Source organism: Pectinophora gossypiella, chromosome 17, assembly GCF_024362695.1.
Source record: "Pectinophora gossypiella chromosome 17, ilPecGoss1.1, whole genome shotgun sequence".
In the NCBI taxonomy this organism is placed as follows: domain Eukaryota; kingdom Metazoa; phylum Arthropoda; class Insecta; order Lepidoptera; family Gelechiidae; genus Pectinophora; species Pectinophora gossypiella.
This window is the reverse complement of record NC_065420.1, coordinates 6,853,367-6,997,545: the sequence shown is the minus strand read 5'-3', so window position 1 is coordinate 6,997,545 and position 144,179 is coordinate 6,853,367. Positions and strand designations below refer to the sequence as shown.

The window sequence follows — 144,179 nt, the reverse complement described above, 5'->3', positions numbered from 1 at the left end:
AAGGTGAGGATACCATGACAGTCTTTGGTCGACAATTACACCCAGATACCTTTCTTCAGTGATTCTTTCAATTTTCGGACAGCTACAGCTCAAGTTGCCCATAATTTGACCACAGGAATGTATTTGTATATAGTATACTGTTTCAGGCTGAGTGCGCACGTCAATACCAAAGCAGGCGTAATTTGTGTGTTGTGTTTGTTTAGTGGTTGTGTGTGTTGTATTTGTTATGTGTATGTTGATGTGAGGGTGTGTTTTGTTGTTGTTGTATTTTGTGTGTGTTACATTACGCACAATACGAAATAGGCTACTTGACAACCTAGTCAAATGAGATACTTTTTACGAAACGTCAAAATGAAAGATTTCCTTGGAGTTTGTATGGAAATACATTCCTGTGACGTCATCAATAAAAGCGGTCAAACCTCGTACTCATTGTTACTTAAGTCATAAATAAAATTCGAAAATAAATCGAAGAGTAAAATGAGATTGATTTTTGATCATCATAGACTAGCTTCTATTTCTATATTAGCGTTTTATAATTTATCTTTGACCCAGTCAAATAAATACTCGTTTCCTTTTCAGAAAACTTTAACAAACGTAGACGCGACGTTTGTTTTTGTCGAAAATTTTTGTATCGCAGAAATTTGTAACATGTCAAAGGAATGTTGAGAAGGCCCTTAACCTACCAATACCCAGAGTGTATGTGACAGACCCATTGTCGATTAGGATAAGGGTATTACCACACCCTCGTCTGCGTCGTCAAATTGATGTCATCAATTTAAATTGTCCGTTTAATATAGTAGCACCTTCGATGAAATTAACGACTCAAAAGATTCGAGGAATAGAATAGATGCAGGTCAAAGATGTAGGTTGCCTATTCATCAATTTGATACTCTGCAGAAATATTTTATTATTTACATTTTTTATCTTTTCTTTTAATTTTTATAGGATTCTCCATCCTATTCCTTAGTCTTATACTGTACAGATATATTTCATTAGGTATATAAAAACATATAGTGTGCTTTTTTTAAGATTATCGACGCTTCTGGTAATTGTGCGTGCGTAAGCCCCTGTTGATATGTTATTGTAAATTAGGAAGGAGGCTAAGAACTAGAGATGCGTCGAATATTCGATTCGAATTCGGTATATTCAACCGAATACCAATTCGGTTTTGGTGTCACATATAAATATAATTAATTATAATAAAAGTAACTTAGGTACTTCAGGGAATCATTACAATCTTGGGATCTTAAAAACTAGGGTGAATAAGCATTTACTTGCTAAGTGTGTACGACCACCTTAAGCTATATCTTCACTTACCATCAGGTGAGATTGTCGTCAAGAGCAAACCTATGTTTTAATATTAATAAAAAACGATGTAAGTATGAATAGATAGAACTAGTTATTTTGGTTGCTTACTTCCTTAGATGGTTTCAGCAAAACCTTTTAAAAAGAATTTTTCGACGGAAAATTCCACTTGATATTAACTCAGAATCATGGTCTGAATAATCCCCCTGAGTATTCGTTACGATGTCACTAACACCTTGTAAGTATATCAAGTTTTCATAGATATATGGTGATGTCAAAGTTAAAATAATAACTCCTTTTATTTATAAGTGATGTCTTGGGCTTGCTTTTGCAGTACAAAAATGCTGATGACATCTGCAACATGGCTCCACAGCAAAATACTGTACGAAGTTAGGCTGAGGAAATAGGCAAATATTCTCTAAACTTTACTAAGAACGTTGAAGGCTCTGTCAGAATAATGAAAAATTTGTGCCAGTATAATACCTATACACCCAGCCATTCGATCTTCCCACTCGAGAATACTCCTGGTACCGTACGTAGCTTTAATACTTACTTTATTAATAATATTATTAAATCACTCAACAGACATGAGTATCATATTCTCGATCTCGTGAAAGAATTAATGAAACCAATTCAACGTTTATGCCACTTTCCATCAACATCAAAACAGACATTAATTAAAATCATTTTCAAGGAAAGTTGTCAAATTCAATTAGTATAAAACAATGTGTTTTCCGCGAGGAGTTCAAAAGTCAAATTACGCAAATTAGAAAAAAAATATTTTATTATCGAAATCAGAATCTTTTTGCGATCAATTATTTCCTTCCAAGCGGCATTCGAAAGTCGGGCTTTAAACTTACAGCTTGCAAAGTCAGCATGTAATTCAAGAGATTAGTCTTGTAAAGAATGTTTCACGTGTGATATTTAGCGTCCTGATCGTACTGCGAAAATTTTAGTAGGTATGTACGCCTAATCATAAATTAAAAAGAAAGATTTATGTGTCAATGCCATTGAAATATAGAATAGTGTTTTTACTTGATACCTACGTTTCGAGTATGAAGCTACAATAACAGTGAACATTCCGAGCCGTATATTTTTAAGCGAAACATATTGTTAGCACAGGTTGTTACAACGTGTTCATGTAAAACATTTCTCTTGTTCACTTCTATTTTATTGGACTGCAAGTGGATCGCTCGTTCCATCTCGATTGTTACTGTTTCGGGTGAAATTCAGTGGAATGAATCGAAACGCTTACTTGTATATTATCCTTACGCATGTTTCATAGCGAGCGAAAGCGAGCCATTCGGGCGATTTACAAATTGGGACCCAAGATGTCACTTAGAAATAAATTTAAAGAAATTAATATTTTAACTTTGGCATCACAATATATCTTTGAAAACTTAATATATGTAAAAAAACATATAGGATTATTTGCAAAAAATAGCGATCGGCACATTGTTAATACCCGGAATAAAAATAAACTTGCTTTACAAGTCAGTCGATTACATAAGATTACTAAATCTTTTAAGGGGCAATGTATACGTTTTTACAATAAGATTCCCATTGACATTCAGAATTTGCCTTTCAACTGTTTTAAGACAGTAGTTAAACAAAAACTTTACAAAAAAGGTTATTATAAAGTTAGTGATTATTTAGAAGATATGAATGCATGGGATTAACTGTCTGAGAACTGATATTAGGCAGCTAAATTACTCAATTGTATACCAATATTTTATGTTTTATGTTTATTTTTATTTTTTTAAAGAACGTCTAGGGCCCTGTGCCGAGGTTTTTCTTGCAGCTTCTTTTCCCCGGCTATACAGGTTGTGAGAAGCTGCAGTAGTTTTAGGCGGATGAGACGTTCGTTATGTAAAATTGACGATTCAAAGTGTAACTATGTTACCTACTGAATAAAGATATTTTTGAATTTGAATTTGAATTTGAATAGCAAATCGGTACCTACCTAGGCTCAACTGCAAAGAGAGCTTACGCGAGAAGCCGTCGCCTCTAGGGAAATCAGTATTACCTAACTAGATGCTTAAATTCGAGTAGTAGGTTCTAGTATCCGATTTAAAACTCTGAGCAAAATAGTTTTCTTTAAATCTTAATTTGCTCACAATCTCATGCTACTGCAATTTACAACATGCAGAATTCATAAAAATATAGTTATATTACATATTACTTACTTATATAAACACCAACATAGAGAACTCGCTGAAGGTTATTCCTTTGAGTAGGATAGTGTATAATTTAAAATTATCTTTGAAGCCTTTTTATACGCTTGCAAATGAGGTTTACTACACTATACTTCAAGCTAAATCATTAGACCACGTAGATGACACAATTTGCATCAACTGTTTTGACGTTCTAGGGTTGTGAGGTGGAATATCAGCCTCATCAAACCTGGTGTCAGAATTATGATTGAGCCGCCAAAGGCCGATAGTTAAATAATAGACTATGAATACAACAAAACAAAACTCGCAATATTGATTATGAGGTACTTACTCAGTTAAAATGTACTAGACCAAAAAATCAGTTTCGACATTTCGTAAAAAGTGTTTGACTAGGTTGATAAATAATGATGTTTTCGTACCCATAAATCTCTTTGCAATACGGGCTTTAAGAGCGTCAAAATCGTGTGTGTACGAGTATCCCCATATGCCTATCTTCCTCGCATTGACAAACTCATTTATCTATCACATTTTCTATCTACTACCTTCACGTAGTGTCAAGTATTCTATTTGACATCCTTATCTTCCCCTCTGTTACATCCTTGTCATCTCTTCACGCCAAACAAAAATGAATAGGCACTTAATACGTTATGACAAAATCCACGAGTTACCTACACAATGGGTTCTGTCTCGGGCATAAAAGTTGTGTTTAAGCAATAGACTTTTATGTCAGACATGCTTACGAAAGTTCCAGATTGTTTGCTATGTACTTATTGAGGCAAACGTCGACACATGTCTGGAATGCCAACTTTCTCTTTACACGACAGGAAGAAAATGTACTACCAACATCGGAATATTTTGAGAAAGTGTATATAATGTTTCTTATCATTTTCCATGTAGGTACATCAAAGCCATAAATAATCAGAAAGGTGCTACCATCCTACCATAGATGATATCCATCGACATTTTTCAGTGTTCCGGACCTTCCCTCAAACTAGTCAAATCAGTTACTTTTTACTAAAGGTCAAAACACGTAATTACTATGGAATTTGCATGAAATAGCAACCTGTGACGTAATAGAAAAAAGTGACAAAATGTCGTACTGATTGTTAAATTTTTCATTATTGAAATTCAAAAATAATTTACTTAAATAGAAAAAAAGAATAAAACGATTTTTGTCTCCTTTAGATCTATATTAATTTACTAATCAGAATTTCATAATTTATCTTTAACTATCTTAAACTACCCAATTAACTAACTATTTATCTGAAACTACCCAATTCTCTTATCCGTCTGTCATTCAGGTGTGCCAGGTGTTATTTTCCAGCTAAATAATCAAAGTTTTTTTTAAATAAATTCACATTAGAATGATTTGTGATATTTCAAAATGGCGTTTACGTGGTTTTCACTATAATGCGACAAAATTAAAAAGCTATTTTGCGTGATCAAAAGTACCTATACCTAAATAAATATAAATGAGGTATTGATTTGCCAACTAATTAAATACCTATATCATAAGTATTGTATAGAACTGGTTACCTAGTATAATGAGCCTTATAGGTACGGTCACGAGCATTAATATTTATACACTTTGGTACCATGTCACATTAACTTTTTTGACAAATTGAACTGTAAGTCTCACTAAATGTCAAATATGTTAGTGCGACAGAGTCCTAAAGTGGGTACATTATATTGCTCATGCATCACTGTACCTAACTAAAATTAGAAACTTAAGTTATTAAAACTTACGATAAGGCTGATGTACCCGTGGATACTGTTGTAGGCTAGGATGACGTCACGGAAGTTTCCATCGCAGTAATTACACACCGCTTCAGTAGGCTTGGTCAAGTTCAACTTATTTCTCCACCCGTCCACTATCTTCACTAGTGTTCCGAAATCTAAAGGTTCATGGCCAACGCTGCGTGTTGACTGCTCTTTGAGGACTGACAGAAATTGACTGAAGTCGCTACTTTTGTTCTCATTAACTTGTGGAGCCAATAACATTTCTTCAAACAAGCTCGACAAGGTTTGCGTGATGTTTCCGGAGCCTTCATCGGTAGACATTTTCGTTTTCGGTCATATCACGTCGATGATAGGTCGTTGTTGAATCCTCTGCAACAAAAAGAGTTCAATTATACATAACATAACAAGAACTTTATTGCACACACAGTAAATGCAAAATTACAAACAAAAAAGAAATAGAAGAGAACAATAGGCCTATAAACACCTACAAATATAAATACGACAGCAAATTTGTTTGTTGGATTTCGACGAAATTTTGGCAGATCAAAACGTAACGGGAGCGCTTTGCATTGACGATTTGTAATACGTCCTTTCAAAGACGGACTAAGTATAATCCCTACTAACAAAAGCGCCTTCGCATTACTGGCTCTGTCTATCTGTCTGTTACACTTTCGCAACAAACCTACTAAACGGATTTTGATGGCATTTCGTACAAATATTTTACTTATTGATTAAGTAAGAACATTGATAGTGTATTTGTATTATTTAGGGGTGAAATAAACTAACAAAATCGGCGGAAAACCCGTACTTAGATAAGCGTCAAGTCGCGGGTAGGAATCTAAAGGAGAATAAGGAATTCACACATTTTCCTGCAAATCAAGTTATGTTGTTTCGGGAATTTGATCCCGCAAAGAGAATTATTTCGAATTTTGTTTGAGAATGAAAATCATGGGTGGCAATTTTCTATAAGCCGAGTAAACACCTATCTGGGGGCACGGTAGTGCCCCCGCCAAGATGAGCAAAGCGCAAGGGCAGGGCACTAGAGGTAGCGCCAAGGATAGACCTTTGTTCACCCTTGGTTCCTATGTAAAATAATTTTGATGTTCTGACCTTACGACTGTTTGAGCCACATAAACATAAACAGCCTATATGGGTTCCACTGCTGGTCCCAGGCCTCCCTTCTTTCAACCCGAGGTGATATGGAGCATACTCCCCCACGCTGCTTCACTGCGTGGAGGTGTTTTACGGCTGATAGCCGGGACCAACGTCTTAACGTGCCTTATGTTTCGTCCAATCAAGTGATTGACGCCTGCAATATCCTTAACAAACAAAGGATAGTCTCATAAAGTGATTTTCCCATCGGGAATCGTATCCAGACCCCAGTTCATGAGCCTAACGCTCTAACTACACCACAATACACCACGTAGGCTGTTGGTGTGAGTAATAATATACAAGAATTTAAGTCCGCATATTAAGGAACTTAATGATTAAATTCCTGCTTTGCCCTACAACCAAATGAACTAGATGCGGTGTGGTATTTACCCATTTTAATAATTAATTAAAAGGCATAAAACGGTCCTTGTCCTTATTAATTAAATATGTAGGAGAAATTCGAGATGTCCTTAGAAAAGGTTCAGTACGATCTACTCTGAACCGGCGCGGCCTGCATGTATGATTGATGAATGTGGAGAAAGCAAGAGAAGTGTGTGAGGATCGAAGCAAATGGAATAGGGTAGTATCCAACTAGTCAAATCAATCACTTTTTACTAAACGTCAAAACACGAAATTACTATGGAATTTGTATGAAAGCATCCTATGACGTCATAGAAAAACGTGACAAAATGTGGCACTTATTATTACATTTTTCATTATTAAAATTCATAAATCAGTTAAATAGAAAAAAGGAAACCATTTTCATAATTTATCTTTGACCTGAGAAACTACCCAATTCCGTAGCCTCCGCTTACCCCGGTGGGAAATATGCGTGAGTTTATGTATGTATATAATATGTACACGGGTTAAAATGATTTGGAATTCTGACATTGCTTTTTCCTGATTTTCATTTTATAGGTACTTTCAATAGTACAACGCCTAGCAGTGGACGCTTCAGAGCAGCGAAGACGAATAATAAATGCTCTAAATAGTTTAATATCTTTTGCATGGGCCTTAGTTGCCTGAATGAAATAAATAAATAGTAACTATAAGTGTTTTGTTCTTTAAGGTCTTAAGACCCAAAGTCCTTAAAGTCAAGTGAAAATATTTCTTTCTTTCAAATTCATCATCCCCCTAGCATTAGCCCGTTTTTCACAGGGTCCTGAAGACTTGACAGGTCCGGTTTTTTACAGAAGCGACTGCCTGTCTGACATTCCAACCCGCGAAGTGAAAACTCGCCCAATACAGGTTAGGTCACATACCTCCCAAAATGCATTTCTCGGGAATGTGGGTTTCTTCACGATGTTTTCCTTCACCGCTGAGCATGCGATCCAAACATGAATTCGAAAACAAATTCTACAATCATTGGTTTACGCCTGTGCTGGATTCAAACCTGCGACTTCAAACTGAGAGGCAAGCGTTCTAACAACTGGGCTTACACGGCTCTTGGCTCTCTTTCTTTCAAATTGATTAAACTAATTAATACATTTTAATTGCTTAATCAATTTCGTTTGTATCATAATCGTGACCAAAAGCAAACCTAAAATGGTTTACTTAAAAGTAGTCGCAATTAATTAAAGTTCAAAGTAAATACATTCAAGGACTCTACGTCATAACCAGTGATGAGCCGTTCCCAAACGTTCCCAAAGTGGGAACATTCCCGATAGTAAAAAGGCGTAAAACTTATACCTGGAACCTGACAGAGGGCAGCAGTTACTGTCAGTACTATTCAGAGGCGGTGGACAGGAGTCCTAGTATGGCTTTGTAATAGACTACTCTGGGCGCCATCCCACTTGCGTCAGACAGAATACTGCGGGGCGGAAGGCAAACCACTGCCCTATTTTTCCCTAAAAAAGTAGCATAGAATATGCTGCACCGACAAAAGCGAGGCTCTTAAATTGATGATGATGACAACTTATGCAAAAAGAGCTTTATTACCTAACCTACAGGTAGATAAGACCAGAGCACAAGAAAGAACAATTTGAACAAGAAAAGCAGCCAGTGGTCTTACTATTTAAGAATTTTTACAACCGGAATATTCCCGGGAAAGGTACACCTGGTCATAATATTATAGCTATTATTTTTACCTTTTACCATAGAGAAAAAACATATACTACATATTACCCACTCTGGGATCTAAACTTTGATGACGTCAGACCTCTCAGGCGCGGTTTTTACGTAAACGGATTTCTCGGAGGTAGCAAAAGGGATTTTTTTATTAAAAAACAAAACATCTCACAATATGTTACTTTCTGCGCATGTAGGTTTATCGATCGTACGTTACATTAAGTTACATTAATTGTTTTACTATTGCGTTACGGATATAACATAACATGGTATGAGACGCATGAATTACATCATTCATTCATCATTTCAGCCTGACGTAACTCTGATGAACGTAGTAATGGCATGCGTCGAGTGCTTATGAACCATTTTGTAACCATTATTTCCCGTAGTCCCCACTTTTAGCTCACATGACATAGCATCACGCCTGTATCCCCGAAGGGGTAGGTAGAGGCGTATAGTATACACCTATTCCTCGCCAGCTATGTTCAAGTGCCATGTAATAAGGGGCGAACCTGTTGCCACTGTTAGGGCATCAATCCTGGAAACCACGCGATGTAAATTATGTGTGTTCGAAACATGGATTCAAACACATAAAGTCGAATTCAGTGGTATAGATTCGAGTCGGGATTCAAACCTATGACGCTACGATGTAGGCCACGCGTTCTCCGTACAGAAAACGAAAGAAACCCAACGTAACCTTAAAAGTTCTCGATGGTGACACCGTGAAAAGCAAGTGTGAGCAAAAGTGCGCACAAGTAACTTACCAGAGTACGGTCTGGAGTTGACAAATAAGTCAATGTGGGGAAGACCGTCTGGGCTAAAAGACCGTATACTTATTGCAAATAACTTCTAAATTTGAATAACTAGCACCTTACGTCTCTGTCTATAAAACAGTCCCTAAAGAGCCAGTCCGAACTAAAAACCGTAGACGTACGGAAGAAATCTTGTAAGTAAGTACATTCCCGTAGTTTATTTTAGTGGACTGCATTTTAAAATTTTCCTTTAAACTCTATAACATTAATTAAGTTAATTGAATACCTACTTTTCACGGAAAGACGGAAATGCGCGCATAGGATTAAAAAGGCGGATAGGATACAGAGATAGCGAGGCACATATGCCAAAACAAGGTAATAATTCAGTTTGTATTTCTGTACGAATCTCTTGACTTACGAGGCGACATGCGGACTCGTGTAATTTAGTTCTGAGGGAATATCTTCCTTGTTTCTATGATCTGTAAGGCATACTAATTGCACAAACACTGCATTTTTGCAGCCGTCTAGCAGTTCAAATGTAGTCTATATATGTGTTTAAGGATATGATGAAAAATAAAAAATGAAAAAATAATATTAATTAACCCTAAAACAATTATAGCATGTTTCTTTTAAATAGGTAAGTACTGCTTTTCAGGACTGATAATATTCAAAAGAAAGTGGAAGACTTCGAAATTCACTATAAACTTTATAATTGTCTACTCAGCGCTGTAAAGAAAAAGAATTCCAACAATGAATATGACTGCCCTCGAAGAGTGCTTTGAGAACTTTTTCCTAGTTTTTGTTTTTTCTTTTAATGGCATGCATATACTTGTTAAGTATATATGTAGGTATATGATTTTGCATTGAGTATTTGTATTAATTACTCTATAGTAGTTTTTTAATATCGATGAATGGATTTTGGGAGTTTGAGAGGTTTCTAAACTGTGACTCACGGAGTATTTCATTACAATATTCTTGTTTAATTGAAAATAAAATCTTAATAATAACTTTGAGTGCTCAGATTACAACTTTGTTTTTGAAACGACCTGACTTTTAAATTTTCCTTTACAACTGGGTTCTTTGACGTTTAGAAGATACCTAATTCGTCAAAAACCTAAGTGAGTTCGTAACGTCAAAAGTCGAGTTAATGCTCTACGTCTTTTCCCAGAAATGGGATGTCGGTACAAACTTAATTATATTATTATTAGTACACTGCAGGGCAAAGGCCTCTCTTCCCTTCTAACAAACAAACAAAGTACAAACTTAATATTAAACAGTAAACATAGTATCTAATAATCCTCAAATTCATACAGGGTGTTAGTGACTTTGAGGGATGTTGCAGGGTATGATTCCGTTGCAAAAGTATGGAATGGAAAATAGTAATTAAAAAATACACTAAAATTTTCATGATTTTTGCGACGGAACATTCCAGTTGATATTAACTCAGAATCATACATACATACATAAACTCACGCCTATTTCCCACCGGGGTAAGCAGAGACTATAGAATTCCATTTGCTTCGATCCTGACACACTTCTCTTGCTTCCTTACTCAGAATCATGGTCTGAATAATCCCCTCAGTATTTGTTACGGTGTCACTAACACCCTATCGGCTTGTATGGCTACTAGTATGTACTTGTACAGGTGTAAGTGACTTCGTAACAAAAACTGAGGGGGATGATTCAGCTCATTAGACTGAGTTAGTTAAAAAAAATATATAATGAATTTTGCGACGGAAAATTCCACTTGATATTAACTCAGAATCATGATCTGAATCATCCCCCTCAGTATTTGTTACGATGTCACTAACATCTTATATATAAACTAAATTAGACTATATTCTTAATTGGGGTAGTCAGAGGTAAGTACATCCATCGCTAGATGAAGTAAGTACCCAAATCATACCGAGCTTTATTAGACCAACGTAACTCAACGTTGATTACAATACATATTGTCTTAGAGTGAGTGAAAGTTTCATACAAACCTAACAATTGTCCTAAATCATTATTAGGGTACCCACTTTGTATTCAATTATTGGGTGTAATGAGCAGAAATTTAGCTTAATAAATGGTCCGTGAGTCCTTTATTCCTTTCCTTTACCCTTGGGATGTGGTGTTACGTAACCGAGCCATAATTAGTCATTTAGGGAGTGGCAGCATACAAAACTGTGACGTCATCGTGAGAATAAGTGTTGTATAAACGCTGAATAAATACTCTATTGTAATAATTATAATCCATTCCTTATGCGGTCTGGAGCTAAGATAAAAACTTATATTGTAATCAATTGTAAAAGTTATACAGGATGTTAGTAACACAAGCCGGTAATGCAGCTCATAAATCTGAGTTATTACATGAATCAGATTATAGCACGGATCATCCTACTTTAATCAGGTGATCAGTCTGTAATGTCCTAATAAAACTAGGGATCACAAAATGATTTTTGTGCTATGTCCCCACCGGGATTCCAACCTGTGACTTTCACACACACACCCACACGCACACACGCGCACAGACACACAGACAGACACACACACACACACACAGGATTACAGAGACCGTTTATATTGCTAAATTCTGGTGACAAAGCTCATATTTATAGAATTACAATCAACGTAATGGATAAAAGTGTACCACATTGGTATTATAAACAAATTAATATCACCATGACATTGACGGTCGTAAAAATTTGCAAAATACTGAAGCCAGGCAGTATGCTAACATAAACACTAACATTTTGCTAGTCGTCGAGCTATAATTGACTCTTTTGAGTTGTCTGAAAGAGGCGCTTGTGGTTGAGTTGTGGAATCTAAATCATATCAACAACAAGTCTCAAAAACGAATACCCGACTACGTATCTCGTCACGGTAAAGTAAGTTTTTTTCTTTATTCTCGGTAAGTATTCGTACTAAATTACTGAGAAAAAATTACGTTAGGCACCTTCGTATTGTAGATTTTACAACCGTCGTATTAATATTTTTTTAAACTAAGTACCTAGCTTATGCCCGCACCATTATTTGGGTAAAAAGTAATGAATGAGGAATGTACTTACGTTTTTAAGAACGATTTGTTTATTCAATTGTACAAAAAAAAAAGTATCTAAGTATTCTTTTATTTATATCGGTGCTAATTCCTGTAGACTTTTATTGTATTTTAAGTAACACCTGTCATTTTCTTCTGACGGCTGTTAATTTGAAAATGAGTGAATGAATGAATAACCCCGGCGAATCAAATACCTAGGTGACTCGCTGGTATGCAACCTGTTTGACGTGAGCTGTCAACTTAATTCTGTCGGGTTTTAGCCGATGTAAAAATTCTAGAGAGTTGTTTTAGATTTCTGCCTAAAATTGACGTGTGAGCCATAAATTTTATGCCTGTCGATTACCCGTCCTTTTCCTTTTCGGCAGATAAGAAATTGACAGATTTAACTTAAAATAAAATTAGATGGTGTGTACATATATGTTATGAGATACAGCGTACACAGTACCGCGAAACTTTTGTACAAAATAATGAGCACTAGGTACATTCAAAGTTTGCGTATAAATTCAGCTATTTGGCAGTTCGTGTTCGTGGAAATAGTTCATACATGGTTACGTAAATAGACGTAATAAAATCCGGCTTGAATAGGCACTAAGCAGTTTCATTAGTCTTTAGAGATCTTGGGGGCTAAAAAGACCATAATTGAAGCAATTCACCTGAAAAGCAATATTGCTATTTGATATTTGTTTGCATTTAATTTAACCGCTTGCGCACTTATCGCATTGCGCACTTAATTTAATCGCTATTGCCAAATTTGCTTTTTAGATGATTTTCTTTGATGTGGCCTTTTTAACAACCTTGTCTAAATATTTTATTTTTTACCTTATAGTTCCTTAATGTAGAGTTTCCTTTAATGGCGGAAGCAAATTAAAGGAATTTAAGGTGAAAAATGACAATTTAAATATTTGTAAGTATTAATAAGTACATAAATTTCATGCACGTCTAACCAAACGATTTATAGCACAATTTTTTCAAATTGTTGTGGAAACGTGGCAATGTGAATGTTGGCCTCATTGATAACCGAAGTTTAGTGAGAATTTGCTTACGATTTAAGGAGATTCAATAAGATTGTGTAAGATTTTATAGAAACATATGACATCTCTCTGGTCACAGCGCTATTCCAGGCTCTGCAAGTCAGGGGTTCCATGTTTATATTTATTTGTAACCAATACGTTAGAGAATTTTATCCTGAATTCGCTCAATAGTAGTTATGTATACAGCATACTGAGGGTTCAGTGACCTCACCAAGGCATTATAAAGAAAAAGCAATGTGCCTATTTTCTTAAAGTCTACGCTTTGTCAACAAAATCCAACATCTTATATGCATTAGATATCATTCAAGTATATGAAACACATATTAAATAATGGAGTCAACCTATAGAATGTTTCCTTAATGTCTATCGGAAGTCTTGGATGTCCTCGATCCCTTTTTTCGAGACTCCAATGGTCCGAAATGACATTAAAAATACTTAAAAGAGCGATAATAAACTACATCCGGATTTTAAGGTCCAGGATTTTTGTCCTCTTCGCGCAAAATTTCGCAGTTAACAGAAATTTGATCTGGGTATATGGAGCTTTACATACCTATCAATAATTTCAGAACGAGACGTTTGAGGAGACAAAAAAACAAACTCAGAAATATGTTTATTTACTAGGTAGCGTATAACTTTGAATTTGAATAGACGTTGTAGAAAAGCTTGGAAACGGTTAGCCAAATTGCAAACGATTTCGAAAACTGACTGGCAAAAATGTGTGTGATTGACAATAAAATATATTGTGTGGTAATATAAGGTGACATGTCAATCTTATATAATTTTTACCACTGTCATTGTTGTTTATCGTAATCGTGTGCAACTTGTCTAAGGCATCTGGAGCTTGGTACTTCGATGACACCTTTGTGATGGTATATAAAGGATAGGCCTAGCCCAGCAATGGATAAATAAATCTGTGAATGTTCTCAGCTGTAGTGTCACAGTACTTTTATATCTCTAGCAATCGAACCCTATAATTATTTTTAGTAGCGGAACGTATTACTTCTACCATTTATCAACGTAATAGTAACCATTTTCTTATAAGTAATTCACTGATATTTCGCAAGCGTTTCGACGAATCTCGATGTTTGTCATTCTTGGTCAATCACCCAATTTAGTCATTCTAAGAATCGTCTTTTAATGTTTAATTTTGTTTGTTAAATTGTTTGTTAAATTATTACTGAAAACAGAGTAAGCTTACGAACATCAATATATTTATTTAATTTCATAAATGAATTCCTGCTTCTCTATTATTCAAGATTATAAGCCCCGCGGAGCATTTATTCCAAATGTTTGATATTTTTATATTATTGCATAGGATTATATACTTCTAAATATTATATACAGGGTGTTAGTGACATCGTAACAAAAACTTTGAGGGCCGATTGAGGCCATGATTCTGAGATGATATCAAGTGGAATTTTCCGTCGCAAAAGTATGGAATTGAAAATAATTAAAAAAAAAAACACAAAAACTTTCAGGAATATTCAGACTGAAAATTCCACTTGATATCAACTCAGAATCATGGTCTGAACCATCCCCCTCAGTATTCGTTACGGTGTCACTAACACCCATACCTACTTGTATGCCTACCGTATGTACTTGTGTGGGATGTAAGTGACATCGTAACGAATACTGAGGGAGATGATTCAGCTGATTATTCTGAGTTAATATCAAGTAGAATTTTCCTTCGCAAAAGTATAGAATTGAAAATAATTAAAAAAAAACTAAAAAAAACATGAATTTTGCGACGAAAAATTCCACTTGATATTAACTCAGAATCATGGTCTGAATAATCCCTCTGAGTATTTGTTACGATGTTACTAACATCCTGTATAGAATTATTGCTATGAGAAATGGAAGCTCTAAGGCGAGGCCTTTTCTCAGCTATAGGACAATCCAGGAAACGAAAAAAAGTAGATAAGTAATACTTTTTTATATACTTATTAAGTACACGGGTATTAGTGACATCGTAACGAAAATTGAGGTATGATTCAGACCATGATTCTGAGTTGATATCTAGTGCAATTTTCCGTCGCAAAAGCATGGAACTGAAAATAATTAAAAAACACTAAAATGTTCATGAATTTTCCGAGAGGAAACTCCTTAATATCAACTCAGAATCATGGTCTGAATCATCCCCCTCAGTATTTGTTACAGTGTGACTAATTTTTTTACTTAGTTTGCTAACCATACTCCATGGTGGTTAGGTCCACGTATAAAGCTCCATGTCCCAGCTCTATTATTACACCCCTATTATAACCTTAACGTAACAACATCGAATACGGGCTTCGGAAGGATTATGGTGTTCCCAAAAGTAAATATTTAAGTACATACTATCATAAACTGCCTATATACGTCCCTCTGCTGGGCACAGGCCTCCCCTCAATCAACCGGAGGGGGTATGGAGCATACTCCACCACGCTGCTCCACTGCGGGTTGGTGGAGGTGTTTTTTACGGCTAATAGCCGGGACCAACGGCTTAACGTGCCCTCCGAAGCACGGAATCATCTTGCTTTTTCGGACAAACAGGTGATTCAAGCCTGAGAAGTCCTTACCAAACAAAGGACAGTCTCACAAAGTGATTTCGACAATGTCCCCATCGGGAATCGAACCCGGACCTCCAGATCGTGAGCCTAACGCTCTAACCACTAGACCACGGAGGCTGTTAAACCAACAAAAGTCACTGTGGTCCTGTGCTTCACCGGCTTACTTCTCAAACGAGGATCAACGTTTCGAACCCCGCTACCGGACTTGAACCAACGAGTTATTAATTTATCTTTAGTTCAGTTTCAGTAACACAGTTTGCTCGACCATTATAGACGGCAGTTCGGCTCACCACCTATCTATCACGTTGGTCTAACAGAAAGCTCGGTGAAGTGTGCGTACTTGGTTCATCTTGCAATGGATGTACCGCTGACTACCCCCATTTTCATATAGTCGTGAACTTGTTGTCGTCTGATGACTGCTGGTTCTGCACGCCTCAAGTTACCACGAGCGTGAGTTTAAGTATGTTTTTAATCAAGCGGATAATGGTCCCGATTCTTTCAGACACCTCCTAATTTTACTCTAAGTTATACCTGTCATTTTCTTATCCGCCGAAAAGTAAAAGGACCTATGATTAACAGTTCTTAATTTTAAGAAGAATGAGTAAATGAATTAATAACCCGGGCGAATCAAAAATGTGTCTCACTGGTATGCAAACCGTTTGACGTGTACTGTCAACTTAATTCTGACGGAGATTTGTGCTAAAATTGACGTGTGTTCCATAAATTTTACCCCTCCCTTTCCTTTTCGGCGGATAAGAAAATGACAGGTTTAACTTAAAGTAAAATTAGATGGTGTGTACTGGAATTAGCACCAATAGTTATTTAATAATAGCTAAATCGATACAACTAATATACCACATATCCGCAACATTCTTAAACAAAGTTGACCCGTTTTCAGTATCTACTCGTAATGCTTAAACATTCTGCTTAAAGCTTGGCTTGGGTAGGGTCAATGTCAACCTCATTTTCATAACCAATTTAACTAAACATTGTTGGCCTGAAGCTAATTTACAAATATCTGTTTACCTAAGTACTCTCTTCATTTGCAGGGACGAAAACAAACATTTGGCAATAGTGAACGGTGACAAGTTTATTGTCTAGTTTATGTTAAAAGTCGACGGTTTTGGCATTTTTTTTTCTCTTATTCTCTTTAGAACCCTGTCGCATTAACATTTTGACATATAGTGAGAATTTGGATTCGTCAGGTAAGTAGTTAAGTTAATACGACATCGTACTAAAATGTATTATGTACCTATTTCCCTCACACCCACTAGTATCCTGGCAAACCGATGCCTGAAACATTAGGAAGTAGTTACTCCTTAAGAAGTTCGCCCACTCTCTCGTCGTTTCCTCTAACGATCGAACAACTCTTTAGTTCGACGTTTGGAAGCTCTTTTTTATTTTGTCTATGGCAACGGCTTTTTGTTGGGAACGGGAACGGGACAGTAGCTTTTTTATTAAATAATTAATACGAAGTGATGTTTCGTGGTTAATAATCGCTTTAAGTTAGTCGGAAAACATTCGCGATAATGTTATTATATCGGAATATTCAATAAACAAAGTGTACCTATCTATTTTCGCTTCGCCAAAATAGCCGCTTCATAAATCGAAAGTTTATGCGGACTTTTGGTTCAGAGTATAGGAGTCTGCTCCGAAGGAGGCGGCTTAGGTTTCATCATTCATCGTCATCACCTTTAATCATTTCATTAATAATGACCAAGAAAACAATACATAAGACATCGCTGTATGGGCATAGTTCCCTTTGCCTTTTAATAAAAGAAAACAGGGAAAATCGCTACGGGCAACATAAAATGACAAGCTACATTGTATATTTGTCAAAATTGAATTAATCGATCACTGATGCCGATTGGATTTGAACATAGAACAACACGGGCCCGCGTGCGCGGAATTCGTAACACGATATTTGTTTTTACTGTCACAGAACAGCATAATAAAGGCAAATTTATTACATGCCAGATAGAAAATGGTCAACTTATTTGTAATAGAAAATTCCAGTGATATATTTTACTAGGGCAAATAAGTCAGTGATTTATGTACATTTGCCAGGGATATTTTGGTATAATTGGAAACTTATAACTTGGAAACGGGCTCTGTGGTCCAGTGGTTGAGCATTTTAGGCTCACAATGTGGAAGCCCTGAGTTCGATTCCTGGTGAGGACACGTGAAGCATAAAATAACTTGGTGAGACTGTCGCTGGTTTGGTCCTACCTGTAATCACCTGATTGTCCGAAAAATAAGATGATTCCAGGCTTCGGAGTGTATGTTAAGCAGTGGGTCACGGCGAATATTTAAGTTGGTAGTCATTACATGAGCCATGTCTGTCTTTTGGCGTCTCAAATAGTAATCATTGGGTTGTTGAGGTCCGTCATCGATCTCACAATCCACACGAGAGAAGAAGAGAAGATTATTGCTTGGCAGATAGACATGTTCGTGTTGCAAATAGTAGTTTAAAGGAGATGTTTTATTTTTCCCCGTTGACGAGAACGAAAGAAAATAAATACGCTTGGCTTAACTTTATTTCCCGCAGTAAGTGCACATACGTTGACAGGATTCATTACCACATGCCGCCAAGGGACCGCTGTTGGATAGTTTGTTTATTTAAATTGAAACGCAACACTGCTCCATAGATAAAATACGCGTTTTAGACAGAAAAGTTTGTTCTAAGCATTATTTATGTATGACACTCCGTGTAGGTGACTTTGAGAATATTTTTATTTTATTTTTGTGATGAAAGTGGAAGGAGATGAGAATCCAGTGTCTTTACTTGCCCCAAAGAGAATGGGAAATAGACGTGATCTGATTTAGACTTATACGTAAGTGGGTGAATATCAAAATGTGTCAAGTTTGGTGGCGAACTGTCATATAATTTTTTCGTGAAAATTGGGAAAATTGGGAACTAAAAAAATCCTTTTTCATGTCGAAACCGAGGATCCCTTTGGATCTTTTTCATGTCGGAACCCAATTTTTCACGAAAAAATAAGATGAAATTTTGCCACCAAACTTGAAATTTTGAGATTTACCCAAGTATGTTTTTATTGTGTCATATTTTATTGTGTGACCCAATGATCGGCAAAGAGTTCCTTTTCGTCCTTATCTTAGTAAACCTGAATTATGGCTCCTATCTGACTAGAACACCATGGTTGCCCAACCAGCGGGAAACTGTTCGGCATTTGGATACCGGCAACTAGTCATAATACTGGTTGCGCAACCAAGTGAGACACCCTTTATCTTCTTTCCTCTTTTTCATCTTTATCTTCATTTGATGAAAAATGAAGTGTTCGTCTCTCCACCATCTTAGGGTCTGCCTCGTTCATCGTCGACGTTTCTGTGGGGTTCAATCAGTTAAAGCAGGAAGAACAAGCCATGATGTGTTCCATGTTCTGAGAAACCAAAAATGATGAACAATGGACAAGTTCTCCTGATACCTCGTGTCTTGTCCTTCCTGCCCTGCCACTTGCCCTCGGGAGGACTTAATGCTAAATACTGGCAATGCCATGTCCGTAGCCAAACACTTTGAGCGCTCTATATAAGTCTGCCAGCAAGTCGAAAAGAAGAAGAATCAGTTAAAGTGGTTGAAACCTGTTTTTTGTCTGTAAAATCGAAATCGAAACAATTTATGTTGTAGTTGAAATGCCTTGAATTAAAACATTTACATTTAGAAGTTTATAATTTTTTTACTAATAGGCTTAAAATTATGCTAAGTGAAAATCTGAGTAAGTATATTTATTTAAGAATGGCTACAAGATGTATAGGGAGTCAATGGTTTAAAGCTTGACCAGGGATTCGAACCTCATCACCATCATAACCAGCCTATTAACGTCCCCACTGCTGGGGCACGGGCCCCTATGGATGGATAGGGAGATCGGGCCTTAAACCATCACGCGGGCCCAGTGCGGATTGATGGTTATTAACAACTGCTAATGCAGCCGGGACCAACGGCTTAACGTGCCTTCCGAAGCACGAAGGAGGTCGAGATGAAAACTTTTTTGTGGTCACCCCTCCTATGACCGGGCTTTGCGAAAGTTGTTTAACTTCAACAATTGCAGACCGAGCGCGTTTACCGCTGCGCAACCGAGCTCCTTAGGATTCGAACCTATGACCAGATATTGTGTTAAACAATGTATGAATATAGAAAGCATTCGACAATAAAAACTTCAACAGTAACAAATTAACAACGATAATAAACCTGCGTTCCTTGTTTCTATCAATTTGTTGCAAAAGTGAAAAGATTTTCAAGTACCCAATTCAATTATTTGAATGAAGTGCGTTACTAATTTAATGCCAATCTCGTTCCCGATATTACGAAGCCAGATTTTTATCCGATTTTCCTGTATTTTATAGATTTTTCGATTCTTAACGTAAACGCTGCGCCGTAATTATTGCAGCCAGTTTTGGCATTTAAAAGTGGATTATAATTATTTATAAGGAGCTGACGTGTGACAGTTCAATCATGATAGTATTATATTCATAGATATGACTCTGTTAACCAACAGTTATCTTAATATATAAAAGGAGAAACTGACTGATTGACATATCAACGCACAGCCTAAACGGCTAAACGTAGGCACAAATTTAGATGGGACATAGCTTAGGTACCGTAGAGGTGCACTAAGAAAGGAATTCCCGAAATTCCCACGGGAACGGGAATTAGCGGGAAAATCCTTTTGTATGAAGATTATGCCTCTTTTATAACACGCCACGCGGACGAAGTCGCAGGCAAAAGCTAGTCAATAATAAGACAGTTATTAATCATTACCTTAAGGTCTTATGTATCAACCAATTTGTTTGTCTAATTACTTTTGTTACACCTATCACTTCCTGTATAAGTACGTATACCAAAACTCACAACCGTTTATTTAAATTAAGGTTAATTGTTGTACTTATCTGTCATTTGTGTATTTAAAATATCTATTGTTGTTGATTTTAAGACTGATTTATTAAAGATTAGATTTAAAGAATGTTTCTTATTCGCACGCTATATGGTTGAGTAATGGATTTTTTTGTTACAATATACCTATTAATTAAGATCTTTTGTACCACTCTAGAACGAATAATTTTTTTTATTCTTATAAGTACTGGATAATATGAGTAGATCTACAGTCAAAACAAGCCCAACGGTAAAAGAGTCCTTTGGAGTCATAAAATCATTCACATGAGAAAGTAATTTCTCGGCGTTCAACGAATTATCAACATTTTTACCATAGCAACACGGAAACATATTACGAAAACATCTGGTTTCATACTGTAAACATGTTAACTGAGCTTCGAGATACAGTTTATAAATCTTTTACCAATGAGGGTTTTACCAGGCTACGTTCCCCAAAAAAAAAATACTTAGATGGTGCTCTACTGATTTTCCTTCGTGTAACCTTCTAATTTCATGTATATCAAACATAAGCAACTGTCATCTTTGTTTTTGGGCATAAATGATGGCCTTTGTTATTACACCTATGCACAACACATCTTCCACACATTATTATACTAATTAAAATAAAGTGAAGTAATATAAGCAAGAATAAAGTGAAGTAGTGTAAGTGAAGTAGTAGTGTAGGTAATATAGTAACATAATTCAAATTCAAAAATATCTTTCTTCAGTAGGTAACATAGTTACACTTTGAATCGTCAATTTTTACATAACGAATTCTATTTCTATAAGTACCTGATACAAATGCCAAGCAAAAAATATTTTCATATATGCCTCTGTGGTTACATTATATTTATGTAAGTACCCCGAACACTGAGAAAATAGGTAATAATAATTATCGAGTTAAATCTGAACAGCGCCATCTATAAAGTCTCACAACGATCAACCAAGGAATTTGAAAAGATTTTTGAAAAACCTGTTGATCCTGTCTTTCTGTAAAATTGGTAGACAAGATTTTTCTTTTATTTTAATGTACACACAACATTGTTACATTATAAATTTCCATTTATTACTTAATAAAAAACTTACTTTTAAAACTTCCGGCTGCTAATATCCGATGGACCAAAAAAAAAACAAAATTAAAGATCACTGAAAAATCACTGCTTAGTGTTCAGGAATTACGAAACACCACAAGAGTTATTTAAGTTTGATTGGAAGTTTATAAACATTAGTGCGCGGTGCGAGCGAGCGCGCTACAGGCGGCTCCGACAGTTAGCGTTACACTGAGATTCTACTTTCATCTCGCCACATTTCTCCATTAACAATAACTCCCGATTCCACCGAAAACGACCATTACCACTTCTCGACTTCCCTATTCATCTCCTGGTAACGATCACAAAAGTGCTAAGATAAAAGTTGAAAATTATCAGTATTCCTTCGAAAGTTTAACAATTTATCTTCACTGAAATATACTTAGTCTGGATCGAGATGAAAACAAACTCTCGATTAATATTCATGATTTCGCTTGTCTCTAAAACTGTTTAATTAGGAGAGATAAGTACTTCACGATAGATTTAACACTAATTTATTTGTTTTGAATTTCCCTGTCAAACCGGCGAGTATTATGAGAGTATGTTTTTGTTAAATCGGGTTGTTTCCTAAAATAAAAAAACAGCAATCAAATGATAATCCTTTTTAATTATTTGTCTTTTATCGGCGTAAAGATGGTGTACTTAGATATATATGAAGAGACGTGGTGTATGACGACTTTTACATGTCATATAACGTAATTATATATTTTTATCTCGAACTTTAATACCTAATATAAAGACATGCGACATGTGGTTTCGAAAATATACGTATTCCATTCGCACGGAAATTTCCGGTACCGGAATTATTCTTATGTTTACCAAAGTAGAAATGTGACACGACTTATAATAAGTTGTCAACTTTTACGTGGGTCTAACGTCTCTTTGGTAAGTGACCGGTCTAACTTGGGAAATGTATAATATTTATATTGAAAGTTATTTTTGTTTTACATGTTGATTACCTGTGTCAAATTTTAATATCGAGGTATTTACATAATTCGGTAGTTTCCTAGGTCAAAGATAAATTATGAAATTCTAATTTACTAAATAAAGACAGATCTAAAGGTGACAAAAAATGATAAATGATAAATAAATAGGTAATATAAGTTTCAGAAATCAGAAATCAGAATCATTTATTCAACGTAATTATCATGGATAAACTTGTTGAAGGTCAATGTAACATTTTTGAATTTACGTCATTTCGCAAGGTGTTATGGCTGAGGAGAAGAAATGACAAGAAACTGCAACAGCAACACATCTTTTAAAAACCAATGAGGATATACATTACAAGTTATTTAATAACTAGAGGAACACATTCAATACCAGACATTTTTATCATTTAGGTAGTCATTAATCTTATAATAAGCTTTTTTACATAAAGTAAGCTTCACGTGAGCTTTAAATTTATTTTCTGACAAATTTAAAATATTATCTGGTATTTTATTGTAAAAACGTATACATAAACGTATACATAAGTTTAAGCCACTTATGGCGATAATAATATACATCTTCGAATTTCAAATGTTTTGCTGTGAATAGAAGACATGAAATAATCATAATAATTAATAAGTCACAAATTATTGCAGATCTGGACATAATTTAATCCTATTATTATTATTTTTGGTTTATTTTTTATTATTATTATTTATTTTTCTTTATTTATTGATATTATTAGATCATTTTTATTATTTAAAATAAAAATAAAATATTTAATCCTTAATAATAAGGATGTAATATTAGCAGATTAGTTCTATAAAATATAATAATAACGACTAAGAATTTGATTGCGAACATTCAAAGTAAATTAATATCAATATTACTAAGTTTCTGGGACGAATTACTGGAATCGAACATTTGTAATACTTACAAACAATGTTTCTCTGGTGGTTACGATTTTGACGTCAATACACCCTGTATTGACCGATCAAACCGAAAACTTTGAGGGATGATTGAGACCATGATCCTGAGTTGATATCAAATGGAATTTTCCGTCGCAAAAGTATGGAACTGAAAATAATTAAAAAAACACAAAAATAATAACTTGATATCAACTCAGAATCATGGTCTGAATCATTGCCCTCAGTATTCGTTACGGTGTCACTAACACCCATACGTACTTTTATGGCCACCATTATATGGAATTTTCCATCGCGAAAGTATAGAATTGAATATTATTAAAAAAAATCATATTAACTCAGAATCAATGTCTGAATCATCCCCCTGAGTATTCGTTACGATAATAGAATTCTGCTCAATTATGGCGTAGAATAAGGAACAATACCTACTATGTATAGAACCAACAACTGCGGCTCCTCGAACATAGTTAAGTCTTCAATCGTCTTTAATCAGTATGACGTCAGACATCACACACACAGATACGCGTGTGTGTAGTGTATGTGTAAAACGAGGTGATTTGAAGTGTCCGGAGTTTGTCTAGGCGAGACTTTAACTAACGGATCATTTTCTATTGCCCTAGGACTAAGATAATTTAGCCTAATGTATCAGACGTCAACTCGGATCCAAGACTGTTTATTTAAGACTGAAAGAAATAAATCCTGTTAATAAAGCCAAGGGAAAGAGAAAGATTTGTCATTGTAAGAAACACAAAAACAGGTTGTCAGAGAAATACTGGGATAGTCACAGACCTCTCCCCAATCATAAAGAGAAAAATTCAGACTCGTTTGGATACTTTCCAACTAGTCAAATCAGTCACTTCTTACTGAACGTCAAATCGAGAAATTCATCATCATATCATCCAAGCTGTGTCCGGCGACGGCGACTCCTAAATGTCTATCGCAGGTCGATGTTATGATAGGCTCTAATGTGGCTAGCGAAACCGAACTTCGATTTGAAGGTTCGGCCACATGGCGCACAGAATAACTGGCCAGCAGAATTATATGTATAGTTGTAGGAGGGCTTGTGTCGGGTCTTCCGTTTTTGGCGTTTTGCGTCAAGATCTTCTAAACGCTTCTTTTCGTACAGTTCCACGTTTTTGTGGACAGTGTAATCGAGAAATTACTATGAGTATGAAAAAGCACACTGTGACGTCATAGAAAACGTGATAAAATGACGGATTTATTATTATGTTTTTATGTGATTAACATCCATAATTTTTTTTTAAGATGAAAACTAGTGCTAAAAGAGTTTATAAAATTGAATAATATACTGGAATAACACAAATATTCAAAGAAAAATCGACCTTATTCTAATTGCCAAAAAACATGGTTTGTGGGCAATAGGCAATCTACATTTTTCTACAGACACTAAATAAATAAGTTACTTACTAAAAAAACAAATCATTTTTTTCAAATTCGTTAGTTTTAGATCTACAATAAGTCACGTCAAAAAACTCCATCGGGTCCTCATTCCGTCATACTCATTTTTCGATCTGTTACGTCATCATACCAGCACCTCTATCAACCGGAAGACTTATCCCCCCACTTTACTTTATTGCGGGGTCGTTTTTAGGGTTCCGTAGCCAAATGGCAAAAACAGAACCCTTCGTCATATCTGGTCTGTCCGTCCGTATGTCACAGCCACTGTTGAAACTTGGTATGTAGATGTATTCTGTGAACCGCATTTATATTAATATTTTCATACAAAAATGGAAAAAGAAAAACAATTTTTGGGGGTTGCCCATACTTAGAACTGAAAAAGTTCTTTTTCATCAAACCCATATGTGTGGGGCATCTATGATAGGCCTTCAAAAATAATATTGAGATTTCTAATATATATATTATATAAAATAAAATAGGCTCTCGTTTGACCACAATCACACCTGATGGGGGGATCATGCTTACCTAGCAAATGCCTATTCACTTTGAAGACATCCAGATTATAACGAGTTGGAAAAACAGAAGGATTGGTAGTCTTTCGCTGTATCACAACATCCTTTGCGCCAGAGTTTTCAAGCAAAAGGCTTCTGACATAATATAATATTATGTTATTTCACATTGTTATATGCGGGCTACACACAGACATGTATGTAGAATCTAAACAATGTAAAATAATAGTAAAGAAGTATTATCTGGGTGCTTTTTAAGCTATGTAGTACCTACCTACTAATTAAGTGCAGCGAGTTAAGCGCATTCATTCGCTCTTCGCATAAATCTCGACGGGTTTTTTATTTAGAGAGGCGTCTTATTTTTTAAGGATTAATTTGGTTTCTTTTTCTGATATTGAATAAAGAAATTAAAAAAAGTATATCGTCAATCTTTTCTTGTAGGAGTGAACCATTGATTAATAATATTAATTTTATTTGACTTTATATATAATTTAATTTTAATTTATCTAATCTAATCTGATGTACTTATACTTATAATTATGGATATTAATCTGAAATAAATAATTTGAATTGAATAGAAGTGACCAAAGTCAAAAAGCTTTCCTCGGATGTAAAATACAACAACACTTTTATGAATTCGGTCTATTTTAGGAAGTGGTGTCACCTTCTCGACTGTTTCCTAGAAAGTTTATAGATCGTCCGGTTTGCGTTTTAGCCAAATAGAGCAGGGTTGTATTTTGTCATTGAAAAAATACGTGAAAAATGTGATTTCCTTCAATATTTTTCGTTTTTTAGCTCTATTTTAAGAACGGTCGGACTAATGTTATGGGCGATAGGCTGATCCCTTATCACCATAAGGTTCATCATATCCATCTTAGGACTTCGTATCAACAGTGGCTGCAAGTTGTCTTTGATTACTTGTGGCTCTGCCCACCCCATTTGGGATTACGGGCGTGAGTTTATGTATGTATGTATGTATGTTTAAGAACGGTAAATTACAGTAAATTACAGGTTAAGTGTTAGTCTGAACTCTAAAGTAAAATTAAAAAAAAAAACAAGTGTACTAGGGTTCGCGCCAAGGAATGAATAAAATGATTAAGTAAAACAACATATATATACATACTCACATATATGTAATATTTTTATTAGGAAATATTCAGGTAACGGTTTCCGGTTTCCTTCTGTCAAACCAAAATTCTAGAGTGCTGGCCACAATTCTTTTTCTTCGTCGTTTAGGAAAGATATTTCCTTTGTGCGGATCTAGATCCGGTCCCTTCGTTTTCCCGTCACAATTACTGGAAAGGCCTTAGACATATTTGCTTACCCTTCTGAGGTTAGTGACGCGTGTTTACGATACAAGCTTCTATTGAGATGCTCTCAGATAATTGCAGTTTGTGTTGGTCTAGTGCCCTACTGTAGGTACATGTTTTATGGATTGTGTTGAGGCTAAGAGATGACAGTAATTGGACGTGCCAATTAAGTCTGTACTTTGACAAGAGCTAGTTTCTGGACAATATACTCAATTTATTCCTACCGTATCGTGTATTTTCTTCATGAAGTACATGATATTGGCATGAATTGTGATCACACAAAAGGCAATTAATCAATAATTGAATTGAATGGGTGCTCAGTTTCTTATAGTTTTCGGTTTTACTGAATTGGGAGCAAAGAAAATGCGCTGTACAGCCGTTACAATTATCAGTATGAGACTGTCATAAAACTAAGACTAAGAATGGATGAAGGGCCATCTATATTACAGCAGGGCTAACATGCGCAACGTATATGTTTGTTTTTTTCACTATGTGTGCCACGTGATTTTGTTCGTATTTTGACAGAACGACATGACTTATTTGGGTTCACACGACAAAACGACATTAATTATGTCGTCAGAATCGATAAAATGACCGAAAGGTCGAAAAATACATTTTTCGAAACGTCCAAACGAAAGTATTTTTCGAAGTTTGTATGGAAATACTGTCTATACTGCCTAAATACTGTCTAAAATACTCATTGTTACTTAATTCATAAATAAAATTGAAAATAAGTCGAAAAGTAAAATGAGATTGATTTTTGATCATCTCAGACTGGCTTTTATTTCTAGATTAGTATTTTATAATTCATCTTTGACCCAATCAAATACCCTATTGGCCTGCAAGCTACTCGTATTTTCTGATTAATACTTATTATATTTATATACTGTGCGCGTGAATTTCGACGGTTTCACACAAGAGGTCGATAATAGTGCAAAATAGTTTTTTATTAACCAAAACGTGTTCAATCAATTATTAAATTTGAATTTAGAACATTTACATTAAGACCTAAATAGGTACCTTATATAATACCCTCTGATTTTTTTGTTCCTATCTAATACTCGTATTTATATAATAAAGTGTTTTTGGTTTTTTATAGAAGCGTAGTTCCAAAATAGTCTCTTCTTATTTATGGTTCTACCTATAAATCACAACCTAGGAAACTGCTCGAACAATTTTGATAAAAACAACGGCAAAAGCATTACAAATAAACTGTCTGGTCAGGGAATCATCTCCGGAATATAATATTTATAGATAAATTACATTTTTATTTCAGGTAAGCACATAATCCAGACAAAACTGCCATTTTTTTGTTAGTACCTTATTTTTATGAATAATGGACCATCTACTACTCTAAGTGCGAAGAAAAGACTCCACTACCACAGATAACAAATAACAATACAGGAGGGACACTCCCTGCCCCGCACCAATACGAGTTTGAAACAAGTTTGATTTAACCCTATGTAGTATACGAACATAATAGAGACTTTAAAGAACTACCTGATACGACACTATTTGTTTATAAAGAACATCATCGAAGGAAAACTTTAAGGAAAGCGAGAAAGAGGCAGACCTAGGAGAACATTTATGAAACAAATAAAACGGAAGGTGCTGGTCGTGTCGCATCAGCAGGTAAAGGATTTGGCGGAAAGGAGAGAGGAATGACGGTTAGTCCACCGACAAGGGCGTAGCTCTGAAATATTGTTTTCTTTTAACTCTGATGGGTTTGTTCTTGGCCCCAGACTTGCCCGAAGGCATTGACGAGGCCTAAGATGGAGCGAGCTCGCCCAGAAGGTCCTTGTTCACTCTGGCCCGGATGTAGTAGTATAATGAGAGAGAGACGTAGTATAGCCGATACGTAGCATACATTTATGCCAATACTAAAACTACTATTGATTATTTGCTAACTCATTTAGGCCACGAGAACTCAACCTCTTTCCATACTAGTAAATGCCAGTAGGTTATCGAATTGCTAAGCAAAATATACGGTCTATTTTTGTACTAATACTTACGCACTTAGTATATTAGTTACTCCAAGCTCGAAGCAAATACTCTAATAAAATAATGACTCAAGTCGCACAAAACTGTATAACTGTATAAATTATAGATACTTATAATAAAGATGAGATACTTAATTATTGTCTCAGTGAACATACCATAACCACCAAATTAACTGTTTCTGAGTTTCATTACCGGCCGGGTCAACTTTATAAAGTCAATACACGATAGATCCTCAGATCCAAAAGTGGAGGCTTTGCGCCAACTTATATACAAGTAGGTTTTGTACGTATATGATCGCAATCAACTGAAACATGACTAAATACATGTTAAGTATATGAATAAATATAGTTTTTTTGTGGAACAACGTATATTTTACAGGATGTCCTGTTACATAGTCATTAAATCAAATTCAATTACACAAAGGATCTCAAATTACAAAATGGTAAGTAATTCAAATTCAAAAATATCTTTATTCAGTAGGTAACAGTACACAAATACACTTTGGCATACATACTTTGAATCGTCAAACTACTGTAGCTTCTCACAATTTGTACAGGCGGGGAAAAGAAGCTGCAAGAAAAACCTCGGCACAGGTCCCTAGACGTTCTTTTAAAAATAAATATAAAATATAAATATTTCTACTATCCTTCGCAACAACATGCTGAGTCAGTCCCTTTTCCCTGGCAGTGTATTTTTGATTTGTATACTTATCTTTATCTTCTCTACTATTGTACTGCACTGTTTTGGGAATAAAGTTATTCTATTCTATTCTAGTCTATTCTAATATTATTATTTGGCTGCCTAATATCAGTTCTCAAAAAGTTAATACCATTCATAACTTTTAGATAATCACTAACCTTATAAAAACCTTTTCTACGAAATTTCTGTTCAAACTGATCAATCTCATTGTAAAAATAACTTATTAGGGGTAAAAATATACATAAATAGATACATTAATCTCACGCAAAAACGTAAATAAGTACATACATACATACATACATAAACTCACGCCCGTAATCCCTAATGGGGTGGGCAGAGCCGCAAGTAATCAAAGACAACTTGCAGCCACTGTTGATACGATGTCGTAAGCTGGATATGATGAACCTTATGGTGATAAGGGATCAGCCTATCGCCCATAACATTAGTCCATCATGTTAGAGGACACAATCCCTCTGTCGGTTTTTACGACATGCCCGGGAAGACAAGCAGCTGAACGTGTTCTATGTTTTTTATTTGCTCCCAGAACAGCATAGAAGCAAATAATAAGTACGTACATAAAAAAATACCTAATACAAAATATAATCTTAACAGTTTGTGTAGTACACGTGTGTTTAGTGTTTTTCTCTCTGTCTACTACCCTATAACATGAGAGCGACGGGGTGTTGCTTTTTCTATGACATTTTTAATTTAATCAATTTAAAGAAATACAATCCACATTTATAAACTCAAGCACGATTTTTAATTTTTATATCACCAGCGTCGCACACAGTACCTAATAATACGCAACTTATAATTCAGGAGGCAATGGCCCCGATTCCTGCAGACACCGCCTAATTTTATTTTAAGTTATATCCGTCATTTTCATATTCGTCGAAAAGGAAAGGGACGGATGATTCACAGCTCTTAATTTTAGGAAGAATGAGTAAATGAATGAATAACCCGGGCGAATCAAACGGTACGTCGCTGGTATGCAATCCGTATGACGTGCTGTCTACTTAACTGTGTCGGGTTATTGACATGGTAAAATTTTTAGACGGTTGGTTTAGATTTGTGCTTAAAATTGACGTGTGTTCCATAAATTTTATGCTTGTCGATTACCCGTCCCTTTCCTTTTCGGCGGATAAGAAAATGACAGATATAACTTAAAATAAAATTAGATGGTATTTACAGGAATTAGCACCAATGTCTACACTTTCTTGTGGTGGAAAACTCGACACATTTTAACTAAAATATTACTGATCTGTTAGTCTGTACCGAAATGTACTGAAATGTATAAATATAGACTTCATACAAAACACCTCGTTTTACACATACTACACATTGACGTTATCGTACACGTGCATCTGTGTATGTGACGTCAGACGCTTGAAGATTAAACTACGTTCGTGGGTGGTGAGGTAAACCTAGCTCAGCCGCTGGCGGGGAGCGGAGAGTTGCCGTTCTATACGTAGTATTATTCCTTATTCTATGCTACGACTCCATTTAATATAAAACATTTCAAACACGTGAAGTAATTTATTATTCTCTTAGCATTAAAACTTGAATTTCTATAACGTTCGTATAAAGAATTTATCAAAAGAGTTAGATACTTAATTAAATATATTTATACTCACTTACTTGCTTTTCATTTCATTGCATCTTTTATTTTTCGTCGAAATGTATTTTATTTTCTTTAGGTACTTACATATAAGTAAGTAGCGTAAAATATCCTAAAAAATATTTTAGGATTTTTACACGTGTTGACTGTTTTCGAGCATCTTTATGAATTCTTTGAAAATCGAGCAATTCTATATAATCCGAACTTCAACTTATCGAGTGTAAAGTGAAGGTAATGTGAGGCTGATTTTTTGTTACATAAATACAATTTAAAGGGCATTATCTCATATTTTATACTTGTATAGACCCTGTTCGTTGAGATCTTGCGGTTACTAACAGAAAATGCTTTATGTACAAATACAGGAGAAGTGAAAGATTGATTCCAAATCGTAAAAAATAAAAAAAAATGAATGACCGACGAATGAATTACGTATTAAAATAAAATAATAATATTTTTAGAGGTGGAAACAAATTTATTTAAAAAAAAACGACACAAAACACGGCACAAAACAAATCGGATATATTTTACAAAATTATAATTTACAAAAGAAATGAACGTAATCTTAAGAGCGCGCGCTTCGAACGAAAGAATAAAAAAAGAGGGGCAAGTGTTGGTTGGAGCGTCCTTATATAGCTTCGGTCGTCGGTGTTGCCATATGAGTAGGGGATGCCGCTAACACGGCCTCTCCTGACGGAGCTGCGTCCTCGCTGCTCTCCTCGGCTGGCCTATGGCCTGGGTGTAGCGCACAGCGGCTTGGTCCCGGCTGTGGCTCTTGTCGTAGCTCTGGCACTGCCTCCACAATCGGGTCTTCTACACCTGGGGAGAATAGCCACACGTTAATTCTATTTCAAGCGTTATACAAGTCTTGTTGTTTGGCTAATCGCTGTGAGCTGTTGTAAGAAGGTAGGTACGTTACACGAAGCCTCACACAATCTGTAACTTCGCACGTTATATACATACGAGGTCCTGCCTACAGTCTCGATGCCACACAAGGCCTTACACGAGATTCATATCGCAACCGATGCCTACCAAGGCCTTACACGGGATTCATATCGCAACCGATGCCTACCAAGGCCTTACACGGGATTCATATCGCAACCGATGCCTACCAAGGCCTTACACGGTGCTACAATGCCTTATGCCATAGCCTTCCAGGACTTACATGTGTAAATTATATCGCTTAACTCAGTACTGGACATATCGAATGGTTTGGTGACTGCTGGACAAAGCGTACCACAAGAAAACTTAAGACAAGTTAAACAATTCAGCTACCGAAAGGGCACCTATAGGGGAATAAACATGCAGATAGATAATGCTTACAATCAAAGAAGGCAGAGCAGGTTTCCGGGTTCGGAGATTTGACAAGTGCGTCAATTTTTTGCATGCTCGGCCTAACCTGACCATTGGAAATCGTTCTGCCAAGATATTCGACCAAGTACGGTCATCACTCGTCCATTCACGTAGCCAGAGGCGTGCTTCGCCCTTTAGGGATAACCCCACACGGGCTAGGCACTCCCTGTCGTCCCACTGGTTTTGTGAACAGGCACGATCTATCTCGTCACACCATGCATAGTAGGACATCATGAACAGTAGGATCGAAATCAGATATATAATAATGGTTAGATCTCACCGGTTGGATGGATCTCAGGGCCTCGATCAGGCGCTCCGTTGCGCTCGGTGTAGCTGCGACCGATGTAGCGGAGCTGGCAGGGCTGGCGGTGCGGCCGTCACCCGACAGAGGCGGCGGCATGCTCGTCTCGGGAACCGGGGCCAGCGCGCGACCACGTGTCTGCGCAAGCGGCGCGGTTTCTCCACCCACATGTCCCGCCTGCGTTATCGCAAGGCCAGGCGCCTCGCTCGCGGGAGTGCTGGCGCGCTGCTCCAACGTGGCCAGACGGTTGAGAATCGCGTCCATAGTGAAAGAAAGAAAGAAAGAAAGATACGTTTATTATAAAGTGGCCGCCAGGCTACCTACATTTGGATGAGGCGAAGCCGCGCGCTCTCGCGGTGCTACTCGTTTCCTACTTGACATTATGAAGAAACCAGGAATGGCATTTGTCGGCTATAACGGCCTCCGAATCCCACTTCTGATTTTAGAGGTGGAAACAAATTTATTTAAAAAAAAACGACACAAAACACGGCACAAAACAAATCGGATATATTTTACAAAATTATAATTTACAAAAGAAATGAACGTAATCTTAAGAGCGCGCGCTTCGAACGAAAGAATAAAAAAAGAGGGGCAAGTGTTGGTTGGAGCGTCCTTATATAGCTTCGGTCGTCGGTGTTGCCATATGAGTAGGGGATGCCGCTAACAATATAATACTTGTTGGTGTTGCCAACCTCTAAGGTACCTGGTACTTACTTAAAACTACATAACATAGGAGGTACATCTATCGCAAGATGAACTAAGTACCCACACTTTACCGAGCTTTCTGTTAAAGCCACGTGATAGGTGATGAGCCGTATCGCTGTCTATAGTCGAGCCGAGTATGCTAGTAAAAATGGCACCTATGATAAAGCAAACTGGTATACCACAAGACTACAGTGACTATACAGCATAATTCACAATTCTGGAAAATTTCAGTATTATGCAGACATCTAATTTAATTAGCATTATCGTTACTACCGACCAAATACCTCGTGGGTGTATATTGAAATGACCGATAATAACCGAACCTTGAATGAACACTACACATATTTGCTTTTGTAACACATCTATCACGAAATTCAAAACGTATCATACAATGTACAGTTACTTATTGACGCAAGCGGACGATATTTTGTTAGTAAGTATTTAATCAGCGATACAGCTCGATAATGTTGCCAGCCTCTTGGGGGCTTTGGGGGTTAAAGAGGCCACATCGAAGCAATTCATCTAAAAAAGCAACATTGCAATTTGACATTTGCGCATATAAAAGTAAATGCGTAATGGAGACAAATATCAAATAGCAATATTGCTTTTTTAGATGAATTGGGTCGTGTACTAGGTTCAAGCCTTTTTTTTTTTTTTTGACGTTGGGAAATGCGTTACGCATACCACGCCGCCCGGGACGACGACGTGGTTATGTGGGACTCCCCGGGTGTCGCCACCCGGAATACCCACTAAAACCCAACGGTGTTCCTCTTTGCCGTCGTGTGGCGGGGATACGGGAACGCAATTGCACACAACCGCGTCCCCGCCGGCGGATAAATTATTCAAGATAAATTATGAAATTTTGACTACTAAAAAAAGGCAGGTCTAAAATTACTAGATTAATAATAAGTCCGACATTTTATCACGTTGTTCTATTACGTCACAGTGTACTTTTTCATACAAATTCCTTAGTAATTCGTGTTTTGACGTTTAGTAAAAAGTAACTGATTTGACTAGTTGGAAACCAGCCTATTGCTTCGATGTGGCCTTATTCACTCCCTTAACTCGATATGGTGCGTTACCAGATATTTTTGATTTGTAGCCATGTTAGGGGAGATTTTGGCATAGGTAGATAACATAATATTGTTCTTAAGGCAAGTATTTAAAGATTTTAATTTAGCCGTAATTAATGACATTTCATTACATTTACTCATTATCGATAATTTGTGCATGTCCTAGAATCTGAAAGGTTCAGGGCAAGTAGTGAATGCAGATCTACAATAAGTCACGTCAAAAAAAAGAATCTGAAAGCCCAATTTTGTAGACATAGAATCTCTTCAGAATTAAACCGGTCACTTTTTACTAGTTTCCTTTCTTTAATTAAATACCGTAACTGGGGATGCGGTAGTGGCCCCGCCAAGACGAGCAAAGCGAAGCGCAAGGGCAGGGCACTACCTACCTTTTCTCGAAACGTTTCGTCGATTTTTTGTACCGTCAAAACTCTAGTTTGTTATATTAGTATTCTATTTGTAACACTCCACAAATATTCGACTACCAAGAATTCTTTCAAACGATTATTTTATTCTGTTGAATGAGTTAGTAAAAGACCAACGAAGCGTATTTCTTGGTATTTTAGCTAGTACACAGTATAGTTAAATTATATCTTTAGTTCCTTTCTGTTCGTTTTTAACGGTTGGAAGACGCCAGAGTGACAGACACAAAGGGCTGCGAAAGGCACGAGTGGGTCAATACATTTAATTTATGTAATAAAAATTGAACGCCGCTCGTTGTTAAGCGAAACGGTTGATTTGGCATTTGTTTGTTTAATTCATTCGTAATAATCCACTTTTTCAACAAATTGAAACAAATCAAGTAAAAGAATATCTGAAAAGAGGTCTGGGGGGTTAAAATGGCCACATCGAAGCAATTCATCTAAGAAATCAATATTGCAATTTGACATTTGCGCATATAAAAGTAAGTGCGCAATGCAAACACATTTCAAACAGCAATATTGCTTTCTTAGATGAATTGCTTCGATGTGGCCATTTTAAGCCCCCTGTTATAAAACCAAATCTTTCTTTTCTACTGACCTCTTCACTTGGCGTTTCCAGGACAACGATGAGGTGTGTCAAACCGACCTGTTAAGTCTGTTGGGTACGTAATATCATCAATATGCACCAATACATTCATAAAGAAATAAAATAATCTGTTTTTATCCGTAATTGCTTACTAAATTACTTTAGAACAAATACTGAACCAACCGCTTTACGACTATTTCCTATTTCGTTTGTCTGGTAACCCGAACATAATTCTATGAGGGCCACGAGAAATAATGCGAAGTAATTTGGTGGCACTTACCCATTGGATTTAGATAAGTACTTACAAAATCACTTTCCTTACTTCCAATAATAAGGGTGGTGGACAGTCGAAAAATGAAAACGACCCCCATTTTTTGTCGTTTATTGTCATGTCAAACACTTCTCTTTCGATTTCGTTTCATGGATGATTGCTTTTGATACATCAAGGGATTTCCGCTTTTTACGCATTATTTTGTTTTGTATCATCGTTTGAACTTCATCGATAGGTTTGGATACTCAACATTTCCGCCCAAATCGAATTAAAATAAGTATTCAGTGTTTTACCGGCCTCCGTGGTCCAGTGGTAGAGCAATAGGCTCACTATCCCGGGTTCGAATCCCGGTGGGGACATATCACAAAAATCACTTTATGATCCCTAGTTTGGTTAGGACATTACAGACTGATCACTTGATTGTCCGAAAGTAAGATGATCCTTGCTTCGGAAGGCACGTTAAGCCGTTGGTCCCGGTTACTACTTACTGATGTAAGTAGTCGTTACCAAGGTTCGCACCTAGGTCCAGCACTTTTCTTAGTTTTTGTTAATGACGTATCGAAAATTATTCATCACTCTAGTGTCTCCTTTTTTGCTGATGAACTTAAAATGTGTAAAATTATTGAAAACGATTGTGATTCGCGGCTATTACAGGAAGATGTTACACGCTTAGCAGTTTGGTCCTCTGACAACAGACAGACTACCTTTAAACATTGGGAAATGTAAGCACACACACAAAGTTCACTAAAAAGGTTTATTCTGAGCACCTGTTATGAAATACAGGGAACGGTCTTAGAAGAAGTGTGTGAAATTAGGGATTTGGGTGTGGTCTTAGATTCCAAATTAACATTTAATACACATTTAAATAATATAATTAAAAAATCATACCGAATGCTAGGTTTTGTATGGCGCAATTGTAAAAAATTCAGGACCATAAAGCCCTTGATGATTTTGTATCTATCCCTGGTGAGAAGCTTGATGGAGTACTATTCCCCTGTTTGGAGTCCCCACTACAAGTGCCACATTGATAGATTGGAACGAATTGAAAAGAAATTTTTGTTTCTAACAACGGTACATCAGCGTAAGTTATCTGTGGTTGGATCGTATAAAAAAGGCTCGAGTATTTCAAGTTTACTTCGGGGATAGGCGCTGGATTGCGGACCAAGTGTTATTGTATTTATAAATGGTTTAATTATATGTCCACAATTGCTGGCTAAGTTAAGATTCTCGATACCACGATCAAATTGCTAGATTTCAAAACTCCGCTCTTTTTTAATCAGGAACTTTAAAACCAGTTGTACGTAGAATGTGTCGTGAACATAATATGTTTTATTAGAAATCCAAAGTCGATTTGCTATCCTGTTCCTTACCTAAATTAAAAAAAAAAATTAAATTATTCTGTGAATGTTCGTTTGGCTGAGTAATCTTTAACCATTTAAGTTTATTAAGTGTTGTTTTATTCCTTTTAAGATTCATTTCTCTTTTGTTTCTTTATTTTATGTAGATTGTCGTCCTTAGTAGCATAAATAAATGAACATAATATTGTGTTTGCCTATAATTGGACGAACACTAGTCCAGTATTTATATATAGGTTAAGTTACGTGTAAAAGTGTTTTTGTCTGTTGGCAAACCTAATAAATAAATAAAAAAGAAATAAATAAATACATGAGTCATGTCAGAGACCTTTGGCGGTTCAATAATTTTGATATTGTTGTTGAAGTTGATGAAGCTGGTAATCCACCGCACAACCCACACGAGAGAAGAATTGTTTTACCATAGATATCTATAATTCAAATACTTACTGAAGTAAATAAAGGGATTGATTGATAACAACTAAGCTAAAAACGTTTGGGACAACCCACACTTCAAAGTTCCTCAAAACTCAATGGTCCTCGGTTCAAATTTAAAGCTAAAACTTCACTCAATTATATTATTGTAACACTATTAATAGCTTCTTGTAATATTACTCTAATGTTATATTGAGACCTAATATCCAGCGTTAGGTTAAATGTCAAATCTACGCGTAATAATTCTGTAGGATGTTGTATTATTAGTTATTGATTGTTTGCCGTTTGAAGTCCCTTGACAGTTGCTGCGGCTTCCGGATAAATCCCGCTCAAAGACGTAATTGAAAAGTACCTATTATTGGTCCAAGTGCGTTTAGTAATGTCACGCAACTCCATGACATCGTGATTACATCTCAGAGACGTCATCGTCATGTGACGTAAACGGGTAGGTCCCATATGTTCCATAGAACATGACGTCATCGGACAAAATGAGACTTTTTAGTTTTATTTGTTCTATAGGACATCTAAAATACATTTTTATTTCAATATGACAAGTTCCATAGAACAAGTTTAGAGACTCTTTAAAAGATAAGACTCTTAAATGATTATCAAACTTGTCACTCGAAAGGAAGGTAAGTACTCGAAAGTAATGAAATGACACTGAATTGTCTCCGTGACTTTGAAGGAAATTAATTAACTTGTAATTTTCATTTATTTTTTGTCCACTTTCAAATGGAAATACAATATATAAAACGTGGCCGTGGTACGTTTTTGGTACATAATGGTAAAGAATATTACAACCAAGTTAAGTACCACAGTGATCAGTACCACAGAGATTAGGAACATGGAACAATTTTGGAAAAGACAATTCCCATTTTGTTCTATGACGTCACTAATAAAAAAAGTCGGAGGAAATGCTTGTATGTATTTCCATAGAACAAATGTGATGTGAGCTACCCGACGTAAACACACTCTTAATGTGTCGTGTGATTTTATTAACCTTACCTTACCTCATCGTAAGTTGAATAATATCACTGACGCTAGATGTTATATGGAAAATATGGCCCCGATTCCTGCAGGCACATCCTAATTTTAACTATTAACCCTGGTCTTCGATATGGCACATGTAACGACTACATACTTACTTAGATAAATAGCACCAACCAGTTCTGACTACTTAAATGCTGCTTAACGCTGCTGCTTATAATTTTAGTAAAGACGCTATAATGAAAAAAAATTGTGAAGCGAATATTTCAGGTAGAAATATAATTTTTCAACACTCGAAGACCTTTTCAAGAATAAGATATATAAGTAAGTATAGTTTTTCTCTATTCCATTTTACTTTCGTTTCGTTTCCAAAGTTTACTTACGATACATAAGTAATTGATCCAATAATATTTGATCTTGATCACTTAGCCGTCTTTGACGCGCCCCTATTAAAGCAATATTGACTTTATTATTAATGTACCAAACGAAAGAATGGAAATTGGCACTTTATCAAAAAGGGACACGACCTAGCTGCGTGTCAGTACAATTTATACAATATCTTATTTTTTTTTAAATACAGCTACTGTAAAAACCGCACGCAAATTAATTCAGTGGTTTTTCAACATTTTCCTCCAAACAGTGGGGACATAACACATAAATCACTTTCGAACGTTTTAACCATTACACAAACGGATCCTCCGTATATTATTCTATAAGTAGAATAAGTAAGTTAAGGTAAAGTTAAGTAAGTTGAATAAGTAAGTTTTTTTTTATTTGGCTGACTTTGCAATTATTTGTTAAAGTAATTTATGTCAAATACGTCAGTTAGCGACATCAGCAGCGAATTACTTGCATCCTCCTGCGTCACAAAAAGAAACACTAATTGCGACATATTCGTGGGTATTTTCCCCCATCCGTTAAGTATCCAAATTCAAAATAGCCATCATTATTCACGACGGGCAGTTGTACAGAGAACTACTATCGATAATACTACACAGTTCAATAAAGGTGAATGAACTACCCCTTTTTCTTCTCTGTATCACAAACCCAACACCACAGTAAATTCTAGAACAGTACTCAACCTCATTAAAAACTCTCTGAAACGCACACGTTTGCGCTTTCTTTATATAGTTAGGCTACCAATACAGGACAGCTGCATTATTATCTAGAAAATTTTATGTTATGTCCTTCGACCAATAAATTTACACCTTCGCCATACAAATAATAATAATAATTTATTTATTAAAGACAACACAGATCCATTTATTTGTTAGTACAATTCACTTAACTTATGTTAGTACCTTATAACTAGAGGGGATTTGACACGCTTTATGAGGTCCAATATCAGAGGGCTGTCACACCTATTAGCGATTGCAGCCAGGATCCCATTGCTACTGACCCGCATTCTGTTCAGCAGGGATGCGGTTTTTTGCGCCAGATAGCGTCAAAACCATCCACATCCGCCTCCGCGAACATAGCCGACGCGCTGCAGTAGCGAGGCAGCCGCAATAGAGCCCTGAATGCATTATTGTATTGGATACGCAGAGCATTATACGCTTTTTGAGTATAATAAGTAATTCATGATTTTATAAAATTGTTTTCAATTCTATACTTTTGCGATGGAAAATTCCACTTGATATCAACTCTGAATCATGGTCTGAATCATCCTTCCAAGTTTTCGCTACGACACACACACACACACTAACAGCCTGTATATTCGTTCATAGATAGATAATAGGTATTATAATTTGACTGCCGTTTTCAATTGATTTTATGTTTTTAAATAAGTGTATCTACTGGATATCCGTTTACTGTGTATTCTCGTCAAACGCAATCGTGGTTAGAAACAACAATTTATTACATCATTTTATGTGGAATTCAATGAAGTTGCGACTATCGGATGAATGGGTTAGGGCATTAGCTCTTAATGACGTAATGTTCTTAGCTTGTATTTACGTGGTATTATAATATTTCAACCCTAAAAAGGTCAAGTCAATTATCTTTTCCATGCCTATAGGCCTTTAGTTTGTGCGAAAATACCCATAATTTGTAAAGAAACACGTTTATACCAGTTGGCTGGAGGACATAACCCTTTTCGTTGACTTCTGTAGGCATTCGGTATTGTTATGACACGGGAATATTAATGATATTGGTGCTAATTCCTGCAGACGCCATCTAATTTTTTTTTAAGGTATACCCGTCATTTTCTTATCTGCTGAAAAAGAAAGGGACGGGTAATCGACAGGCATAAAATTTATGGAACACACGTCAATTTTAAGCAGAAATCCAAAACAACTGTCTAAAAATTTTACATCGCTCAATAACCCGAAAGAATTAAGTTGACAGCACACGTCAAATAGATTGCATACCAGCGCGATACCTTTTTGCTTCGCCCGGGTTATTAATTCATTTACTCAATCTTCCTAAAATTTACGACTGTCAATTTCTCTTTCCTTTTCGGCGAATAAGAAAATAACAGGTATAACTTAAAGTAAAATTAGGAAGTTTCTGCAGGAATCGAGGCTAATGTTGAACGTTCAGTAATTCCTAATAACTATTCACTACATACATAATCATCTACATTAGCAATGTCAGTGGCCTTTAACGCCTTAATAAATCACGGTGATTTGGTGGGTGGTCATTAACCCACAGAATAGTAGATGAAGCACAGGAGAAATACGGTGTATAGAAACTGTGCAAAGAGTTGACTGACTTTTAAAACTTTAATTGGTGTTAGGTAAAACATTTTCTATAAAATGTCTTAATTTCATATTTATTTGCTAGTTGTTAACAAGCGTTCAAAGAGTTCCGTTGGTAAGTGTAACCTTTACCGCCATATAAATAAGAAATCTTTGAAATACTTTGAGAGACTCGCTTTTCACATTAAACAAGAAATAAAGTTGTTTCATCAACTTCGTAAAAGTATTCCCTGAACTGTCATTCATTAATTTAAGATTAAATCGGAGAGCAAAATATGTTTTTGTAATCTGTTTGGCAAAATTAAGATTTAAAAGATTTTCTTTCTAAAAAGGCGTCTCTATCGTTCTTTCTCTTTTTTTTGTTTTACTTATAGCAGCTCTTCACATAATATCTACAATTTTTAAATTATTACAACGGAAATTGTTTTTCATCTTCCTTCGTATCGATTTAATATCATAATTATTTTAAGGAATCAAATGTTTCTATTGAAAATGTTATTAACAAAGGATTGTGTTTTTTTAGTGTTCATGAAATACGACCATTTCATGAAATGATCAATTCTATGATATGGCCACGATATATATATACACTAAAAAAACACAATACTTATAGTTTGTATGGACCATGTTTCGTGATTTAAATAAAGACTTTTAGTCTCTCGGGGCTGTACGCTATCGGCCCTTTAAGGCCGATACATTCTTTCAAAAATAATCCTCTTAGACGCTGCCCTTACCCGAGGCATACAATAAGCCGAGATTCGGCCAACCTCAGGCCTGTGGCCTTAAATTTTGTACCGGTGAGAATCCCCAGCGCTCCCCATTCGTCCGACCAAGTAGTTAATGTCACCTGACACAACAATATTTCACATCGAAATGTGTAATGTATTCCACTCCATCTCACACAACTTGTCATTTACATAATCAGAGGTTAACAAAAGTTATGCCAACAAAGGGAAACCTTTGAAACTAATGCGAATAACTATTAATTAATTCCATATATATTTTCACTTGCAAACAAGATTTAATAACACCAGAGAGTATTAATTACATCTTAATGTTGTAGGTAATCACGTATTATTGTGTCAATAGAAATAAATAGTTCTGTCTGTATTAATTAATGAAACATGATTTGTAACCCACATTATTTACTGAATACTATTATTATACTGAATACGAAATGTTTAGGCCATACATAGAGAGTATAACATAGACCATATACCATAGCAAAGCGTCGCGTCTGTCCCCGGAAGGGGTAGGCAGAGGTATCCTTTTCCTTTTTGATGCAACCAGCGAACGTTTGGAACTGCCATCGTCCCTTTTTCCAACTCGTTATTTTATCTGAGAGTCTTCAAGGCTAGAGTGAATTGTTGGGATGTAGGGCTTGAATAACAGATTTTCACTACTCGCGATCTTGTGCAGCGTCTGTAGCTCGCTCCCATGACATGCCGAGAGAGGTTTTAATTATCGATCATCCGAGCGTCGCCAGGTCTCTCTGGACCGCCCCTTTTTGCGTTTTCCACGCGCACCAGGACAGAATTCGCCGGAACGGGTGTTCCATGGATCTTCTAAAAACATGACCAATCCACAGCCAATTCCGCGTGCGGATATCAGCTTCCTTAGTGTATTCACATACTTACTTAATTAAAATTTCATACGTTTTGCTGTAACAAAAAACGTGTAGAAGGAGAATGTCATACCGGATATTACATTTTAGACGAACTAGACTTCGTTAGCCTTAATCACAATTTTCATCTTTCTATTATTTTATTCCATTTATTTCAAAGTATTGACAGGCATTCATATTTTTTTTTCAGACGCGCTCTGCTGTCTACCCTGGCCTAACCAGAGCTCAAAGATTTTCCAGTGGGAAAATCAAATCAATTCATGTTAGGTCACATGCCTCCCACAGTATAATGTCTTCTCTAGCAATTGGGTCGTTTCCTAGGTTAAAGATAAATTATGAAATTCTGATTACTAAATAAAGATATAAATGTGACAAATATGAATTATTTTTTCTATTTAACTTATTTATAAATTTTAATAATGAAATATGTTATATTTAGTGCCACATTTTGTCACTTTTTCTATGACGTCACTTAGCTTTTTCAATTTTCACGATGCTATTCTTCTGTCCTGTAGAATTATAATTTATAAATGATTGCATTGTAGGTAATTTGGTTTAGCTACTGTGACCCAGAATAAACAGAGCTGTTGCTATCCGATTTACCTATGATATTAAGTACACTAATGTCGACTGCCAAAAGGCGCAGTAAATTACGTCGTGATTTCGCCGGTGGCTTTGCCTTGAGGCAATATATAAGCTCTTACAAAGCTTGGCAGTTGCTGCCACATCCATCACTGCCTTTGACACCTCTGTATCCTGAAAATAAGGACAAATAGAATAACGAAATCCCTTTACCTCTTTGCATGTAGTGATACTTATTTATTAATGTATCTGGCCAAATAAGCAGTGAATGCTGTCTGTGACATTTTTTTTTATAATGATATGCTCCACACTGTCTTTTATATGTTCCACTACTAGGCATCCACAAGGTATCCACAAAATCGATTTTTCTAAAATTCTTATCTTGCGCGTCACAATTCCGTGTGTTCTGAACATATTGTGTTGTTTGCAAACTGACGTATCTGCATTTTTTTTCTAAAATAATTGGTGTCTTATTGACAATAGCAAAAGGCGCCAATCAGATTCGTCAAAAAATTCAGATACGTCAGTTAGCGACGTGAGCGACGACATGAGAAATAAACAAAATTTATGCGTGTCGAATCGAGAACCTCCTTTTTTGAAATCGTTTAAAAACCATATAAAGAGAATAATTATATCCTAAATAAATAACGCATAAGTTAATTAATAATAATACTACCTTTAGAACGGCAACTTTCCGCTTCGCACCAATTCGTATCAGGCGCCGAACTAGATTTACCTCTGGCTTAATTTTTACTTTTGTAACGATTGTCTGGCGTGTGGCAGTCACAAGTAACCAGGAGATAACTTGCAACTTTTTGATACAATGTTTTAGTGAGAATATGATATATTGTTCGGTGATTAGCCTTTCGACCTCGTTAGAAAAAACAGCTAAACGCACTTTTTTTGTTTGCTCCCAGTTACCATTATACGTAAACACCTATTTATGGTGTAATACTAATTATAGACAAATAGATTCAATTACACTCAACATACTTTAAAAAAAATACATGTTACCTTTTATTTGCACTGAATTTTCTATTTATAATTTCCAGAATATTCTATAAGTATTGTATTCTAACCTATCTGTGGAATACAAAACCATTATAAAAACGTAATAATACTGTAAGTAATAACGTATATAAAAACGATGTTTGAAATTGTAGCCTTGAGATGAAATTGTTTTACAAAATAAGCATTTTTATTACATTTTTTGCATTAAAGTAGCTTGCCATTATTACCTAGTTACCTACATCAGAATTTTAATGTCGGTACTATAAAGTACGGGGAACGGATCCTGCTACGGCGTAGCAGCTACGAGTAGCGTTACAGTGAAAGCTTGTAGTCGTACTTCTAAAGAACCAAGTAGGTCCCACTTACTTAAATGGAGTTTTATAACATAAGCTCACGATTATATCCCAATTGGGGTAGTCAGAGGTATATTAATCGCAAGATGAACTAAGTATCCATACCTCACCGAGGTTTCTGTTACACCAACGTGATAACTGAGGAGCCGTCTCGCAAATAATGTAATGAAATTTATCACCTTGATGAACATACCGGTATATGTACGATGTTTCTATGAATAATTTGTAACAACCTTTGCGTTTTCACAGTGAAAGCGTATCACCAGAGAAACCATCAACCCAGTACCGCGTAGATACTTACTTGAACAATAGGTACCTCTTATGATTCGGGACGTAATGACGTCACTCTATAAATTAGCTCAAAGCTAGTCATTAATCATTTCTGTGGACTCTGTAAACAGGCAGACACTGGTCTATAACACGTACAGGATTATCGAAGCTCGAGCACTCAATTGCTGTTCGATGGCGTGTATTTAATACTTTCCAATGAGCCCAATGGATTACCAGAGAAAAGCCTGTGGTCATAGAAAGTTCAGTCCATTCTTAGACAGGATCTATGTCTATATTCCCTTCTCAGGTAGGTGTTTCTTCGTGTACTTCTTTTTCGTCATTAAGTACTAAGTAATTATTTCCTACTTAACCAGAATCGTAAATAAAATTCCGGCCAAATAGATAATGCCATTTACGCATACCTACAGTAAGTCACGTCAAAAAAACATAAATTATACCTTCATGAGTTACCTCAATATTAACTACATCTAACTGTGTGGTAACTATATGAGTTACCTCTATAAACTACTTGGCCGGACGAACGGAGAACGCTGAAGACTCTCACCCGGTACAACGTTTAAGACAACAGGCCTGAGGGTGCCCAGTTGGGCGCGAACCTCGGCTCAGGGCGTCATCTGAGAGGAAAAATATTTGAAAAAAATAATCGACCCCAGTCGGAAAATCAATGATTAAAATCCGGTGGCTTGTAACTTAAATAATAGATTGAAATAGATTTAAACCAATGGACTTTGATTACTATACCTAGAATCAATCTTGTTTCAACTAAACCTCTTTGTATTCGTTGAGCAGTTTTATTATGAACTGGAATTTTAAAATCGCATTTCTATTCACGGCACTCAGTTACAGTATAACTAACCAAGTCTTTGACAATCAGTTATAACGATCGTTTTTAGTTAGCTAATACATAAACAGCCTATACACGTCCCATTGCTGTGCACGGACCTCCCCTCAATCAACCGGAGGGGATATGGAGCATACTCCACCATGCTGCTCCACTGCGGGTTGGTGGAGGTGTTTGGGGTAGTAGCCCGGGACCAACGGCTTAGTGAGCCTTCTGAAGCACCGAATCATCTTACCTTTTCAGACAATCAGGTGATTCAAGCCTGCAATGTCCTTATCAAACAAAGAACAGTCTCACAAAGTGATTTCGACAATGTCCCCATCGGAAATCAAACCTGGACCTCCAGATCGTGAGCCCAACGCTCAAACCACTACACTATGGAGACTGTTAGCAGTTAGCTAATAACCGCAGGAAATTGTATTTCAAACATCCAGACACCAGGGTTGAGGAGGTCGCCCATCGACCTTAGAATCCACACGAGAGGAAGTCAGAGATAATACTTATTTTAGGACTTTTTAAGTCGGCTGCTTAATAAATTATGTCGCTTTGTTCTTTGTGTTATTGCCCTTTGGTAGCATGACCATTAATATGAATTATGCCGGGGTCATTTGTAGGCCAATGAACTTTGAGTTGGATCGGAGCTGGTTATCATCGTAAAATGCCACCGCTCCCGTTATACAGGGTGTTAGTGACATCGTAACGAAAACTTTGGGGGATGATTCAGGCCATGATTCTGAGTTGATATCAAGTGGAATTTTCCATCGCAAAAGTTTGGAATGGAAAATAATTTAAGAAAACACAAAAAATTTCATGAATTTTCCGACAGGAAATTCTACTTAATATCAACTCAGAATCATGGTCTGAATCATCCCCCTCAGTATTCGTTACGGTGTCACTAACACCCATACCTACTTGTATGGCTACCTGTATGTACTGGTACGGGGTGTAAGTGACATCGTAACGAATACTGAGGGGGCTGATTTAGCTTATTATTCTGAGTTAATATCAAGTAGAATTTTTGATCGCAAAAGTATAGAATTGAAAATAATTAAAAAAAAATAATTAAAAAATCATGAATTTTGCGACGGAAAATTCCACTTGATTTTAACTCAGAATCATGGTCTGAATCATCTCCCTCAGTATTCGTTACGATGTCACTAACACCCAGTATATTATTATTAAGTTATAATACTTATGTCTGTTCTGTAACATTTTCTTGTGAGTAGGTTTATACCCTAAGGCGACACACATCGTGCGTAATATCTGATGAAGCCCTTTTGAACATAGTTATTTTAATAACATAAGCTCACGAACGTGATCCCAATAAGGGACTTTCCAGGCTACGTTCGCCAAAATATACAGATGGCGCTGTACAGAGTTGCTTTCGTTTAACGTTGTAATATCATGGATAGCAGACATATTATGCATCTTTTGTTTTTAGGTATAAATGATGATAACACAGACACAACAGATCTTCCATCTATTATTATTTTCATCATAATTCTATACCATCATATCATAAACTGCCTATATACGTCCCACTGCTGGGCACAGGTCTCCCCTCAATCAACCGGAGGGGGTATGGAGCATACTCCACCACGCTGCTCCACTGCGGGTTAGTGGATGTTTTAATCATACCAACAAATAATTGTTCTCGCTCTATTGACATCTGTGCTAGACTAATTAAAGCGATCAAGTGTCAATTTACAAAAATACAATACAAAACAATATTCGACCTCAGGTACGTCAAGCCAGACCGCTCCGAATCGCAATTTTTCCCTAATTATAATTGTTATTTCAATGAGGATAAAAACTAGAAGCTCAAATTTAGGCGGCAGCACTGTTGAGCTAAATTTTGACAGTTCTCCATACAATCCAGCTAAAATTCGTGATAAATTGCTATAAAATATGGAGCAACGTGGAGGGTATCCCGTCCGAAGGATGAGTTACGAAAAGAAAAGCAGCCAGTTGGAAAAAGGTAGTTTTGATTGAAAATAAGTTTCTTCTTTCCAATCTTTAGGGAGGAAATATAACACTATGATTTTGCAGTTGAACGCTGCGAAAAGGGTTATTGTGGAATAATATACTTTAACTCAACTTTATGGTTTATGGCAACCGGTCTGGAAAAATATAACTTAAACAATATGTTTGTTTACTTAGGTACTCAAATAGTATGGGGAACTGTCACAATCATAAGGGCTCTGTGGTCAAAATTTAAAAACACAGTAGCGGCATCTAATGGGAGAAATAGGCGATTTTTATCCTCATTATAAATGACTAATTGTATTTTTGTATACTATCTACACAAGTACCTACAATATACACTGTACCGCTACATTTTAAAAAGAAAACTTCTTTTCTGTGCACACTAGCACACGTGAAAAATAATGTTAATTGTCGCTCCATCTATCGGCAAACGACGTAACCTCGTGATATACTTACTAGCCAATGTGAAACGTTACTAATATCTCCTACAATTTTTTCCTTATGAATTGCTCCTGTCTTTTATTGGCACGCACGACATCTATCTTGATAATATGAAAATAAAGTGATAATCACCAGCATGTCAGTCCCAATAATTTGGGTTTTCCACGTTGTTCCTTCCTATTAAATATTTTCCCTCTTTATATCTATTACAGATGGCGATACGGCTCACCACCTATCACGTTGGTGTACCAGAAAGCTGAGTGAGGTGTGGGTAATTAGTACGTCTTGGGATGGATGTACCTCTGACCACCTCAGTTGGTATTGTCGTGAGCTTTTGTTATGTTCTCTCCCTTTTGCCTCGTAGGTTAATTGGTCTTGAAAGATAGATAACTCTCTCTGTCTTAAATGATGAATTATGCGATTATAGATAAAAGATTGTAAGCCATCTGGTTCATTGTTTTTGAATTTTTGATATTACTTATCGCAATTTTTTTATTATAAATAGAGGACGAAAACAAATAACTTGTGTTATTCCATATTTATTTGCAAACATAAAAATATGTATTGTTTAAATTCAAATTCTACATTACTTTATTGGATCAATATTAAAATAAAATAGGTACAAATGAGATTATAACCAATGGCAAATGGCGGCCTTATTTATTAGAGCTCGTCCAACCACCATAAGGTAAGGAAAATATGCAAAAGTTCAACGATTTAATTAAACAGTAATTATTACATACTTATGATTCTAATGACAATACAAATAGTATCTACTGAATATGAGTACACAACAGTTTTTGTACGGAATTTATTATAGTTTATTATTACAATACAATATTTTAATATCAATTTAACGAATCGCGTTACAAACATATAATTATTATAAATAAATAGATAATAAAGCATTCATTACATAAATTCATCAATGATTGCCTTCAGCTATTTATCTGAGCTAAAGGCCCGTTTTTCTCTATGGTCTGAGCATACAAATTATTTATTTATTTTATTTTTACAGTCCAAATTAATTCTTTTTAGTCAAGTTTTTAATAAGTAATATTTGTAATATGAATAGAATATAATGTATTTTACAAAATAAAAATAAAAACAAAATCAAAACACAATTCTCTGTTGTTGTTTTTAATTGTCTTTTGCGATGAATATACTTTTGTTTTTTAATTGTTTCATATTAGTTCTCCTGATCTTTCCTTAACATATTCCCAAAATAGCACCACGCACAATTTATTTGTCTTCAGTACTTTGTTTTTCAATTTATCATCCCTTTTTGGTTTTTGAATAACTACTTGTATATCGCTAACAATTACTTTACTAGGAATATAATGTGTCCACGTATTGTGTAAGCCTTAGACACGTTTGTAATACATGAAAATCGTCAGTATAAAGGGGAAATCAGTATGCGGCAAAAATGTTAGTATGAGAGGCTAGCGTCATACAGTGAAAACGACTGTAAGTTATGGTGATGTAAATAATTACAGAAATGGGTTCAAAAGTATTTTCAACAATGCGGGACTTTCCAGTTTCCTTCGCAAAAAACAGTATAGATAGCGTTGTACAGCATGTAATAATTACCTATGTTGCTCATTACTCGGGTACATAATTATTGTAAAATACAATGTAATGGCAGAAGCAAATACAATTGTTGCTTGATATTTGAATTTCTTTCTCTTTTACCAGGGCGTGTTGCCAGTGATGACCTACGGCAGTGAGACGTGGCCGCTTACTATGGGTCTCGTGAGGAGGCTCGGTGTCGCTCAGCGGGCAATGGAGAGAGCTATGCTCGGTATTTCCCTGCTCGATCGAATCAGAAATGAGGACATCCGCAGGAGAACTAAAGTCACCGACATAGCTCGAAGAATTGCAAAGCTGAAGTGGCAGTGGGCAGGACACATAGCGAGGAGAACCGATGGCCGATGGGGCGGAAAGGTTCTGGAGTGGCGACCACGTGTCGGACGACGCTCAGTGAGTAGGCCCGCTACAAGGTGGACCGACGATCTGGTGAAGGTCGCGGGAAGCCGCTGGATGCGGGCAGCGCAGGACCGATCGTCGTGGAGATCCTTGGGGGAGGCCTATGCCCAGCAGTGGGCGTCATACGGCTGATGATGATTTGAATTTCATTGTATTCTGTTTACCACTAATAGGATTGCCATAATTGTTTTAAGTTATGAGAGACTATTGAAAATCTCTCAGTACCTATCTGAGTAAAAGAAAAATATAACTACATATATTATAAACAATATTTATTTATAGGTGTATTATATATTATAATTTTAACTTTAATAACAAAAATACACAACACATACTTATTATTATATTTTATTAACAATATTTACAACAATAGAGTAGCTTTACAAGATGAAGCCTAATATTATCTACCTACTGACAGGTAAAAATATTAAAAATGACATCATCACTAATTGAAGAGCCACGCTCTTATCGGTGTAGCATTCTCCATGCTACTTCAAGGCGAAACTACTACTTATATGAAGAGGCAAGTTGTAGGGACTGTAACCTGGAACCTGACTTGGGGCAGCAGTAACTGTCAGTACTATTCAGAGGCGGAGGACAGGAGTACTGGTATGGATTTGAAATAGACTACTCTGGGCGCCATTCTACTCGCGCCAGACAGAGTACTGCGGGGCGGACCGCGGAAGGCAAGAGGAAAACCACTGCCCATTTTTTCCCTAAAAAGTAGCATCGAGAATAACGACATAACGAATATTATAACAAACAAGGGTGGGCAGAGATACAATTCCTTACTCAAATAATAACTTGCACCCACACTGGATTGTAACAAACTATTTTAACATTAAGTAATAGTATGTTTTCAAATTGCGTTCTTATCTACAGTTTTGTACAGTTTTATAATCTAAATTTAAAAAATATTTATAAATAAACTTACAATAATAATGCTTTCAAAAAAACAAACAATACGATGATTATTTTTAAGTATAAATAATTATTTTTAGAAAAATATTTACAATTAAAATTAATAAAAATATAAACTTCTGTTTTGGTTTAAAAAAGTAAACCATATTCCGGCTGCCAATGTTAATACTGCCAGTAGATATCTTAATTAAATTTAGTAAATAACAATCAAAATCTATAATGCTTAATAATTAATTGTTCTGATAATCACCTCTAGCATCGAGAGTTCTTCACCGACTTTCTTTCTTAGTAGTTTTGCAGATAAATACGGTGATTTAACAAATATCTCATACATACATAAACTCACGTCTATTTCTCACCGGGGTAAGAGGAGACTATGGAATTCCATTTGCTTCGATCCTGACTCCTGACACACTCTTGCATCCTACACATTCATCTAACGTTTCATACACGCACGCCGGTTCAGAGTAGATCGTACTTTCAGTTAGTTTAATACGATCACATACCTACTTGTTATTAAAACAGTAAATATATTGTTTGTTTAGTAAATATTATAATAATTACAGTGTCTTCTGTTATAACAGAAAGTACCTACTCACCATAATATGCCCTTTTCTATTAAGACTTTTGTATTGTCATAGAAGAGTGTCATAGATCTTTTGTAGCAGTCCCGTGCACTGGTAAGGACCTTCCCTTATAGTCTATTCATCATCATTGGCCTTATACGTCTGATGCAGACGATTTATGACGTCATTGCTCGAAGAAATGCACTAGTCTATTGGGTTTTAATTTATTACTAAAGAAAGTTTATGATACGCATTTCAGAAATCTCTACTAAAGAAGTATTTCAATACACTGTAATGGTCTAGGCGAGAGACGATTACATTTTCCTACGCGAGTGGGTAACGTAAAAGTATACTATTTCGTAAGAGATCTTTAGCTCCATTCATGCAAAAATAGCTTATGTGAAAACATATCACAATACTTATTGTATAGATAGTAGGTATTGTACAACAGAAGTGAGATTCCTATACAATATGTTCTTTTCATTCTTTCATTTCATCTTCCAATGATTTTCTATTCTATTCTTATTCGCAATAGAGATAGATATGCATTTTGTAATCTCATAAAAGTATTTTAAATAAAAATACGTTGAACGAATGAATACATATTGCTAATGCATGCTACAAATAGGAACCTCATAGTCCATTCGATTCTATAGACATAAAAGTATCCTGATGCGCATTTAACTTATCGTTAAAACAACCACCGAAGTTGCACACTTTCACAAATTTACCCACATATGTAAGTGAAATATATATATGTGTGTATGTTATGCAACAAACATGGAAAGTCTTAACATTAAAAAAGATACCCTACACAAATCCTTACGCGTATAGTGTTGGCATTGGTGTAGGTGAAACTACCTTGCCCTTTCCTTTATCGTCTCGTATTTATAGTTATTTCACCACATTAAGTGCCGATTTGTATGTTTTCCTTGTGAAAAGTTCAAGGATTGCGAAATCCAAACAACACTTACGTGGGTCGTGTGTTAGTATATCAATTCAATTCAAGTAAACTCCCTTTTCTAAAGACTGCGCTAAATAAATTCGAATTCATTCCGCGTCCAATAAACGACGCTGTACCTAACGCTAAGGAAAACATTTTGAAAGATCTTTATTGACCTCTAATTTTACGTCAATCTGCAGTAGATCAGCTGCTATGCTTCATCACTTTTTTGTGGGAAACGCAGTGCCCAATAGCGGGACAAATACATATCATAAAGTTTGTTTATAACGCCTGCATGGATACCACGTCAGTTTATAACCATAAAATCAACAATGAAATTACAGGTCCCCTTTGTAACTGCAATTGTACGCGCCGAAATCAGCCAAGATGCTAACAACCCTGGATCTATAGAGGAGTAATTGGATTGGGCACACTTGCCCTGTAAATTAGACCTCTTAGCGGCCACATAAAATTTATACATTTAATGGTTAGCTGTAAACAACATTTTCAAAAGATTGAATTAAGAAGAAAACTACGTATATTTCAGCTAATCGAAAAAAAAAATGTATTTCTAAATATTTTACTACGGCCCCCACTGCTGTTGTGCCCTTGATTACCGCCGTCGAGAGTGTATAAGTAGGTATAAATTAATTTTAATCTATCAAGGTACGTGACAAAACGTTTCCGAATAGACCGAATAAGTTGTGAACTTTTCTGACAATTGATAAGATAATTTTTTTAATATATCAGTAATAGCACTGATCATATTTTATAATAGTAAACATAGTAACTTCAAATCCAAGTTGGAGTCCACCTCGGAACTTAAAGAGAAATTGCTTCTAGAAAATGCAAGAAATCCAATATCGGAAGTGCAGTCGAGAATTCAACAATGTAAGATTTTGCTTAGCTATTCATTGCAACAGGGTAGCGTGAAGTATGCTCCACATCTCTTAGGTTGATGAGGGGTCTTCTACGCAAGGACGTTAGAGTTGTTAGAGGCTGTTTATGCAAAGTTATTAATAGTTTACAGTACAATATAGAATTCCTTATTGCACAAAAAGAACATATAACACAGGAATACAAATTAAACAAATATACAAAAGGCGATCAGCAGTATAAATCATGATCTCCCAAGTGTTATTCCATTTTTATGGCGTTCGTTTACTTAGCCAGAAGATTTGACAGGTCAGATTTTACAGCAGCGACTTTCTGTTTGACCTTCCAACCCGCGAAGGAAACCCAATTTTCGTATAGTGGACCTTAAAAAATCTTCACACTATCAACAGGATTGTTGGCCCAGCTGTGGAATAGTGAAAGCTTTGTAACAACAAAGTCAAACGGAAATCTGTAGTGATCTTTTTTTCATATTTTTTTCTGTTGTTTATTTATTTATTTTTTGTTATTGATTTTTATTCTGTTAGTATTGTTGTTATTGTTATGAAGAATAACGAAAATACCAATCTCATATTTGTTCTACATCCTTATTCATATCGTACGCATTTGAAAAAGCCGTAACGCAGCGAAGTTGAAAGCTAGTTTGAATAATACATTAAAAGTCGTAGCTAACAGGCGGAAAGATTGAACCTGTAAATTGTAGGCAACTCGTAGGGCAACTCACATTACGTACTCAATATATGCACAGAAACAGTATATTATATGAGACATCGATCGTATTATACCCTTTCCACATCATGCATTGTTTCTTTGGTATCGCGATACGACAACTAGCGCTTGTGTTACTACGCAATGAACAGCGGCAGGTAAATCAACTAACGGTGCAGTCAGAACGGGCGACATGCGGTTTTTTAATTTAGTGCTGATGGCATATCTCCCTTGTTTCTTTGACCTGTGGTTCAGGTATATTCCGCTTACCTCAAAATTTCTACTTATTGATATGGTAATCTGTCTAAAAACATCATCATCTCCCTAACATTATGCCGTTTTTCACAGGGTACGCTTACCTAACCTTAAGATTTGACAGGTCCGGTTTTATTACAGAAGCGACTGTCTGTCTGACCTTCCAATCCGCGAAGGGAAAACCAACCCAATACAGCTTAGGTCACATACCTCCGAAAATGCATATCTCGGTAATGTGGGTTTCCTCACGAGGTTTTCCTTCGCCGCTGAACACGTGATAATCATTTATGATCCAAACATTGGTTTAGGCCTGTGCTGGCTTCGAACCTGCGACCTCAAAGTGAGAGGCAAGAACCAACTGGGCTACCACGGATAAATTTACTAATCTGTCTCAAATGTAATATGTAAATGTAATATAATGTAGCATAATTAATAACGATTATACAAAGGAGCATAGAGACTGTTATGCTTTACGAGAACGTATACAATTTAACCCCTTGAGGTTAGAATTGTGTTCGGTACGTTGTAATGTAATACAATATGGAAGGTAACATTGAACGGTACGATTAGTAATAGTACCTATGGGAGGCAGACGTCGAATAAATTGTTTATTCGACACGTTCGGGTTACAAAGCAGTGAGATACACAGTTAGGTCACTTTCTAAGTCTATTTGAACGTACATGAACATGAACTGGAGCCATTCAAGTATCGTAATACTTGTAAGTACCAAAGATACTTACAAGTATTACGATACTTGAATGGCTTGACTTGAATGGCTTACGATACTTGAACATAAACAGCCTTCGATATATACGTCCCACTGCTGGGCACAGGCCTCTCCTCAAACAACCGGAGGGGGTATGAAGTATACTCCACCACGCTGCTCCAATGCGGGTTGGTGGATCATTTTGTGCCACATCGTTCAGGAAAAGGACCTAACCCTGCATAAACTTTTTGAATTAAAATTTGGGACAAGTACGTATAATTTGTTAAATCACCGATAGTTTGATACCATTAGTAATCTTTCTTACTATATACACCCTGAATGAACTCTCGTGTCCAACTCGTGTCCAACTCGTGTCTCGTGTCTCTCGTGTCGTGTCGTGTGTTGTGTGTGTGTGTCGTGTGTGTGTGTGTGTTTGTGTGTCATATTAGGAATTCGCTATCTTAAAAAACAGTAACCTAACCTAACCTCACTTTTTAAGTTCAGTTTCCAACAGTTCAATCCTCACAATCCTCAAATTTACACCTTCACTTTTTTGATCTTCCGCGATCATACATAAGTAGTCTGTAGCTCTGTATGGGAACTGGCTCTTGGAGTCGAAGCACAACGGGTCCTCATGAGTTGCCCGAAGGTGGTGCGGAACTGACGCGACATGGAGCAGTAGAGCACGAAGTTGATGGCTCCGTTCAGCAGGGCCAGAGCATCCATCAGCTCCCCGAACAGATCGTAGCAGCGTTTGAAGAAGCATCGCCCGAGGACACCGCTCAGCAAACCTGGGGAAGGAATAAAGTAAATACTTAAGTAAGTAGTAAATATTACTTTATACTGTCATGAGACGTGAAGATTATTAGCCTTCGTTTTCTATGACTACTTTTAAGCACTCGCATAATGAGTGCGATAAACAGACCAACGCTATTGCAATAAATAAACAAAATCTATTAATTCATTGACTGCATCGTAGATTACGGGAGCCGTCTTAACAGCACCTGTATTATTAGATACATATATGTTATAAAAATACATGCTTTCAAGAAATGTTTCACATTCAAGAAATATGGTGCTTACTTATAAAACGCTTAAAAAATTACAAACTACTTATAAAATTTCCGAGCGAACGTCTTTTTACATTGATAAAAAGACGCTTTTTAATTTACTATGCTTGTCATGTGAAACTGTTGAAAACAAACCTAAAGAAAGTATAGTTATTACTCAAACAAAAGCAACATAGTTATTGTGTTATATAAAACTGATTAAGATGAAATATTTGAGTACTTAAGTATTTTATCTCAATTAGTTTTCTCTGTAGAGTTTTAATTTGTTTTAAGTTCTCATTCACAAAGTGCAAAGTTCCGGTACTCAAGCTATTAAATAATTTGAGTTCAGCTCTCTTTCAATACAGTACAAGCAGACATTCCGAACAATTATAAAACGTACATTATCAAGGACATTTCAGCGAAACGTTGGAGACTCTTATCGTTTAAGAAACGAGACACAGTAAACTATTTTCGGACTCCAAAACATACAAGCCGTATGAACGTCGATTTATCGACTAGGTAGCTTTTCTTCCGATCTATTTACCTGGTTCCTCTTATCCATACATACGTAAACTGCCTACGTATATACGTCCCACTGCTGGGCACAGGCGGAGGCCTGTGCCCAGCAGCAGTTGATTGAGGCTCCCCTCAATCAACCGGGGGGGTGGTGGGGGGGTTTCCTCTTATCCACTTACAGCTAATTAAAGCTATGCGGCAAAGGAGTGCGTGTTACTACCCCAATTGGGATATAGCCGTGAGCTTATCTATGTACGTATGATGACTATGGAGATATTTTTACATCATAATCTTACAGTTTTATTACCAAGTGTGACTGTAAATATTTTGCTGTTGATGTGTGTCTTGGAGAACTAAAGAACTAAAGTCACCGACATAGCTCGGAGAATTGCAAAGCTGAAGTGGCAGTGGCCAGGACACATAGCGAGGAGAACCGATGGCCGCTGGGGCGGAAGGGTTCTGGAATGGCGACCACGTGTCGGACGACGCTCAGTGGGTAGGCCCGCTACAAGGTGGACCGACGATCTGGTAAAGGTCGCGGGAAGCCGTTGGATGCGGGTAGCGCGGGACCGTTCGTCGTGGAGATCCTTGGGGGAGGCCTATGCCCAGCAGTGGGCGTCGTACGGCTGATGATGATGATGATGTGTGTCTTGGTATTTTTTGGCAAAGGGTAAATTATAACACAGGGTGTTAGTGACATCGTAATGAATACTGAGGGGGATGATTTAGGCCATGATTCTGAATTGATATCAAGTGAATTTTTCAGTCGCAAAATTCATGTTATTTAGATTTTTGAAATTATTTTCAATTATTATACTTTTGCGATGGAAAATTCGACTTAATATTAACTTAAAATAATGAGCTACATCATCCCTCTCAGTATTTGTTACGATGTCCCTAACACCCATGACTTCTATGGCTACCTGTATGTACTCGTACTTGTACGGGGTGTTAGTGACATCGTAACGAATACTGAGTTGATACTGAGGGGAGAGATTCAGAGCTTGATTCTAAGTTGATATCTCTCCCTCAAAGTTTTCGTTATGATGTCACTAACACCCTGTATAGATTGTCCACACGGTGCGCTCTGAAGTGGTGAAACCGATCTTCCACGAAAATAACTACCTAACTAAACTTCTATTTGTTGCGCCCGAAAGGGTTTATGATGAGTTGGTAAGTTACATATGAAACTTATATGAAACTTACCAACTTGTACACCATCATAGTATGCAAATATTGAATATTGAAAATTCAGTTAAAATATGGCGCATAGTAACGTTAGGCATTATTCTTAAGTGAAATATTCGCTGAATCGATTCTAAAGATATACTTATAGTTTCCTGAGTGTAACCAGACTCAGGTGTCGCAAATTTAATAACATGCCAGACGAGAATATAGATTTTCTGCCGGTGATAAACCAGTGGGGTGAATAGACGGCAGTTGCAAGTTTGTACACCTGTTTAAAGATGGAACACCCGCTTTTCATTGAAAATTTTCAAAGTTTTTGGCACACACAAAACATAACATGATGCTGTAAGTTACCGAAGCGCACTTAAAGATGCCTCGCTCTTCTATTTGCGGCCTAGAACTATAGACATTTTAATATCGAAAAGAAGCCCTGATTACGATGCTGAGCCTGTCGGACCACAGCGCTCCTAACTTGTCCAACCAAGTAGTGACTACCATTCGAGGTAAATAAATAAATCTAAAAAACTGAACATGTCGAACACGCGATTAGGTCGTGTCGTGCTAATAAGACATTTTTAACTTATCCTTACTAGCCAATATTGTGTTTAAAAAAACCTAAAATCTAAACATTCGCGTGGACAGGATGAGTACCCGGTGGTGTATGGTTAACACGCTCGTCCTTGCTTGATAAGGGCTGCGGGTTCAAATTCCGTCCGAGTTGGACTTGTCTGATTTAATTTCCTCTTTGCTAGCCAATATTGCTAACCTGCGGGGCAAAGACCTCCACTTTATCTTTGCGTCTTTCACGTTTTCCAGCGAACTGCGTCCACTTAACTAAAAACCTAAAAATCAACGAAGTCGCTAACAAAATTTCATCTAAAACTAAAATAAACCCATTTGTTACCCGATAGTTAGACCCCATTTGTCCGGCCAAGTAGTTAATGCCATCTGCGGCAAATCTACAATAAGTCACGTCAAAAAAAAGGTGAGTCAGTGATCCGTACTTCAGTAGCACGTTGAAGCCATTGGTCCCGGTTACTGCTTACCTACGTAGTCGTTACATGAGTTAAGTCAGAAGCCCTTGGCGGCTCAATAATAACCCTGACAGCGTTGATGAGGTTTCTACATACGATAGAAAAAGAAGTTAAAAATAATTGAACAAAAAACTACTATAAATATATATTATATTGGATTTATCTCCGCGAAACAGTCATATTGCGAAGACAATAATTGTACGAGATAAATTTATTGCTCTAACTTGAAAGAAAAAACACAATGGAACAGATACCAGAATACCTACTGTCACCAAATATACAGTTCACGTGCCTTTGCGTTTACTATTAAGCTTCTCAAAGCTTGAAAAGGTCAAACAGCGAACATGTTTGCCTTTGTAATAATTTTAACTATAAAACTCTACCAAGTCGTTTCAACAGTGGCTGCAAGTTACCTTTATTTACTTGTCGGTCTGCCCACCCTATCAGGGATTACGGGCGTGAATTTATGTATGTATGTATCGCTATCATAAAATTGATAACCAATATCAAAATTACAGAGTTTAATTGACAGCGTTCAATAATTTTCACTTTAAAATGCGCAATGTTTAATGAAATTACATTCGATGAATTAATGAATATTACTCGTAAGTTGTCAAATTATTAATTATATAAGTCCGTAACCATTTAACAAAATATAAACGCCATTTTAGTTATGAGTATGAATTTGGATGGATATAGGGGTAGGGGATGACCCAAGAAAGTGTGGATGGATTGTGTAATTCTTTACCAACTGGTTATTTATGTATTTCTATTCATCCAAATCGATAGCTAATTTGAATTTTGGATATGATCAAAACGCTTAGCAAAGTGCACTAATGAAACGCACACGACAGTGCTGCCAACGTGAAGAGACTGAACTACGTCTCTCTCTCATTACATTCTCAAGACTTTTCAAGTCGAATCACAACGGCTCAACGAGCTCACACGCCTTCTTGGCTTTTCTATTTCCCAAAAGTGCTCAATTACTCTAACTTTTCGACACAAGACAAGTGCAATCTTACACACAAGGACTATATACACTGCCTGTGGTGAACGAGACTGTGGAGAAATCTAGCAGAGGAGCTTCAGGTCAGTCCAATTTTCTCTCTTTAGCTATCGAAGTCAAACTCCAAATCCTTCAAAGTCAAAATCCTTCTGGATATGTGTGTGAATGATGAGTACTGAGATGACGACTGACAGAAATGAATGGAAGAGGAATACATGTTGTGCCGACCCCACTTAGAGTGGGATAAGGGCAGGAGGATGATGATGATCTTGCTAGAGGTCCATTTACTAAATGAACATTTGACAGATCCGGTTTCTACAGAAGGGACTGTCACTTCAGGCACTCTTTCTGCCCTCGACACTCGAAGGGAAATCCAGGATTATTACAAAACCGTAAAATTATGACAGACACGCTTTTAAAATAAACGATGGAAAAGGGGCATAACATAACATAAACAGCCTATATACGTCCCACTGCTGGGCACAGGCCTCCCCTCAATCTACCGGAGGGGGTATGCAGCATACTCCATCACGCTGCTCCACTGCGGGTTGGTGGAGGTGTTTTTACGGCTAATAGCCGGGACCAACGGCTTAACGTGCCCTCCGAAACACGGAATCATCTTACTTTTTCGGACAATCAGGTGATTCAAGCCTGAAAAGTCCTTACCAAACAAAGGACAGTCTCACAAAGTGATTTCGACAATGTCCCCATCGGGAATCGAACCCGGACCTCCAGATCGTGAGCCTAACGCTCTAACCACTAGACCACGGAGGCTGTTAAGGAAAAGGGGCATAGAAATAAACATTTTATTTTTTATTCTAAATGTCACAGGGGCGTCAGGATCGAAACAAATGGGATTATTATTTAGTGTTTGCTCCGGAAGGAAAGTTTATGTACTATATACATAAAAAAAAGAAACAAAAAAGTTACATATATACATATACACGACCGTAATCCTAATGGGATACTCGTACCTACCTACTCTTTCTTTTTGTCGTAGATTTGCCTCACATTTGCATTCACTACTTGACCGGAAAGGTCAGGTTTGTTCTGCGTATTACACAAGTTAATCTGGGACACTTCCCAAGTGAATAGAGGTTTTCTTACATACTGACCTAATCCGCCTAATAGAGTAGGAAAATTCATCACAAGGGTAGCTCAATATAGCAAACACAAAGAAATACAATATTTCAAACAAAAGAGACATGAGTAGTACAGGCGGCAGTGACGGCAGGAACATATCTTAGAACAAAATAATTATGGTGGCTTTTGTGAGAATTCATGTTTAGATCATAGATAATTGATATCACGTTGCTTCCAAGATTTGTGCCAGAATTCGCCCCCTAATTATGTAATGCTCAACGAATATCACAAATAAAACAATATTAAGTTACTTACCGAGTATACCTTGAGGGAATTCCGTCAGAAGAAACAAAAGAAGAACAGCAAGCAACATCCTCGTTGTCCTGTCCGTTCTTCTCTCCGCCTTTGACCGCTTCGTCGATTTCCTCGTGAACACATTCCCGTTACCATTGACAACAGTATCAGTGTGACATGCACTGTATCCCTTCAAGGCTTTCTTCCTGCTGTTAGCTCTATATAACGCCCGGATCAACCAAGCACTGATGACTGTCAGTATAAAACAGGGCAGAAGCTTGATAAGGACTGCGTGGACCCAGAAGTTGATCTGGTATAAACTGCCTTCGTAGTCCGAGTCAACGAAGTACACCTTCCTCCGGTCAACTGTGAACTCTTTGTGGATTGTGAATACCTGGAAAATTATAACAGTAAATAAAGTATTAGTCAAAGATAAAGATAAATAAAGAATAAGATAGATAAAGTGTTAGGTGGACCGATGATCTGGTGAAGGTCGCAAGAAGCCGCTGGATGCGGGCAGCGCAGGACCGATCATCGTGGAGATCCTTGGAGGACGCCTATGTCCAGCAGTGGCCGTCGTACGGCTGATGATGATGAAAGTATTAGTGTCTTCCTTGAACGGAATCGCTTTCTGAAAGGTACACTATTGTATTTTTCCAATTTAAAAGCGATTTTACATAACAACTCGATCAAGAATGAAATAAGTACGCAGTCGTTACATAACCTGCAATTGTGATGATTTCCCTTTGCGTTCACAAGGCCATATTAGCGAACGCTTCTGTAGAAATCCGGACTCGTCAATACTTTCCTGATTAGATAATTGGACCTCGGAATAAAAAAAGAATAAACGATAAAGATTATATAATAGAATCGTGCACCCTTGTTGTCATAGATGAAAGAGTGCCAGTCTTTGATCCCTCCTTTGGCAATTTGCAAGTGTCGCTTGATTTGTATGAAGTAATTCGCAGTCGAGCCATGAATTGATAGCATCTCATTATCCTTTAGAAATTTCCAACTGATATTTAAGCGCTACAAATAACTTTGTCGTGGGGAAAAGATTCTCCGGCATCTATTTCAAATGTATGTATGACTATGAATATATCAGCGGAAGGGCGAAGTGCTGTCAGCATGCGGATGGCTTTCAGCAGTAGTCAGTACAACTACATAAACACATTCAAGACACAAACACCTACAACTGCAGAATAAAAATCTTTGATTACATAATATATTATACTAATAGAGTAGTTTCCAACTAGTCAAATCAGATACTTTTTACTAAACGTCAAAACACAAAATTACTATGGAATTTGTATGAAATACCAACGACGTCATAGAAAAACGTAATAATTTGTCGGATTTCTTATCTTATCTTATTTAGCCTATGCGATCCCACTGCTGGGCTGCTGCTGCTGGGCTGGTTGTCGGATTTATTATTGCGTTTTTCTTGATTAAAATTCATAAATAATTTAAATAGAAAAAAGAAAATGTTTTTCGTTAATTCTAGAACTGTTTTTATTTAGTAATCAGAATTTCATAATTTATCTTGAACCTAGTACACGACCCAATTCCTTTTGCATTCTTTACACGAGGTAAAAACAGATCAATGGGTTAGAGATAAAGTTGATTTTACTTGGTTAGATACATAGGATTCAATTTAAACCTGTTACAGCTCAAGAATCACTTTTTAATTAAATCTGTCATTACTCGCCAGTTTGTGTTTGCAATTAACTGTAACTACTTGAGACGGGAACACGAGAGGAGCTAAGCATTTAATCCTGAGCCGCGGAAGTTTATGTCCCATCATGGTCGGATGGCCTGACTGATACAGATTAACCAATGCAATACTTGATTGACAGAAAAAGCAGTCGCTTCAATGAATCAGTCAATCAATCAATAATACTTTATTTCACAACGACATAAACATACGAATAAAAATAAGCACAATAGGCGACCTTATTGCTAAATAGCAATTTCTGTCAAGCGACCTTAGGATGAAAGAAGTTTATGCATTCGCTACTGTTAAAAGCCAAACCTGTCAAATCTTCAGGCATAGAATATAGACTAATATACTATGCATAGAACGGACACTCCGCCCTGCACCAATTGGCTACCTGTCAGTTTTCGGATAAGTATTAAAAAAAAATGCAGATGCTTCTTTTTAAAATATTTTAAATTTCGCGTGAAAACGGTTGGTCACGTGTCATTTCGCCCAGTGACGTCACATTTCAACAAACAAAGAAACTGTCAAACAGTATAACTTGAAATCTGACAGATACATTTTGTTTATTTTGTAAAATGTGACGTCACACGAAGCTCTATCATGGCCGCCCGTGTGTCGGGTCTTGTAATATACAGATAAAAAAATGCATTCTTATTTTGTAAAAATAAAATATTTTAATATATTTCGTTAAACGATAAACTACCATAATATACGACATATTTCATATTTTATTGTTACAACTGTCCAGTAGTCAATTGGTATCGGTGACGAACTTGATTTAAAATGTTCCTTTATCATTAGAATTCAAATTTATTCACAGGGCAATGTAATTAGTTTGAATCTATTGAGACGCTTGGGTCCTTTACACACGCTACTAAAAGTAGTGATACTGTCGACGAAGCAGTAACTATTAAGGAAGGCAATCCCAAATCGAGATCGCAAATTTGAGTTATAGAAATTTTCGAAATCTCCTCTAGTTCATAAGAAAATTACTATTGTTTTGTTTATAGTGTCTGTGAAAGAAAACAAAATCCTTTATTCTTCAATATTACTAACTAACAAATTGAGTTTTCTTTGGAAACCAGCATAATCAAAACAAAGACTATAACTCAAGGAGATTCGCCCAATCCCGTCAATCTTGAATGATCCTCGTCATATTATGCTTCGGGATAGATTCCAAAAAAAATAGAGGAGATCTCGCGAGATAATGCATGCGTGTTCCTTCCCCGTCTATTAACTACTATAGGTGCTGGTGTGCTATCAAACACGCATTTGCATCGATGCAAAAGTATAAATGTATAAAGGCTCTACCACAGATCATAGAAATAAAGAAGATATACCCTAAGTACACATGGCGAGGAGAACCGATGGCCGCTGGGGCGGAAGGGTTCTGGAGTGGCGGCCGCGTGTCGGACGACGCTCAGTGGGTAGGCCCGCTACATGGTGGAGATCCTTGGGGGAGGCCTATGACCAGCAGTGGGCGTCGTACGGCTGATGATGATGACCCTACGTACTAAATTACACGAGTCCGCAAGTCGCCTGTTAACTGACTTTGGCATGTGAAGCATGCCGCCGTTCATTGCTGATGATGTTTGTTGAGAATGCACGAAATGAAAAGATCGAGGAAGCAAAACATTATAAGCTGATTTAAAAAACCTAAGATGGCCAAGGAGGCTGTCGTTAATATTTGTCTTTTTCTTGATTCAAAGTTGTAAATAAATTATGTAGATATTCTAAAATAAAAGAATAAAATAAAATATTCTCACTGGTAAACCAGTCTTTATTTATGAATCAGCGAACTAATATTGTCAAGGCAAACAGACTGGAATAACGTGTAATTCAATATTGATCAAACACTGCTAGACATTAATCTTCAGTAGAACTGTTATTTACTCGTATAATGGGGGTTGGCACTTCATAAACTTACGTCGACGAACACTGATTTTAGGTTAGTACACGTTTTCGGAAGAGAAAGGAGGCCTTATGCAAATGTTTTCCCTTGGAGGGATATTACAAATTCCTGAAATACATAATCTCTACAAAATTCGGGTCGACTAAGAAAAACCCATGATTTATCCCTTTAATTTACCAGATAAGAGGAAAATAGATATAGATGTATATGATATAAATAAGTCATGTTCAGGAAGTCTTACTTTAGAAGACAATGTTATTATGGACTATTATTATTTTATTATTATATACTATTATTATGTAGATATTAAATTAATACTTTAATAACCTCATATTGTTATTTTATCTATACTATATACTAATACAGATGTTATAGGTAAACAGCGTGTTAGAGACATCGAAACGAATATTGAGGGGGTTAATTCAGACCATGATTCTGAGTTGATATCAAGTGGAATTTACTGTTGGAAAATTCATGAAAATTTTAGTGTTTTTTTTTTTCAATTTATTTCAGGGCTATACTTTTTCGACGGAAAATTTCACTTGATATCAACTCAGAATCATAGTCTGAATCAGCCCTCAAAGTTTTCGCTACGATTTCACTGACACCATGTCTAATTCACATTTAGTAAAATAATAATTTGCTCAACCTAAGCGACGCAGTTTCGACCACAACAACATAGTAACCTTAGTAACCATTGAAGTACTTAGTAGTTGATATTTCAAAAGACGATACGAGGGGTACTTTGATGCATTGTGGCCAAGAACCGTTTGTAGTGTATATTATCAAAACAAGGCTTGAAAAGGTTACGGTAAACAAACGTTTGATGTTACGCTACTGCTATCACACCGACGTAAAATTAGAGTAACGATTTTACGGACCAATAGAAAATTGGTACTGTAATGGTACCGGTCGGTACATCATAATCTCCTCAGAAGTCCAGTGATTGAGCGCTGGGCTCTAGATATCCCAGGGTCATCACTAATAACATAATACTAATGTTCGTTATTGTAATTTTACGCTGGTGTGATAACAGTACGGTAACCACGAACGCTTGTTTACCGTAACCTTTTCAAGCCCTGATTTGAGAATAGATACTATAATAGGTTCTTGGCCACAATGCATCAAAGTATCTGATATTCTCCCTCCTATCGTCTTTTAAAATATCAACTTCTATATCACAAAAATCACTTTGTGATCGCTAGTTTGGTTAGATCAGTGGTTCGAAAGTCACATTTAGCCCTTGGTCCTGGTTAATATTTGCTGAGTAAATAGTCGATACATGAGCCATTTACGTCAGGGGCTATTGGCAGCTCAATATTAATCCTGACACCAGGGTTGCTAAGGTGGGTAATCCACAGAAGAACGGCACCATATCTTTAACTATTTGTAAATACTTTACCCTTTTTACCTTAACCTTTTTAAGCCTTGGTCTCAATGCGATTACGAAAGCCTAAAGAAAAGGTCGCCATTTCAGGAGAAGGGTTCGGGTAGTTGTAAGTACCTACTATTCGCATCAATCTGCCAAGTGTCCTACTGCCTTTTCCTTAACCAATCGATTTAGTGTTCTAGACTGGTTTTACTTTGCACAATTGTCTACTAGAACTACATCGTTATTTAGACTCAAACCACCGTAACTTTTGTGTCTATAAAGTATTTATGTGTCAAAGCGAAATACAAATCTCGCCATATCTAATTCCATTCGAAATCCAGTAAGCCCTCAAACTGACAATTAGTGATAAATTATTCGATTTCGTGAGTAGAATACAATATTAAGGTCCTAGCTGTCTATCAGTTGACCCTAATGCCAACTTCGGAACGTCTTAATCGTTTATATCTTGACCAAAACCATTAGTATCTGGTGGTTTGACAAATTGTCCCCAGGCAGAAAGCATTCGTTTCCCAAGTGATAGATTAGAGATACCTGGCGTGACCGTAAACAATTTACTCAAATGGTCCTCAAGGACATTCTAAAGGCCGATACTTAGATTCCTGTCCTAGAAAATTCCTGAAACGTACTATATACCTAAAGATTGAGTTATTTTATTAGGCACTTTTATTTTTTAATATCAAGTTGAAATATAATATTAATATTAAATACTATACTTAATGGACTTTCCGAGTCCGTTCTAGTACAATTTTTGGAATATTTGATACATCTATTATAGGAAACAAGTACCTACTTGCTACTTTTATTGCCAATTTTATTAATTTTACATTTAATAAAAATCTTTGAACAAAATTAATAAAAATACATAGCAGAAATATAACAATAAAATCTGTCTTTTTCAATTACGTCCTATAGGCATATAACCAATTACAGTACGTATTTTTAACATCATTATTATTAATACCTCAGGGGAGTTCAAGTACCCACTAAGCTACCAACATTATGTTATAAGCTCAGCTCAGGATTTCGAGCTTGGAAACCTTTTATAACCATTTCCAAAGTTAAGTAGTGTTGGTTTTAGAGCATTGGCGCAGTAAGGCTCCTACGAACTGCAGACAACTTGCAGCTACTTTTGATTCAAAGTCCTGATGATAATAATGATTTTACATCATTAGCACTATGATGAACCGTATGGTAACAGGATCACCCCATCGCAATAAAAAAAAAATGTTTATTTTCAGACATCTTAAGTCCTTAGAGCAATGACAAGGACACAAACCCTCTGGCGGTTTTGACTACATACTAGAACAAAATAATTAATGAACAGTTAAATATTTCTTATTCGCTCTCAGCGTGGAAACAAAGAATAATTTCAAAGACTTCGGTAAAGCACGTGTTAGCGAAAAATACTTCGAATTATTTATCCATTCCGAAAGAAATTTAAACTTGCTCTATGTATATAAGTGCGTGGCTTTGATATGTGACCGTTTTTGGTTGAAGGAATAGTGTAATAGATTGTAGTAGGTATGTAACGCGTACAGAATTTTCGAAGTGGATCTTTTAAGATTTTCTATATATTGTCTTCCCTTGAGAGTAATCCTACCTGACAGCGGCGAAGTATTACTTTTTTTCTTGTTATCAACCATACAACCATAAAGTTGAAGTTGTTGTTATCAATCACACATCATCGGACTTCGCTCGGAGAATTTTACGTGCCGTTCACAAACATATATTTTCTACTAGGATTTATGGTCACGCGCATTGTTCACTACACGGGGACAGCCAAGTTACAAACGATTTCGAAAAGCGACAGTCACCATCATCTCCCCCCGTTTACCAGGTCCGGATTTTCTACACAAGCTACTGCCTGTCTGACTTTCCAACCCGCGAAGGGAAAACCAGCCCAATACAGCTTAGGTCACATACTTCCGAAATGCGTTTCTCGGGACTGTGGGTTTCCTCACGATGTTTTCCTTCACCGCTGAGCACGTGATAATCATTTATGATCCAAACATGAATTCGAAAACAAATTCGACAATCATTGGTTTAGGTCTGTGCTGGATTCGAACCTGCGACCTCAAAGTGAGAGGCAAGCGTTCTACCAACTCGGCTACCACGGCTCTTACAAAAGTGACAGTAACAGTGATAAAAATGTGTACGGGATTGACATAAGGGTGACATGCCAATCTTGTGTTTCGTAATCGTTTGCAACTTCACTATCCTTGTGACTAGTACAGGGTGGTTAAAACGGCCACATCGAAGCAATCCATCTAAGAAAGCAATATTGCTATTTGACATTTGTTTACATTGCGCACTTACTTTTATATGCGCAAATGTCAAAATGCAACATTGCTTTCTTAGATGAATTGCTTTGATGTGGCCATTTTATCCCTCCAGTAATATGAGCGTACATGCAAAGCTGTCAGAATGAACACAACTAGTCTATTATTACGATTTTCCGGAAATAATTGAAGCAGCACAGCCTAACAGCCTCTGTGGTCTAGTGTTAGAGCGTTAAGCTCACGATTGGAGGTCCGGGTTCGATTCCCGATGGGAACATTGTCGAAATCACTTTGTTAGACTGTCCTTTGTTTGGTAAGGACTTTTCAGGCTTGAATTACCTGATTGTATGAAAAAGTAAGATGATTCCGTGCTTCGGTGGGCACGTTAAGCGTTGGTCCCGGCTATTAGCTGTAAAAACACCTCCACCAACCCGCAGTGGAGCAGCGTGGTGGAGTATGCTGCATACCCCCTCCGGTTGATTGAGGGGAGACCTGTGCACAGCAGTGGGACGTATATAGGCTGTTTATATGTTATTTTATGATTGAAGCAGTTCAACGAAGTATGTTTCTGTCTTTATTTCATGTCTAGCAGAGATAGAAATTCTAAGGGGTTAAATCCGGCCTGTTCAACGACATAGTTCTGGAAATTGGACACAGGGCGCAGTTTGTCAATAAATAGAGTGTAATAACTCCACTGCGTTGCTCCATTGCCGCATGCGGGAACGATTATTTCTAAATTGTTTAGCCAGTTCGAATCGAGTGGCCTAATCCAATAATTGTCTTGTTTACACTAATGTATCACATGACACAATTAACCGCAGTACTTTAAGCTTTTGGTCGATCGTATGGCCATGACCTAAGTCATATCGATGAACAACATCACATTTAAAGCAATGTTGTGTTTATTGAACAAATGGCTATTATTTCCTTCTGCTGAACTAAGAGTAGGTAAATAAATAGGCGTTCTGTAGTATAGTCTTGTCAAGTCAGATGTAAAAATCTCTTATCAGATATGAACTAGATAGTCAGGATTACTACTACTTACATAATGATACATAAAACATACATACATACATACATAAACTCACGCCTATTTCCCGCCAAGAAGCAAGAGAAGTGTGTCAGGATCGAAGCAAATGGAATTCTATAGTCTCTGCTTACCCCGGTGGGAAATAGGCGTGAGTTTATGATACATAAAATCCACGATAATAAAAAATGCATGTAATAAATTTTACATATTTGAAACACTACTTAAGCATTATATCTGACAACGGCTCTGCTCGCCCCAGGAGAGGCTACAGGCGTGATTCATATCATCATCATCAATTTAAGAGCCACGCTCTTGTCGGTGTAGCATTTTCCATTCCAGTCTATCAAAGGCCAATTCCTTGACTTCCCTATAAGACACGACGTTAACCTTTTCTTTAATCTGTTCCATGTAAGCTCTTCTTGGTCTTCCCCTTCCTCTCTTTCCTTCATATATGATAATAAAAAACAATGGCACCACTGGCATTACAAGTAGCAAGTACATTTTATAATAATTTGGGTGCGATGTAGTATGATCATCTTTGCCGGCGATCGTTCGTCTAGCGGGTGAGAGCCCGCAGCGCTCTCCATTGGCCTGGCCAAGTACTTAATGCCTTACGGCAAATCTAAAGTAAGCCACGTCAAAAAATAACAAAAAAAAGTACGTAGTTCGTCTGTATACGTTCGCATCACCATCCATCAGGTCAAATTGTTTTTCGAAACGAACGAACTAATTTTGAATGAATAAGACATAAGTACATAACTTACTTTACAAACTCTCCCTGATCGCAAAGTTTCAACAAGTCATTTCTTATGTATAATGGAGTCGGTTCTGACACTCCATTTAAAAATGTCCTTCGTCATTCCTTCCTCATTTTGGACTCACTAACTGGGATATTTACATACAAAATAGATGTATCCACTAGTAGTCTAGAAACAATAAAAAAAAATCCGACCTACATTTTTTAGGTAATGTTAATACTTCTTCTTTTTCCTTCTTTCGTGTGGGTTGTGAGGTGGAATACCAGCCTCATCAACCCTGGTGTTAGCCCCTGACATGGCTCATGTAACGATTACGCACTTACATCATTAAGTAGTAACCGGGACCAACGGCGTAACGTGCCTTCCGAAGCACGGACCATCTTACTTTCGGACAATCAGATGATCGGCCGGTAATGTCCTAACCAAATTAGGGACCACAAAGTGATTATTGTGATATCTCCCCACCGGGATTCGAACCCGGGCCTCCGGACCGTGAGTACAACGCTCAACCACTGGACCACAGAGGCTGTTGTTAATTGTTAATACTAAAAATGACTGAAACATTACTTCAAGTGACTCTTGTTGTTCTGGGTGTCCCATGATCAACAATAGTTTTATATCGATGTGATAATGTGTGTTGTGTATCGATGTGATAATTGAGGAGCTCGGTGGCGCAGCGGTAAACGCGCTCGGTCTGCGATTGTTGAAGTTAAGCAACTTTCGCAAAGGCCGGTTTCGGATAGGATGGGTGACCACAAAAAAAAGTTTTCATCTCGAGCTCCTCCGTGCTTCGGAAGGCACGTTAAGCCGTTGGTCCCGGCTGCATTAGCAGTCGTTAATAACCACCAATCCGCACTGGGCCCGCGTGGTGGTTTAAGGCCCGATCTCCCTATCCATCCATAGGGAAGGCCCGTGCCCCAGCAGTGGGGACGTTAATGGGCTGGTGATGATGAATGTGTGTAGTTTCATTATTACTAACTCTATAGGCACATAGTTGAATAAGGTAAGCAAAATTCGAATTCATTCGACACTTGAGAGAGTAGTTTTTTTAACGAATATCTATTTATTTAAAATTGTTAGCAATTCTATTTTCAATTTGTATAAAATACTCTTCTCGTACGCTTGTGGCGCCACCATCGGTGAGAAATAATCAGTGTTTGACCTTACATACATGTATAAAATCACGCCTATTTCCTTGTTAGGGTAACCAGAAAGCACGGATTTCCACTTATTACGATACTATACCTCTTATGCAATTGTGTAAGTGTCTGACGTATCAGAATAAGGCGGTAAGATATTCACTTATATTGTTCAGTGGGCATTTCGACTTGTATGTACAATCAAAGAGCACATGTTGAAATTATGAATCATTAGTGGTCATAATTATAAAATCTATGTTTTTGTGGGTGTTTTTGGTCTGTTACAGAAACGACATGTAACCAGGAGGGCTTAAGTGCATCCAGTTAATTTATAAAATACTTTGCAAGAAACTGATTGGACTTTTGCACCTTATCGTACGTATAATACTAATTTGGAATAAATAACGTCCAACGCTAATAGTTGTTTGTTGTAACAAAATGTACTTACGAAATATGAAGGTATGCAGAGTATTGGCGGTAGAACGAAGCTGCTCAGGATGGCGAGGGAGCAACGTCTATCTGTGCACAGCGCGGGGCTATGGGACGGATACCTGGCAAAACAAATATTGTTTTAAGTTTACGCGGTTATTATCATAATTAAAACACATAATAACGGGTTCTTACCGCGTTTAAAGTAGGGATATAAACCCGTCATCCCGTGATCATGGCACTTGCAACGGTGTCGAAATATCGGGAGTCTCATATCCCTACTTTAAACGCGGTAAGAACCCGTTATTATGTGTTTTAATTAAAACAAATATTGGTACAAATTCCTGTACACATCATCTAATTTTATTATAAGTTTTACCAGTCACTTTCTTATCCGTTGGAAAGGAAATGGACGATAATACAATTTATGGAACACACGTCAGTTTTAGACAGAAATGGCAACCCTCTAAAAATTTTACATTGGTCAACCCGATAGAATTATATTGACAGCACACGTCAAACGGGTTGCATACCAGCGATACCTATTAGATACCTATTTGGCACGGGTAATTCATTCACTCATTCATTTTAAAATTAACAGCTGTCAATCACACGTACCTTTCCTTTTCGGCGGATAAGAAAATGACAGATATAATTTAAAATAAAATTAGATGGTGTCTACAGGAATAGAATAATTATCACAAACATTAATTTAACATAAATAGCCTTCCTACGTATGTTAGACTATTTAGTAAAGAACCTATAGCAGTTCTATTTATTCATTATAATTTTGCACTTAGGTTCTTCTCTGTGTTTGTCGTTATTACATTTACTTACTACGAAATATACTAATGGTGTTACCCACTTTGTAACGCATAGTATATTATGTAAGTACAATAACAATAATCATTTATTAAACATGCAACAAGTGTTTGCAAGTAATTTTTGTATTGTTTCTTTATTTAATATTTAAAACAATTAATAGCACCGCTCTTGATGAAAACAATTACAAATGCAAATATACTTTATCGCACCAAAACAAAAGGAAATATTTACAAAAGACTTTTAATTAAGTACATGGCAAATGGCAGTCTTATCGCTTAAAGAGATTTCTTCCACACAATCATAAGGCGAGGAAAACCTACATAATAAATAACTAAAACACATTCGACGACTTACATACCATCCCTTATCACCTTAAGTGAAAGGAAAATTTATACTCATTTTTAAACATTTACCTCAAGCAAATAGGGTACCTAGTCGATTGATTTTTTTTGTTAGTTTACCTTACGTGAACCTTCTGAAGTTAGATCTGAAAATCTTTTTCCACATCTCATCTAATCCCAGAGGATATTAATGGTTCAGTGGTGGAGAATGCCGTCCTGTTCTAGCAAAACCGTATTTGTAGCTTGTATGGCTGGCGCTAGCAATATAGGGTGTCATGAGTTCCTATTGCCATTTCTTTTTAAGAAAATAATTTGCTGATATAATGGCGGAGAATTGGTCATGTCCTTAGAAGACCTATGGAACACCCGTCTCGAGCTCTGACCTGGTGCGCGCGTGGAAAACGCAAACGGGGGCGGCGTAAAGAGACCTAGCGACGCTAGGTTGGCCGGGAATTAAAAATTTCGGCATGTCATAAGAAGCAAGCTGCAGACGCTGCAAAAGATCGGGAGGAGTAGAGATCTGTTATTCGAACCTTACATCCCAACAGGGAATTAAAGGATTAAAAGAAGAAGAAGAGTTTCCTGATTCGGTTTACTGCAACTAATTCTTCAAAGAATTCTATTCTATTTTGACTACTTATCAATTTATGTGTATTTACGAAAAGCTTCTAAATTTTTATACTCGTTTGTCAACTGTCCTATTATTTCGCTCAGTAACTGAAGTGGAGAGAAAAATATATCATAGAGAATCTGAAAAAAAAATCCATCCAACATTATTTGAAATTATATTTCAGACGCCGTCTCTTGGATCTGATCTGTCTATCAGAATTAAGATAGAGCGTAAATACATGATCATTTTTACATTAAAGTAAAGACAATTACCCATCATAGCCACATGCTATAAAAGTGATTTTAAACTGGCGCCAATAGAGATTTACAGAATTATCTTCGATATTTAGTAATATTGCGACGGCCGTAGATAAAAAAAAAACATTATTTTGGTACATCGTTCTATCCTAAATACTGCGCGCATAATTACATAAATATAAACACTAAATATAAGCTCACGACTATATCCCAACTGGGGTAGTCAGATGTACTTAACGTAACTAAATACCCACACCTCACCGAGGTTACTATTAGACCAATGTGATAGGTGGTGAAATATATACAATGATGGTTGTTTCAGAGGTACCTTATTAAGCCGCCAAAGGCTCTTAACCTGACACCAGGGTTGATGAGGTTGGTATTCCACCTCACAACCCACACGATAAGAAGAGTCGTGAGTTTATGTTAAGTTTTGTTATAGAGGTATAATAGTGTCAAGAGTAATCCTATTTAAAAACAAAAATAAAAAAATAACATTAGCTAAAAAGTATGCATTTTTTTCATACCACGTAGTGCTATGGCAATAAATAATCATTCAAGCAACGCTGATCATATTTTATTTAGACAATGTAATACTGTGTAATACTTCAGTCTGAGAATGATAGATGAGTTGTATGTATACATACAACGCTGTTTCGTTTGTATAACAATCACGGGTGTTTTGTTAATTAGGAAATGAAAAATTATGTTATGGCGTAGAAGGAAGAATCGCAAACGGAAATTATAAGGCTTGATTCATAGCTACGAAGGAAACTGTGTCAAATACATACCTACATACATTTTATTGGTAACCATGGTGACCTAATTATGACCCATAGAGTCCCAAAATTAATAAGTAAGGTAATCAATCAATCATTGTTGTAAACTGCCTCCGTGGTCCAGTGTTTGAGCGTTGTACTCACGATCTGTAGGTCCCGGGTTCGAATCCCGGTGGGGACAAATCACAAAAAACACTTTGTGATCCCTAGTTTGGTTAGGACATTATAGGCTGATCACCTGATTGTGCATAATTTAAGATGATCCATTTATTTTGCCTAACGTGTAGAGTTTGTGAACTTATAGTTTGTATAATTACGACGTGTAGAGTTAGAAACTTGGCGCTACATGAGATCTGATGACTTTTTGATATTGTGATCGATATAATCTCGTCTTGGCAACATTTTTACATGAAAATGTTTTTGTTAGGATTAGGTACTTACTGATAGTCGTTACATGAGTCATGTCAGGAACCTATGGCGGCTCAGTAATAACCCTGACACCAGGGTTGAAGGGGTTGGTAATAAACCTCACAATCCACACGATAGTAGAAGATTGTTGTTACAAGCTACCCGTCACCTATACAGGGTATGAGTGACATCGTAACGAACACTCGAAAGACCCCAATTTGATACGCGTAAACGTGAAAACTTACTGGCGTACATGGTATACTCATGAGTACTAACTGCAGGGACAAAGTTCGGCAAGCCTCTTTCACTTTTGATTAGAAGTTTTATGGATATATTATGCTATTTTTACCGACTTCAAAAAAGGAGGAGGTTCTCAATTCGACCGTATATTTTTTTTTTTTTTTTTTTTATGTTTGTTCGGGCATATCTTCGTCGTATATGAACCGATTTTGATAATTCTTTTTTTGTTTGAAAGGAGATATACCCAAGGGGGTCCCATGTCAAGGAAGTCAGGATCTGATGATGGAAGACCAGAGAAATCGAGGGGAATTTTCAAAAATCGTAGGAGCGACTAGTGCGTTTGTAAAGTCATATTGATCGGATCGATCTTTAGGCTTCGGGAAAACTTCCCGGCCTTCGAAAACTGGTCAGCATCAGGGAGATACCCTATGGCCTGGCAAAACTATACAACCTGGAGCAATTTTTCTTTCACGAAACGTATTTAAATCTTGATCAAATCCAATCGCCGGTGCAAAAAAACAAAATGGCGGAAAAAAAAGATGGCCGCCATACAAAATTTTGTCGATTTTGGAAGAAGCCCGTTTGGGTAAAAATAATGTATGGGGCGCTTACTCAAAACGTCATGTAGAGTACGGAAATACTTTCTGATCACCAAAAACTGCTCCGCATCAGAGAGATACTCTACGGCCTGGCAAAACTATCGCACGTGAACCAATATTTCTTTCAGAGCACTTATTTAAATCTTGGTCAAATTCCATAGCGCGTAAAAAAAAAACAAAATGGCGGAAAAACAAGATGGCCGCCATACACAATTTTGTTTTTTCAGAAAATGTCTCGGGATATAAAATATATATCGGGGTTGTGGTCGGATCGTCATGTTAAGTATGGAAATACTTCCCGATTTTCGAAAACTGCTCCGCATCAGGGTGACACCCTACGGCCTGGCGAAACTATCACACCTGAACCAATTTTTCTTTCACGAAACCTATTTAAATCTTGGTCGAATTTAATGGCCGGTGAAGAAAATACAAAATGGCGAAAAAACAAGATGGCCGCCATACAAAATTTTGTTTTTCCAGAAAATGTCTTGGGGGTAAAAATGATGTATAGGCGTGTGATCGGAACGTCATCTTTGAAAACTGCTCCCAATCAGGGAGACATCCTACGGCCTGGCAAACCTATTGCACCTGGATTTTGTTTGTTTCCACGACACCCATTTTAATCTTGGTCAAATTCTGTCGCCGGTGAAAAAGAACAAAGTGGCAGAAAAACAAGATGGCCGCCATACGAAGAGGGACAGTTTCGAATAAACAGGACACGCGAGCTGCTTTAGCAGCGAGCGAACCACGCGAAATCTACTGTATCTATATGTATGCGTGAGTGTGTATGATAGCAGCTTCCACTGACAACCACATGTGTGTATGTACACATACACATGTGTGTGTGCGAATGTGTGTGCGCGCGTGTGTGTGTGTGTGTGTGTGTGTGTGTGTGTGTGTGTGTGTGCGTGTGTCTGTGTGTGTGCGTGTGTCTGTGTGTGTGCGTGTGTACGTGCGCGTGTGCTCGTGTGCGTTAGCGCGTGTGTGAGTGTGTGTGTGTAAACATGTTCATCAATAATAATTGTGATCACTACTAATAATATATTATATTATTATATATGAATATAAATCAGAAAATCTGTCTGTCTGCATCCTTGCTCGGTCTAACCATCACTTAAAATCATAAAAAAAAAAAAAATTTTTAACAAAAAAAAAACCGACTTCAAACGCAAAACTAAAAAGCAATAAATAAATTTACTTCGCACAAAGTAATTAGTACGTATTTTCAATTAGTTAATTATTTTATAATTCTGAAGTCGGTGCCAAGTAAATGCTACAACAACCCTACTACAATATCAAATTACTATGTACACACAATATTGTTTAATACCTATATCAAAGCAATTACAAAACAATGTCAAACAAAAAATTACAAAACAATCAGTATTGAAAAATATATGAATCGGTACTTCGTTGTAGCATTTCCTTGGCACCGGCTTCAGATTTATAAAATAATTAACTAATTGAAAATACGTACTAATTACTTTGTACGAAGTAAATTTATTTATTGCTTTTTAGTTTTGCGTTTGAAGTCGGTTTTTTTTTGTTAAAAATTTTATAACTAGTCAAATCAGTTACTTTTTACTAAACGTCAAAACACGAAATTACAATGGAATTTGTGCGTAAAGCACACTGTGACGTCATAGAAAACGTGATAAAATGTCGGACTTATTATTTCGTTTTTCTTGATTCAAAAATAAAGTTAAAAAAAATAGAAAAATTTAAAATGTTTTTCGTTAGATATGTCTTTTTTTTATCGTGTCCGAAACACAACACTGCGTTCAAAAACGGTAATCGCTGATGTGGGACGAAAAGCCGCCAGACACAAATGGGATTGGGCCGGACATGTTTGTCGCATGCACCCTGAGCGGTGGGCACGGATCGTCACGCATTGGGTGCCTCATGACGAGTACAGGCGTGGCAGACCTCGAAAGAGATGGCGTGATGACTTGGACGCATGCCGGAGGGACTGGCCGGAATACGCACAGGACCGCGAAAATGGAAAGAGGAAGGGGAGGCCTTTGCCCAGCAGTGGGATCTTGTAAGCTAGATTAGATTAATCTTTATCTTTATTTAGTAATTAAAACTTAATATATGTAAAAAAACATATAGGATTATTTGCAAAAAATAGCGATCGGCACATTGTTAATACCAGGAATAAAAATAAACTTGCTTTACAAGTCAGTCGATTACATAAGATTACTAAATCTTTTAAGGGGCAATGTATACGTTTTTACAATAAGATTCCCATTGACATTCAGAATTTGCCTTTCAACTGTTTTAAGACAGTAGTTAAACAAAAACTTTACAAAAAAGGTTATTATAAAGTTAGTGATTATTTAGAAGATATGAATGCATGGGATTAACTGTCTCAGAACTGATATTAGGCAGCTAAATTACTCAATTGTATACCAATATTTTATGTTTAAGTATTTTTATTTTTTTAAAGAACGTCTAGGGCCCTGTGCCGAGGTTTTTATTGCAGCTTCTTTTCCCCGGCTATACAGGTTGTGAGAAGCTGCAGTAGTTTTAGGCGGATGAGACGTTCGTTATGTAAAAATTTACGATTCAAAGTGTAACTATGTTACCTACTGAAAAAAGATATTTTTGAATTTGAATTTGAATTAAAATTTCATAATGTATCTTGACTCTTGTACCCGACCCAATTATAGACATATTTCCAAGACAAGCCAGGGAAGATGAACAGCTGAGCGCGTTATACGTTTTTATGCACTCCCAGTTCAGCATAGAATCAACAACTCTCTCATTGAGATGAGATCGCCCTAGTTTATTACATTGACGTGGCTAGATAATAATATAATACGCTGAATCTATGAAATGCGTGATGCACAGAGCATTGAACCAGATTATTCTAGTTCAACATAAGACAACTACATACAACATAAGTAATGTAACATGTCTGAAAACTGAAACTGAAAAAAAATATATTTTATGTTTATTTTTTTAAAGAACGTCTAGAGCTCTGTGCCGAGGTTTTTCTTGCAGCTTCTTTTCCCCGGCTATACAGGTTGTGAGAAGCTGCAGTAGTTTTAGGCGGCTGAGACGTTCGTTATGTAAAAATTGACGATTCAAAGTGTAACTATGTTACCTACTAAATAAAACTATTTTTGAATTTGAATTTGAATAAGTTAGACGTCTTCCGTCTGAGTGCCACTGCATTGTTGAGAGATGGGTTGGAACGTAAAATCTCAGCATTGAATTACGTAATAGACATTGGCTAGACAACCTGTTTCTATTACGAATGTTTTGTTAGAAGCACCTCTATAGAAACGGTCTACCGATTCCGTGCTCTGTAGCGTGCTCTATAATTATCTATAATAACCTCTGCCAGTCGTTTTGTTTATGTTATCTTCTGTCTAGTTTGTGTTTATGTTCTCCCGCTGCTTTCATTCATCAGCAGCTTTATATACTCGGTTAAACATTTGTAGATTTTGGGTTATTGAGAGTGTGAGGTGAGCTGGCACTGATTTTCATCTAAAGTTTTTTTTTAACTTTCATAGGTTTGCTCTTAGTCCCAGACTTGCCCAAAGGCATCGGCATCATCTTTTAAGAAAGAAAGAAACATTTATTACTTCCGGACACCACAGACACAGACAGACAGGTACATTACATTCAACACAGGACAGAAACCACAAATAAATCAATAGAAAAAAAAAATATCTAAAACAAAAAAAAAACAAACCAAAATCATAATAATAATAACCATGTTGCTGCCTTGCCGTCCAGTCGCGTCGGCTAGATAGGTGGCCCATCCAGTGAGTGGCGAGTCACCGCCCGCTCATTTTATCCATGTTTACCAACATTGGTCGAGCAGGCGCCATAGTCCCCCATAGCTCCAGTATCCCGGTCCACTAACCCCCAATCCAATAGCCCAGTTCCCTTTGTTCCTATAATCTACAATAGTCCTACACGAACCGGGGATTGTCTTTGGGTGCACTCCCATAGTGCATACAGGGATACACACACATTTAGATTAAACTGTCTTAAGGGGCCTCTACGTGGTGGCTTCAGCCCCACGCACGCCTTCCAAAAGTCCGGGACTCCGTAGGCCCGAGATATGGAAACGACATACAAATAATAATAAAAAAAGTAAGTATCCTAAATGCAACGCACTGACGGCCCGATCATCTGCGGTGGCGTGCGGAATAAAAGGACCTCGCTCAGCATAAGTCTTTTCAGCGAGGTATATATTATTACGAAACTGTAACCCACCAAATCTGAATTTGATTTCGAATTCATGTTTGGAATCCGTGATACCCCTGTTCGGAGAACACGTGTCTTCATCTTCATCATGTGTCACGGATTCGAATCCTGACTCGAGCTCTAATCCGCTGAATTCTACTTTATGAAAATGAATTTATGTTAGGATCCTAAACAATTTGATTTCAATATTTGTGCCCGATTAATAGGCTCGCTATTATGTTGAACTTTAGCGAACATCTACTCTATCAATGCAGGCATGATACTACGATTTATTATGAATGCTATTTCAAATTTGGATCACAAATAAATCACGCATCATCGTGCGGAAACCTATACGGTTGAGAAATATATTATCGGAGTAACATAACCCGTAATTTGACTAGTTTTCCCTTCGAGTTGGAAGGGAAAATTGGCAGTTGCTTCTCACCCGAGCCTATAAATATCATCAGGTTAGGTAATCTGGGGGGCTAAAAAGGCCATATTAAAGCGATTCATCTAATCTAAATCTAATCTAGCCTAGAAAATCCCACTGCTGGGCAAAGGCCACTTTTTCTTACCATTTTTCGCGGTCCTGTGCGTATTCCAGCCAGTCCCTTCGGCAAACGTCCAAGTCGTCACGTCATCTCTTTCGAGGTCTACCACGACGCCTGTACCCGTCATGAGGCACCCAATGCGTGACGATCCGTGCCCACCGCTCAGGGTGCACGCCACATTTCCGGCCCAATCCCACTTAAGTCTGGAGGCTTAAGGTCCCACATAAGCGATTCCAGTTTATGAACGTAGTGTTGTATTTCGAACTCGATCAATTCATTTGACGCCTAACACACTACGCTCAATCGGGTCAATCGCTCTTTGGCAGACCTTGAGTTTGAACGTTTGACGTTCAATCAATGACCAGATCTGGGCACCGTAAGTTAGGATGGGCAGAATAAACATGTCGATGAGCTTTCGCTTTAATAAAATGGGAACATCCCCTTTCATTAGGTGTTTGATCGACCAGTAGCTCTTCCACAATATATCTTTTTAGTTTTTAGATGAATCGCTTTGATGTGGCTTTTTTAACCTCCCAGATCCAATGAAAACCCGTGGGGAAATTATCATTTGTAAACATAGGTAGTTTAAAAGTATTTAATTAGGTACAACATTCTGAACAGGCAGTTTTTTGTGCTCCTCTGAGTTTTGTTATTAGTAGTTCTGTAAGTATATTCACAGAAAAAATATAAGCGTTTTAAAACGCGTGTTACTTACCTACACGTAATTACTTACACGTGGCGTTCATTACAAAAAGAAATATACGTAAATAATCCGATTAAACATTTCTTTCACTCTGAAGCGTAATATTTTTCCGTAAATAGGTATATGCGAAGTACTTAAATTTTCTCAATTAGTATCGCATGAGTTAGGTACTTCAACATTCTAAATTTAAGTTCAGCGAACTTTTACTTATCTAAGTATCTTGGTTATAAGCAAACTAATTCTAACAGCATTTTATAACAAGACTTCTTCATAACTTATTATCTTATTTCAACAACTTTATTCTTTCTTAAAAACTGAATCATTGCCGCCATTATTTTAAATCAGTTTTGGCATATTTTCTTCTAAAAATTTACGTGGAGACGGTCTTGAGAAGGATCACGTCTTAACAGTCTATTTAATAGCACCACGTTGCCGAACAAAATCCCTTTTAAAACAGACGGGATTTGAATTTTTGTGTATTTTTGTATCTACTGTTAGATAGAAAAGAATCGATCGACTTAAGCTCAACTAATACATCACTATGCTAATGAACATCTAAACACTAGCTGACGTACTTTGATAACTCTAATTCTTACCGCGAATTGAGGTTATTGTAAAATGTAATCTTGTTTGAAATACAATCACTAATTGTATTGAACTGGTATTTCTGTTTAATATTACTTAATTAGATAGCAGATGATTTTATTTCCTAAGACACAAGGTACAGGGACTTCTGAGGAACAGGAAGAAGGTTGATCGCAGAAGGATATCGTGGCTTAGTAAACTGTGCAAATAATGGTTATCTTATCTTATCTTATCTTATCTTATTTAGCCTATACGATCCCACTGCTGGGCAAAGGCCTCCCCTTGATTTTTCCACTCCTCTCGACTTTGTGCGATCTCCGGCCAATCCTTGCGATAAGCATTGAGGTCGTCACACCATCTTTTACGCGGTCTGCCTAATGGTTAATAATGGTTATAATTAATCATATTCACACACTCCACGCCAAAGTTGTTCTGAGCACCGGTTTTTAAAATAAGAGCCCGCTAAGAAACGACAGTAGATAAAAATTGTAAATTGGAGGAATGGGAAGTCAAGGAATTGGCCTTTGATAGACTGGAGTGGAAAATGCTACACCGACAAGAGTGTGGCTCTTAAATTGATGATGATGATGGAGGAATCGGACTAAATAAAACTTATCTACTTACCTATCCCTGACAACCCCTACTGCAACATCATTAGTAACAATTTCGTAGCAGTAGTAGTGTTAGTAAAAATATTTTATAGCTATGTAAAAATAGAAGATATGATATATCTTGTACTTATAAGCACAACATTCTAAAAGTAGCAGTTCGCGTGTGTAGCGCACATTTCCTCGCGTTCGCCGATAAAAAACAAAGGATGGCCGTAGAGTTTGACGCGTTGCGCACGTGGTCGACTGTATAGTAGTTGTCTTTTTAATAATAGAGCGCATATCAACACTCGAACAAATTCATAAAATAATATTTTTTTTCTTTTATCGATTTCGATTATCTACTCAGTGGTATAAAATATGCGTCAGCTGGACCGCGGCTAAAGATTATCACGTGTTTATGCGTGTGGTAAGGGGATTATTTTATGGTCATAAATCCATTTAGAGTGGGTGTCATGTTGGCGCCCCTGTTTTTATCTGAAAGAAAACGATTTAGCTAATCCGTGAATACCAAAACAACCAAAAAGTTTACAAAATAAACCGTTACTTTAGCCTATTTTTGTCTGACCTCTACAAACTCGTGTTAATACCATCTGCGGCAAATCTAAAATAAGGCACGTCAAAAAATCTACAAACTCGTGACCTTTAATAATAATGTTTATTTTTACTAGTAAAATAAGGTTTTAGATCAGTTCACTGGTTCCAAAGATTATCCCCTAGATATAAGAAATAAAAAATAAAATAAATAATTTAGGAAAATATAAGTAAAAAAGAAATAAGTACCTTTTTATAATGTTTGTAGGTATTACAATATATACAATTGTGTACTTAGGTTTAGTTGAATAGAATAGAAATTGTTTATTATAAAAGGACGCCACAAAGAAAAACAAGACAATAACATCACCCAAAATTGAACCTTTATTATTTGATAAACTCTAAAACAAACTCGTGATACCTAGCCGAGGCAATTGAAAGTTTATGATCAGCAAAATGTTTTTGTCTAGATAAAATTGTTTTAAACCTTCAAAAGTCATGAAAGTTATTGTCAAGTTATAAATACAAAATTGAAATAGAAAAAAAGTCAAAGTCAGAGGGGTTGACCCTACGTCTGCGTCTTATCTGGTCCAACGCCTGTCAGTGGCTGTGCAACGGGGCAATGCCGCTAGTGTAATGGGTTCGTTTGGACCAGGTCAGATTCAGAACACTTAAACGCCTAGTTGGACGTGACGAAGTTACGTATGTTTCTGATTATGCGATTTTTTTTTAAATTGAAATAAGTTTTGAAATTCCACTTGATATCAACTCAGAATCATGGTCTGAATTATTCCTCAAAGTTTTCGTTATGATGTGACTAATACCCTGTAAGAAGACGTATGTCCTCAAAATGTTGGCCAAAACACCATGTTTATTTACTTGTTTACATCCTGATGGAGTACGCTGTAATAATGGTGTAAAGATGGCATGTTTTCCGAAGCTGGAAGGTTTTACGAGTGTGCCAATTTAAAAACCTCGTCATACATAATTTTATGACAATATTGTGTAAAGGAAAACAAGGATCTTTTTATCCATATAAATTACAAAATTAAAACAAATACTTACTTAAATATTGAAAGCGCAAAGATATAAAATACTGTTTGGGACGGGATACATTCTAATACAAAACTCGGTCAAGCCAGGACAAGCGCATTAACAATTACTTAAGTACGCTTATTTTTTATAAATACCATATATTCATTTTACAATATTTTTTCTCTTCAATACATATTTGAACACAAATATAATATTAATGTATTATAAATAAATATAATGTGTATACATCCGAATGTTTCGGAGACCAGCTCCACGATGTCGCCAAAGCTCGTGTAATTGTGTAATGTAGTCGGTAAAATAAATTTAATAATCAATAGCTAGCCACTACCAGTTGAGTATTTCTTCTATGTCGCGCACTTTCTTCATTCTTATTATTGAAATGACACTTCGGCCTTTGACAAACTTTAAATTTCCAAATCTGATAACTTTAGCCTAAACTTCCTTGATTTCGTTGTCTAACTGATAAAACATATTTACGATTACGAAAAGTTTACGAAACTATTTCAATTTGTTTGAATAAAGAATGACGAATTAAACAAACGAATGCATCATTATCATGTTTCAAAGCTTTTACTGGTTTCATAATCATAAGCAAGCTGGGTAGAGTTTAAAATAGGTCAGATTCTATTCTATTGTAGAGCTTTTCAATATTCATATTCATTTATTGCATGTCACAAACATAAATTAAGGTGGAACATAGTAAAAAGGTACATGTGACGCCCTGCAAGGGCACGGCAATATAAAAGAGGCGATACTAGGTGCCTTATTATAATAATATTATAACAACTAACTAAATATTATTATTAAGTAGGTTAGGTTACCTTGTCATGTTCAATTCTAATCGGTCAAGTCTTTAGGGAAACAAAGTTCTACCTAACCTAGTCCTTGCTGTCCAAAACTTCAATTCTAGATATACACTTAGTTGGTAGATATTGCAATTCTGATATACTTAGACTGATTTCAAAACTTAGCTTATTGGTTAGACGGTAAGTACTCTTTGATTACAAATTATAACTCTAAATTATTCTAAATGTCGAGGTAAAGTGCCACCAAATATTCAACCAATTCAATTTGTTAATTAAGGTCCAAACCCTTTGCAAGAGCCACTTAAAACGTCAAGCATTTCGGTTTTACTTAATTTATGATGCTGGTTCTATACGCTCTTCTAATAATTACGTAGAACATCAAAGGTATAACTTTCCGGTTATAAGCTTTTACGCCTCATTATTATGTAGGTAAATATTACTCTATCAGCTCAGGGTAGTCAGAGGTACAATCAAAGAGCAAAAGTGCAGTCACTGAGCCCAGCGAATTATTTGTAAACAGTGGTGAAATTATGAACCCTTAGTTGTCATAGTTATAAAATTTATGTTTTTGTAGGTGTTTTTGGTCTATTATAGAAACGACATGTAACCAGGAGGTCTTAAGTGCAACCAGAAAATAGTCTAGCTTAAAGTAACCTAGAGAACGCCAAATAAAACAAAGTATAGTAGATTGTTGATACTTACTTGATAGCGATATACCTCCAGACAGCCAGCGAGAGAGTGAGCAGTATGGAGGCGGTGTGCAGGATCTGAGTGAAGTGGCTGTGGAAGAGCATGTAGACCGCCCACGGGTACGGACGCTCATCCTGGCCGGGCAGTAGCTGGTGGACAATGAATAGTCGCTTTATAAATAAAAATGATAAATGTAAGTTATACGGGGTATTAGTGACATCGTAAGGACCTAACACTTCAGGACCCCGATACCGACCCCGCCGGCGCTTATCGCTATCGACCCACTAGGGTCGATTAATTCTTTCAAATATTTTTTCCTCACAGACGACGCCCTGAGCCGAGGTTCATGCCCAACTGGGCACCCTCAGGCCTGTTGTCTTAAACGTTGTATCGGGTGAGAGACTTTAGTGCTCCCCATTTGTCCGGCCAAGTAGTTAATGCCACCTGCGGCAAATCTACAATAACTCACATAAAAAAGACATCGTAAGGAAAACTTACGATGACTTGATATCAACTCAGAATTATGGTCTGAGTCATCCCTACTCGTTGACCTACTGGCCGATAGGGATAAATGATACTACTAGGGTCGATTAATTATTTCTAACGACAACGCCCTAAGGTTCGCGCCCCACAAAGCACCGTCAGGTCTGTTGTCTTAAATTTGGTGCCGGAGCCTTTAGCGTTCCCCATTTGTAACGTTAACAAAAGCTATCGCCACGATTTAAATTAGTTTTCGTATTGACATACAAGTTATATAAAAATATATCATTTGGAAGGACATCGCTAACCGAAGTTTTTTTAGAAGCTAGTGCATAGCAAATTAAATAGATACCTATTCTACATAATATAGAATGTACAAATAAATTATTTCTATTTTTTTATAAATAATTTGTAATTTTATTTATTGTAATTTATAATTTGCGTTTGTTTTATTTTTTAACTAATTGTAATGAAACCTACTAAGTATTAATTAATAATTTTACGAGTATTAGATAATAAATAAAGCCGTCTTTCAATCAGCAAATAAACAGCTATCTCTCTTGTCTGATAGTTCCTTGTCTCTGTGTAAATTCCTACTTCAATAAAGTAATCAATACGTAGCTAAATAACACGCAATAAGTATACATAATTAAAATTTTAATTAAAAGCATACAACAAAATTGAAAACATCTTGTGACAACTTTTTAATTAAATAAGGTGTAAGGTTGCGAAAAAACAAAATTAAAGAAAACTCTGGGTGATTGCCAAAACAGTAACAAAATGTAAGCTATTTGAATTCAATTAGCAGTTTTACGACTCTCTTAAAGCGAAATCGTATGAAAATTAAAATAAATACGTACTAGGGTAAATTGCACAAGCCAAAAAATATCGTCTTGACTGAGAACGGTTGTGCAAAATGCTGGTAAATTATTTTCTATATTTTTCTGGGTAAGTATAGTAAGTATTCCTCTACCTTGGCAAAAAGAAACATTTAGTTACGGAAACTATAACACGGCAAAAAATTATTTAAAGTGTTATTTTATCATTTCGGAAGCGTGTCCGTCATCCATTTACGCAAATCAATCAATCAATAATACTTTATTGCACAACAACATATATAAAGGACATAAACATACGAATAAAACATAAGCACAATAGGCGGCCTTATTGCTAAACAGCAATTTCTGCCAGGCAACCTTAGGGTGAAAGAAAATTATTCATTGGAGCACGGGCTGGTGCAATAAACATATAATGATATATAACAAAAAAAAAATATATGAATAATAAATAATATATACTTATCTAAAGAAATAATATAAAAAATACAATATATATATATATATATATATATATATATATATATATATAAATAAACATACATTATGTCATACCCTACAATTATGTTTTATTATTTGGACTTGAAATATAATTTCATTAAATTACAAAATCAACAACAGAAACTATTTTTGTTTGTTTATAGTCCTTCTCATAGATTTGACAGGCAGTTAACTTTTGTCCGAAAAAACTTATCATTTCCGAGGACAGTAAGTATTAGTAGAATAACTGCGTCAATATTGCGTCCATGACCCCTCTTTACCTGCCGACATCTCAGATTGGTTCGACTCAACCGCTTGTCGCGAACGCACCTGTCACGGCAAGTTTATCAATTCTGTGATAGGAGTTAGTCTGTGACTCATGTTAGATAAGTTCACTTTATTTCAACTTGGTGTATTAACTCCGCTGCAAGTACTATTTGATGTTTTGATAGTTATTTAAATTCACAGTTTATAAAAAAATAACCTGTCTTTTATCATCTCGGTGTTATCATTCCGGTGGATTCATTAGACAGAAATGCCAATAACAGTCCAAGGGAATGATATGTAACACCGGAATGATAAAACCGTTAAGTTTCAAAGATCCTTGTGTTAAATATTGAACATAGTTTAGAATTGTTGTTTTAAGGATATTTTGATTAGTTCTTTGGCACCAAGTTATTTTTCCTCGGGCTGATCTCTTCATCAATCATCTAATAATGGCTTTTTAAAACCATTATTAGATGATTGGAAAACGTCAAATAACCTTCTATCAAACTCGTCTTTCTGCTCTTCTTTCTTTCTATGATATAATATTACCTATACAAGAATATTGATTTATAGTAGTACGACAAAATTATGCAATTTTAGACTAATAAACTATATTCGAGTAAAGAAACAATAACAATAGTCACAAAAAGAGAACGCTAGCTAAAAGCACAATTTTTCTTGACTATGTCATTTCGGTGGGTTTAATTCATTTCAGCGGGGTAATTATAATTTCGGTGTAGGTCTATCAATCAATCCCGGCTACTATTTACTTCAGTAAGTATGTAGTCGTTACATGCGCCTTGGTAGGGGTTGGGGCCTTTGGCAGCTCAATAGTAACCCTGAAAACAGGGATTATAAAGTCGGTCATTGACCTGACAACCCACATGACAGAGGAAGGGTCTTACCAATTTTAATGCATCTAATCTTGGGATCACCAACACAAAGCTTACACTTGTTCGTTCATAAACACAATTGGTCCGACTTACATAGGTACCTAATACGACCGCTCGGAACCGATGTCACTGACAACCAGTTTATTACTCAAGCTCCGGTCCTTTCATCCGATAACGAATTCAATTAAATTAATCGACTTCACACTCAAGATTCGGCACGTTCATTGCAAATTGCGACCACGAGTAAAGTACCTAACTTGCGTTTTACAAGTTCTGACGGAACTTTGGCACGATACTTGCATATAAAACAAACAAATTCTTAAAAGGATTGCAACATGAACTTTCTAGACAATCTTCATCTTCTCCCGTGTGGGTTGTATTGTAAGTAAGATAAACAACAAAATACTATGTATATCTAGTTAGCAAAATGGTATATATGAACCTACGTCATAAGAAATGTCTCGCGAGAATGCATCGTCCTTCTCGCCAGTTATTCTTTTATTTCAGAAGGGTTACACACTAACGCAAATGAATCTTGGTTAGGACCATAGAATAAACTGACACTCACCAGATACCTGTAGATGGCGAAGGGCACGTACTCGAGCATGACGAAGACATCGGCGACAGCGAGCCACTTGAGCAGCCGGTTGATGGGCGCCGCGGCCAGGTCGCGCCGCGTCAACACGGCCACGTTCAGGGCATTCGCGAGGCTGCCGAATAGGCACACCTATATACAAAAGAAACATTAAAGTATTTACCAGCAAGTATAGTTTTATTAAATAAGAGTGAAGCCACGCGATGCGTTGTGGGTCCGTTGCGGATATAGACCTAGAATTTTCGCGCTGCGAGACATCTGCACGGTAACGCTCTGTCATTCTGCAAACAAATCACTCAATAGTGATTTTCGATTGACGGGCGGTGCGACGCGCGCGACGTAGTGGTACGCAATACCTTGAAATCGTAGCATTGCGACTGTGTCATCGCCGCTGAGAGCATTTATTTACACACAAGCATAGTCTCATATCGAACAGAGAGGATGGACATATCTTCAAAAGTAAGCCGGTTATGACACTACGCGGTCGCCGTTGGCGGTGAAGCAATCAACAAGATAGTATTGACTTGTAAGTCGTCTTGTAAACCGTCGATTCTTAACACACGAGCACCACCTTACCGCGCGTTCGACCGCGTCGTGTGGTAACAGCCTTAGAACTTAATTACCGATACGATAAATATGCGTAAAGCCATTACGACGGAGGAGCTGATATGACAAATTTTACTTAACTGTCATTCTTCGACCGTGTAAGCTAAACACTTTTAGATTAAAGTCAAACATTAATTAAAATTAAGTCTCAAATGAAAATACGCGAACTTTTAATTAAATCTCAGAACTGGGTTTATAATTTAAAACACGCCATCCAACTCTACTAGGCCCCAGTAGAACAATATATTCAAGAATCGTCTTATTCGAGAACCAGGAAACCATATAGCGATTAATTTCCAAATATCAAAGTCTGTAAACTAGAATAACAGAGATCTAAAGATCTAAAGCTTTTATTAGTGCAAGGTTACAGACAGAGTTACAAAGTGAGTATATTCCGCGATCCCCGTCCAGCTATTGGATCACAAGGCAGTAAGATATGGTTTCCCATTCTGAAAGTAATTAAGCTTTGCTCCTCGTCTACAACAAACACTAGCAATAACGGTCAGTGAACAATTTACAGTTCGACGACGACTATTATACACATAAATACTACGGTTTTACGTGCCTCCCACAAAGCACGGAATTATCCTACTTTCAGACAAGCGACTCAGCTTGCAATAACTTAACCGAACCAGGTACGTTATAAGGCTACAAGTCGTTGTAAGACTACAAGTGGTTAATGACCAGGGTTGACGAATTATTGGCCTTTTCGTCATCATTGATCTCACAACCCACACGAGAGAAGAAGAAAACCGGAATCGAGCCCAGAACACATAGACCCGAACCTAACACTATAATCACTAAACGTATGAAGCGGTCAGGTACGCAGGATATATTAAGGTGCGCAGACGTTCGCGCAAAACGCAGGCGCACACACTCGTCTAAACGATGGAGACCGTTAAGGAATTAGGAAGTCTATTCAGTGTACACAGAATCGTGGTAGCCCAGTTGGAAGAACGCTTGACTCTCACATTAAGGGCACAGGTTCGACTCCAGCACGGGCCTAAACTTTAAAATCATAAATGATTATCACGTGCGCAGCGATGGAGGAAAGCATCGTGATGAAACCCACAAACCCGAGAAATGCCTTTCGGAGGTATGTGACCTAAACGTTATCGGGCTAGTTTCCCATTCGCAGGTTGGAAGGTCAGACAGGCAGACGCTTCTGTAAAAAACCGGACCTGTCAAATCTAGACAGAGAGAGTGAGTGAGTGACTGTGTGTGTTTAGAGTGTATCTTTCTGTTAGATGAGGGGACCCTGTGAAAATGGGATAACGCTAGGGAGATTCAGTATACACTTACCAATAAGCTGACATATCCGTGGATATTATTGTATGCCAGGATCAAGTCTCGGAATTCCCCAGAGCAATATTCGGAATGGTAGCATTCTTTCATTACGGAAATGTTGTACTTGTTCCGGTAATCTTCCAACGCTCGAAGTACTTCTCCGATATTGGTGTTGTTGGGCCCGCCATATTTGAGGAGAGAGATGAGTCGGGAGTCTTCAAATAAGGTGTATGAGACGTTAGTATAAGTGTCGTTGTAGACGCGGCGATTTTCATCGTCAGCCAACATCTTGAAGAGTGACAATTTATTGGCCTTTTGTTCATCACTTAGTGGCCCACTTGGTCTCAACCGTCTTACGTCATCAGGGGACACATCTTCACACCCACATGGTCCAATCACGACTGTGAATCTTCACATGATTTCCCTGCAAACAAACATTAGAATATCCTTACATCTCTGAGGTATGCAAATTATGTTTACCGACGAAACAATTGATCAACGCGTACATTGTTGAACTCCGACCCCCCCCTCCCCCCCAAATATTTAAAATACCCAGATACTCGTAATTCCAAATTTAAATATTTAAGCAAACAAAATAGTGTTTACACATTGCAATTTGCAATTGGGTAGGTGTGTAAGGTATTTTTGAAAATATATTTAACGTTATGTTAAATAAACTATTTTGAATATTTTTGCTTTTCATGCAGTTGTTAAAAATATCTCCTTAAGTAGGCTGAATGATGTATAATACCTTTGCCTTTGCTTAGTTTGTATTAAAATTAGAATATTGACATTTAGTTAGTTAGGGCAATGTGCCCAAACAGTGGGCGGTCCCTAAAATTTTGTCAGGCCCATTAGATAAACCTCGAAATGGTTTTAGAATTAGCGAAACTTTTTTCCCTTTCATACCGAATTGTTATTTTAAGCCATTGATGTATAATACTCTAAAGCGTCTCTAAAGGTACAAAAGTTATTACACACGCTGGTAGGTAACATAATCTAACCGTTACAAAAGATTTTCCTCTCTGTAAAAGCAACAAAATTATTTTTGTATGATTTTATAATATTATTTCTTATACTTTCAATAAAATCTCTTGGAGTTAGGAAAATCCCAGCTTTACATTGTCGTGTACTTTAGGTACCTGTCACTCAAGATTATAATAGCGGCTAACAGTCCTAATCGCAAGTGGACCAGGCTGAACCACAAGCAATCGGGAATTAACTTCTAGCTGCTATTCAATTCAGATTCGCTACCGGGAGCTTTCCGGCCCGAAAAGGGGACGTTTATATGAAACCATCGTCGCTTCCCGCCCATGTACCTATTTTTATTTACGGGTGCCTACAAACACTAATATAACAAAAACATAATACATATATTATTATACATGTACAAAAATTTCCTATATCAACCTTTGGGTAGCCTGGAAGAAATTTCTGCATGAGCAATAAGACCGCCTGTTGTGCTTTTCTGTATAATATGTTGTCCTTATCTCTGTATTTTGTGTCCATTGTGCTCAATAAAGTATTTTATTTATCTATCTATCTACAGCATCACGCCTGTATCCCCGAAGGGATAGGCAGAGGTTTATGTATACGTACCCACTCCTCGTCAGCTATAGCCCATAGGCGAACCTATTACATATAACTGGACACAAATTCCGAGAACCACGTGATAATAATATCCATATGATCCAGGAATACCAGGAATAATTTTAGTTCTGTGCAATAAAGTATATTTGATTTGATTTGATTTGAATACCACAACGATGTAATTTTGTTCTCCAAAAAGGAATATCACGGACTATAAACAATTATGGACTATGTTACGGACAGTAGGACGAGGATAGCAAAATAATACTTTTAACAACTGTACAAATGGATCTATTTTTACAGAGTAACACCTCGTTATCGGACGGCGGCTTATGTGGTCCAGTGGTTGAGCGTTGGACTCACGATCCGGAGGCCCCGGGTTCGAATCCCGGTGGGGACATATCACAAAAATCACTTTGTGATCCCTAGTTTGGTTAGGTCATTACAGGCTGATCCCCTGATTTTCCGAAAATAAGATGATCCGTGCTTCGGCAGGCACGTTAAGCCGTTGGTCCCGGTTACTATTTACTGATGTAAGTGAGTAATCGTTACATGAGCCATGTCAGGGGCCTTTGGCGGCTCAATCATAACCCTGACACTAGGGTTGATGAGGTTGGTATTCCACCTCACAACGCACACGATAAAAAGAAGACCTCGTTATCGATCTCAAAATGGAATGACAGTAACGGACAGTTTTTTTAACACCAATCAGATATCAACCCCACCTTACTTACTTTTGAGAATCATAACAATGTCCCATATATATTTATAATTATAGAAAGAAAGAAACATTTATTACTTCCGGACACCACAGACACAGACAGACAGGTACATTACATTCAACACAGGACAGAAACCACACGGAAGTCAATACACAGAAATAAATCCAAAACAAAAAGAAAAACAAACCAAAATCATAAAAACAATAACAGTTAAAGTAAGTATCCTAAATGCAACGCACTGACGGCCCGATAATCTGCGGTGGCGTCCGGAATAAAAGGACCTCGCTCAGCATAAGTCGCGGCGTGAGCCACGACGCTGGTATTCTGCGGGCCCTGCCGAGTGAGGCCATGGATATCGCAGTATACTTATAGGTAAGTACATAGATACATACTACTTAAACTTACATATAATTATTTAGTATTACAAAATATTATACCCCAAGGCGCAAGCTAATATTACTACTTATATTTTCATTAATCGAATTAAGTAATTAAAGTAAATAATTAATGTATGACAATCCAAATAAGTATTTAACTGAATGTCTATACTTATAATAAATCTGTAGAGAGGTCAATTCTGTACATTAAATATTTTTTCAAAATAACTATCAGGGGGTGATAAGTGATCGATACTGATGCCAAAAATGCAATCAGTAAAATTTTTGTCTGTCTGTCTGTCTGTCTGTCTGTCTGTCTGTCTGTCTGTCTGTCTGTCTGTCTGTATGTTCCTTATAGAAACAAAAACTACTGGACGGATTTTAATGAAACTTGGTACAATTATTCATCACACTCCTGGACAGGCTATAGTATACTTTTCATCACGCTACAATCAATAGGAGCAGAGTAGTGAAGGGAAATCCTTTTGTATGAAAAATCTAAACCACTCAAGTTAGACGTTTGAAATTTGGCATGCAGGTACCTTAGATACCGTAGAGGTGCACTAAGAAAGGAATTCCCGAAATTCCCACGGGAACGGGAATTAGCGGGAAAATCATTTTGTATGAAATATCTAAACCACTCAAGTTAGACGTTTGAAATTTGTCATGCAGGTACCTTAGGTACCGTAGAGGTGCACTAAGAAAGGAATTCCCGAAATTCCCACGAGAACGGGAATTAGCGGTAAAATCCTTTTGTATGAAAAATCTAAACCATTCAAGTTAGATGTTTGAAATTTGTCATACAGGTACCTTAAATACCGTAGAGGTGTACTAAGAAAGAAATTCCCGAAATTCCCACGGGAACGGGAATTAGCGGGAAAATCCTGTTGTATGAAAAATCTAAACCACTCAAGTTAGACGTTTGAAATTTGGCATGCAGGTACCTTAGGTACCGTAGAGGTGCACTAAGAAAGGAATTCCCAAAATTCTCACGGGAACGGGAATTAGCGGGAAAATCCTTTTGTATGAAAAATCTAAACCACTCAAGTTAGACGTTTGAAATTTGTCATGCAGGTACCTTAGGTACCGTAGAGGTGCACTAAGAAAGGAATTCCCGAAATTCCCACGAGAACGGGAATTAGCGGTAAAATCCTTTTGTATGAAAAATCTAAACCATTCAAGTTAGATGTTTGAAATTTGTCATACAGGTACCTTAAATACCGTAGAGGTGTACTAAGAAAGGAATTCCCGAAATTCCCACGGGAACGGGAATTAGCGGGAAAATCCTTTTGTATGACAAATCTAAACCACTCAAGTTAGACGTTTGAAATTTGGCATGCAGATGCCTTAGGTACCGTAGAGGTGCACTAAGAAAGGAATTCCCAAAATTCTCACGGGAACGGGAATTAGCGGGAAAATCCTTTTGTATGAAAAATCTAAACCACTCAAGTTAGACGTTTGAAATTTGGCATGCAGATACCTTAGGTACCGTAGAGGTGCACTAAGAAAGGAATTCCCGAAATTCCCACGAGAACGGGAATTAGCGGGAAAATCCTTTTGTATGAAAAATCTAAACCACTCAAGTTAGACGTTTGAAATTTGTCATGCAGGTACCTTAGGTACCGTGGAGGTGCACTAATAAAGGAATTCCCGAAATTCCCACGGGAATGGGAATTAACGGGAAAATCCTTTTGTATGAAAAATCTAAACCATTCAAGTTAGACGTTTGAAATTTAGCATGCAGGTACTTTAGTAAACTTAAAGCTTAGTTGCAACAGGATATTACAAAATTCCCACGGGATCGGTAGTTAGCGGGAAAAAACATTTGTATGAAAAAATCAAATCTAAATAAAAGGAGAAACTGATTGACTCAGTGACTGACATATCAACGCATAGCCTGAACGGCTAAACGTAGGCATTTAAAATTTGGAAGGGACATAGCTTAGGTACCGTAGAGGTGCACTAAGAAAGGAATTCCCGAAATTCCCACGGGAACGGAAATTAGCGGGAAAATCCTTTTGTATGAAAAATCTAAACCGCTTAAGTTAGATGCTTGAAATTTGGCATGCAGGTACCTTAGTTAACTTAAAGCTTAGTTGCAACAGGATATTGCAAAATTCCTACGGAAACGGGAGTTAGCGGGAAAAAAACATTTGTATGAAAAAATCGAAACCGCGTAAGATAGATGTTTTCAATTCAATTCAATTAAATTATTTATTGCATTCCATGTAGTACAATGGGGTGTTACATAGGCATAGGAACTAAAACATGGACCCTGTAGGGCACAGCAACATTGAAGGGAAGAGAGGAAGTGTGTATTAAAATTAAAACTCAATGAACAATCAATTAAAAAAAAAATCTATTCAATCAATTGATTCAATCTAGCATGCATGCATACCTTAGTAAATATAAAGTTTATTTTTGGCTGTATTTTGAAAAATGGGAGTTATTGGGAAAAAAATTGTATGAAAAAATCTAAACTGCATAAGTTAGATGCTTGAAATTTGATATGCACCACAAATAGTACTGTCAAAGATGTAATACCGATTAGGAAGAGCGGGGCTTCCTGACACAGGTCTTTAAATGAGGCTTACTAGGAAGTCCCAATAACGAGGTTATATATTGATGTACTATTTAAAGCAAATAAACTATTTTGATTTTGATTTTGACCACACACACAAAGATCTCTCTCTTATATATAACACACCACGCGGACGAAGTCGCGGGCAAAAGCTAGTATAAAATAATGATCATGTCCGGGCAGTGGCGCTGCGCTGGCGTCGTGGCAAAAGTCGGTAACAACTACTATATTATAGTATGCACGGACTATTATAGGTATAATATAATTATACAAGAAAACGTATTTATAGAAATACGTCTAGATACACTTAGGCCAGGCGCGCACTACGAGTTTTTCGCCGCGCGGCAGTATAAAAACAGCGGCATAATGTCGCACTGTAATACTGTACTGTACCAAATAGTTTTAAATTGTATTGCGCGCACTTGACGGCAGAGACACCGCAGCGGCGCGGCGTAGTATTACAGTGCGACATTATGCCGCTGCTCTTTTCTGCCGCGCGGCGAAAAACTCGTAGTGCGCGCCTGGCCTTAAGGCGGCGCTGGGGGTTTTCCGATCGGAAGTATTTTAACCGCCTTCAAAACAGAAGGAGAATAATATGTATTGTTTGAGTTTGTGTGCATTCTTTCACAAAGAAATTAGCCTCGGAGCGAAGCTTTTAAAAACATTCGATCCCCGTTACTACCTCTGTGTGTGGAGGTGAAGATAATAATATACTTAATGTTATTGGATTACCAACTCATCGCCTATACCTTCTTTATTAGATTATGATAGTTACAGGATATTAGATCCATTAGGGACTCTAACTTCTAAAACATGTCCAGAATGACTTACCTAATAGTTAATGCTTCGTTAATAACGTAACTTCCTGCCTATAATCCCTAAAGGGGTGAGCAGAGCCACAAGAACCAGAAGAAGTACCAAGATGGATATGAGATGAACCGAATGGTTTGGTTTACATAATTCATAGCTTCCGTGGTCCAGTGGCTGAGCATTGGATTGGGCACATGATCCGGGGGTCACAGGTTCGAATCCCGGTAGTTACTATTATCCCAAAAATCACCTTAAGATCCCTACTACTACTTATTATGCGGGTTGTGAGGTGGAATACCAACCTCATCAACCCTGGTGTCAGGGTTATTACTGAGCCGCCAAAGGCCCCTGACATGGCTCATGTAAAGCCTACATACTTACATCAGTAAGTAGTAACCGGGCCTAACTTAACTTTAACTTACTTTTATTTTTTTGTGCTTAACTTTAAGATCCCTAGTTTAGTTAGAACAATATAGGCTGATCACCCGATTGTCTGAAAGTAACATGATACGTGCTTAAGAAGACACGCTATGCCTACTCCAGTTGATTAAAGGGAGGTCTATGCCGTATAATGCTGTTTATGTAGGTATATTGGGTGGGTACATTTAATAGAGCTCTTTAAATCCTCTTTATAGTTATAGTCAGATCGCAAATCGGATTAGAAGGATCAGCCTGTCCAAAAAAGAATTTATAGGTTTTTATGATAACAGATATTTTTTTGTTACGCCAATATTTTATTTGGGAGTGTATTAAACCATTCGTAAAATATATTTATAAACAGGGTGTTAGTGACATGGTAATGAAAATTTTGAGGGATGATTCTGACCATGATTCTGAGTTGATATCAAGTGGAATTTTCTGTCGCAAAAATATGTAACTGCAAATAATTAAAACACAACTGACTGGAAACAAGTTCAAGAATAACCTAACGAAATGGCTTATGGACAAATGTTACTATAATTTGAAGGAAAATAAAAATAATTAAATTTTGTATTTTTTTTTTTAATAATAAGTATATTTTAAATAATTTTCTTTTCAATGTACCATTTCTTTATTTTTTATTATTTTATGTATATTTGTACGCCTGCATGCAGGCCGAACACATCACAACATTGTTATTTTAATTATTTTGCCACCTTTTTTGTATTCTATGTGTTCTCGCAAATAAATTGATTTGATTTGAAAAAACGCTAAAATTTTAATAATTTTTCCGACAGGAAATTCCACTTGACATCAATTTAGAAGCAAGTTCTGAATCTCTCCCCTCAGTATTCGTTACGATGCGATGTCACTAACAACCATAATGTACTTGTATGGCTACTTGTATGTACTTGTACGGGGTGTAAGTGACATCGTAACGAATACTGAGGGGGATGATTTAGCTCATTATTCTGAGCTAATATCAATTGGAATTTAATTTGCCATCGCAAAAGTATAGAATGGAAAATAATTAAAAAAAAACACATGAAAGTCATGAATTTTGCGACAAAAAATTCCACTTGATATCAACTCAGAATCATGGTCTGAATCATCCCCCTAAGTATTCGTTACAACGTCACTAACACCCTGTATACCTGTCAATTAAGGATTAAACACCATACCACGTGTCGGGATTAGAAGATAAAAATAATTAATTACGCTTCGCCTGAAGGAGGATAATCTCTAAAAATAAAATTAAACTAAGACAGCTTAAGGAAAATACCCCTATAAAGGATAAAATAGAATTATGTTTAAGTACCTTTACCTATTGTAAGCGGAAGTGTTTCGTTACCGGGAGTAAGGAAAATTCATAGATTAATTTTGCAATAGATTCAGATGAGCGGAAATTATCGATCAAGCCCTACATATCAGCAGGAGATAACAGGATTAAAAGAAGAATAAGAATTTCATTTGTTAAATAGGGTTACGTCATCGAAACTGAAAGTTGAGACCTACTTACTCCATAGAAATATTTCATCACCATTCTTCAATCAAACATCTTGAACAGTAGGAATGACAAATTAATAACTAAGTATTATTAAACAGAACCATCAGTAAAAAAAATATATATATTTATTTAATTATTATTATTTTTTTTATTATTAAACAGAGCCATCAGTTCAGTACGATTATTGATTATATAAAAAAAATGGTAAACTAATATGGCAACCTAGATTACATTATTATCTCGTCTCAATGCGCGGTAAGAATTAGATCTGTCAAAGTACGTAAGCTAGTGTTGTAACGTTCATTAGCATAGTGATGATCAGTCGATATTAGGTCGATCGATTCTTTTCTATCTAACATTACTGAGCGACCTCTCTCACGATGCAATTGGATATTGCGTGGTTGTGCGATTTTGGGGTTTAGGATATCAGTAACAGACATTTAAACTTTTTGACGACATCATCAAATAGTTTCAGAAATAGTATTTTTTACTCACATACCGAATTTCGTCAATATTAAAATTTAATACAAACGGCATTCAGCCTATTAACGTTTTGTTTTTTTTTTAAATCTAAGGAAACTACTGCATGATAATCAAAAAATCTAAATTACCTTTTTTTAATAACCTAAACTTTCATTTAAAATTACAAAAAAAGATACTTCCGAAAATACTTCATTATTTATAAATAATTCATTATTTCATAAAAGCTTCATACTTACACATGTTTGACAACTTGTAAAATGTACATCTAGGATATCGCACAAATTGCATCGCGTCTCATGAGGAAGCTCGCTACATACGCGATTGAGACATCCCTATAATGACGTCAATAAATAACCTCCTTCGATTTTGAAATCGGTTAGTAATGTCAAAGTGAGACCAACTCACTCAGAGTTGTACCTATGCCATTTCAGAAGCAGAGCTATTCAAACGCCTGAGTAGTTAGTTACGACGTACAAAGTTTATGTTTATATAATTGTGTTAGTAGGTTATATTATGTTTTAGTGACTGAAATTTTGCTCTTTGATTACAATCACTGAGCCCAGCGAATTATTTGTAAACAGTGGTGAAATTAATAACCATTAGTTGCCATAATTATAAAATGTTTTTGTAGGTGTTTTTGGTATATTACAGAAACGACATGTATGTCTTAAGTGCAACCAGTTAATTATTCCTTTGCAAGAAGCTGATTGGACATACATTTTATGAAAGGTCGTATTTAGCTTCCTCGATTCGTTTTCCAATACTTCAAGGTCCTGATTTAAGTTGTAATTTGAAACTGATTGAACCCGTGAAGGATTGAGTTATCGTATCGTATGTCAATCTTTCATTTACTTACTTATTTTGTGAAGGTTATACTTAACCTTAAAAGTATACTGTTAATCTCTAGTTCTCATTAGGAACAGGGGGGGGGGGGGGGTTAAAAAGGCCACATCGAAAAGCAATATTGATATTTGACAATTGTTGACGACGCACTTAATGTTATATGCGCAAATTACAATATTGTTTTTTTACCTAACTGCGGTGAAACAAAAAGGATGGTTATGTTTTTGACCGCTATGCATATATGTACTTATGTGTGTATGCACGCCTATCACCAACTAACTTCCAAACCACTTGTCAAAATTTGTCAAATGAGGTATCACTAGAAGCGTCTTGATTTTCCGGTGGTTATATGACGTCACTCTAAATTCACTCTAAACTGAGGACGGAAAAGGTTCTTTTGATATTGTGTTGGGTGTCAAATGAAGGGGCTATTCACAACCACGGATCACGGCTATCTCCTAAAAATCACTAGTTGGAAGAATTTCAGAGAAATATTTTCATGTTTCATGCATTTTAGAGCGCTGTAGTTTTCCGTAGTCGCGTTTTAGTTTTTAATGTTATGTTTTTTAGATAAATTGCTTTGATGTGGCCTTTTTAGACCTCCAGATGGTCAAATAATCATGCAATTTATTTGATTTAAATACAGGAGAGTTAAAACACCCACATCGAAATCGTCTAAAAAGCAATATTGTAATTTGACATTTGCGCATATAAAAGTAAGTGTGCAATGCAAACGAATGTCAGATAGCAAAATTGCTTTTTTAAATGAATTGCTTCGATATGGCCTTTTTGACCCCCCCAGTTATGGTATAAAGTCGCTTAACTATCTATCATTAGCAAAGCTCGCTTCAAGCTCGTATTGTTGCGAGGCGGAGGGAGTCCCTATTATACGTAGCATTACCGTTCAATTCTATGGCATTGGTAACAGTGGCAATAAGACATTATTATATACAATATTCCCAATTGAGCAAAGCACCCATGCTTCACCTGAGCCATAGAATAAGCAATATTATACGAGGTTGTTTGTATCAATTGTCGGAGGTGTGCCTGAGCTTTCTGTCAAGCCAACGTAATGAGTGGCGAGCCCCAAAGCCATCTATATAACAGTAGAGCCAACGACAGCAATATCCAGCCTTTGAGTTACAGAACTCTTTAATTTTTTATTATCTTCAATCTGAACATAAAACGTAGGTTATATTAGCTACGGTATCTTGTCATCTCATATATCGCTAAACTACGTATATCATAACTTCACTCCTAACATCCCTATTAGCATATTTATTACCATATTTATTTGACAAGAAAAATCAATTTGATTCCCTGTGATTTAGGTAGAGTTTTCCATACAAGCAATAGCAGAAGCCTAGATATATTTTTACGTTTATCTTTCAGTTTGTATTGACAAAGTATTGCAAAATAATATGCCTATAACGACATTCAAATATTTACTCTGTCGACATCGTTTGAACACGTAGTTAGAAGTACCTATGAGTGAGCAATCTATCAATCGGCGGCGTATCTGAAACCTAATAGTAAGTAAATCAAGCATATTTTTACATTTGTCGCAGATTAGCTGTTTGTCCGCGTGGACTACCATTATCGCACGCACGTACGTTTTTTCCAGCCCTTTTTCATCCCTTTAGGGGTGAAATCTGGGTTAAAAAATATACTATAATTCTTTCTTATGTTTCAAGTTATGGTTTAAGCGAAAAAGGTAACAGACAGAGTTACTTTCGTATTTGTAATATTGTGGAGGATTTACCTCTGGCGGTTATTACGCTTTACCTATATGCCTACATTCTCTGAAAATGTACGAATAAAAACAATAATTGAATGAGTAAATTTTGAGCAAATGAGGAAGGATTAAAAGAATATAACGAGGACGGCTATGAGTATGAATATGGATGGATGTGGTAGGGGACGACCCAAGAAAGTGTGGATGGATTGTGTAAAGAAGGATATATGTGTGAAAGCTGTTACCTACCGTGTACCGATATGACGACTGACAGAAATGAATGGAAAAGGAATACATAAATTGTGCCGGCACACCTAGAGTGTGATAAGGGCAGGAGGATGATGAATGTGGGTTAACTTTCAGCGTATTTTTTTTTTTTACTATATACTCAGGTATAGAGACAAAAACTCCTTTATAAACCTGAACGGAAGAAGCATATATGTATCTATCCTAGCATAGGATCAATTGGGACTCTCTTGTGAACTTCATTTAAAAATATATTTATTTAAAAATTTAAATCGAACTCGGGAACCCAAAGATTGTTTATCATATTTATATGATTTTGTACATTCCACATACAAATACAGAATAGATTCATATTAGGGGATGAGTTCCTTTACCCACCTTTACAGGGGTAAAGGTTTTTAAGGGGGCTGAATAGGAAGTCAGAAGCCAGACTGCCAGAAGAAAAAAATATGCTACAGGAAGTTTCCTGTAGCATATTTTCACTTTTTTTTTTCATTTTTTTTTTGACCAGTGAGTTCACTGGTTACATTGTTTTGGTCCAGTAGGCGATTTAGCAATTCGCATACTGTATTTTCGCTGATGTCGCGAACGGACGTATTTGCAATTTTTGCCAAAACTGATTTGCACCTTTTACAGTTGTCAATAAGACGCAAATTACATATACGTCAGTTAGCAAAGTCAGCCACGATATTATCGTAAATTCCGACTTGTTGATCACGTACGATAATTTATGTATGTCCAATGAATCTTATATTTGAAAGTAAACGTAAACCGATCTATTTGTATTCTTTACGACGTGATTTGATTACATCCAGTAGGATCCCTCTAATCTAACAATCACTAAAGTCTTGAAAAAAGATCCCGAAATCCGTAATTTTGTTAGAAATCGACTTTAGTTGTTTATTCGCCGCAGGAACGGATTAATCCAGATAAACACAGATCGAACAGACTGTTAATTTAAACTCGGACTTTCTCACAAGAAAATACTGCTTTCGTACTGCGTCAGACGATCGGGAAAATTCGTAATCAAAAACCCACGCATTTTAAAAAAATGCTTAAAATCTGTTCGTTCATAACTTTGTTCAAAATCTTATCTAAAGGTCAATGAAATTATGAATGAATGAATAAGAATTTATTTCGGATTTGAAATCGATGTCGTAACAGCCTCCGTGGTCTAGTGGTTAGAGCGTTAGGCTCACGATCTGGAGGTCCGGGTTCGAATCCCGATGGGGACATTGTCGAAATCACTTTGTGAGACTGTCCTTTGTTTGGTAAGGACTTTTCAGGCTTGAATCACCTGATTGTCCGAAAAAGTAAGATGATTCCGTGCTTCGGAGGGCACGTTAAGTCGTTAGTCCCGGCTATTAGCCGTAAAAACACCTCCACCAACCCGCAGTGGAGCAGCGTGGTGGAGTATGCTCCATACCCCCTCCGGTTGATTGAGGGGAGGCCTGTGCCCAGCAGTGGGACGTATATAGGCAGTTTATGTTTATGTTATGTTTGAAATCGATAGATAATAAATTAAATTATATGGGTTGAAAAATATCATTATTTCTTCGACTTCTGTAAAATTTGTGAGTCCGTAATGACAAGAAGCATGTCCTAAGCTTTTCTATTCGTCTCTTAGTCCTTCCAGGCTGAGTATCCACTAAAGATGTGCGAGGATGCGTAGCGAAGGATATCTTTGTTAGGAACACGTTTTTTTTTTTTCATAACTTCGTTCAACGCAGCTACTATAAAACGAGTATATTGCACAATGTGATATGGAGCCTGTTTTAGTAAAATCGACGTTTTATTCGTGATTTGCATAGTAGATAGTAACACAAATTCAAGAGTAAAACTCCCAGATGTCAGATGTGAATAGTTATCGAGAATAGTTCTTAGGAATGAAATACACTTTGCTATGCATCCTCGTATATATTTGATGAAAACGCAATCTTACACACGAGTGGCACTTAATTCAGCTTCAGTTGATGTTTGACGCGCCACTGTCGGCAGCAAACCTCGGCGCATGGGCAGCTGTTGTCGACCAAGGCCAATAGCAACAGCTGCGAATGACTTGTTAACAGTTGCAGTTGGCTATGTCCACAAGTGCTGCTTTTGTAAGACGCCACCGAACACTAAACATAACAAGTACTTAGTTCTTAACGTCCTAAAATAAAAAACCAAACACCATTGCTTTACCATTGTGTCTGAAAAATTTTGGCTTTACGAGGAAATGGGCGCATTGCCATGGCGCCAGATCAAGATGCAAACCGCTCAAGCGTGGCTTGACCTGTCAAGGAAAACCAATATAACGTTAGTTAAATGCGTGTCTCTGTAAACCATTGTAACGTCTAGATACGTAAATGTTCACAGAACATACATTGAGTGATCTACGAAACGCCGGAGCGGCGCCGCGATAAAATTGCCTATCAAAACAACGCTCAATCATCCACGTCTGGTTCGGAATTAAAATTCATACGTTGGATTAATCTGCGTTATCAGTGTCTCGAATGGGAATGTACTCGTAGTTGAAACTACGCGTATTATTGTTTATCGCATGATTTCAGGCAAATTTGAATTTGTTCTTAATATAAATTCAGGATGCAGGGTTGACACCAGGCACACGAGACACCGGGGTTGATTAGGTTGGTAATCCAACTCACAGCCCACACGATAGCAGAAGAAGACGTATGCAGGGTGTTTGTTTAAGAAGTGCCATCATACAACGATGCCAGAAATTGATAATTATCAAATCTTAGTATTGTCCCATTTTTCACAGGGTCGCTTACCTAACCTGAAGATTTGACAGGTCCGGTTTTTATATAAACGACTGCCTGTCTGACCTTCCAGAATCAGAATCAGAATATATTCGTGAATAAACTGACTACATCTCACCATTTGCTATTCTATATGATTACCTATAGAAAGATAGCATGTCCAGACTTCATTCGTACAGCCTTCTCCTACCAACAGACAGGAACATCTATCAAATTATTCAAAATTATTCCATTCTATCAAATGACGCTGTATCAAATTATCCCACTGCGGATTGATGGAGACATTTGAGCTAGTAGTGACAAGATTATAGCAAGAATTATTAAAACAATCATTTTACTTTATTCTTTCTAAAAGTAAAGATGAAAGAAGAAAGAAGAAGAAAGAAGATCCTAGGTAAATATAAAATGAACGATTTGGTTTAGGTATTACTTAAAGTTGTCACAATTTTCTAAAAATATAACAGTCGATTATTGGTATACATTTAAAGAACATCGATATTCTTGAAATGAATGCTACGAGACAAACTAAGTCAAATTTTAGTTTCGAGATCTCTTAAAGTAGTGCCGTCCTACTCTATCAATAAGTGCAAAAAAGAGATAATGCTAGTTTTTGTAATGTCAAATTAAGTTAAAATTAAGTTAGTACCTAATTTGTAATGTCCCAATAATATGAAAGAGAATAAAACGGCGGTCATTGACCCGAACCCGAGACAATTCTATGAAACAACACTAACGATGTTAGAAGTGGCAGAAGAACAAATGTTTGTGAGTTCTCATCGGTGTTTACATATTTATATAGTGTCGTCGCATCATTATTATCGTATTTCTCAACACATCTTCGCACTTTCGGGTATTTGGCCTACGCGGTGCGGTGCGGCCGATCGAACTTGTAGTGTTGGTATGTGTTGCCGTGTTGCCAATTGTGTCCTTTATTCAAATAAGATTTTACTCTTGAACAAAAAATACTATAATCATTTATTTTAGTATTTTTTATATAATCCTTGGATTTTTTTTAATTTTTTTTATAAAGTGTACACAGTGCAGGCCGGATTTGAAACATCTCCTTTGACCGCCTAACGGCTGTTTTCAATGATCTGCCTATCCATGGTTTTCGCTTACTAAAGTACTTAATTTGACATTTATTTTGACGTATTTTGTATCAAAATAGAAAGAAACGTTTATGATATATAGGTAATATGTTTCGAGTTAACACTAACTCTAAACACACGTTAGGTACTGTAGTAGGCCGTAAATCCACCAAATACTTGCTTACTACTAGGTATATACACAATCTGTACCTATCTGTACTTTTCCATCAGCTACGAGTACCAACGTTACCTTTGAGGAAATAAAAATATAAATTAAAAATCTATAAACCGACTACGGAAAAATCACCCTCTAAAAATATTATCTTTTGGGGTTTATTATTAAAAATATTATTATTATTATGTATGCATATTTCCATATTATTATAATTATTTCATAGATCTAGTAATCCATTGTATATATTCTTTCTTTTTTTTATTGTTTTCTCAATCTTTCTTATGTTATTTCATTGCCTGTGTGAAATGTGTATACATATATGCCTGCAAAGGAAAAATATAGTCAGACGTAATTTGCAACTGTCACTGCAACTAATATTTATAACTGTAAGTACCTAAATTTATAATTATCGAGTATAAATACAAGGAAACCCACAAATAAAAGCTAGTAATATGTACATATTTGAAATGCGTAATTGAAACCCCTTCATTTGATACCCAACATAATAATACTATTCGAAAAAAATAAAAATTTCGTCCTCAGTAAATGTCCTCAAGAGGAGGGTGCCACATAGAGTATAACATGACGTCACATAGCCTATAACCACCGGACAATCAAGACGCTTCTAGTGACACCTCATTTGTTAAATTCTAACAAGTGATTTAGTTGTTAGGTTGGAATAGACGTGCATACACACACACACATTAATTATATACATACATACATATACACAAAACCCTCTTTTTGCTTTGCCGCAGTTGGGTAATGAGAAACTAAAAATGCCAAGAGGAAACTGTGCAAAAAAGATCCTCCTCGCAAACTTCCTTAATAGCTTTATTAAAGGAAAATCTTTACAAAGATATTAAGTCCCCCAATAAAATATAAATTATTTTATTTGAGAATTAGACTTAAATTATAAGGACGTTCGGTGCTCTATGGTATAAGATTTTAATAATTTATTTATTTATTTAATGGACTTACAACTACGCACATTATTGCATTTAGTCAGGACATAATTAAACAAAAAGTAAAATAGTACTAATGTGTAAGCCAATTACAAGTGAACACAACATTCATCATAAAAAACAACATCTATTCTGTTCACATTAATAATGGTGGCAGTACCATATAGTATAGGAATCCGGAGACGATAAAATTATGCAACTATGAGTAAAACAGTATAATCCTGGACAAAATAGTCGTGGACGATAAAACAATGGGGTGCCCTTTTGTCTTGAGATCACGCTGTTTGATGGCAGAGCAAATAAATCGCTCTCTCAAGGGTTGGGACACATTACTTGTTATAATAAAACACATATACTTAATACTTATAATATATGTGACACGCACAAGCAATGACGATCTAGTGTTAGTTACATAAGGTAGCATCATGCCTGTTTGCCCGAAGAAATAGGGAGAGGTGTATAGTGTACGGTCACGAGCATTAATATGTATACACTTTGGTACCATGTCACATTAACTTTTTTGACAAATCGAACTGTAAGTCTCACTAAATGTCAAATATGTTAGTGCGACAGAGTCCTAAAGTGGGTACATTATATTGCTCATGACTGTCCACACCGACTCTTCGCCAGCTATGTTTAAGTCCCATGTAATAGGGGACGAGCCTACAAACTAATCCTGGAAACCAAGTGGTAACAAATTTTCTACGATTCAAACATGAATTCAAAGTCGAATTCAGTGGTTTAGAGCCCGTACTACAGACAAGTAACCCGTGGTAGCCTATCACGCGTTCTCCGGCGTGATACATATCGTATGGTCACAGGTTCGAATCCCGGCTCGGAAGATGGTGTGTACTTTTTTTTTGACGTGACTTATTGTAGTTTTGCCGCAGATGGCATTAACTACTTGGCCGGACAAATGGGGAGCGCTGAAGGCTCTCACCCGGTACAACGTTTAAGACACCAGGCCTGAGGGTGCCCAGTTGGGCGCGAACCTCGGCTCAGGGCGTCGTCTGAGAAGAAAAATATTTGAAAGAATTAATCGACCCTAGTGGGTCGATAGCGATAAGCGCTGAATGAGGGAAATCGTCGACCACGCCGGCGGGGTCGGTATCGGGGCCCTGAAGTGTTTGGTGTCGCGAGCTGATTGGCTGCCTCTATGGCTAGAGAACATGGTGTGTACTGGAAACAGCACCAAAGTATCTTTGTTAAGGAAAAAACAAAATAATGGTTTCACAGGAGCGGACTGGTTCTAAACAACCAAATCCCACGTTACGGATCCCCGCAGATTTTAAATGAAAACGCAGCCTTTGTCGCCTGTGTTTTTCTAAATGATACCTATTGATGGTATTCCACGCGACATTAATTTTATTTACAACTGTATCAAGGTATGAAAGCATCCCCCTAGCAATATCCCGATTTTCACAGGGACCGCTTACCTAACCTGAAGATTTGACAGGTCCGGTTTTTTACAGAAGCTACTTCCTGCCTGACCTTCTAACCCGCGAAGCGGAAACCAGCCGAAAACAGGTTAGGGACACATACCTCCGAAAATGCATTTCTATGTGGGTTTCCTCACGATGTTTTCCTTCACCGCTGAGCACGTGATAATAATTTATGATCCAAACATGAATTCGAAAACAATTTCGACAATCTTTGGTTTAGGCCTGTGCTGGATTCGAACCTGCGACCTCAAAGTGAGAGGCAAGCGTTCTACCAACTGGGCTACCACGGCTCGGCTAAAAAAAGGAAGGAAAGGGTAAAAGGTTTATTACCTACAAAATGATGTCATTTGTAGGATTAAAATCGGAAAACAATTCGGAAAGAAAGCGGCGACGGCTCTCTGGCATAGCTCCGCTAACTCTCCAACACCTCGTACTATTGCTTATTTACTACAACATATTTTGTCCGGCCAAGTAGTTAATGCCATCTGCGGCAAATCTACAATAAGTCACGTCAAAAAAAACTACAACATATACCTTTACATTTTCGTCACACAGAATAAATTACTATACTCAATCCTTCGACATCAAAAACATCTGACGACGTGAAATTCACGATTTTCGTCGCATCTCACTAAATAGCCGTGCAATTCTGTCACGTAATTCACACGTGATTTTCGTACATGGTTAGACGCGTATTACTTCTAGCGAGAAGCGGGTAATGGGATAAACCCAGTCATATAGGCGAATAACCTTAAGAGGATCACCGTAGAGAATAGATAGCCTACATAAACAGCTTATATAAGTCCCACTGCTGGGCACAGGCCTCCCATCAATCAACCGGAGAGGGATGGAGCATACTCCACCACGCTGCTCCACTGCGGGTTGGTGAAGGTGTTTCAACGGCTAATAGCCCGTTCGATTCCCGATGGAGACATTGTCGAAATCACTTTGTGAAACTGTCCTTTGTTTGGTAAGGAGTTTACAGGCTTGAATCACCTGATTGTCTGAAAAATAAGATGATTCCGTGTTTCGGAGGGCAAGTTAAGCTGTTGGATAGCCTAGAATAGCGTGTTTCATTAATCTAGCGGCATTTACTAACTGGCTGGACAAACGAGAAGTGATGAGGACGATCAGATAATATAATTTAGGTTGCCTTAGGTTGGAAAGGCAACAACCAACAACAACATCAACCACTACCCCCACCATCTCCAACACCATCACCATCACCAACACACCACCATCACCATCACCAACACACCACCACCACCATCACCATCTCTCTAACCTCTGGTCAGGATAATTGATAAATGCTGAAGAAGAAAAAAGTGTGTGTCGGTATCAATGGCCTTTCAATTGCACGGAGTAATACAATACCTAAGTCTTGACAGCAAAATAAATGAAAATTCGTCGCTTTATCGCTGACACAGATAAGAACAACATTAGGTCACAGAGAGGCGTGAAAAATCTTTTTGAATATTAGGTCCCTACTTTAGAGAACTTTGTGCAGGCAGTCAGAACGGAATCTTTCGTAGAACATCATTTTTATAAAGGAAATGTTAAAAGCTTTGTCAAAATATTCCCTCCCTGGTTTGCGTTGAAGAATAAATGTATTTTAAAAGTACGACAAAGATTCACTCTCAAGTAAATTAAGATACAGCGTTCTGAAGGAAAATTGGATAAGGTACGACTATGTTTTTGTTAGAAAAGACTTCGTACTCTCTATTCTCTTCGCGAAATCATCTATCTGGTTTAATTAAATTAAGTACCTACGTACAGTCATGAGCAATATAATGTACCCACTTTAGGACTCTGTCGCTCAACATATTTGACATTTAGTGAGACTTACAGTTCAATTTGTCAAAAAAGTTAATGTGACAAGGTACCAAAGTGTATACATATTAATGCTCGTGACCGTACTTTGTAGAATTTACATTGACGTAAGTATATCCGAATAAAATGAAAAATATCGGGAAAAAACTGACATTCCCGTCGGACTATGTCTGACGGATCAGCCAGTATGCCAGTAAATAATAAATATTAAACGATCATAATGGGGTTAGACGGTTGGAAGGGGAAATAAGGTTGAAAGGTCAGATAGGAGTCGCTCGCTTCTGTAAAAAAAGGACTGTCTAAAAAAGGCAGATTCGGTTAACCCTGGAATAATGATGACAGGTCGATACAATGTATCAGTTTAATCATTCATAATTTAAATTCGTATACCAAACGTCGAAATTCGGTACCGCACTAAAGCTGAAGATGTGGGTATACGAATCGCTAGGCTTAAGTGGAGAGGGGCACGACACTTGGCAAGGCGGGAAGACAACAGATGGACTAAGGTTGTTAATGAATGATGATCAAGGAATAGTATGCAACATCGAGACAGACCACCAACCAGCCCGATGGTCGGATGACATTGTGAGGTACGCCGGAAAGAAATGGATGAGACTTGTACCGCAAAGAATGGCGTGAAAGAGAGGAGGCCTATTCCCAGCAGTAGATGGATACAGGCTGCGTAGATAGATATAAGTAAGCTTATACATGTATTTTACGTTGTAGGACACGCAGGACTAATCACATGATATGTCGTTAGCTTAGGTGTCAATCAGAGTACGTATTTCTATTTTTAAAAAGTCTTCTAATTATCACAATGAATATCAAAGACGAAGAGCGTATATTGACCAAATTGGAAACGTGTATGAAGGCGCGTATTATGCGACACGGCGTGATTGATAAATGTGGCGGAAACAAGAGAAGTGTGTCAGGATCGAAGCAAATGGAACTCCATAGTCTCCGTGTGCTGAGAAATAGGAGTGAGTATGTGTGTATACGTATGTAATTATCAAAGACCCTCCTCAAAATGAGCTCAGAACTGTACATCGGAAAACCTTTTATCCACCTGTCATGTAAATGGATTTCTAAACCCCTTTGTCGTTGTGACGCAAATAACCATTTTATGCTACGCTATTTTAAGTAAGTACTTACTTTGTAAACTTATAATAAAAGAAAAAAGCATAAAAAAAGAAAAATTCTATTTTCCTCATCGATAAAAACAATACAAAAAGTATTTTTCTTCCAATTTATATACCTACAAAAACGTGCAGGAAAGTCATTCCTTATCATGAACGATGATGCGGGTAATATGAAACTTTATGATAACGAATATTAATTAGTACCGTAGCACGGTTATCCCGGCTTCAAGGATCGAGTTTTAATGCTGAAAGCATATGTATTTTTTTCCGACAGAGTAGTATTCACTACTCACACAATATACAGACGAAATACTGTCTGTATTTGTATGTTGCGATAGAACGTCACAAATTGATTGCACCCGCATAATTCATTTTACGGGCGACGTCAGTAGAATTCTCGCCATTTTATTCAATCAATCCACACAAAATGCTTCGTTTCCTGCTTTTAATACAGATTGGAAAAAAATAAAATCGGTGAAGTGAATTCCACAGTAGACGTGTTTAAAACTGAACCGAACGTTATAAATGAGACCAAAACTATAGCGGAAAACCATTTCCTTGTATCGCATAGCCGGTAAAAAGTAAGCGTGTTCCTACCCACAGGGGCAATGCTCATGGGCGGCCCCTGTTCGACAAACTTTTGTCGACACGAAAGATAGTAATTAACTCAGATGAGATTTACTAGGATTGACGATTGTAAGGCTGCCATCAGACGGACTGCATCGCACAACCGGACGCAGTCAGTTCAGCAGCCGCGCGCGCCGTCGGTAACTACACGACTGTAGCCGACTGCGTGAAGTTGAAGTCACGACTGCATGAAGGCCACTACACGACTGCGCGAAGCTGAACGTACATCATGCAGTATAATTACATACTTCAGACTTTTTTCTATGATCTATGAGTAGAATGTATAAACTGCGGGGTTGCTAGTCCCACTGCGTGCGTTTGTGCGGTGAAGTCCGTCTGATGGCAATACTACTGATATTAATCTTCGATTTTCTATCTAAAATAGGCCAATAAGTAATCTTAAATTGAATTAGTCATTCATCCAACCATAATACTAAAATATACACTCCACGAATCAACAACTCTCTATAGCGACGAAAAATATAGTTACAAAACCAAATTACTTCTCAACCTCGCAATTCGGTACGAATAAAGGGACTTTGTTTTTGTATACCGGAATCGAAATGTAATCTGCAAGCGAAAATAGCACGGATCATAGTCGATAGATAATAAACAGTGAGGATTGATCACAAAAAAACAATCACGGTAGCCATACATCAACAGTATATCGTTCACGTCAGCAATTTGTGTGATGACTGGCAGAAAACTAAATTAAACATACAATTCTATACAAGTGGGCGTCTAGAAATAAAAATTCGGTTAAGTTCGAATGTAAACATTCAATAAATACGCGCCAAGATCCGTAGACACCGTGTAGATTACACTGGTCGTATCAATAGTCCGTACTATGTTTGTTTCGCTTTCGAGAGTCACGAAGACAAATTCGAGAGGAGCCAGAGTAATGATGGCCCGTAAATATGTCTCTACAGGATACGGGTCTGCAGGGTACACTCCCGAACACTATTATGTTCACATTTTAGAACCCTGTCACATTTATGAATTTGGCATTCAGTAAGACTTGCGATTTCTCAAATAAGTGTAACATTGTACTCATGTTATGCTGACGAACGTACGAATGAGTGTAAGTTTTAAGTACTTAAGTAAGTATGTGCACTACACTGGCGATCAAGACTTTGCTTTAGTTAAAAAAATAACTACATAAATAATTAAAATTATTTTTAACCGACATAAAATACAGTACAAAATATATCTATCATTCGCAGGTAGTGGAAGCGGATCATACTTTTTCGTACTTTTGTCTCTATGATCTGCACAGAATTTTTAAATGTATTAAAGCCGCATGAGCACGCTCCAGAATATTCTGCCAACCATTGCCCAATGGCTCAAATTAGCTTCCAAACGTTTTTTCGATTCTGCTCCGCACCACCCAAATCCCCTGGTAGTTGCGGCTTCCGAATACATCCCGCTTAGGGACGGTACTGAAAAGTATCGGCGTCCGAAGGACGTAATATACGATCCCGACGACCCGATTACTCTAGCCATAGAGGCAGCCAATCAGCTCGCGACACCAAACACTTCAGGACCCCGATACCGACCCCGCCGGCGTGGTCGACGATTTCCCTCATTCAGCGCTTATCGCTATCGACCCACTAGGGTCGATTAATTCTTTCAAATATTTTTTCCTCTCAGACGACGCCCTGAGCCGAGGTTCGCGCCCAACTGGGCACCCTCAGGCCTGTTGTCTTAAACGTTGTACCGGGTGAGAGCCTTCAAAAAAAAAGCTCCAGAATATAGTCGGATTTTCCGCACCAACCACATTTTGAATTAATTATGTGGTTGCAAAAGAGTATAAATGTATTATCTAGTGTATAAAGTTTAAATTAATTTTTAATGGATTTTAATTATTATTTGAATTATTAATTATTGTAATAATTATACTGTTTCTTTGTTGAACAGCATTTGAATGTTAATCAGGACAGGAAACCCTTTCGGCGTTACTCCAACTTTAGAATCTTGTGTAAGTATCTTTATTGATATTCCAAACATTTGCGAGAACTTTCCAGATTATGCGTCTTAATCATTTTGTTGTCGAATTCCATTAAAATGTATTCACTGAAACCTATCCATAGCTATCAAAAATATAAATCTGTTAACCCCACGTTTTCAATACCCCATTAAATTGTCATGAGATCCTTAGGAAAGGAAGAAAGAATATTCCGTGGTCTTGAGGAAAAAATGCGTTTCCGAGACTGTTGCAGACCATTTCAGCAGGCCTAGCACGCTATGAAAGCGCGACGCGACTTGATTAAAATACGGTCCTTGGTACACGCGACTACCGAGACATCCACGATTTTTTCAAAATATTTTCACTCCAAAGGAAATATCTTATTATTGTATATTGCTAATAGAAGAGCCAAGAAAAAGAAAAATCAAACCTATTTTTATAATATATCTGTGACACACTTATCATATTCAAGTCGCAAGCATGTCGGTAAACGAGGAACTTTAACAAGTCTGTCAAATTTGACAACTCGCTCTTTGATATTTACTCGCGCCGATAGCGTACTAGGCCTGCAGACTAGGTAACCTAAAACAACCAGACTTCCATAAAGGTAACAAGAGACTTCACTTTAAATACTTCACTTTAAAGCCAGCTAACCATTCTAAACATTTCCGCACCCATCACATCTTCGCATCTTCTTTCACCCTAAGGTTGCCTGTCAGAAATTGCTGTTTAGCAATAAGGCCGCCTATTGTGCTTATGTTTTATTCGTATCTTTATGTCCTTTGTATATGTTGTTGTGCAATAAAGTATTATTGATTGATTGCCTTCCTGAAGATAATGAATTTCAAAATCAACGCAGTCGAAATAAATTTAATCAATGTACCATAGTAAATAAATAAATAAATAAATAAACACTAATTGACAATGTAAATAATTACTTAAGTACATCTAAAAATAGAAAACGAAGGTTGTGGTAAACAACCAATGTAATCGTAGGTACCTACCGGTGAGCTTAATTAGACTGATGACCTTATAATAAGGAAAGTGTACGTATTAGGACATTAATGAGTTCGACTAATCCGAGCATGTAGTAAATGCCAGTCACCTGGGGAAACCTACAAAAGTTAGTAATAGATAAATGAGTACTGTTCGCTATGCAAATACTGTACTGGATCCCAGAATGTGTATTAATTTATCCCAAATCTGAATATATGTTTCTCGTTTTGGTATCTTTTTTAATTAATAATTACAAAGCAGATGAAAATCTAACTGAATGGCCTACGATTTTTAAAACTTTGTATCGGAGTTTAAATAAGCCGCAAGTGCGCAATATCAACAAATGTGACCTTTTTAAACGTCCTGTTCCGTAATAGTAATTCATTATATTTCCGTTGAAAACTGCAAATTCAGAAATCACTATTCGATAATTGATTGGTTTGCTGCCACGTACAGTATTTTTTGTGACTTATTGTAGATTTTCCGCAGATGGCATTAACTACTTGGCCGGACAAATGGGGAGCGCTGAAGGTACACCCACGTACAGGTTATATTACGTACATTTTGAAAACAAACAAAATGTATATTTATAAATTTAAATTCAGTCGTACATTAGGTTATTGGAGTTTTCTTTTAAGCAACAAATTGCCTGTGTCAGGAAAAACTCCGCTCTTCCAGTGTTTATGATTATTTATAATGAAACATTTTAATGCCATAGAAATTTAAGCAAAACAAGAAAAATAAAATAAAATAAAAGTTTATATTATGAACATTATGAACATGTGAAATATTATTTCGCGTCAATCGTATCCGTAATCGTAATCGTATCGTATCCGTTAATAATAGTTGATTTATAAGTTATTATAAATATGTTAATTTTTAAGCAAAGTTCACTTCGTGAAAAGGTTGCTCGTGTTCGTCGTAGTTTAAATTTCAGCCGTTTACAACTATCTAACAAATAATACCTTCTTAAGTTGAATGTTTACAATATTGTTCTTTAGGTTAATGTTGAATATAATATCTAGACGCTAACATCAATATTATTACTGCAAAGGCAAAGTAGATATCGGAGATAGCTCCCACGGATTGTTGCGTTTCTAGATGGCCATTTGTCGCACACAGATGTTGTGGTGCTCTGCCTGGTGTAGAAGATGTTAAAGAATACAGCGACTTTAGAGTTGACCACGTAGTTTTATTAGATAATTAAGCACACACAATTTTCGTTATTACACACTTGATCGTAGAAGAAGAGGAAAGTATTGCCATTTTATGAATTAAAAAGTAAAAAATAATAATTTTGTTGGATGTTGCCAACACCATTAATTCCTGGAATGCCATTTTAATTTAGTGAAATTAAACTCTTAACTAAATCTCTGTATAGATATGATGAACGGATGAAGTTTATCTCATCGATATAAAGATATAAGTACCAAGGTTAGGTTACAAGTAAAACAACCACTTGACAGATTTCCCAAGAAAACAAACTTGGTCTATAATCCCGCGCTGTTTTGTAACATCTTAGGAGTTCGTATCAATAGTGGCTGCAAGTGGACTTCTGATTAGCAGAATTCAGAAGAAAACATTCTGAAGAGCAGCGTTAGGGATTACGGGCGCGGGATAATATTTCTCTGTTGTTTCCATTGCTTTAACTAAACATAACTAGCCTATATACGCTCAATCAGTCAAAGAGAGGGAAGTATGTTTATGGAGCGTCTCCATCACCCACGCTGCTCCAGAGAGGGTTGGTGGCTTTCCATTGAATCATCACTTATTTTAGAGCCACGCCACATCTTCTTGGTGTTGCATTCTCCGTGCTACTTTTATAGGGAAAAATAGAGCAGTGGTTTCCCTCTTGCCTTCTGGGTTTCGGCCCCGCAGTACTCTGTCTGACGCGAGTAGGATGGCGCCCAGAGTAGTCTATTTCAAATCCATACTAGGACTCCTCTCCCCTCGTACTAGGATGCCTCTGAATAGTACTGACAGTTACTGTTGTCCTCTGTCAGGTTCCAGGTTACAGTCCCTCCATTGTATGCATCGTCTTAAATTAAGACACATCCTCATGGACTGTCGTCAAGAAAACAAAGTGGTGAACAGAAAATAAATATTTCAAACATCGTGTTAAACTTTATAATGAATCACCGTTAAGCGCGGAACCTGCAACGTTTCCAGCGTCGTAAACTAGACGGCTATAAGGTCGTAAATTCTATTTATGGACCTAGTCTGACATTAAAGACCTTATACTGCTATTCTCAAGGCGCATTCGTCTTAAGTCAAGCTATAGACGACCTAGCCCGTAGATAAGTACCTAAACTGCAAACAAGGAAAGGAAAAATAGCTTCTGCGAGAACTGGGATGGGAAAGGACTATGAAGCAGTGGAAACTTTACAAATAAACAAGGAACTTATCAGGGCACTTCGTACTTCTGTTGACGTTAATAAACTTTGTCCAATACGCTAGATGCGTGGGTCAAAGCTAAATAAAATGCTAATCTAGAAATACAAGCCAGTCTCAGATGTTTACTACCTTGTCCTCATGAATACAAATCATTTTTGAACCCGAACTTATTTCTTAGATCGATACCAGGATGTCATACCGTGATTATAAGCAGCTTAGATATTTATACTTATTTTCAACCGGGCTGTTTAAAAAGGTCAGATTGAAGCATTTATTTATATTTGACATTTGTTCATACTTGCTCATATAAAAATAAAGTGCGTAATTTCGACAACTATAATTATAATGAATTTTTTATCGTGTACATAATAAGGAAATAAGCCATGGAGCCGTGGGAGCCCAGTTGGTAGAACGTTTGCCTCTCATTTTGAGGTCGCAGGTTCGAATCCAGCACAGGCCTAAACCAATGATTGTCGAATTTGTTTTCGAATTCATATTTGGATCATTAATGATTACAACGTGCTCAGCGGTGAAGGAAAAGATCGTGAGGAAACCCGAGAAATACATTTTCGGAGGTATGCGACCTAACCTGTATTGGGCTGGTTTTCCCTTCGCGGGTTGGAAGGTCAGACAGGCAGCCGCTTCTGTAAAAAACCGGACCTGTCAAACCTTCAGGTTAGGTAAGCGTACCCTGTGAAAAACGGGATAATGCAAGGTAGATGATGATATATAATAAGGAAAAACAAAACAATAATGGCTTAAAATTTCATAATGAAATTTTGTAAGTACATTATGTTTCAACACAGAGGTTTACGAAAATTAACGCACATAGTTGCAATTTTACAGTTGGTATTTACTTCACCTACCTACGTTAATTTGAAACTAGCCTGTGCATGGAGCTTTAAGCCAATGTTATTAAAACTACAGCTCTATAATTAAGGTTTATTATTATGAATTTAGTATATTTAAATCATCATTCTTCTGCCATTATCCCACTCTAAGTGGTGTTAGCACAACATTGTATTCTTCTTCCACTGATTTTATTTTTATTTATTTATTCTGTTATCTCTTTTAGTTTCTGTTAGTCGTCAACTAAATACTCACACCTTTCACACACGTTAATCCTTCTTTCAACATTCCGATATTTGAAATAGCTAGTCTTCTTCTTCAATCGTGTGGGTTGTGAGGTGGATTACCAACCCCATCAACCCTGGTGTCAGGGATATTAATGAGCCGCCATAGGCCTCTGATATGACTCATGTAACGACTACGTACTTACATCAGTAAGTAAATAGTAATTGGGACTAACGGCTTAACGTGCCTACCGAAGCACGGAGCCGTTGATTAGCCTGTAATGTCCTAACCAAACTAGGGATCACAAAGTTGTGATTTGTCCCCACCGGGAATCGAACCCGGGACCTCTGGTTCGTGAGTACGTCGCTCAACCACTGGACCTCAGAGGCTGTCATGCATTTTGGTGCCCTCTTTGGTGTCCTCTAACGAGCACAAGCAGACAATGCACAAGCGCGACTGGCACCAAAAGAGTACCTTACCGACACGTGTTTTTCATGTGTTCGTGTTTTAAGTTTGTGTGTTAGATGAACTACTTAAGTACCTACTCATGTACGGCACGGTCACGAGTACTAATATGTATACACTTTCAAACCATGTCACATTAACTTTTATGACAAATTAAACTGTAAGTCTCATTAAATGTCAAATATGATAGTGCGACAGGGTTCTAAAGTGTGTAAATGATATTTAGTACTTAGTTTATCTTACGATGGAAGTACCCCTGACTACCCCAATTGATTGATTGTATTCGTGGGCTTATATTATGTTGTGTGTTTCGCCCCTCCAGGGAGCATTACGGACCGAAAGTCCTAACTACGAAGGTACTAAGGTCATAACTGAATAGTTATGATGGATTTCCGCTAAGTAAGAAACTGGTAATACTTATAATATTCTATTTACTAGTATAATTACATAAAGCTCTACAATAAATTTTATTAAATCAATCAAATAAGAATTTAAAATATTCCGTCGTTAATCCAGATAAAATTAAGTTCAGACAGTGATAGGTAAGCAGACGTGACTTTTCTCAACTTTTATGATATGCTCTGAATAACAAACAGCATTCAGATACTCATCAAAGTATATTTTGGTAGGCATTTTTTTAATCTCATAATACTTTGGTTCTTTGGTGGACTGCTTGTCTTCCCGGGCATGTTGTAATGTTGATGGTGGGATTACGTCTTTATGGGATTATGTTTAGTATCCATCATAACGACAGGTCAAGTTAATATACCTACATCCATCAGAGCAGTTCGTCGTCTCTAAAGCAGCTGCTTGTTGGTGTCTAAATGCATTCCACTATGCCCGTCTCTTTAGGGAATACATAATATACATAAACTCACGCCCGGGAGAGAATTCCCTTTTGGAGCAGTTTACCAGATTCTCAATTCACCAGACTCGCAACTCACCAGATTCTCAACTCACCAGATTCGCTACCCACCAGAAGTACACTTAAAAGCAAAATCAAATGAAACAAAACAAAATTCATTTTCAAGCAACTAAAAATAGAGAAAAAAAATTGTTAAAAATAGTTATTCGCTTGTGTAATTCAGAGAATTCTCACAAACCCATAGGGCAATATTTCGCCAGGACGCCATGTGTGCAACTGCTCGCATCTCCCACAGGTGATTTGGTTTCAGTTACTAATTGGTTGCGCAACCAACAAGACAACAGTTGAGGTAGCGTCAGGACTGCTCAATAGTAATCCTAACACCAGGGTTGATGGGGTCGGTAATCCACCACCCACACGATAGAAGAGAAGTCTTGCCTAATGAATGATGCTATAAAAAAAATATGTCCAACTTTTTAATACCAACTCTTGGAAATGTGAAGAAAATAGACTTAAAGTTTTGCTTGAAAGTCGGTGGCTTAAGGGTAGGAATTTAGAGTGACTTATTTAAGCTTGTATTGTTTAGCTTTTTAGACGCGACTTTACCCGCTACGTCTTTATTTTGTAATTGAAAATAAAGACTTCCATTGCGTCAATTGTAATCTTTTACATTCTTACTAAGTACTTATTTATTCAATTCGTTCAATTCAATTCAATTCGTTCAATAAGGATTTTAGCCAAAAAAATATAGTTGAAACCGAGTTCGACAAACTTTGCATATAAAAAAGTTTTTTTAATTAAACAGACTGAGGACTGAAGTTTGTCTTTTAAAATGAGAATACTGATTGTTCCGAACCAGTTATATATTTATTATTGAACTTCTAATTAGTCTCAAACAATAGCACACCCCGGACACTTCATACAATAAACCTCATTTTACACAGACACTACACATTGACGCTATCGTACACACACATCAGTGTGTGTGACGCCTGACGCCCATACGACTGAAGACTAAAGTAAAACCGAGGGGGGGTGAGGTAAACCTAGCTCAGCCGCTGGAGACTTGCCGTACTATAATACGTAATATTATTCCTTATTCTATGACTATGGCCACACACACAGGCCACAGGCGGCGCTGAGACCGTTTCGGTAATAGTACCTATGAATTTTATGAGGAATTTCACATAGCGCGCGGGGTGGTTTCATACAAAATTGCTATCGCTTCCGTGTGTGGAAAACTTAAGTACTTATGTAAGATATTGAATTAAAGCAAGACAAGATTCAATTAATTGTCACGTTATGGAATCTCTAATAAGCATAGAAGTTATGGAGTAAGTACCTACATATATCAAGTGTCTGTGGATAAGTGTCATTGATATCACCTGTATAATTGTTTATCTCTAAGCAAACTAGTGAACCAACATCGCTCGGGGGCGAAACCTTTTTCCCCAGCACCGATACCTAATATCGCATCGCGAAAACATTTTTATTGCCGTTGAAAATATGTCGTCTCCATACATCGACATAGTTCGCGTTTGTTTTACCAACTGCAAATAAGTTTGTAATCAAAAAACATATTTTTTCTGATGGGACAAAAAATCTACGATTAGTATTTTTTCCATTACTTACTTGTGTTTTACTAGTCCTTCCTTTTTGCTTACTTACTAACTTATATGCGAAGTTTGTCGAACTGTCTGTTTCAACTATATTTTCGTGGATAAAATCCTTATTGAACAAATTGAATTGAACGAATTGAATAAGTAAGTACTTAGTAAAATGTAAAAGATTATTATTAACGCAATGGCAGTCTTTATTTTCAATTACAAAATAAAGACGTAGCGGGTAAAGTCGCGTCCGAAAAGCTAAACAAAACAAGCTTAAATAAATCATTCTAAATTCTTAGCCTTAAGTGTTAAAACAAGCCACCGACTTTCAAGCAAAACTTTAAGCCTACTTGTATTTACTAGTCTTTCCTTTTTGCGACTCTAACTCTATGGGAAGTACCTCATAAACTTTGATTCCCTTACGAAATGTAATAATATGAAAAAGAAGGTAAAATACGTTGAAATAGAAGTTTAATATTTTTAAACGTTCAAGGAACCGCAGACATAGGTAGTTATTAATAGATGTAATGTTCCTGAAAAAAACGGTCTTGCCGGACAGACAGACGGCCAACAAAGTGATCCGCATGATGATAAGAGTTCCATTTGTCTTTTTGAGATTCCTATAACCCTAAACTGTCTCATATTACGAAAATAGTGAATTTTATGTAATAAGAGACAGTTGACATTAAATAAAATAATTGTGAATTAACCACCAGATTGTCTGAAAAAGTAAGATGATTCCGTAAAACATCTCCACCAACCCGCAGTGGAGCAGCGTGGTGGAATATGCTCCATACCCCCTCCGGTTGATTGAGGGGAGGCCTGTGCCCAGCAGTGAGACGTATATAGGCTGTTTATGTTTTTTTTTGTGAATTAAAGCGAAACAAGATAGTTATCCTTAGTTATTAGTATACGCTTGGATGCGACGAGAGAAAGGAAAAGCAACAGAGTACATAAAAGACAAAGACCAAAGAGAATATAAATCACTACAAGGACAGTGAACTTTTCATAAGCAGAAAGAGGAATTAAATTGATAAAGGAATTATGTCACTTCCACACTTGGATTACATTGACAAGAAGGCGCTGGTTTGCACCATCTCCATACCTTCTATATTTATGACAACTGACAAAAATTACGTTTTCATAGTAACTATAGTAACATATTTCTTCATCAATCGGATGCGGCGTCTGTTATTATTTTAGCCACATGTCAAAAGATCCTCATTCATTGATGTATAATGTGCTTTATTATTTATTCGTAGATAATGTGTATATATTTTTTTAAAATATTTGAATAAATAGTAATTTAGTAATATTAGTATATTAATTAACGGCTAAATGGTAAAGAAGAACTGGTTCAATCATTTACAAGATTAATGTCCCCAAACCCTCGTCCGTCAAAAGCACGTTAATAATGCGTTTTCTTATCCTTTTCGTGGCAAAATATTTTTCTGACAGTAATGAGGTATATTTCGCCTCCTTTTCAACAAAAAAATATGAGGTAAGTATTTTCCGAACAAGGTATCAATACACATGAACGAGAACGCTTATTGAAACTCAAAATTATTATAAGTCTACCCTACTCGATGACTCGATTACTCTAGGCATAGGGAGACTAATCAGCTCGCGACAACAAACACTTCAGGACCGGAGTGGTTGACGATTTCTCTCATTTAGTGCTTATCGCTATCGACCATTAATATGCAACTACCGTAGTTTGAACATCAGCGTTCGCTCAAAAAGTGGGACGCATAGTTACTGTATAATATAATTAATATAGTGACGTTGACAGTACTTTACCTCAGTGCGCGATTAGGTGCCGAACTGGCAACTCGGAGAAGTGCGTGGTAAAACTTGCAAAAATAGATGCTCAAAGGGAAAAAAGAACATCATATTTCTAATAAGTAATGACATTGTGCATGTTATCAAAGTATACAGTACCTTTTAATTTTCGCAGTAAATTATTATTTTAGTTTAAAATACACTAAAACAAGTAGTCCCGGTCAATCCGAGTCGCAGTATAACCCGACCCCGTTACGAATAAGACGATGCGTACTTTCTTAATTCGACACGATTTTATTGAATGTATATACCGCTGTGTACGAATGTATAGCTAAACAAGCGCCAAGTGTTCGCCGCATTTTTGTATCAAGCGCTGTATCTACGGTATTAGAAAATTAATGCTATGGACCCACTAGGGTCGATTAATTCTTTCAAATACAATCCTCTCTGATGACGCTCTAAGCCGAGGTTCGCGCCCAACAGGGCACCCTCAGACCTGTTGTCTTAAATTTTGTACCGGGTGAAAGCCCTCATATTAGGTTGGTAACCCTGCTATCGACGCCACATTACATACATCGCTCTTTAACCACCACACATCATTATGAGGTAGATTTTTACCACCATCCAGGGAGCACGTGTAAGGTCTGAAGGTTAAAGATGCCTGAAGTCACACATAACGTCAACCCTTACAACTTTATCTCTAATCTGAACTCAGAGGCGTTATTTTTAGAATCTTCAATATAATGAGGGACTTTCCAGGGACCTGTTTAATAAAACTTACAATTGTAAATTACAATGACAATTTGATGTACATTGCGGAGTGTGTGATCACAAATATTTTGCAGTTTCAAATTAGCTACGTAATGCACACCAAATTGTCGTTGTAATTTACAATTGTAAGTTTTATTACGTTCCCCTGAAAAAATTTAGATGGCGCTGTATATCTTTGACGTGATATTTACCTATTTTCTCATTGCTTGTGTACATGATTAAACAAAAATTATAATGTAATGGCAGTGGCATATATTAAAATAATTATTGCTTAATATTTGGATCACGGGGATTATAATCGCCACATCGAAGCAATTCATCTAAGAAAGCAATATTGCTATTTGACATTTGTTTGCATTGCGCATTTACTTTTATATGCGCAAATGTCAAATTGCAATATTACTTTCTTAGATGAATTGCTTCCATGTGGCCTTTTAACCCCTAGATACGTATATAATCATGTTGCTATCTATATTGCTTCTCGTTATTATGATCAGAATAATAGTGGTTGGAAGATGCGTTGTGCATGGGTAAATTAACAAGGGTCATCATTTAATACCCAAAAACAAAGATATATAAGATGCATATTGTCTGGAATCCATGAAATCCATGAAATCGAAGACAACACACCGTCACAACGCCATTTATATTTTTTTGTGGAACGTGGCCTAGAAAGTCGCGCATTGAGCTCGGATTGACATTATTTATGGAAAGAAGCAGCCTACAGTTCAACAAGCGGCTCATTGCTTTTCTCAACAAAAACAATATTATTTCGGAAAGGCAATTTGGTTTTCGGCAGGGGAAGTCAACGGAGGATGCTGCTTTGCTCTTGACGAACACTGTCTCGGCCGCATTGGACCGGGGAAGTCAATGTGTTGGCGTGTTTCTTGATCTGGCCAAGGCGTTCGATACAGTGTCAATACCAATTTTAATTGAGAAATTGACTTCAATCGGCGTCAGAGGGGTCGTTCGTGACTGGTTTTCAAGTTACCTCACAGATAGGCAACAGTGTATAAAAGTGGGCACGTCAGCTAGCCAAATGCTTCCTCATGTTTTTGGTGTTCCACAAGGTAGTGTCCTGGGACCTACGCTATTCATTATATACATGAACGATCTCTTGAAACTGACCTTACCTAGCACGGAGGTGATTTGCTACGCTGATGATACAGTTATTTTGTTTCGAGGCAACTCCTGGGATAAAACATATAGACTTGCTGAAACGGGTTTGAGAATTGTTGCAAATTGGCTAGATAGGAATTTACTAACACTAAACGTCGCTAAAACAAAATATATAGCTTTCTACAAAACCAAAGCATCAGAGCCGCCATTAAGATCATTACAGCTACACTCAAGCACTTGCCTTTCTTTTCTTCATAGCAATATTGACTTCACATGCAATTGCAAAACAATAATACGAGCCTCTACTATCAAATACCTTGGTATTCTGATAGACGAATGCATGTCTTTCAGGCCACAAATCTCAGCACTTGCTTCTCGATTGAGAAAAATGATTTATATAATGAAATCTCTGCGGCATTGTGCCTCGAAGGACATGTTATTAACGGTGTATAAAGCTCTTGCACAATCCTTGATCACATACTGTATCGGGGTTTGGGGTGGGGCGGCTAAAACAATACTTATAGAGGTAGAGCGTGCGCAGAGGGCTATACTCAAGGTGATGTTGCAAAAACCTTTCAGGTTTTCTACTGACTTACTTTACAACGAATGCAAAGTTCTGCGGGTGCGCCAGTTGTTCATGTTAAAGACTGTGGTTGCAAGACACAGAGCTGTTCGCTCCTCACCTGAGTACGAAGCGCTTCTGCAGCGAAGGATTTCTAGAGTTGCAATTCCGACAGTTAAAACTACTTTTGCTAAACGTTACCCACATTATCTTTCCATCTACGTATATAATAAAATTTGCCACAAACTCCCGATTAAATCGATGTCCCTCCGAGAGACCAAAAAAGAAGTTGAGACATGGTTGCTGAGTCAGAACTATGACAAAACGGAGGAATTGATGCCAAATTCATAATTACGTGATCACACAGAAATACACACTCACACACAAACACACACACACACACACACACACACACACCCACATAGACACTCCTTCTAACTTATAAATACTATATATTATATACATATTATATTTTTTCACATACCAGTTTCTTTTGTACGTTTAAAATGTTTCATCTGTTGCTTCTGGATAAGTCCGAACAAAACCAAACAATGTTAAATTTTTCGGGCCCCTGCGATACAGGCTTATGCTTAGTGCAGGGTCCGCTGTGTTATCTGTCTATATGTAGATTTTCTGAAACTACCTCATAAAACCAGTTTTTTGTAACAGATTACTTTTGTAAATCTCTTTTTTTGAAATAAATATTTTTCTATTTCTATTCTATTCTACAGTTCTTGGATTACCTATCTATGTGGCTACAATATTTTGTTACTACGGCCCACCACATTTGATCGAAATACATTTACTGCCTAAAGAAAGATATTTCATCTACTTATTACATGCCTGATATCAAATTGCAATAACATGTATTATTTATGGTTTGACCTACAGACTAAATATTTTGAACAAAACTCTGATTCTAAATCAAAGGAAAGTAGATATGTTTTCTAAATTGAATCGACCAGAAATCGAATACAGCACCTCTGTTTTGTTGGTCAAGGTCATAGGTGCCTTGGACAATTGGGTTACTATTACTAAATAAAGACAGATCTGAAACTAACGAAACACATTTTCTTTTTTCTATTTAACTTATTTAGGAATTTAATCAAGAAAAACGTAACAATAAGTCCGACATTTTATCATGTTTTTCTCGGACGTCACATTGTGCTTTTCCATACAAATTCCGTAGAAATTTAGTGTTTTGACGTTTAGTAAAAAGTAACTGATTTGACTAATTGGAAACTAGCCTATTTTACAGGCATGAGTATTTTGCCTCAATCTCCTGCCCCTATACCAACAGTTGGGTACATCCATAGTCAAGGTGTCACTGCTGCCCCTAAACTGGCATTAATAGCACAAGTCCCAAAGTAGCTTCTTCAGCAGCAGAGGAATGCATGTCCATTGACGGTGCGTCTGTAGAGCGGGCAGAGACTACAAAACACTGTTCTTGTTTGATTCGTATTATGAACGATCTTCTTCTATTGTGTGGGTCGTGATGTGGTTTACCAACCTCATCAACCCTGGTGTCAAGGTTATTACTGAGCCGCCAAAGGCCCCTGACATGGCTCATTGAACGACTACCTACTTACAACAGTAAATAGTAACTGGGACCAACGGCTTAACGTGTCTTCCGGATCATCTTACTTTCGGACAATCAGGTGAGCCAGTAATGTCCTACCTAACCAAACTAGGGATCACGAAGTAATTTTTCGTGAGCCCAACGCTCAAGCACTAGACCACGGAGGTCGTGAACGATAATTTAGTGATAGATTTCTGGGGTTGTTTGTCTTTTGACCCTCCCACATTTGAATTCTATCCGAATGGTATATTTTTACATAATAATATACAGGAACGGATGCAGCTTCTATGTCAGGGGGGTCACCAGTTCGCAGACAACCTATCTCTGTAGAGAGTTAGATAAAATTGCAGTGGCCGCTTTTGACGCAACCTGTCGCCCAGGGGGGGTCACGACCCCTTTGAACCCCCCCTCTGGATCCGCCCATGATAATATGTGGTTTGATACGTCAAAAGGTCACCATAATACTTTGTATAAACGAAATCTTATTATCCGCGGATATTAGAAACGTTATTATGTTCTCTTTATAACGAAAATAGCCATCCTTATTCAAACAAGATTGTATTTATTCTTATTTCAACATTTCAAAATTACGTCGTAATACACAACGTTGCAAGTCTATCAATAATAATGGCCTCAAAATCTTAATAAGGGCCCTCACGGGGCATTGCAGACTCAACGTGCACCTACCTGTATTTTGTGTTCAATAAAGTATTTCATCTATCTATCTATCAACATGGAATAGAGCTGACCGAGTCCCCAACCCGTGACCGATTCTGTTTAAAGGAGGATGAGACGCCATTACCCCGGCTGTGCAGCTGTGAGGCTCTCTCATACACAGTAGAAGCCGAGCACTGACGGGGGGGGGCACATAATGGATCCCAAGGAGATCGTGAAGCTTCGTCCCAAAAAGACGCTCGATGTAATCGATCGGTCTAGAGGAGGAGTTTTAGTTATGTAGGGATTTGGTCACAATAGATCTGGTGTCAGGGTTATTATCGAGCCGCCAAAGGCCCCTGACACGGCTCAGGTAACGACCACGTACTTAAATCAGTAAGTAGTAACCGGGATCAACGGCTTACCGTGCCTTCCAAGGCATGGATCATCTTACTTTCGGACAATCATGTGATCAGCTTGTAATGTTCTAACCAAACTAGGGATCACCAGTTGGTTGGGGTCACAACCCTGGGGTTGTGAACCAACCCCAACCAACATCATCGCATCAAATATCATCAATCAGCCCATCCTTTCTGGTCCTAACCTCATCCACAACTTTTCTGCCGTTGCAATGATGTCATCTGTCTACCAAGCTGCAGGTCGACCCACTGACCTTTATCCTTCCCGTGGATACCATTCTATATGTCCACCAACCATTCTAAATGTACACTAAGTTGTAGTGTTAAAATAAATATATAAAAATTCCCACAGGAACGGAAATTAGCGGGAAAATCCTTTTGTATGAAGAATATTTCTCTTTTATAACATGCCACGCCGACGAAGTCGCGGGCAAAAGCTAGTATTTTATAAACAAACAAACAACCATCCTCAGGTGTAGCAAAGTGTCCGGCCAATTTCCACATTGACGATTACATTAAGCGAAAATAGGCGAAAAAGGGGAGGCTTACTGCCTACTTACCAATAAGGGGGCCTATTGCACTTTGTATTTCTCTTTTGTTTTGTATTTTGTATTTCCCATTATCCCATTTTGCACAGGGCCCGATTACATAACCTGAAGATTTGACAGGTCCGGTTTTTTACAGAAGCAACTGCCTGTCTTACCTTCCAACCCGCGAAGGGAAAACCAGCACAATACAGGTTAAGTCACATACCTCCGAAATCACATTTCTCGGGAATGTGAGTTTCCTCTTGATGTTTTCGTTCACCGTTGAGCACGTGATAATCATTTACCAGGAAAAAGAAAACAAATAATACAATAAAAAATTGTTATGTTATGAAAATATGTAAGTAAGTACTTATATTACAAAGTGTCTATCTCGTGTCTACAGTGTCTTTGGATTCCCCGAAAAGAATTAACAAAGGTGAACCCTAATGTAAAATCTTAATGAACTATTTAGCAAAAGTTTTCATAGTTTCTGCCAAACATTTCGTCAGCCGAGTCGACAAAGTTTATAAATACGCAACTACCCGATGACCATGGTTAAAAGTGGCGGTGTGTTTACACAATTATTTTCAGCTTTTACCGATTTCCTAACTACATTGTACATACCTATGCGCTCCTAGTATTGAGAAAACACTAAAAAAATATTTACGATTTGTTGTTTGGTAACGAGGAAAGAAACTATTTCCTAAATCTACCAGGGGCTTGTTTCATAAACTTACAATTGTAAATTACAACGACAATTTGGTGTTCATTACGTAACTAATATGAAACTGCAAAATATTCGTGATCACACAGTCCGCAATGTACATCAAATTGTCATTGTAAATTTACAATTGTAAGTTTTATTAAACAGGCCCCTGCTATCTTGAAAAGATATCACGGTGACAGCCACAGAAATAAATTAAATTAATAAATCAAGAAAATGATTTATTGTAACAATATTCCGGATGTGGGAACATTGTGGTTAATAAAGTGGGAACTTTGGGACCGAACCCGGCAGCAAAAACTTATGTAAACAGAGCTTATAAGACCAGAGTACAAGAAAGAACAGTTTGAAAAAGAAAAGCAGCCAGATTGTACTTATTAAAGAGTTTTACAACGGGAAAATTCCAACTTTGAAAACATTCCCGGGAACGACACATCACTGCTCGCGTGGCGTTTACTATGTATTATTATTGTTTATTCTACAGTAAGCGTAAAGATTCGCACCTGGTTCCTAGATACACAGCCCTGATTTAGAGCCTGAAGAAAGGAAAACTCCCTTCCTAAATGCTTATTGCTCTCGTAATGTTAGGAGTTATGACAAAATGTGACACGGTAAGCTTGCCCGTTATTTATGTTTCTGTCAAGTTAATTCATGAGGTGATATGACTTTTTATTGTTGAAAAAATTCCGCTGCGGCTTACTGTTGACATTCAGCGCTAAAATGGCGAGGTTCAAGTAGGCATACATAAAGACAGGCAGGCATAAAACATTATAGGCAACCTGTCCAGCATATTGTGAATATCGCTACATATAGAACGGCAACTCTCCTGTCTCCACCAGCGGCTGAACCAGGTTTACCTCACCCCTCTCGGTCTTACTTTAGTCTTCAATCGTATGGACATCAGACGTCACACACACAGATGCGCGTGTACGATAATGTCAATGTGTAGTGTCTGTGAAAAACGAAGTTTTTGTATGAACTCCGAGGTGTAATATAGTGTACGAGTAGAAGTCAGTGGGTCAAACAGATACAACGACAGAGGCAACAAACACTCCCCGTAGTAGAACTAAACACGTTTAAACAAATATTTACCGAGACGGGAATAGAACCACTAGATCTTTAAGCGGGCGCACTATCAATCGAGATAATTAGTCTCCTCGCCTTTCTATAATACTTTTTATTTTTCACATTAAGTGTCCCGGAAAGCTAGTGTGGGTTTCTCGGTAAACCCGGGACTCTATAGGTAACCCGGAACTCTAGGTAACCCTGAAACTGGCAAGCCAGGGTTGTCGGCAACCCTCCGTATCGTACTTACATTAAAAAACGAGGATCATTCAGCTAACTGTGTGCAACTACTTTATGTGTTTGAAACTGTCGGATTTAAAGTCTGCTGAAAGACAGTGGCAGTTTTCTTCCTTCCTTCTTCTTTGTTTGTCAAGCCATATTTATATAAAATACCATCCCTAACAGATCCACGACCATTAGTACCACAGAAACGTGAAAAAGAATAAATAATTTCTACTGTAATTTTAAATAAATGCACGCCCACCTAGAGTCTACATATAGCCATTCTCTAGGAATTTTAAATTGTTCCGGCCTCATTGAAAACATAAATAATAACAATTTAATATTTGCGTGTTACTCCATGCTTTAATACAGAATTGCAAAGACACACAATTCGTGTTATACCTTAATAAACCTAGTTACGACGCAGCTAAGGATAAAGTTTCTAACTAAGGTGTGGCATGTCCTACTATCGTCTACTTGAGAAATTACTGTTCGAAACTACTTCAAGTTCGTGTTAATACGAGACGGTTAGTTATGATATTAGTTACTACACGGTAATATTACCTATAACCCGTGCGTTATTAATCAGATACCTCGTGTCAATGAGTTCATACCAGGGAGGTGTCTATTTGAGCCATAGGAGTTACACAAAATGATCCTTCGTCTGTCTGTTCGTAATGAGCTGGTATTTCGGTCCTACTCGGTATTATAATACAGGATGTTAGTGACATCGTAACAAATACTATAGGGGATGATTCAGACCATGATTCTGAGTTAATATCAAGTGGAATTATCCGTCGCAAAATTCATGATTTTATTTAGTATGATGGAAAATCCCTCTCAGTATTCGATACGATGTCACTAACACCCTGTATATTTTTTTGTTTTTAGGAACGAAGGCCCTTTGGCGACGGATGCGATGTTCGACAAAAAATATGTAAAAATTGACGATTCAAAACTATGTTACCTACTGAATAAAGATTACCAAACTATGTTACCTAGAGAATTTGAATTTATTACATTTTATTCATCTAAAGCAGTCAGAGGCGAAATAGAGAGCATACACCAGGTCGCAAATTCAAACTCAAAAATTTCTTTATTCAGTTGGTAACACACCTGGCGACGCTCGGTTGACCGAGATTTGAAAACTCATGTCATGGGAGCAATCTACAGAGGCTGAAAAAGATCGCGAGGTGTGGAAATCTGTTATTCGAGCCCTACATCTCAACAGAGGATTAAAAGATTAGAAGAAGAAGAGTTGGTGACATAGTTACACTTTGAATCGTCAATTTTTACATATTTTTTGTCGAACGTCTCATCCGTTACTAAAGGGCCTTAGAAGTTCTTAAAAACCAAACAAAATATCGAATATAATTTCAGTGATTTGACTGCCTAATATTGGTTGTCAGACGATTCTTTACACGGTAATGGCTTAGTAAGACAGGGCCTTAAGTTAGCGTAATTGGGTACTTACAAACGCAAATATCCCACAAAACAAGACCTACCTTATTGTATATTACCGACTATTTCGTAAAGACAAACAACTATAAATATTTTTAGAAAGTATCAAAATCTAAAACACACAAAAGGTCTATTCAACGTGTGGAAATTTCCTCAAAATGTTTTCTATACTATAAAACCCGACCAGACGGTACTCTCGTATTGTTTATCCTAATAACCTACCAGAATTACGCGTGTAAATATCGTTATCATAATGTGACGGTTTCTTCTTACCCTACAGAGCAAATGACTACTAGTAAAATCGTCGACCTTTTGTTTCTATAAATATTAATTTAATTATGGATTATCACTTGAAGGCTATCTGTTTCATACACATTTTATTGAATCGATTCAATAAAGTATTTTTGTATAGAACTTAACTATTAACAGACTCAATCATCAATAGAGATCAGAGAGGTCACTTGTTAACTGAGTCTGTTTGAGGTATCAAGACTTCATCACCAAATTACATGCCTATGTCCCACCAGAAAAGCAAAGACTATTTAATTCCACTTGCTTCAATCCTGACACACTTCTCTTGCTTCCTCCACATTCATCAATCGTTTCATATACGCACGCCGGTTCAGAGTAGACTTGAGGAAATTACTAGGCTATTGTACAAGTTCACTGTACACAGTGCACAAAGTATAGATAATCATAGCGAGAGCTATACAACTAGGCGATTACGACAGAACATAAAAAAATATATATAATAATAATGTAATATTCTGGGCACGTTAAGAAGTTGGTCCCGGCTATTAGCCGTAAACTCACTCACAGTGGAGCAGCGTGGTGGAGTATGCTCCATACCCCCTCCGGTTGATAGAGGGGAGGCCTGTGCCAAGCAGTGGTATATAGGCTGTTTATCTAATGTTTTGTAAACAACATTTTCTTAAGTGCAGTTTTCACTAACCGTCAACTATTGTAGACGGCGATACGGATTGGTCTAACAGAAAGCTCGGTGTGGTGTGGGTACTTAGATCTTCTTGCGATGAATGTAGCTCTGACTACCCTAATTAGGATATAGTTGTAAGCTTATGTTATGTTGTAGGAACAATTAACAAATCCGTTTACTCCCACGAGTTCTCTTGTACAGTTCTGTTAACAGTACTACTGGGATTTTATGTCAAGGTCCAATAATCCATATTAGTGCAACTTCCTGTGTAGTCCATTTCCATTCTGAATAATGAGAACACTTTTAATACATAACCAGTGCGAGAAGTCGTATAATTTCTCGAATTGATTCAATAATCATTATTAATATTCATAAATAGACAGATACCTAATAAATGTCAAATTATTTTCACATTTCCACGAAACTTCGTGGAAGCTAATCAAACATTAAACAAAGTAATCAATCAAGAAGAATATTACGTTTAAAAATACAAAGGTACTTGTGTGTACATAATATTTCACGGTGATTAAAAACATACGAGTGAATTATGTTCGTGAACATCCATAACTCGAGTAGGTACCTACGTAAGCAAAATTAAAAGTTAGTGTGGAAAACTTTGTGTAAACAAATAACACAGTAGTAAAATAATTTTAAACTCACGCTTGTAGATTCTTGATCAGAAATCTCCTCAGCGGCAATATCAAACCAAATAATAAAATTAAACTTCAGGAAAATGTTTGTTGGCTTAACCAAACATAAAATTGTGTGCTAAAATTTGTGTTTGTATGTTTACATCTAGCGATAACGGTTCAAAGATAAAAAGACTACTTACGATTGTAGTTGTTATCTAAGCAAACTTTGTTTAGAACTTTTGGGTATTATATTATTTGGGAATTTCGCGAGAACGTTTTCACATGATCGCGAGAGGCGTGCTCTCTCCGACGACGCCTGTGTTCGAACTGACTGATCGCTCGGGCGTCACTGCGATACGTGATAACGAACTAATGAATAGACGAAGGGAGCCTTTATTAAAATCTAGTTTAAACTTTCATAGGATTACAAAGCTTAATCACTTAGGTGAAAGTTATAGGTAGGGCTGGCCGAGGTATACCTAAAAGGACATAAATTGACTAAGATGTCCTTAGAAAAGGTTTAATACGATCTACTCTGAATCAGCGTGCGTGTATAAAACGATAGATGAATGTAGAGGAAGCAAGAGAAGTGTGTCAGGATCGAAGAAAATGGGATTCGATAGTCTCTGCTTTCCCAGGTGCGAAATAGACGTGAGTTTATGTCCTCCTACTAAATATAGTTTTCACTTTAAAAGAAAAACTTGCTTTACATACCTACTTTTATTTTTTTAAATGCAATTTCTTTGGTGGTTGTTTCGTCATAACCTACTACTACCGAATTGAGATACTTATACTTATCCACTACAACACATATAGGTAGTAAATTTAATTTCAGAAATCAGTTGTGGTTAAGGAATTATTACAAATTTCCTGCAAGAAAATATTATTTTGAATTAGTAAGAGTACATTTTTAGACGAGCCGTGGTAGCCCAGTTGGTAGAACGTTTGCCTCTCCCTTGAGGGCGCAGGTTCGAATCCAGGCCTAAAGCAATGATTGTCGAATTTATTTTCGAATTCATATTTGGATCATCGGTGAAGGGAAACATCATGAGGAAACCCACATTCTCAGAAATACTTTTTCGGAGGTATGTGACCTAACCTGTATCTAGGTTGTTGAACAGCAATAAAGTTATTGAGTATCTTATCAAGGTAGTCGTCATAGGGTCAACAATAAATTGGTCGTAGTTTCCAACGAGCCAATGATAAAATAATTAGCATTCGGCCAATTACCACATGATAACACATAGGTTTTGCTGACAATGCAATGTATAATGCTTACAGTTCAATTGTGTCAATTTTCCAAATATGTTTTAATCAATTCATGTAAATTAGTCTTGTAAGAGTTTTGAAAGTAATTAGACGTCTTTATAAAACAATAAATCTTTATTACCGACTTCAGAAGGAGAAGGTTCTCAATTCGACCTATTATTTCTTTTTTTTTATCCTGACGTCGCCATCCGTTACTTAACTAACCTCATGATGTTATTATTTGCGCATCCGTATACGTTGTAAGAACGCTTGAGTCTCGTTGTGGGCTTCCGGAATAGCCTGGGTAAAAAATGTGTCCTGTCGACTGCATATCTTCAGTAACAACGACAAGAAAATCCTTTCAGGCGTTCTCGAGATTAACTTGAACACGCAAAGGACAGACTTCCTCTTATACTATGTGGTTATCCCCTCTCCGGGTTAGTAACCGATAAATCGAGACGGTAGGTATTATGTAATTTTGTCTGGTGCTATAATAAGTCTGCCAAGTGATGTGATGATTTATTAAACCCTCCATCAAACAGCTGGGTGACACTTTCATTATCCTTGTGTTCTAGATTTATTGTTACCCACGCTTGTTTTCCTTATCGAGGTAGGCAGAGTCTGAATCCCTTGATTTTCATGAAATGTACTTAACTTGCATAAGATCACGCGTATTCCCAAGGGGTAGGCAGAGCTCACATATTTCCACTTTGTTGGTGGTAAAGAAAGCTGTGATAGACAAAGTGGTGTACTTACGTAAACATAGGTCGCGTTGATTGTATAAGCGAAAAGGGCGGCTATGAAAAAATATTCCACAGACAAGTAACGGCGATTTATGTCCCCGGGAACACCGTTGCTAGACGAGGGCCCTCGGAGATGATGATTCAAATGGCTACGTGCACTTTTATGATGATAATTGATATTCTGTTTGGCTGGCCGGCACACTCACGCACGGTTGTTGAAGCAAGAAATGAATGAATGATTCGGAAATTTGAGTGAGCGTGTTCGTTGAATGAATGAGCGCCGCCGAGTGATAGGAAAGGGTAGGACGCGGGAATGACTGATACCTGAACAACTTACTACATACGGCCTTAATTCCGCTTACCGAATACACTTTCGCTTCTTCCACTGTCATCAAAATATTTACACATGCTCGCCGGTTCAGGGGATACTTGACTTGGTTTTTTAGAACAAACTGAGTTATCAAGTGGAATTATCCATCGCAAAAGTATAGAATTGAAAATAAGTAATAAAAAAAACTAAAATAGCATCATGAATTTTGCGACGGAAAATTCCACTCAGAACTCAGAATCATGGTCTGAAATTCGTTATGATGTCGCTAACCCCCCGTATATCCTATATCAAAGGTTATCTGGAAGATATTGGAAGGGAAAGCGGTTTTAGCGACAAAGACGTCTTTGTCCACTTTTAATTTTTAGTTTTTGCTTGTTCAGTGTCTTTACATGCAATAAAGTATTTATTCATTAATTTACGGGACCAAAATGTGAACCACTGGTACCGCGACTGGAAACCGCATGCCACCAAAATAGGCATAACTTGCAACCACACGTGGTAATGCCTGCCTAAGATGTAAGTATACAATAAATGGCATAGCCAGTTACAAACCCGACACCTTTGATAAAGACAGTCTGCCTTGTTGGAAAAGACATAAACCCGTCGACTTCTACGACTTGCCCAATTCAATAAACAGCTGAACAATAACTATGTTTTATTCTTTACTCTCCGTCTAACAGAGATTTTTATTTTCTGACTAGCTTTTGCCCGCAGATTCGCGCGCGTTAAATTCGGGGTAACACGGTTCTCCATTCCTAATATACGAAAATTTAGCTTACTACCTTAAAAATTGATATAAGTCCCATACAAAATTTACCCCCTCTTTGAAGGCGATGGGGGCTCCAAAAAACACTGATGCACGATTTTTTTTGTTAGTCACAAATAGTCCACATACGTATTTTTAGCGTTCTACCTTGAAAATTGTGAAATGTTCCATACAAACTGAAGGAAGTAGTATACGATCCCGACGACCCGATTACTCTAGCCATAGAGGCAGCCAATCAGCTCGCGACACCAAACACTTCAGGTCCCCGATACCGACCCCGCCGGCGTGGTCGACGATTTCCCTCATTCAGCGCTTATCGCTATCGACCCACTAGGGTCGATTAATTCTTTCAATTATTTTTCCTCTCAGACGACGCCCTGAGCCGAGGTTCGCGCCCAACTGGGCACCCTCAGGCCTGTTGTCTTAAACGTTGTACCTGGTGAGAGCCTTCAGCGCTCCCCATTTGTCCGGCCAAGTAGTTAATGCCATCTGCGGCAAATCTACAATAAGTCACGTCAAAAAAAAATCCATACAATCTTCTACGAAGTGGGGGGTTAGAAAGAGAAAAATATAGCCTATGGCACTCTCCATCCCTGCAACTATCTCCACTTAAAAAATCGCGTCAATTCGTCGTTCCCGTTCGCCGTGAAAGACGGACAAACAAACAGACACACATACTTTCCCATTTATAATATTAGTATGGATAGTAGATTTGCCTCGCATGGCATTCACTGTTTGGCCGGACAAATAGGGAGCGCTGAGGGCTCTTACCCAGCTGACGTCCGTCCGTATATATAAAATGTTTATAATTCTACCAAACTAGACAGAGGTACATCCCTCGCAACATAAACTAAGTACCCAAGCTTCTCCTGAGCTAGACTTACGTGATAGGTGGTGAGCCGTATCGCCGTCCTTGACTTAACAGTATGATTTTTGTCCCTTACAAAACATAGAATCAATAATGCTCTTACCAACACAATAAAAAAAGGATAATGTATATCTCCACTTCTATCTTTACCCTCTCATTGTACAGACATCCATTTGGGTACACATTACATGATTTCTAAAAGCTTATTCATGTACGTTTTTTAGGCACGTTTTCAATTATTTATTGACAGAGGCACCACAGACCCTTATACAAAAGATAATGAAGATTTATCACTGGCTACATTTATTTTATTATTTAAATAATAAACAATATTCCTGTTAGGGATTATTTCTAAAATTTCAATTTAAATTACACTTTATAATGTTGATTCCTATTATATTTTTGACGTGATTTATTGTAGGTTTCCCTCAGGTAGTATTAACTACTTAAGCGAACAAATTGGGAGCGCTGAGAACTCATCTGGTACAAATATATATATATATATATATATATATATACACCAAACAGTGGATGTATATCTATCTACTCAGCCTGTATCCGCCCACTGCTGGGTATAGGCCTCCTCTCTTTCACGCCATCCTTTCCGGTCCTGTGCAAGTCTCATCCATTGCTTTCTGGCGTACCTCACCGGGCTGGTGGTCTGCCTCGATATCGCATACTATCCCTTGGCCACCATTCAGTAACAGCCTTAGTCCATCTGTTGTGATGTATATAGGCCGTTTAATATTGTTATACCCGAAAAAGTGTTCTACTTACGTTGCTAAGCAATGTAAAAGGGTCAATTTGAAAGTGAACACAAAAAATATATATTAAGATACCTATGAAGTGTACCTACACTTTACTTGACATTGGTTTAAGAAAACAAAGTGATATTGGGTTATTTATTACGTAACGAATAACTCAATCAACAGTTTGTGAGGAATTAGGAGATCATTGGATTTCGGCTCAAACGTCAAGTGCCGGCCAAAAAATAATTTTACTATATCCCATTAGATCGTATCCGTCTGACCATTTATTACTATACGTAGCACCAAAGGTCAATAATTCAATATCTTCGGTTTTATTCGAATTAAAAAAAAATATTATGGCACCTAACGTCTATGACCATTACTTTGACTTTTATTGGACTTTACGTTTAAGTTTCTATGTGAAAAGTGCCGGTCAGCGAAAAGCACATGTCGAAGCTTATCTCGGGACCTCCACCACCACCTTATGATCATTTCGACAAACATCCGACTTGCTTTTTTGTAATTGTTTTAGTGGAAATTTGATATGATGTTGTTGTCTTTTTTTGTGTGGCGTCAATCAATCAATAATACTTTATTGCACAACAACATATATAAAGGACATAAACATACGAATAAAACATAAGCACAATAGGCGGCCTTTTATAATAAACTATTTTTCTATTCTATTCTATTAAGCTACCGAGAAGATACCTGTAAACATTAGTCACTATGACAAGAAACGTATATGACCATTAGTTTGGCTTTTATTGGATTTTAAAAATATCGATTTCGTCAAAATATCAAATAACTACATTTTCCTTGTCTATTTGCTCTTCTTCAAAACTGTACTAAAGCGAGTATCACCAGCAGGTGAGATAGTAGTAGTAGGTGGGCAAACCTATTTTTAGTTTATAAAAATGTGTCAAAAGATTGACCACCATATTGCGCCTTTAATTAGGTAGTATCGTTGTCGCCAGATAAAACTTGTTTATCTGCAGGGCGAAGTATGGCTCCTTTGCCTAATTTTATTAAGAGGGTTTTGGGGCTATTCAATGGACTCGTTACAAACGTATTTTATTATCGAAGCTCAGAATGGCCCAATACTAGTAATGGAATTGCTACGGCAGGCTTTTAAATGTAGCTTTGGTTCCGGTATTTACATATAATTATTATAATTATTAATTAAGAGAAAGCTCGGTGAGGTGTGGGTATTTAGATGTACCTCTGACTACCCCAATCGGGATATAGTCGTGAGCTTATGTTATTGTTGTTGTTATTATGTACTTAACGTAATTTTCTGTAAACAAAACTGTGCATATAAAGTGGCATACTTACACCTATCTAAAGTTGCTACGCTTTAAAACCGAATATTGCCTGTTTTTTATTCTTGATAATCTTCTTTTATTCTGGATACGTCTATAGCCAAGCTGGCGTGCTATCTCTAAATTGGCATTAATAGCACAAGTCCCAAAGTAGCTTCTTCAGCAGCAGAGGAACGCATGTCTATTGACGGCGCGTCTGTAGAGAGGGCAGAGATTACAAAACACTGTTCTTGTTTGATTTGTGTTATGAACGATGTGATGCAAGACTATGACGCTGATTTTCAGCTGCAGCCGGCTGGGGAATCAAAAGACAGACAGAAGAAGAAGGACAGACCTATTCTCATTCATTGGCTGTCTATCATCATCATCATCATCTCCCTAGCATTATCCCCTTTCTCACAGGGTCCGCTTACCTAACCTGAAGATTTGACAGGTCCGGTTTTTTACAGAAGCGACTGCCTGTCTGACCTTCCAACTCGCGAAGGGAAAACCAGCCCAATACAGGTTAGGTCACATACCTCCGAAAATGCATTTCTCGAGAATGTGGGTTTCCTCCGATGTTTTCCTTCACTGCTGAGCACGTGATAATCATTTATGATCCAAACATGTATTCGAAAACAAATTCGAGAATCATTGGTTTAGGCCTGTGCTGGATTCGAAACTGCGACCTCAAAATGAGAGGCGAGCGTTTTGCCAACTGGGCTACCATGGTTCTTATTGATTAGCTGTCCATTCATGTTAATTTGACTACGTATTTTTAATTACACTAACATAAGTATTTACTAACATACTATGTAATAATTGTGTGATTGTCCGTAAAAGACATACTTAATAAGAAAATAGGTAACAAATTGAATACGCATTCAGTAGTTAGTAGTATAATTATAGTTCCTCCTAACGTATTCAGGCAAATCAATAAACCGAGCTATTTATTACCTGAAACAAGTTTATAGGCGTCGCTGCTAATTGCCACAAGCTAATAAAACAAATTAATGGCTATGACGTAATAAAGTTACATTCCTGTTATGATCAAGCTAGATCATTATAGCTGAAATTTATAGAAAACACACCGAAAATTTGCTGACAAAATATTAGGAGAATACCTACAGTTATGAATATCATTTACCCACTTTAGAACTCTGTCGCACTATCAAATTTGACAATTAGTGAGACTTCCAGTTCAATTTGTCCAAAAAGTTAATGTGACATGGTATTGTAATGTGTGTTACTGGTCGTGACTTTGGTTTGGAACGCAATTTTTAACTGAGTCTTCTTTCATCTGAGAACCCCAATTATAAAAATTCTAAGGTACACGTAAAATCCTTACACACAACATTACACTCATCATATTACCAAAGCTCGATCAGACCAGAGCACGACCAGAGCTCGTGACTGTACGAAGCTAACGCACAAACACACGCACATACCCACGCAAACCCACTCATACACACACACACACACACACACACACACATATCTTTTCTTTTTTCTTTATGTTAAAAGAAATAAATAAAAATTGTAATAGCAATTAGGAAGAGCGGGGCTTCCTGACACAGGTCTTTGTCAAGTTTGACATGAGGCTTACTAAGAAGTCCCAATAACGGTCTTATGTTTGATGTACTATATAGCAAATAAACTATTATTGACTTTTTTTGATACTCAATCACGCTGCTACGCTCCGAGTTGATAGACAAACACCGAAACACGAGAAATAAATATAGGTGGTCACCTTTTTTTTTTTTGACGTGACTTATTGTAGATTTGCCGCAGATGGCATTAACTACTTGGCCGGAAAGGTGGTCACCAAACCAGAAGTACTTATATAATAGTTAATTACATACCAACTTAATTTTTATATCCTGCCCATCATGGTTTCAATGTCGACAGATACCTAATTGCCTACCCAAAGTAGGTTACACGTAACTATGTATGTATAACCATTATTAATAATTATGCAAATACTAATGACTCCCAACTAAACACAATACATGCATAACCATCGCACAAACGATTGTCCGAGGCGGAATTTGAACCTACTAATAAATTAATTAAATAAATAAAAATTATTTATTCAGACAGTGTCCATATCAATTACAGTAACAATCAATTAAATTATAATGAAATAAATTAAATATAATACAATTAAATAAATACAATAACGACGACTAATGCCAAAACCCCCCAGAAGTATTCTGAGGGTTGTGTTAATGACTTGTGTTTGTGGTTCATTAGCGGGTGAGCGAATTTAAGTAATGTACCTCTATAATGTAATGACGTCACGTCCTAACTAATGACGACTTGAACCAATCCTTTGACGAGTCGGTGGTATCCGATAGACGGATCATATCCGAAAGCCGCTGGCGTATTGCGGCCTGTGTCGGTATTAGTATCCAGGTTTAATTTCCATAATGCAAATAGCATTTTCATAATACAAACGATTACGCCAATGCCAACGCCGAACTATCAATTTCCAAAACCGTATGGTATGGTCATACGGTTCATACGGCTCAATGGTATCCCTGACACCAGGGTTGATGGGGTTGGTAATCTACCTCACAACCCACACGATAGAAGAAGATACGGTTCATATAACTATGGAGTTTTCTCACGGGGCGCGATAGAATTTGTGCCATATCCGAACAAATAACGATCTAAGTGTAGAGTCATAGAGTAATCCTGGCCTCCGGCGGACCGTGTAGGGTAGATGAAATCTTATATACTTTTTAAATAACAAAGCGAGTCTATGAAAGTATGAAATAATAATACGTTATGACGTCGTCAAGAAATGGTCAGACGTCCCACTTTTTATGATCCTACCCTAAAATCGCAATTCATCTAAAAAATAATATTGCAATTTGATAGTACTCTTTATACTTAGTAGTTACTTCAAAATAAACCCCTACACCGGGTGAGAGCCATCAGCGCTCCCCATTTGTCCGGCTTTGTACAATCTACAATAAGTCACGTCAAAAAAGACCCTACCCTAGGAAAATATAAACCTAATATCACAACAGAAAATGTTAAGTTATAGTTAGAGCGTGAACTGTGAAATTGAATAACTATGAAACTGTGAGCACCAATCATGCGTTCGGGTCGGCAATTCAGCATACTTCACTTGAACTACAGGATACGAAAATGATTTATTTATTGGAGGTAAGCTTCTGACGGGATTCAGTGAATACTTCAACTGTTGATACTAGCAAGAGAAATACCATCAAATATTGATGGCACAGATGCGCTGACATCCTATAAACAAATAGACTCACAGGAGTTAAAAAAGCGCTTGAGCCGTGTCGTAAATATGTATACATTAAGTTATGTCTCACGTTATACCTAAAAAATCTGGGCTCACGATCCGGAGGTTCTAGGTTTGATTCCCGGTGGGGACATATCACAAAAATTACTTAGTGGTCCCTAGTTTGGTAAGGAAATGATTTC

The 144,179-nt window shown here is 37.0% G+C and overlaps 2 protein-coding genes across 3 annotated transcripts in view; both read right to left on the bottom strand.

Annotated features, from left to right (window-relative positions):
* The window catches only part of LOC126374375 (G-protein coupled receptor dmsr-1-like), a 71,050-nt gene extending 49,100 nt beyond the window's left edge, over positions 1-21,950 (bottom strand). The window contains exons 1-2 of the mRNA XM_050020990.1: positions 21,782-21,950; positions 5,226-5,588 (exon numbers count right to left, since the gene is read on the bottom strand). Coding sequence (XP_049876947.1) covers positions 5,226-5,540 — 315 coding nt within the window. The 5' untranslated portion in view covers positions 5,541-5,588; positions 21,782-21,950. The remainder of the gene's footprint in view (positions 1-5,225; positions 5,589-21,781) is intronic.
* Positions 21,951-55,541: 33,591 nt separating this feature from the next.
* LOC126374377 (G-protein coupled receptor dmsr-1-like) lies at positions 55,542-135,028 on the bottom strand. Of its 2 annotated transcripts, none has more exons than XM_050020995.1 (7): positions 134,915-135,028; positions 91,570-91,978; positions 89,635-89,793; positions 86,123-86,259; positions 72,332-72,434; positions 61,674-62,046; positions 55,542-56,270 (listed from the first exon to the last, which is right to left on the bottom strand). In XM_050020995.1, exons 2-7 carry the CDS (start codon positions 91,840-91,842, stop codon positions 56,047-56,049), a joined length of 1,269 nt encoding a protein of 422 aa, XP_049876952.1. In that variant the 5' UTR covers positions 91,843-91,978; positions 134,915-135,028; the 3' UTR covers positions 55,542-56,046. The 2 variants fall into 2 exon arrangements, with proteins under 2 accessions (XP_049876952.1, XP_049876950.1); XM_050020993.1 differs by lacking the exon at positions 134,915-135,028 and adding an exon at positions 134,743-134,899.
* Positions 135,029-144,179: the final 9,151 nt, after the last annotated feature.

Bases quoted from the DNA above. Each gene is read 5' to 3' on its own strand.
- LOC126374377 (XM_050020995.1), bottom strand. From the start codon at position 91,842: ATGTTGGCTGACGATGAAAATCGCCGCGTCTACAACGACACTTATACT. The intron at 89,794-91,569 runs GTAAGTGTATAC...TTTTGTATATAG, and splicing joins ACGGATATGTCAGCTTATTG to GTGTGCCTATTCGGCAGCCT. The intron at 56,271-61,673 runs GTAAGTAACTTA...TTCCTTCCCCAG, and splicing joins ATTCCCTCAAGGTATACTCG to GTTTGCTGAGCGGTGTCCTC.